The sequence below is a fragment of the Hesperophylax consimilis genome, chromosome 16 (assembly GCF_061612785.1).
Source record: "Hesperophylax consimilis isolate HC1 chromosome 16, BYU_Hcon_1.0, whole genome shotgun sequence".
Taxonomy (NCBI): Eukaryota; Metazoa; Arthropoda; class Insecta; order Trichoptera; family Limnephilidae; genus Hesperophylax; species Hesperophylax consimilis.
In genome coordinates, this window is record NC_142851.1 from 15,758,033 (window position 1) to 15,879,928 (window position 121,896).

A 121,896-nucleotide genomic window follows, 5' to 3' on the forward strand; every position below is an offset into this window, starting at 1 on the left:
CGCAATAAAAATTTAGAAAGCCAACTCAAGCAATACACCCATTAGTCGGCAGATTTAGCTCTAGACCCTCATCAAGTCGTAATCCGAAATGGGTGTATCGTTAAGCCAGCGACCCGGCAATAAAAAAACCTTCGCCCAAGGCTAGGCTAAATTGTAATTGTTTGAAGGTCTTTTGTACAAATGTCATTTTAGCATCTTTTAAAATAATAATAACGACTACGGTGAGAATGTCGATGCCAGCACCACGGACTCAAACAACGCACCGAAGTGGTGTAAAGCGGAACCACTTTAGTTTCAGCACCCCACGACAGGCGCGCTACGGTCGCTGGATTGCGCAACTGAAGACAGTACCCAGTACCCAGTATCCAGTCAGAGAGTGATCCTCTCGCCCGCCCTTTAGGCCCCTTGGGGCCCCTTGGGGCAGTCGCCGAGGAAGCTGCCCTCTCGGCAGTTCTCATCTCGCCTCAACAGCTGAAGACAGATTCCGCAACCAACAGTTGACTTTTTTTTGGCACCCGACAGTCATCATCTCGCCTCCCCTTTGGGCAGCCGCCGAGGCGCCTCCGCCCAGGAGGCTGCCCTCTCGGCGGTCACGATCTCGCCTAGTTCTCAACAGTTCACATTTCCGCACTCGACAGTCATCATCTTGGGAGTCATCATTCTGCTCTCCCCCTTGGAGCGGCGCCGAGGCAGCTGCCGACCAGGGAACTGCCCTAGCAGAAGTTACCGTCTCGCCTCCGCCGAGAAACTTCCTGCTCTCCCCCTTTGGAGCGGCACCGAGGCTCTTCCGACCAGGGAGCTGCCCTAGCAGAAGTTACCGTCTCGCCTCCGCCGAGAAACTTCCTGCTCTCCCCCTTTGGAGCGGCGCTGAGGATATCCCTACGAGGAAGCTGCCCTCTCAAGAGTCGCTGCCTGCCGACTCCGCCTTTCGGAGCCTTGGCCCCGGCTGAACTACTTCCGCCCTTCGGATCCAACCCAAGTTGCCGCTTGTGTGCGTCGGTGATAAGTGCGAACGTGGAGATCCGCGGCTCCAGATAAGAACTATAATTTACAACTAGTATTAAGCTAGATTAAGACTAACCCTTCTTTATAAATTTTTATTAAATAAATTTTAAGAGTGTTTTGTAACTAAGTAACTTCTTTTTTTTGTACTCGTTCCTCCTTATCTTTTACATGAATAATATTAATTATTAACTTCCCTTAAGTAGAGTTGTAACAGATTCATAATACATAAAAAGGAACCGGTTCCTCAGAAAATAATGTCGGGCGATCCGGTGTCCAGTGACAGCAAAGTCACAGGGACAAAGTAACCGCGAACCGCGAGAGGAAAAGAGCCATCTCTACTTTTAGTACTTTTTTTAACTCTGGTATCATTTTGCTTGACAACTATTTATTGCCGCCGTTTGGGTTCTGGTTCACGGTATTTTTTTTATCAAAGTTTTGATTGATTATTCGCTTCTTCGTTTACCAAAATTTATCGCGAGACCTTTAATATATACCAAATAAGTTTGTTTTAATGCGCAAAATGGGCGTAAGTATACAAATTCATCCGAAGTTTTGTGTTAAAAATCACATGTTTATTCTTTTGAATGTTTGGACGATTTTAAACAAAGCCGGCTTCATAAATAAAAACATGAAGTTTATATAACCTAAAAATAATATGTTTTATTTTCTTTAGCCGAAGATTCCCTCTAATAAAGGAAAGGAAAAGAGGTTGGCGCGAAAGAATGAACGTCAAAAGGTGGCCCAATCTATGGCTGCTGTAGCTAAGGCAAATGCCCTTTTGGATCCTCTGGAACCATTTCCCGCATTTCGGAAGTTTGATCGCGATGGGCTCACAGCGGAATTAACCTGTAAAAAGGTTGGCCAGCTCGACAGTGAAACATTAGAATGGGTCTTCGAGTTAACCGAAAGAAACATGAGAAAAACGTAAGTGTGCATTTATGCCTTAAAATTGTCTTATAATACTACAAGGTTGGCCTTCGGAGACCATTCAATTTCTATTTGTAAGTTTGCTAAACAACAGAACACATTCTGATGAAGATTCAGGCCTGTAAGATCTCATAATTTATTAATTTCTATCAACACTTGAGGTGCTTTTATCCATGGAGCCACTTTTCACGAAAACCATAATACACATCAAAGTAATAATATTAGCATTGAAGATCAGATTAAATAAAATTGTATTTTATTTCAAATAAAAATTTTACAAATCAAATTGACTGCTAGAATTTTATAAAACGATTTTTTCACAAGTCCAATAACTAAGATTGAATCCTTTTCAATAAAAGACTCCAGAATGGTTTTTGTATCGTCACACAAGAATTAGTAACTTGGTCTGTTTGTTTGCATTTGTTAGACTGACAGTCCATATTATTTGTGTAAACAATGCCACGCATTCTAGTAAACTGCTTTCAATGTTGTATATTATTACTCTGCCTGTCACACACAGTGTATCAAAGTGAACAGCAATTTGGAAACTATGAAGCATAGATTTATGCTAATGAGATTCCACCTCTAGATACAGTGTTTGGTTCTAGGAAAAAATAACATTATACTTTTTATGGCTAATACTAAATAGGTGTAAGGTATGGCGCTTTGAAAGGATACATACAGGGTTTCAGGGGGTAAAATGTGCTAACTTCGGAGGGTGATTATATATAATTTTAGGACAAAAAAAGTAAAATAACTTTATCAAAATTTGAATGTTTTAAGGTAAATAAGTTTAATTGTTTGAATGGGAAAATAAATATTCTTATCTGAGAATTTATAAAAAAGTTATTCATCTTGTTTTACTTCTACCACTATGTAGAATCACCTCCCAAAGTTAGCGCACTTTACCTCCGGACATCCTGTATATACAGGTTTGAGTGTTAGAATGGTTAGATATAATATTCTGCCGCGAGGGTGTATAGAGAATTCGGCAAATGGAGGCCTTACGTCCTTGTTACTGATGACTAGACATCGGATTGTATATTATGCACTATCAATATAAAATGGTTCCATGATATTTCATCAAAATGACAACTAAACAAACCTTTAAAAAGTGATACATAGTCATTAAAAGTGATGAAACAAAAATAAGGTTACATAGGTATTTTGTTTCATCACTTTTCATTACTATATATAACTTTTTGTAGGTGTGTTGAACTGTCATTTTGATGAGATACCCGGTCGCCATATAAAATATGTGCTTAAATTACACAGTAAAAACAGTATTATATTATGGTGTTTTTAATGGCAGTACTATATTTTGATGTTTTCTAAATTATCTTCATTTTGTTTTCCTTATTTTTTTTGAGGAGACTATGCAACCTTGGTGATATTTAAAAATGGCATTTTTTAATTATTTGATTTCTCTCACTCAATTGAGGAACTGGATGAAATAACCTATGTTGAATGTTGTAGTTTTAAGTAAAACAATTTTTTTTTCAAATGCGTAATATTCACTTGTAACTAGTGTTCATACTTTTGCGTAAAACATAAAGAAGAAATATTTACACAGGTAGCAAAAACGAACTGTACCTATAAGTTGTTGTGTCCAGCTCCTTAACACATTGTCGTCGGGACACGGCCTTTGCCCTTTTTCGCGGACTGTCGGTCATCTGCGGGACACGGCAAATGCCGTTTTTGTCGACTGTCGGTTTTTGGCGGGAAACGGCATTATACGGGTTTGTTATCAGCGTGAAATACTATGATTCATAAGTGGAATGGGCTCTTAAATTAGGCGAGGCAACCGCAAAAGACTCTTTTTTGACAAGAAGCAATTAAACATATATGAGTTATTGAGTGTGCGCCTTCCACCTTAGGCGACACTGTTCAATTTACGCGATCAGATTTCACACAACCAGCAATTGTAAAATTGCGGGCATGGCAAATATATATTATTATTTATTATATAACTATATGATATGAATAAACATGTTATCTTTTAATTGGAATTTTCAAATATTGAATATTTAATGCTATTTACTGAATTAATATCAGGTTTTTATATTCAGCTTTGAAATGTGGTGAAATTATGATGTAATCAAAGCAATTATAATTTATTTTTGATGGACAAATGTCATATATGATTTCTTTGAAATTTTCAATTCAAAATATTATTTGGTTTAGAAATTGTGTCAATTTTAGGAAAGCGATATACAGGGTGTATCGGCACGTACCCGACAAACTTTAACCAGCTATTCCTTAGCATATTTGGAGTAAAAAATATTATGTGCACTTTGCCGTCCGGTAACGTTTTTTTTTTAAGGCCGAGTGTAGTTGTTTATTAATTTAAAATAATGATAATATTATTAAGCAAATCGATAATGATAGTGTTTTCAACAAGTAAAAATTTTTTTATACATTTTTTAAATTAACATAGGCTTAGTAATTATCAAAATCAAATCGAAAATATGACCTTTTTCAGACCGTAATACGTGCGTTTTAAAAAATACTATTAAAGGCTGAATATCGTCAAAAAATACCTGAAGGGGTTTTTTTTAAACGTACGAAAAAAAAAACTAAAAAATAAATAAAATAGGTTCGTAGTTTAATTTTTTCATAAACACTAATTGTTCTTGTTTTTAAAATGCAGATTATAAAACTTTGGATACGTTTATTTAACAAAACTAAACGATAAATTATTGGTATTATATTTTTCCATTTTTTAAAGTTAATTTAATATTTTTCATACTATAATTTAAGAAAGAATACTAGATTTTTAAATGACTTTTAAAATAGGCCGTCTGGTGGCGCCTATTTGAAAATTTTAATACGGTAGAACATCGAACTAAAAGCTTCTTTTAAATATCCCAACAGATGGCGCTATCATGGTCGGAGTCTTGGTTATTGTTTATTTTTCAAACCGATTATATTATTAAGTTATTATTTGATAATTATTAAAATATATATTATAATTAAAATTATAATATATATTTTAATAATTATCATATAATTTAATAAATAATATATGATAATAATATATATTATAATTTTAATTATATTAAAATATTATTATTATTAAATTATATGATATTATACCATATTTTTAAAAATTAAATATTAACCTTTTCTCTGCGGGAGACGCACGCCTGCGACGCACTGTACATGCCCTGTACGCGGGTGGCACATCTGTGCGACGCAAAGTTTCTTCGGCGTTATGGGTATGAAACATGCTTGAGCACGGTAAAACTTATACTCTTAAAAAATCTCACATCTTTACACTACTGACATCTTACGATATTTATCCATAATACGTATCCTAATCATCGATATAAAGATTTGAAGGGATCTTCCAACTCAGAGCGAAAAATGAATCAGTTTGAATTCTTCCCGCGTCTTTACACACGTTATTGCGCAGGCGCATTTTATAAGATTCTCAAACAGAGACGCTCGCCGTGTAGATTACATTGTTTTATCGAATTATTGTTTGCTTTTTCGTGGATATGAACTTTTTTAATTACAGTGTACATTCATCTGATTTATCATATTTTAAAATAAGTTCAGTTACATAAATTCATTCAAACTATTGAAGAAATATAAAATTTCGTCAGTGTTAGATTATTTTCAAATAAAAATACGTGGTTAAAACTTTTTTTTAGTGAAAAATCAAGTGTAAAGTTGTACAAGTTTGACGTTTTATCAATTTTTGAAAGTATTTTTATTGCCAAAATACAAAATGTCGGGTCGTGGTCTTAATGACGAAGAAATATTTGGTGCTACTTTAGAAATAGATTCAGATTTTGAAATTAGTGACAGTGACGTCGATAATAATTGCGAAGATGCTGAAATACATGAAAGCCATGATTCTGAACCCGAAATGAACATTGAAGAAGGAGAAGAAGTGGTTGAAAATCTGTGGACTGCCGGCCCTTTCGTACCCATTATTTATGAATTCGACGATTTCGCATCAGGTATCAATCCAGATACCAGGTTAACTGAAGACACGCCCGAACTTATGTTTTTTGAACATTTTTTGAATACAGAAATTATGACAAAAATTGTTGATGAAACAAATCAATTTTATCAATATAAAGTTAGGACGATGGATTTTACAGCAAAATCGAGAGTTACAAAATGGGTTGATACAACAGTCTCAGAAATGTACGTTTTTATTGCGTTAACATTTGCCATGACTAGGAACAAACACTTAGCTATCGAGGAACATTGGAGTACGAACCCCATAATCTTTTCACCAATATTTGGAAAGACAATGCCCAGAGACCGTTATCAGATAATATTACAGATGCTCCACTTTAGTGATAGTAATATTCAAACGCCTACTGATAGACTGCATAAAATACGTGTTCTTGTTGACCACACACGAAATATTTTTAAATCAACTATGATGCCCCATGAAAATCTATGTATTGACGAAAGCATCATCGTTTTCAAAGGCCGTCTATTATTCAAGCAATACATTCCATCTAAACGTCACCGATTTGGAATAAAAATGTTTGTGATGTGTGACGTCATGACGGGTTTCATTCTCGATTTTATAATTTATGTTGGTTCTGATACAGAAAAAAATGATACTCAAGGCATTGGTATTTCGGGAGGCGTTGTAACCACCCTTTTGTCAGATTATTTCGGAAAGGGTCATAATTTGTGGTGCGACAACTGGTACACTAGTCCAAATTTATTTAAATATTTACACGAAAAAAAAACTAATGCTTGTGGCACTGTTCGGAAAAACAGGAAAGGCATTGCACCTTTTGTTAAATTGAAGAAAGGGGAAATCCAATCAAAGCACCAATCACCGTTGTTAGCTTTGAAATGGCACGATAGGCGTGAAATCCATATGCTGACCACTCTTCATGATGGTTCTGTTGGACCATCGGGAAAAATAAATAGATCGACAGGAGAGCCCATTTTAAAACCACAATGTGTTCTAGACTATAACAAGAACATGGGTCTAGTAGACAAAGCTGATATGATGCTAAGCAACTTAAGTTGTATGAGGAAGTCACTCAAATGGTACAGGAAAGTTGCATTTCATATAATTGATTTGTATTTATTAAATGCTCACATAATATACCAAACTGTAACATCAAAAAAAGTCAGTTTGGCTGATTTCCAAATGGCTGTGATTGAGCAATTACTAGAGAAATATCACAAAACTTTGCCGAGTATTTTACGTCCCACAACATCAAGAGATTACCCGATGCGTTTATCATCGAAAATTGTTTCCAAACACATGCCCATTAAAGTTCCCCCTTCAGCAAAAAACACAAACCCTCGTCGAAGGTGTCGTGTCTGTGCCACTTCAACACTGAAGCCCAAAGTCAGAAAACTTACTAAATTTATGTGCTTAGAGTGCAATGTGCCGTTATGCGTTGAGAACTGTTTCAAAATTTATCACGATAAAAAAATATATTAAGTGATACATATTTACGGTGACATAATAACAGAAAAATTATTTCATTATTTTTGTAAATTTAAGTGTAGTTATTTTTTATTATATGAACCTTTTTAAGTGTGTCAATATTTCATGTATCCAGTCAAACGCGACATCGCACCCATAAATCAACCACTTACATCGCACCACAGTTGAAGAGCTATACTCCGGTATGTTTATAAGCATGTGTATCGTTATCTTTGAAATATAAACATGGCCGCCCGGGTATACCGTATCAGATTACGAATATTATATACTTCGAATTTTTATCAAGTCTCATTGATGTTCGGATTGTTTATTTATACTTGAAAAGATAATTCAAGACATAAGCGACGTATTTTTTAAAACAAATTTTAAAATCCATGCGTGATTATTGTTTAAAGTCATAAATTAGATTGATGATAAATAGCCCCGCGTGTGAACGAAGTGATACAAATTAATGACGCATAGAAAAGGTTAATAATATGATAATATTTTGGAATCAAAGAAAAGACTGCGATTGACTTGTACGAGGAAAGATACAAGGTAAAAGTGTCGCCATGTGGTATTTTTGTGAGAAAGGAATGGCCATACTTGGGGGCAAGTCCAGATGGATTGGTTGGAGAAAATGGTATAGCGGAAGTAAAATGCCTGCCCTCAATCGGAAACAAAACTATTTTTGACGCAGCTCTGGAAGATAATATCTTCGTTGCCGTGCAGAATGGAATACTTGTGTTGAAGAAGTCACATAATTATTCATTTCAAGTTCAAGGACAATTATTCATTACAAGAAAGGACTTCTGTGACATTATAATTTATTCTGAAAGTGGAGTAGAAGTAATAAGAATATATCCTGACAATGAATTTGAGCTAAAAGTGTTACCACGCCTGACAAAGTTTTTCAACGAATCACTTTTGCCAGAGTTAGCGGATAGCCGAATTCAACGCGGTATGAAAATTAGAGAACCTGACCATGTTGTCAATGCTCTACAAGCCATATATGATAATATTTTGTAATCCTACATGTATTTAAAATGACTGACTTTTGCATTTTTATATATAAATTTTTTGATAGATCTAATACGCCTAAATTTTTTATAAGAGAGCTAGGTATAATGCCAGTAGCCGAAATTACAAATGGTAATATTTTTATAGTGAGAATGCCAAATTATTTTGAACTCATTTCCCAAATCTGTGTATTTTATTATTTTTTCAAAAACAGATCTTTCGTTGAAACGTTGCTTGAAATGGCTTTAGCCGTGTTTGGTGACCAAATCTGCAAATAGCCAGGTAGATTCACTTATTCAATAAATAATACCCGTTCTGCGGTCTAAATTTAAATAATGATGTTAAAATTGTACTACCTACATGTAAAACCCCTCAGGGCTAAATAAGTAGATTTTTTTTTCTAAATATTTATTACGATAACCATGGTTTACCGAGATTAACCAAGGTCAACCATGGGGCAGGACCACAATGATATTTTTTCCGTGGCCCAGGAGACACGCTTGTACACCCACTTCCAGTTATATTATTTTTTTCTTCTACTTTTTACGTCTAGCAGTACATTTTTGAATTGAATACCACACAAGAGTCTCAATCGCTCCCGTCTGGAGTCAGTGAGACTATGGCCTATCCCCAATTGGAGAATGTTGCGAGACTGAAGGTAGGTGAGGGGAATGAGACGAGGAAGAGGAAGGTGGGGAAGTACCAGGATATTCAGTTCTGGTCACCAAACACGGCCAAAGCCATTCCAAGCTAGCTTAATATTCTGAATGGTGGTGTTACACCAGGGCGATACTGAGAGTATCTTGCACTATGGAACGTGCCACAAATATTCTATATATTATATTTAATTAAATTGTGAAATAACACCAAATAATCAAATAAAATTTATTTGCACATTCCGGAATTTGAACCCGCGTCCTTCGGATTGCTTTTCGAGAGCCTTACCCCTCGACCACGGAGACCGTCGAAGTAATAATGAAAAAATCTGGTCATGAAAAAAAAACATTCACAGACCTTTTACCGTTATTTGTCCTAACTTGGAGTTTTTTCTACAAAATTGGCTCGTCTATATTTTCAGGTTCTATAAGTACTCTAGGTAGTACCTAATAGTATTACTAAGATGTTTTGCAAACACGCCATATTTGTATGCCAAAAAATTCTCGAGTGTTTAAAACAAATTTAAAAATTAAATAAACATACCAAGCTCTGCTTATTTAAACAAACATCTGACACCTTGATTAAGAATAGGTAGATAAAACAATTAAAAAAATAGATTTAATAAAAAAAACTCTTCCCTCGTGCCCTTCGGGGGCTTGTAAAACAAAAATCTATCATGAACTGTTTTGTCATCCGCGTAGTAATGAATTGGTGAACATGGTAAAAGATCGATGATTTGCAATAAAACAAAGTAGTAAAGGGATGTTATGCTGTAAAAATGTAATTGTATATTACAAAGAAATTAAAATCAACCAGCTATGATTAAAGGAAGGGGGGGGGGTAAATTAACGGTACTCATGGTGAGGCACTCTTCACTCGATGATTTTCTAAGTAAATCGGTTTTTAATTTCATCGTCATTTCACTGTTGAAAATATTACTGCGTATCGACAGAAGACAAAGGGCGCGGCTTCAGTTGGATTTCTTACTTCCAAGGGCGTAGGGACGCGGGGGTTGTGCAGCGGGGTTGCAGGAATCGCCAGATGATTCTCTTGTAAGGGCGATGGTCTTTGGCGATTCAGTGACGGAAACACGGACAGGCTATATGGCCCACAGATGTCTATAACGGCGGCGGTAAAGGCGAGAATGGTGGCGGCTTATCTATTGTCTATCTCAAGTAGGGAAAGCAATAAATCTCCAACATTATATGGCTGCTTAAAATGAGAAGTGTTGAAGTCCCACCCGCTCCGCTATAGGTGTCACCAAAGATAAAATGTAAAATGTTGTATGAAAAAGTGACAGTATTAATTTATAAACACATTGAAACGAAAGGAAAGAAGCAACCGCAAGCAGCGTTATGCGTTGTTTGCGGTTGCTTCATTCCTTTCTCAAAGACAAATAAATAGCACTATCTTTTTTATGTCAATACAAACCTGGGATGCTAGGAAGAGGAATGTAGGTATATTTTTTACAATGCGTAATAATACAAAAAAATAGTGCCATCTGGTAACTGAAATTCATAACTTTTATAACGATGATAACGAAGATTTACATTACCGCCATCTTACTGTTTTCAGGCAAACGTTTTTAAAATAAATTCTAGTTAGAAAAAATATTGTTTTGGAAATGAACAACAGAGTTCTTGTGTGTCGAAAATAGTTGATTTTGACAGGTCTACACTCGGCCTTAATAAAAAAATATTATTCACATGTCACCACTGTTTTATCCTTTGTCAAAGATTGAAAACCCATCTGGCAATATTTTATTCGAATTCTGTTGAATAATGCACGTGTGTACCTATATTGGCGCACTTTTACAATCACAACGAAATGGCACGGCACCATTCGTCTCATTTTTAACTATTATTATTTAGTGTGTGCGAAAGAGCGAAGACGCTTTTCGACATACTTGCTTATAACAGCTGTTGAACATGAAAAGCAATGCCAATGACAGTGATGTAGTGTGGAAATTCTTAATTTTATTGTTTTTAATTGAAAAAAAAATGCTACCGGACAGCAAAGTGCACATAACATTTTTTACTCCAAATGTGCTAAGGAATAGCTGGTTAAAGTTTGTCGGGTTAGTGCCGATACACCCTGTATTTATGCGCTAATTGCGAAAAACACCTGCTATAGGCTAGAGTCTATTGTTTGAAGCGCCCGACTACAATGTGTTAATTGCCATAATTAAGCAATAAATATATAAAAATATCTTTCTTTTACATTATCTCCACACAGAAGGCCTCGAGGAAAATAATTTCCCTCAGGGCCTATGTCATCTTTGGGGATGCTGTGTGGAGGGTCTTTTAAGTAAGGAGAGATAAAAGGTATGAGGGTATTAATCTGGGGGTCACTGTATCCAGGAGTGACGTATGAGATCTATAGTTCGGCTGGAGAAAGGGTCTCTCTCAACTAGCCCCTGATCCAGCCCACCACGCTGCTGGTAGGCAGACGCACCTGCCATTGAGACCTGGACAAACCTCACCCCATTAACCCTTTATACTAAACACATAACAACATATTTTTAAATCTTTATTTTAAAAAATCCTTACTTGTGTACTTACAAACATAAAATACACTTAAAAAAATCATAAATAGTTCTTAACTAGGTTTTGAGTCACTAACTTAACAGATAAGGTACATGAGCCTGCTGATGATGTACTGAGTATTAAATACATATTATTTCTTTAGACTGGACGCATTATAGGTCTTGTCAAACAAAGTCACTGCTCCCACCCTATAGTCGTTACTTTAAGACTGAACAGTAGCAAATTATTATCTATTGCATTCTTAATTCACCCTCAGCTGATTTAATGCACCGTCCAAATCCATTAAGAGGGTGACAGATTATGCTATAATTTCAAAGTGTTTTATATAACTCCATATTGCCAGCCATACAATCACAGGCAGACAGACCTGTCACACCTAAAAAGATGATGTGTTATAAGATTGAGCGTGGTGACGATATGCGCTGTGATCTGCTAGCCAGGCTATATTTGAAAATTATGCGACCCCCTCTCCTACCTACGGCAGAAGGGGTCAGAACAATTTACGAAGCGCCGTAATTACGCAGCTGGTATCTGTCAAAGTGACAGATCCCATACAAAGAAATGATATTCCGCAGCAGTCCCTTAATTGATCTGACCCCCTCTCCTGAGGAACATTATAGTGTAGTGTGTCACCCCCTACGTATAATAATTTATCTGCGTATAATATAGCATAATGTGTCTAAGGCTTAAATAAAAACAATCACATTAAGGTTAAACGCAACGCTCGTTGTATTCTACGTGTTCACAGATGGCGTTAATTAATTAATTTTGTTTAAATACGCTTTTGCAAGGTATTGCTTTACAGTATTAAGACAAATCATTTGTTTGCGCCCGTATATACGCAATATGAATATGAATCAATAGTTTTGTTCGTTTAAAGACTTAATTCTTTCGAGAAAGGCACACAAATACAATATTTTACCGATGATTCAATCCAATATTGTATTTGTATGCCTTTCTCGATAGAATTGAGTTTTTATATGGACAAAACTATTTATTCATATTCATATTGCGTATATGAGGGCGCAAACAAATAAATTGTCTTAATACTGTAAAGCAATACCTTGCAAAAGCGTATTTAAACAAAATGAATTAATTAACGCCATCTGTGAACACGTAGAATACAACGAGCGTTGCGTTTAACCTTAAATAAAAAATGTGCTCCGATGTTCAGCAAACAGTGAAACAAAGAGTATGTCAGAATTGTTGGGTCTCTATAACATTTTTAGAACCATACTTAAACTGTCTGTAAAAACTGAAACAATCTTATCCTACGGCAGGTCCTACACTAATACGTATACTTGCAACATTAGTGTAAAATATGTGTATTCATGAACACATTTGGTACAGGCTTTCCATAGACGCAGTTGTCTACACAAACATTGTTTAATAGGAAATAATAACGTTGAGTCTTTAGCTAGCTATATTTAGTGTTTGTTTTGTGTTGTACAGGTACGAGAACAGTGCGTGGGGCTGGCACAGTGAAAACAAGAGAGAGGAAATGTTCGAAGACACGGCGTGGTACCTAATAGCGAAGGATCCCTCTGGCAAGAATCTGGGATTCTCGCACTTTCGCTTCGACATGGATTATGGAGAGGAGGTTCTCTATTGGTGAGTCTATTTTTCCTAATACTGTAGTGATTTGGTTCAAACATTTCATCCGGGCTGTTATTTTATTACAATCACCTTCGGGCTTTCGGGTGTGTCTTGTTATAAAAATCTATTACTATTGCCTCAATAGTCAATAAAATACTTCTTTTCATAAATACTTATTCTATATTCAACGCCGCCATTGAATATATTATTTTGCACAAAATTGTTCTTATTATTTATTGGAGTTACTACACCCGATGTCATGTTTGTGCATAGTCAAATCTTGTATACATTTCTCTATTAAATCTACTCCCATTTGGGGCGTCCTTTTTCACATAATTGTTCAATCCTGTTTATTATTTTTTCTAAATTATCTTGTAATAAGTGAGAACCTCCGTTTTGCGCCACTCCATTTGGACATGTTTGTGCCACTCCATTTGAACATATTTGTGTCACCCCATTTGGATGCTTCGGTAAAACTCCATTTGAATTTATTTTTGTAACCCTGTTAGGAGTAGTTTTTGTTACTCCATTTTCATATGCCGGTTTCACTCCATTTTGATATGGTTTGCTATAATAACCATTGGCTTTGTAATAGCCATTAGTACCATTTGTGCCATTAGATTTAATGCTACCATTTTGGTAAACATTATTATTATTTAATCCATTTTGATGAATTTCTTTCGACTCTTCGGTTACTTTTGCATCAGTTGGAAACATATTAATGATTTTCTTAACAAGAAATTTACAAATTAAGACAGCAATGATTGCGCTAACTAAGACAAAGGCGATGATGTCCAAGAGCAAATATTGGTACCAGGTCAGGTCGAGTGCTGCCGATCTCAGGTGGCGAGCACCTTTATACTTGATTACATACTCCAACCAATAAATGGCAGTGTCCATGGGATGCTGCGGTCTATCGGTGAACAGTTGTGATAAGAGTTCCATCTTCTCCGTGTAACTGAAAATAAGATAATTAGTAATTAGTAACTAACAATATTAGTACGTATGGCACCCTCAATAATTTGCAAACAAATTTGATACTTTCTTTATGAATATATTATAATTTTTTATCAAATGTTTGGTATTTTGCTATCTGCATTTCTACTTTATGAACCGTTTAATTTGGCCAAGTGTATCATATTATAATTTTTTATCAGTTAGCTAGTTAACGGTTCAAATGTTTGATATTTTGCTATCCGCATTTCTACTTTATGAACCGTTAAATTTGGCCAAGTGTATCGAAATCATGTGACCATATCTTTTTATTTATTTATACATTTTAGAAAAAGTTGACAGCAAATCTTTAATTATACAATGATACAATAATAATATAATTAATTATGCCAATTATGAACTTTCCACTGATGAATAGTTAATGGTAATGTGTACAATGTCATAGAGATGTTCTCTTAAATTAATTTCTTGTTTAGTTAGAAAATATTAAAATAAAGGAGGAGGGGGGGGGGGGGGGAAATATAGGATAAGGATTAAGAGGCAAAGGACGGGAATATATAGGAATTGAACTTCTAGTTTGAGTTTTGTTGATTATTGAGTTTTTGTTTTATGTCGCGTAAAGTCGAGTTAAAAATGTCAATATGGTAATAATTTAAGTTAAATGAATGTGTGGATCTGTAGATAAATGAGTTTTGTTTGGAATTGGTCAAAGATATAAGAAGATGTGCTATGAGCAGTTCATACTGTGCGGAATTGTTTTGCCCAGTGTCGCCGGTTTTGTTCACCAATACTACTGCACACCTTCGCTTACGCTAAGGTATCCGCACTAATACATAGAACAGATTACTGTGCATACACGTCCCGATACCATTCAAAGTACCCTAATTAGGTAGTACTCCGCCTACGGTCCGGCGGCCAACATAGCATATCTCGTTCTTCTAATATCTTTGGAATTGGTCTTACAATGAGGGAGATTAAAAGTAAGCGACTGTCTGCTGTTGCGATTGGGAACATGGAATAATAGGCGTTGAAGAAGATCAGGACTATCGATTAAATTGTGTGTAATTTTAAATAACATTACCGAATCTGCTATACTTCTTCGGAAAGTTAACGTCTGTATATTGAAGAACTTTGCAGTCTTCATTACTAATATGAGATCGAAAAGAGCGGAAATTAAGGTACCTTAAAAATCTATTTTGAACACTTTCAATTCAATTTTTATGTATTGCATAGCCTGGGTTCCACACTTGTGATGCGTATTCAAGGATACTACGAACGTATGAGAAATACAGTGTTTTGAAAGTAGTAATATCTTTGAATTGTTTACAGGAAAGGATTATGAAACCCAGCATAGAAGATGCGTTAGTGACTACGTGGTCAATATGTTTATTGAAATTCAGTTTATAAATGATATTCCTTATAGAAATGCTAACCGTCATCATTAACACTCTTCTTCGGAAGTTCGGAGTTTTGTGCAATATCTAAGTTATTTTTTTTACATGTGTTACTATTTTATGATATATTAAATAATGTCTCACAAATTCTGAGATAATTACACTACCCTACACCCCCCAGATTTAAAAAATTCCTCGCCGCAAACAAGCTGTTAGTGCGGTCTTAAAAGGTGATTTTACTGGAAAAGACTTCAGTACCTAATATCTATTTAAGTCAAGCCCACTTTTGTACCATCTCTTTTACTGTTCTCTTAGGCCTAGTTGTTTCATAGAAATTTATGTGTGACAAATTCATCAAGTTGCCATTCAGTTTCATTTTGTTTTTTTTTTTGATATTTGAAAGGTCCTTGTTAAACGCCTTTCAACGCCCAGGTGCATGTCAGCTTTCTATCACATCGTAATAAATTAAAAAGCTTAACATGATAGTTGTCCTCTTCTGCTGATCACAATTTTTCAAAAGCAGAAGCTGATCTAGAATCGGCATTTATCGGGAACCTTTCAAATGTCAAAAAACAAAATGGCGCTGAATGAACATTTGATGACAATTTTAGATTTGAATTTCTGTGAAACAACCCATCCTTAATGACTGCTGGGTGAATATGGACGATGTCCAATAAAATGGCAGATAGTAACTAACATCTGAATGTTACTGGAAAATGCAAAAATAATATATAGACACGGTCTGCGGGGGACTTTTGGATCGTAAGTAATTTTTATCTTCAGATACGTAAAAGTCAAGTACCGTTACACAATGTGAAAGTAGATAGGACATATCTGTTGGAAGTTTTGCCAACAAAGGTAAAGTTAAATTAGTTTAGCATAGCATTCCTATTCCCAGAATGCTGCATACTTAAAGCAGATGGATGAGTATTTGGGAAATATGTTTAGAGAGATGGTAAGGCTGATAGAGGTATAGAAAGAAGGTAAAAGCAGGAAAACTCCATCAATGGAGGACTGAACGCGGTTGGTGCTAACAGCTAACAGTCCACAATGGATTGCCGTTACCTATCCTGGTGTGTGGCAGTGAGACATGGAACTGGCAGAGGAAGGGCGAAACTAGACTGAGTGCTGTAGAATTGAGATTCCTAAGGCGTATGTATGGTAAGTGAAGATTCGCTAAGAATGTAAGACTGACATAAGCATAATGAGTAAGAATAAAAAAGGGATGCTTAGATGGTTTGGGCATGAAGAGCAAATGAACGAAGAAAGGAATGTAAGGAGAATATATCGTAGAAGAAGTTGGGGATGCCCGAGAAAGACACGGCACATGAACCATAAACTTAAGTTGGGCCATGTCAAGAGTCGGAATAACAGAAGAGTATGTACGAGACGATGTATCAATGTGAATGAAGCAAGGAGTGTAAGACCGAGTTGTTGGTGGTTCGTACTCTCCGCCTACCCCTTGTGGGAAAAGGTGTGATGGTTAGTTAGTTCCTACCTGCTATCATTGATGAGTTTCTCAAGGCCAGACTGGAAGGTGTCCTGGTTGACGTCATGGTAGTTGATGACCTCTGCTACTCCCCGCCTCTTCAGCTCGGCCAGGTTGAGGGCCTGGTCTGCAAACAGAGGTACTCCGAGGATAGGCACTCCGCAAGTGATGGCCTCCTGGCTGCCCAGCAAGCCTCCGTGGCTGATGAAAATCTTGGTGTTGGGGTGACCTGATAATTAAATTTACTGTTAATCTAAAATACACAGAAAAATTCTAAAATATTAATGATCAAACATTATTCATTAAAATTTATAATGAATGTTTTAGTAAATTGTTAATTTAGAAGATCATATTTTCTTGTTTGTTCTGAATTAGATTATCCACTATCACCAAATACAAAACCCCCAAGGTTATTTTGGTGACAACCTTTGTACAGTTTACTATCACACATTTTGCATTGACAATATTTTTCATTCACAACCACTTTCAGAGGCTATAAGCCATAGTTATACCAGATTTACTTTACCAATCCTAACTTCTTCCATCCATTTTATTGTTGCATCATTTTCCTTGGTATCTCGTTCTGCATCTGTTCCAAGTGACCAAACCATCCATTAAAGCATCTTAACCCTATAATGAGGTGTCTCCAAACACACTAATGCGTGCTTTACACCATACTTTTGTTCATACCGATCGCCCATACGATAAAACTTTGCTTAAGCGTTCTTTTCTTTCTTACAGATAGTTGCAATTAGAGAAGAAATAATATTTTGGGACGGTACTAAATCAACAAACCATTAACATAACCATAGATCACAATCATGAAAGCATTAGTCACTGTTATTTACAATCTATGTCATGTTTTTGTTTACCCGTTTGTCGTTTGGACCTTTATCATAATGATTTTTATAGGTATCTATGACTTCGTGAGATTGCCCTCCTGATCACCGTTATCTCCATTGATACGATATTCGTAAAATATGTGAGGTGCAACCACCAAAACACGGCAGCGCAGATGCCAAAGCAATAACTGTCACAACTCTTTCCTCTATGCGTTCATTAAAAAAAATGTTACAATATGAAGTTAACACACATAGATATTCTTTATTAGATGAGTTATTATTTCCTCAAATGTCAAATCATCCAATACACACACGAAATTCACAATACCGAACAGTAATACACATTCACAATCAGTAATGGATTTCGGGAAAATTTAAATACCACTTAAGCCATAAAAAATTTAACAAGAATAGCCATAAGGAATATAGATGATGGAAAAAATGTTTGGCACTATTCATAGATCTCCAGAAAGCTTTTGACAGAATAGACCAAAGATATTAGAAGAACGAGATATGCTATGTTGGCCGCCGGACCGTAGCCGGAGTACTACCTAATTAGGGTACTTTGAATGGTATCGGGACGTGTACGCACAGAAATCTGTTCTATGTATTAGTGCGGATACCTTAGCACAAGCGAAGGTGTGCAGTAGTATTGGTGAACAAAACCGGCGACACTCGGCAAAACAATTCCACTCAGGATACGAACTGCGCGTAGCACATCTCGTTCTTCTAATATCTTTGGAATAGACCATAAAATATTACTGTCTAAGCTAAAAAAAATAGGTATGGCCAAAACGACACTGAACCTGTTGACGACCATATGTATATAATAGAGCGAGAACAACAAGTACAGATTGGCAAACAAAAGAGTAAACTATTGCCATTAAACTATGGCGTCCCCCAAGGAAGCGTACTGGGACCGATTCTATTTATTATCTATATAAATGATATCACTAACCTTAACATTAAAGGAAACATAATCAGTTTTGCTGATTCTACCGTTATTTTTTTTAAGAAAAAAACTGGACGGAAACAATTGGCTGAACAGGGGCTTAGTACACTTCGAAATTGGCTGAAAATGAACTCACTTACCCTTAATATAAGCAAAACTAAATATATAACATTTTCAGTGGACTCAAGGAGCCAACCAGTAAAATCACTTGAACTAAAATTACACGAATACCATAGAAATTATTTTCAATGTCAATGCCCAATTATAGAAAAATCACAAAGCATAAAATATCCCGGGGTAGTAATTAATGAAAATTTTAGATGGGACCTACATATCAAAGGTATCACTGAAAGCTTGCAAAACTTATATGTTTCTTTAAAAATCTAAGAAATGTAGTAAATAAAAAGGACACGAAAAAAATCTATTATGCCTTATGTCATTCTCGTATTGAATATGGAATTATAGGATGGGGATCTGATGTTTCTAAGTATATACATAACCTCAACGAAAGAAAGACCATACTGAAAGTACCCATAAGAACGCCTTCGATTGAAATTTGAATAGTTTTGATGTACCAAATGTACAACAAATATATGCTAAAAATATACTATTGAAACTTTTCAAAAATACTGAATCCTCTACAATACCGCGTATTCATCAAACAAGGTCAAATTAAAATGACTTAAATAATATTCCAGGTCATAAAACCACATTCGGACAAAGAAATTATATTTATTTTGTGACGAAAGTCCACAACATCTTTCCCCCTGATACAAAGCGAATAGAAAATTGGAATGATTACAAATCAAGAGGATAGGTCACCCTATTGAGGACTAAGATATACAATTTACTATACATATATTTAATAATATATTTTGTATGTAACAATGTTTAAATAGTCACTATAGTAAAAAAATAAATTTTAATATTTAAAATACAAAACTGAATAAACATGCAACATTTTCTCATAATATAGATAAAACAATGAAATAATGTTCGGCATCTTAAACTGTATGAAAATCGTTAATACCAATACATGTCACTCACGGTACCAACCACCAGAATAGAACACATCCTTTTTTATCATCCTGAATCGCTAGGAATAGACCAAGTAGATAATTTTTTTTTGGTTGAAAGAACTTGATTAAAAAAGGATGGTGTAAAGCAGTCATAAGACTCTGGTTAATAATTTTGTAGTCTCTAGATTGCTACTAGACTACAGCAATAGTTAGTGTGCTGGCCTGCCTAAAAGACTGAGCGTACCAAAACCGTGTTCAACTCAACCGCTCAAGCTCCATTTGTTTGTACGTTCCATTTTCTAGTTTCTGCTGCATCCACTTTATTATTCAAGCAAGCCTTATTTTAACTAGATGGATAACATTGACTGAGCTTTTCAATATTGTTCCTAAATTCCTGAAGAAAGTTTGAAAAAAGAATTGTCATCGAGATAGGGACATTTCTTTGGACATATTATATAATTTATTATTTGAAATCAAATAGATATATATCAAATAGGCTTGCGCACATGTGTGTTAGGTACAGTTTTAAGTAAAAACAATACATGTTTTGTAAAGCATTTTCCAAAATTACCCACTTTGTAAATAGGTATTTTTATGGGAAATTTACACTACGTATTTCATCTAGAATGCATAAAATTCGAAATTCACATTAATTTGGTGGATTTACATCTTATAATTAACCTGGAGTTCTCTTATAAATTAAATTTTCAAATTGCACTTAACACATGTGTGCGCTAGGCCATTGTAATATTTAATAGTTTAAAATTAAGTAGGTAGATATTTAATTAAGTGCCTACTTACAAATCTTATGATTTCAGACGAAATTTTGCTTTTAATTTATGGACGAGAGGTCTACTGTTCAAAGAACTGCTAGTGTAAAATTGTAATTTATGGACGAGAGGTCTACTGTTCAAAGAACTGCTAGTGTAAAATTGTAATTTATGGACGAGAGGTCTACTGTTCAAAGAACTGCTAGTGTAAAATTGTAATTTATGGACGAGAGGTCTACTGTTCAAAGAACTGCTAGTGTAAAATTGTAATTTATGGACGAGAGGTCTACTGTTCAAAGAACTGCTAGTGTAAAATTGTAATTTATGGACGAGAGGTCTACTGTTCAAAGAACTGCTAGTGTAAAATTGTAATTTATGGACGAGAGGTCTACTGTTCAAAGAACTGCTAGTGTAAAATTGTAATTTATGGACGAGAGGTCTACTGTTCAAAGAACTGCTAGTGTAAAATTGTAATTTATGGACGAGAGGTCTACTGTTCAAAGAACTGCTAGTGTAAAATTGTAATTTATGGACGAGAGGTCTACTGTTCAAAGAACTGCTAGTGTAAAATTGTAATTTATGGACGAGAGGTCTACTGTTCAAAGAACTGCTAGTGTAAAATTGTAATTTATGGACGAGAGGTCTACTGTTCAAAGAACTGCTAGTGTAAAATTGTAATTTATGGACGAGAGGTCTACTGTTCAAAGAACTGCTAGTGTAAAATTGAACAGCCTTCAAGAGGTGCTCAACTCGGCAGCTTGTCTAATATGCGGTGCTACCAGATTCCGTCATATATCACAAAATAGTTATGTTTAAATTTGTGTCAATTGATAGTATCTATTTGCACAAAGATATGAGAGGTCGCCATAAGAAGCTTATGTAATATGATTAGACTTACATAAAATCTCCAACTGAGGCATCCACAGTCCGGTCTTTATGTTGGGGGGTAACTTGGGCAGGAGGGCTGCGTCCACCTTCCACAGGACCCTTTGTTTCTGGCTGCCCAACACGGAGATGACCTGCTGCAGTTTTTCCCAAGGGATTGACTCTATCTTGAGCATGGAGCCGAAACTGAAGTAAATGACTCCTTCGTCAGACTCGTCCAGGAATGTTTGGATGTCCTGAAAACAAAAATCAGTGAAATATTCTGCAACTTTCTTTATCATTCCTCCTGTTTGTGTGTCTCACTAGTGACTCACTAAATTTAGCAGGCTGTGTTCCTGAGATTGATAGATTTATTTTTTATTTTGTGCTCGTCTTTCTACGCTCATCTAATTATTAACTTTAAAGCTGGAAATCTGTTTATTATAAAGCAGCGACACCTTTTCAATGGTGAATTCTGGCACCATGAAATTTTGCACGCTTTTTCCTGTCTGAAATTTCTACATTAATTTTATTTATTTGAATACCGTACAAGAGTCCAACCGTCTGGAGCCAGTGAGACTATGGCATCCCCAATTGGGGTATGTTGTGAGGCTGAAGGTTGTGGGGAGGGAAAGGAGATAGGGTCTAGAAAGCTGAGAAAGTACCTGGCTATTCAAATATTGTCACCTAACCCGGCCAAAGCCATTTCAAGCAACATAGATGCAAGTATTTTCAGTTTGCTACATGATCATCATCAGTTATTTATGGAGCTTTGAAATATCAATTTAAATGTCAAAATAAACTGGCGTAGCCAGGTAGTAACTAATAAAATTTGAATAGATCATACATTAAATTATTCCATTACGTAATACTAGAAGTCGAAATTTATTTCAGTACAGAAATGCTGGTACTAACTACCATATGTATTCCTCATTGCCCAGAATACTTAAGGAGGGAAATAATTATACCGAGTCAGCGGACATCTTTAATTTATCACTTAACAAATACAAAAGATTGTTACTGAGACTATTCCGTTAAATATAATAAATATGTACTGCATTAATTTATAATTTTTACTATTCATATGTTTATAAAAAATATTTTTCACTGTATTAATCTTAGGAAAACATATTAAAATTACTTCAGCCTTCACTTTGCGTAGGGTCATCTGTTATGTAATATTTTATCTGCACTAAATATATTGTAACCGAATTTAATTTGAACATCTCAAATATAATATTGCTTTCGACGATTAAAATATGATATCTTTACGCTACATTAAAAAAAATTATGGCAGTTAGCGCTTGCGTGATAAATGAAATAATAATAAATTATCAATGTTACCGTTGAACTCAATATTGTGTTATTAATATGTGACAGTTCCACAAACGATAAATATTTATATAATAGCCAGAAATTTTTTATTCATTACGGATATGTGCCTACTAATAGTAATATTTGGATAATTTGTACAGCGCCGTTTTTGTGGAAAGTCACCTCAGGAACCCTGTCCTTATGTGAATTTAATTTTTCACCTTAAATGCATAATAAAATCTTGATTAATTGGTTATTTTGGATGATCTAATATAATATCTAATCTAATTTTGTAAAACCCCCCTCTCCCCTCACCCCTCTGCCCTGCCGTCGGAACAGGATCACTTCCAATTACCCTCCAATCTATAGCAAGTCGGAAAGTGAGTAAGTCTCCAACCAAACACCCAATTTCACGTTACTAGAGCGTTCCAATTTTTTAAATCTATTTAAACCAATCACAAGCCTGCTTCATGTCAACCAATTGGAACAGTTTATTATCGTATTTAAAAAAAAAAATTGTTTGCTAATTTAATATAATTTAATTACCGATTGTTGACATTGACACAAATATTGCTTTCTTTTAAAACATTGTTTTTATTTACGAAATTGGATGGTGTGAAGTGTGTAGGCAACCTCCAACTTCCCCCTTCTATCTCCCCGACATATCGGAGTTCTGAAAATCGGATGGTGAGTAGAGGCCATAACTAGTAAGGTAATGTGTTGTCTCTTACCGTGGGTAGTTTCCCCGGCTTCTGTATATGAAGTCCCCCGACCTCGACGATCTGCGGCACCCAGGGGCGCACCTGGTTGATGCTGAAATGGCTGTTGAGCAAGATCATGCTGAAGTTCCGGGCCATGCTGGAGATGCTGGGCAGCGGACCCAGCACGTCCTCGACCAGTTGCTGCGCGGGCCAGTTGGCCAACACCTCGTAGGAGGCCTTGATGACCACGCTCATAATGGAGTTGTACAGCCGCTCGTAGAAGTTCATCCACTGCGTCAGGGGGTAGAAGTACAGGGGTACGTAGGCGGGATTGTCCGGGTTTGCCACCATATCGTTCACCCAGGGCAGGTTCACGCTCGAGACAACCCCTATTGAAGGGATGCCGAGTTTGTGGGACACCGCGAGGAAGCACTCCGATCCGAAGATCTCGGTGACGAAAAGATCGAATTTGTTTTCCGATTCAAGCAGCTCTAAGACCTCCGGGTGGTTGAGACCGATCTCGCAAGACTGCAGGCAGTCGCTGATCATGTCCAGATGATTCCCGATCGGAGACATCGACAGTGGAACGTCTATAGATATGTTGTTGGTCAGGGCGGGAACCGTCCCGTCCAAGCTTATATCCACGAAATTCTGCATCGGCTTTTTCTGAAAAAATAAAATAAAAACCATAAGTAAAAATCGCTAAGACTCAAAATCAAATCGCAATAATTGTAATAATATTAAGGACGGGTTGTTTCGGACGCAGAATTGAACACTTTCTCAAATTTCAAAGTTGATTTTCAAGTTCTGTGATTCAAGTTATGTTATCATATCATTATTGGCCAGTTGCTTCACAAAAATGAAATGGTGAAAGAACTTGAATAGAACCTTCGCAGAACATGAAAAAACTTTGAAATTTGATGAATTGTTCAAATTCTGTGGAACAACCCGCCCTAAGTTTTTCTTTTATACATGAAATAAGATTATTATTCAATTTATTAAAAAAAAACTGTTTATTTATAAACAAATTATTATTATTATTATGCGTGACAGCTGTTTCGCCTTCTTCAAGTCATTATCAAATTGAAGACAGTTTTTTTTATAAATTGAATAATAATATTATTGAATATTCGAGTAAAAGTTTTTTTTTTAAAATAAAATGGAGTTCTACAAATTAAACTTGACAACAATAAATAATAATAATAGATAGTTATACCTACACAGGTACAAAAGAGGAACTACACCAATGCTTGTACTTTTTTTTCTCACCGGGACAATTTCTCAAAAACTCACCACGGGAACCCCACAGTTAAACAGGCATAGCAAATACCATAAATAATTGTTACCATAATAAAAAATAAAAAAATAAAGTTTCGTATTCACGGCAAGACAGCGTTATTCTATTTCTGAGAAGGGACAAGTTATGTAATGCTACGTATACATCCGCGAGCCGAACCGCCGAACTGAACCCAACTTATGGGGAAGAAACGAAACAACCGCAAATGGCGCGAAACGCCGCTCGCAGTTGATTCGTTCCTTTCCAGTAATTCGTTGTGCGGTTCGCGTTTCGGTTCGCAAATGTATACGTACCCTAAGATTTCGTTTTGCAAGCTAACCGGTGCGGAGCACTACACTAGAAAACACTAAGGACGGGTTGTTTCACGAAATTTAAACAATTCATTAAATTTTAGAGTTCAAATTCAAGTTCTGTTATTTGTTTCACAGTCCTTGGATAATATAATAACAGAACTTGAATCGGACTTTCACACTTGAAAATGTATTACCTTTGCGATTTGACGAATGGTTAAAATTCTGTGAAACAATCCGTCCTAAGGCAGCACACCGAAGTCGCTAACTACTCAAATCAAAAAGCCATTAAAATTATTAAAAACACGCTCGGCTCAAGATTGATAAAAACTAATTACATTTGAACGCCTCATTATTCAAATACTGGTTTTGTGAAGTTTCGATGTTGAAACAAATTATTACTGGCGGGTTTTCACGTGTTGAGATAAAGTGAATATCTTTAGGTTATCGTGTAATGAGGTTATTGTTCATTTGATAAATAATTAATCAAGAAAAACGGCGCAGGCGTCGAATCAAAAGTCGGTTTAGCGCTAGACAAAAAACAACAACATTGTCAGCGCCACTCTGTCTAGCACCACGATATCTACATACAGCACCAATACTCGATCTACCGTCAGTTCCAAATAACACTAACGTACATTTTGTAAACCTAAATAAATAATACAATTTCATTGAATGTACATTGTTTATCATAATATAAAATAAAATAAATACATTTATTTTGTTGTTTTGGTAACATTATTCACGTGTTTTACAAAATAACATTATTGATCGTTCCATTTTTTTTTTTTTTTTAAATGTTACGTAATTTACAGAAAGTATATGATTCACCTAATTTTATACATACGATGAATCACCACAATAAAGCTAGGCTTGTGTGTTGGGGGGTGTGTTAACTATTCAGTTTATACTTTCTGTGTTTTTCATAATCGGATTGTGATATAACATGAATTTATTATTAAATCTAAAGCGCCCTGTAAACGATAAAATAATTTATTAAGTCTGCGGCATTGTTTGACGCGTTTGTCAAACAAACTACCTGTTTGAAGTGTCTAGCGGTCTTACATTTTATCTCATTGTATCGAGACTATTGGTGGATATATCGCGGTTATTATATAAGAAAAATAAAAGAAACACTGCTATGAAACAATTTGCTAATCGGTATATTTCATTTATTGCTTTACACGTTTCTGGAATAATGTCGCTCAGTGTACGATGCAGGATTGGAATTTTAAATCTTCAAAATATGGTGAAATTTAAATTAATTTGCTGTCTTTAAACCACAGTAAGCAGTTCATATGTTGGAGTTATGGTATTTATTAAATCTAATGGCCGAATCGAAAACTGAACACCCGGAAATCTCCATCACTCGAGTAGTCCAAATTTCTCATCGGTATTTAATTCTCAATTTTAGCCATTCTCACGATCAAGCCTTTTTATTTTTAAGACGCAGCTAAAGTCAATTCAAGAAATGCTTCGTCATATCCGTAATTTTGAATGTAAAACTTCTTCACTTCAGACAGGATACAACAATCCCCAGCAAAAACTGTAAATAAATGAAATTTCGTTTGAACGACTTTGGTGTTGTTTGTCAAATTCGTGATGAGCAAACTTAACAAAATGATCGTTTACAGGGGTTCTTAGGAGAAAGCTACAAGCCAAAAATGTGTATATTCTTGGTATACCTTATATTTGACGGCCGGCATAGTCCAGTGGTAACGCATTGGACTGCCATTCCGAAGGTCGCGGGTTCGAACCCGGCGTGCGCAAATAAATTTTATTTGATTAATTTGTGTTATTTCACAATTAATTAATTAAAATAATATATAGTATATTTGCGGCACTTTCCAGAGTGGAAGATACTACCAGTATCGCCCTGGTGTAAGACCACCATTCAGAATTGAAACGTTGCTTCAAATGGCTTTAGCCGTGTTTAGTGACTAGATCTGAATAGCCAGGTACTTCCCCACCTTCCTCTTTCCCTTCCCCACTTACCTACAGCCTCACAACATCCCCCAATTGGGGATGCCATAGTCTCACTGGCTCCAGACGGGAGCAGTTGGGAATCTTGTGAGGTATTCACTATAAAAAAAAAATATCGTAGGTAATAGGCATTAAAATCGCTTGGCAAACGTAGTTTAGAAACGTTCGATTTCAAGCAAAAAACTGTTTTTTATTATTTATTTTGTAAATAATTTTATAAGAAAGCAAAAAAGTTAATCAAGTGAAACGTCAGAGCTTGACGAAAGAAAATATTCTTTCGTCAAGCGAAGCGATAGGAAAACCTTCAATTTATCTAAAGCAATTTTTTTTGGTATTCATAATGTACACCAATTCGTTATAAAGATTAATTAAAATAGTGATTTGGCATTAAGCTTCGCCTTAACGATAATCTGCATCAATACGTTGTCGATCGTCTGTAAAAAGTAAAACAAAACTCACCGAAATGATCCCGAGTAAGTATCTAACTTTGATTCTCTAATATTGTGTGTGTTTTAATCCGATGCATATCAAAATAGAGTATAAAAAAGGACGGGTTGTTTCATAAAATTTGAACAATTCATCAAATTTCAACGTTATTTTCAAGTCCTGTGAAAGTACTATTCAAGTTCTCTTATTATATAATTATGGGCAAGTTGCTTCACAAAACTGAAATAATAACAGAAAATGCATAAAAAAAATCACAGAACTTGAAAATTAACTATGGAATTTGATGAATTGTTAAAATTCTGCGAAACAACCCGTCCTTAGATTGTTCAGTGACATTTTGTACATATAATATAATTTAAGTTGTTCCAATAAAAATATAAATTTCATTTTATTTTTATGAAAAAGTCAATAGGTATTCCAAATAAATAAAATTCGCAAATTTTTATCCAAGACATTATCTAGGTTACAAATCAATTCATTAGAAATTGTGACCATTCAAAAAAGTAGCTGCCAAAATATGGGGAAAAAAATAATTGCAAAATAATATTGTAAATTCCGAATTTGAAATATGAGATTGAGAAATATTTATAAATAGGTTCCAATGCTCGAGTTGTTAACATGCTGTCCCGGGAAGACAAGAGATCCTTGGCTCGATTCCTAGTTATAACCGTTATCTTTTTATTTTCTGTGTCTTGTTCTGTTTCGTTTAGATTCGTTAGTATTATCTTCTTCAATGATGTATCATATAATGATAACGATAAGAATTATTACGTACATATTTTAAAAAAATGTAGTATAAGTGTTATCTGATTCTCAATAGTTGTAAATAATAAAACGAAGAATATAGTAAGGTGCCTCTATGCCGACTCGATAACAGTATATTATTCGAGATAGTAAATAAACAATGTCAACTAACCGGAATAACGATATATTCGTAATGAGTTCATCAATCACGGAGTACTTTGTCCAAGATTATAGAAGCGATATAATTTTATCTTAATGATGATTTGATTTTCACGACTTTCCGATAAGTTCCGAACAACATTAACATTTAGGTATAATATGTAGATTCAAATAATGACAATCAAAACAGGAAAATAGGTACCTAAGTGCTTATTATTTGTCAGCTTTGCCTCAGTCTATTAATTCTTGAACTGCAGGCCTGTCGTCCAAAAAAGGACGTTTCTAATTTTCTCTTATAATAAATTGAAGTAAAAACACAGTGGCCAGTAAATCATTCCACACCCGAGCTGTTGAACTCAAGAACGAGTCGTAGAAGCGACCCGTTCGTATGTGACAAATGTTGGGCGCCCGTTTGGCGTGTTTCCCGATTATGCACCGTTGTATGTTAACATGTAAAAAAATCAAATAAAGAATTATATAATTTGTCCAAAGAAACGTAACTTTCTCTATGACAATTATTTTTAAACTTTTACAGGCAGATAGGTAACCATAACATTAAAAAATAGTGCGAATAGTAAAGACTAAGTAAACATGACGACTTCACATTAAAACGGCCACCATCTTGAAACGGAAACGGAACGTACAAGGAAATTTACAGACAGACGAAATGGAAAATGGTTAAAACAAGACTTTGCCGCGCTCGGTCTATTATGAATTATCGAACATTTAGAACACACACATAATAATAATTTTGTAGCTTCACAAACATCTGTTATAAACTTACGCTGCTTTTTTACATTGTGACTGAATAATATAACTAACAGGATGATAATACTTCGTTGTTTCAGTTTGACTTTAGTATGATTTAGTTGAATTTTTATTGAAGCCTAAATTCCGACTTGGAGTGTCCTCAATAAGTACCGAAAACTTGAGGACATCTGGGTATCCATTCTCCAATCTAGACCGCTCGCAATCGCCGCCGAAAGTACATACATTGCTCGATATTCTCATTCTTGAGTTTCGTCGAGGCTACATACTTTCATACGCCAAACGTCGTTCCACTCGAATAACGAGTGCCGGGACACTCATTCAAAGCAGCCTTGTATGGGATTTTATAAAAAATCGTTTTTTTTTTTTCAATTTATTCTTCTTTTCTAAAACATCTTAAAATGTTTTAGTTCATTTAAAAAAATAAATAAAAATACAATTTTTGAAGGTTCCTATACAAGTTAGCAGGCTGATTTGATTAAGTGTCTCCGCCTTGTGATCTAGAAGGTTTTCATCGAACCACTCATTGTTCGAGTGGAAAGACTTCGTCGAGAATCGAGGCCCAGATCCGTGATTTTTTATTTAAATGCGTAGTTGTCATCAACAAGTGACCTATTTTTCTCTGATAAGGTTCCGCTACTTTTCACACATATTTATATCAGAAAGCATTATACACTACATAACAATCTTCTAAAGGAATTTTTGACTGTCCAACTTTGAAGATTTTCCCGTTTTAGCACAGACATACTTCTGTAGACTTGAAACTGAAAAAATTAACGATGTAAGTTTAAATAAAATCAATGGTGCGTTCACAAAATAAAGTCAAACGGGTACGCAGCTGCTATATATTTGGTTTGTTTTATTTTCAGATAATAATATATTTTATTGTCATCATTGTCGTATCGCCGCACGGGTCAAGAACCAGCGTTGGCATGGTAACAAACTTTGTAATACGGAAATTTATCTCCATAAATTGATATTACCCAGAATTTGAACCATCAGTGGTAATGGTTAAAAATTTGGATTATTTTTTCGACGTTTGATATTTATTTTTATCAATCGTGCGTTGCATTTAGTGTTAAATACCTGTAAATAAAAAAAAATAGGCATTAATTTGATCATTTCTGAAAAATCATATTCTTATTATCTATGCCAGTTTATGTGGTGTTAATTTTATCGTACATCCCATAGACATATGAATATTAGTAGACCTGCCCTAAGTGATTAAAAGCGTATTATCCCCACTCCCCATACCGGTTCCATTGGAGCCGGCTGTGCTCGCGTATGGCCTCAAGTGAAATTTGAAAACGTGACGTCATCATTCTTGTGCGAACTATGGTCGAGGCATCATCGGTTCATTTTACGAAATAACACGGCAAAATGTTGACTTGTACTATGAAAACTTGTAAAAATAGATGTGAAAAAGAGAATAAACCCAATTGTCGTATTACATTCCACATATAAGCATTATTTTACTTTATTTTAAGCATATTCACATCGTATAATATAGATCAGTTTTAGAAACATATACTATCACATCGAGAAACGTCTGGACGCGAAACACAAAGCTGGTTGGTTGCTGGGAAGTAAATTATGAACATTTATAAAAGTGTCTTAACTAAATACTTAAACGAAATATTCGACTCTGAAAATAGAACCGAATTTTTTTGCCGAATTTGGACTTCGCAAATTTGTTCATAACGTGGCGAGTAATTTGCGCTCCCATGTAAAAATGTCTATTCATTCAAAAGCAGATTTTACTTTTAAGAAGTAAATGGTGATATTATAATGCGAGATGCCTATTTACTGTCAGATTGATTTATTGACGAATCACAGTCAGCCTTACGCCCTTCGTTCTTCAACAGTTGATTTTACCCCTCGCCATTATCTTCTCGTCTATTAATTCCTATGTCTGTGGTACATCCCCTGATTAATTTCTGGAAAATGAATAAAGAAATATTGAAATAATATTAAAATCACAACCTTCTTTGCAAATTCAGTCGCAATTGCTAACATTTTTTTAAATTATACTTTTTTTAAAGTTAGTACATTTGGATACCCTTTGCCATTATTTTTACAAATTGAATTTTTGAACAAAATGTAGTTTTTGCACTTAACATGAGTTTACTGTCTGCCTCGTAAGTCAGCAATTTTTGCACCTACTACGGGTTTACTATCTGCCTCGTAAGTTAGAACTGATGTATGAGAAATATACTGCATAAGCACTAACACGCGAAACCAATTGAGTACATAATAACCACAATCCTTTGATTGAAAAACATTTTATTCAGATTTACTCCATTATTTTTTTACACGCGAATAATAAAGTTAAAATTCAAACGCACTGTAAATATCCTTCCATAAAAAATTAAAATGTATGTAACGTGTATAATTTTTTTGCTGCACTTGATTGTATTTAAATAAACTTTTGCATTTTGGATATCTTTAACCATTATTTTTATACATTGACATAATATTTTTTTTTACTTACATCTGGCACTCATAATTCAGAACTGATGTACCTATCTATATGAAAAAATTCTGAATACGCATGAACACGTGATACCAATTAGGTATATAATAATAACCATAATTATTTTTTTAAATATACTATAAAGAAAAAAACGTAATTCGCATGTTAAAAATAAAATTAATCTTTTTAGATTAAAATTGCGATAAAATTAAATTGTTAAATAGTACAAGGAGAAAAATCCATTTTTGCTCTCACGATAAATTAACATTAATTTAAGAGGAAGATACACGCGAAAAATGTATATATTCTTGGTATACCTTATATTGTAGGTAATCGCTTGACAAACCGAGTCTAGAAACGTTCGATTTCAAGCACAAAACTGGTTTTTATTTATTTTGTAAATAAGTTTATAAGAAAGCAAAAAATTATATCAAGTGAAACTGTCACAGATAATCTTAGCTATTATACTGTATTTTTCAAAAGTTGTTTCCTTTACGCGGTCATACATTTCGATTGAAAAAATATTAATAGTAGTTTACATTTATATTTTTTATTGAGTAATTTATTTTTTTATTTGTATTTTTTTCAAGCGAAACGATAGGAAAACCTTCAATTTATCTAAAGCATATTTTTTGGTATTCGAAATGTACACCAATTCGTAAATATTAATCAAAATAGTGATTTAGCATTAAGTCTCGCCTTAAGAAGGTTTTTTTTATCTATTTGCCTTGATATCGTGATTCAAAGAATTTTCGAATTCAAAATTATTCCGGTTTTCATGAACACGTGTTCCGACATATTATATTCAGAATTTACTAAAAGTATATCAGGAAACCTGTTAATTCATTCGTAAGGCTTGTAATACCGTTTTAAACCGGATTTACCAGTAATTTGAAAGCTTCTTAATAAATAAGCAATAGTCATTTTTCTCCGTGTAGGTTGATATGAATATTAGAGGTTTTACCATCGGGAAATGGTTGACTACGGTGACGTGATGTCCTCTCCTGGCCATTTCCCGCATGAGGCTGCCGTACATGACGTAGTGGCTGTGCGTGTTGGTCGGGAAGATGCCCAGGATGCGCGCCGCTTGCGCACTTTCCTCCGCCATCAACATTCCGCCCACCAAAAGGATCAGCACTTTTATCATGTTCACTGATTTTTGTCTACAACTTCCCTTAACACTTGGAAAACACTGATTTTAGCTAGTCTTATAAATTGTTGGATAAAGTGCGTTCTCCAATCTAAATGTTTTTATTAATTAAAATCACTTATTTATTGTTCAATAATTAAATTAAGTAAATTATGCTTTTGTTAAATGAGTTTCCGTTCACATTTTTTATTATTTATTTTATTTCGAGGATCGAAGCGCGGTAGATGTAATTTAATATAATATATAAGTTAATATTTGTGGCACAATCCTGTAGCGAGTATCTGGTCTAGAGAGGCGAGAAGAAGTTGGCTGGGTGGTTGATTGAAGCTGGACCGTGCCAGAGTCTTCGGTTGGCTGCCAGAGAACTGGTCCTGTCTGTTGCTGGACTTCCACTCTCCTCTGTGACCGGGTTGAAACTGCCATCAGAAAAGTCCAATCTTACTTCTTATCAACTTACGGCGGCGAAATGCCCCTTGCCATTAGCGCCCGCCTCACTCTTAGCCCCGAGTGATGTAAGCGGATCCGTCTTCTAATCAATGTTACACTTCTTCATTTATGAAAGGAGCCCGGCCGTTGTCAACGTCTAATGAAAACTTAAATTTCATTCAAATTACTCTTATCAAACAAATTCACGTACCTACTTACATATCGATTTATTTATGAATTCCTTTTCATTTACGTAAACTCGCATACGTTTACATGCTGCATCTTTTTCATATCATGTTTTACCAGCTGATGGGTACCCGGCGTCGCTGGGGATTATCCTTAGGAGACCATCACGGACTTTTCTATAGACCCTTTTAAGATATACAATTCCGTAGTTTATTATTTTGATGTATCTCATATGGTCTAGCCTTAAGACTTGATTATAAAACATCGACTTTTCACTACTTTCTATAAATATAATATGCTTGTGTCATATACGTAAACCTTTCGGAAGAAATTCGCACAAACATTTTGTACTATTTAGAGTTGTGGTAAGCCACGCGGTGTAATATTTTTGATTTTTTTGTTATTATGTTATTTCTTTGTTAATATTATACTCAAACACTGAAATATGTTTTGAACACTTGCGAGATAAACATTGAAAACCTATTGTTGGCTGTTGTACATATAACCGCGTGTTACGGTAAGTGCTACGCAACGGCGTAGAGGGACGTAGCGCGTGCTTAAAACCTGCCTGCTCAAAGGACAAGTAACATGTTGGTTGTTAATTTTCCAAGCTTCTGTTAGCTTAAAGGTACGAAGCTTGGTAGGATAAAACGTATTAGAAAATACATAAAAGGTCACGAGTTCAAATCACCGTGAACGTAAATAAATAACCTCTTGGATGCGATATACGTTTTTATAACTTATCACAAATTAGAGTTCTAATTTTAATTTGGATATTTGTCCTCGTTATCCATTGAATGGTGTTTTGTACAATGATGTCATGTTCATGCTAGAGGTAAAACAAGCTTTTTACGCCCAGCAGAGGCAAAACTACAGTGCTAAATCATGATGGTTCTAGATATTCGTTTGCAAGAATGAATTCGTATTTCCCAAATGTATTGTCTGATTGTGAAGTAGAGTTTTAATATTACTTAGGTTTAGCCTTAATTTCCGTAAATATTTAGCGATAGCACTATCGATAAACTGCTGTTCAAAATTAGGATTAAAAATGGTCAAGATTAGAGTGTATGCTCTAAATTCTCTCTGCGGGGTAATAAATCTTAATAATCTTTGTTTTGGTTGACTTAACGTCTAGTAATAATTATTGATTAGATATTAGTTGTTATATTTATATAATTAGTTGAAACAATCATGATCCCCTCAAAGGATAAGTCATCTCGCCTGCAGCCGATGAGCCAGGACTTCATTATATTTATGTGGCGTAGTGGGATATAGCTGGAATTATTTGGACCAATTAATCATTATCTAAGTATTCTAAATTTATTCAATGTTTAAAAAATATGCGTATCAAAACATTACTTGCAATGCATACATTTATTTGTTGAACATGTTTTTTTTTCTTTTTTCATTAACTCCACACAGGAGGCCCTGAGGATGTTATCTTTAGGGATATATTATTTTATCTTTGGGGATGCTGTGTGTAGGTTTTTCTGAGGCTCTCCACTGAAGAAGTGAACATGGTCTTGAAGAGACATAGAGGCCCATAAATCGTTTTGATAATGAATAATAAACCATGCCAAACTGTAATAATAATTCTCTCCAAGGTAATAATATACCAGGGTGTCGCAAAAATAGTGTCAAGCGGAAGTCCAGAGGTAGAACACCCTAGCTACCCAAATCACCCCCATGTATGTTCCGAGATTTTTTGTAAGTTTCGAATTCTTTTCGCTTTTTTTTTTTTAGAAACCTTGTCGTACAAGAGATCATATAAGAGTGCGGGGCGTAGAGGCGTTTCTTCGTCTGTGGTTATTACAAACGAGTTGAGTTTACGCGAAAGAAGTTAAGGCGATGCACTACGTCGTGTAATATTTTAAATTGAGCCGCTATCAATAACAACCCTTATGAAGATTGCGATAAGGTTTAAATTCCCGCTTAACACCATCCGCCTGTTTTGATTTATGCAAGAAAAAAAACATGGCCACAAAGTGCCTTTTATTTTATTTTGTGGACGTTCAGGCATAAATATTTAAAAAAAAATCGATCATTTTATAAATAACTTAATTTGCCACATTATACAATAAAATTATAACCGAAAATGGGTTCGTAAGTAGGAGATTTTGAACTTTAAAGCAGTTTTTATAGGCCTTATACATTATTTTTTTCTGGGCTTATAAAAAGACTTATCTGAAAAAAAACTCGATCATTTTAAAGGCCAAGATGTATTCTACTCGCAGTATTTAATTAAACCATCTGAAACATTTCTAGGCGACCAAAATTTCAAACCAAAAACACATGATTTAGCATTACTACATATGGCATCGCCCTAAATATTTTGCGGAATTACGAACAAAATTGAGATATGCAAAAGAAAAACGAGTGACGTTCATGCGTCTGAAACAAAACTTTTTAAGAAGATGCATGGTTTGTATTGAGCACGTAGGTCGACTTTTTGAAAACTTTTTGTGATCAATAATTTTTTTTTAATTTTTTTTTTTATAGTGAATACCTCACAAGAGTCCCAACTGCTCCCGTCTGGAGCCAGTGAGACTATGGCATCCCCAATTGGGGGATGTTGTGAGGCTGAAGGTAAGTGGGGAAGGGAAAGAGGAAGGTGGGGAAGTACCTGGCTATTCAGATCTATTCACTAAACACGGCTAAAGCCATTTGGAGCAACGTTTCAATTCTGAATGGTGGTCTTACACCAGGGCGATACTGGTAGTATCTTCCACTCTGGAACGTGCCGCAAATATACTATATATTATTTTAATTAATTAATTGTGAAATAACACAAATTAATCAAATAAAATTTATTTGCGCACGCCGGGTTCGAACCCGCGACCTTCGGAATGGCAGTCCAATCCGTTACCACTGGACTATGCCGGCCGTCAAAAATAAACAATTAATGACAATTATTATTTAGTTTTTATTTAGCTCACCCTTTTCAACTGTTTTTTGGACTTATTATGCTTTCGAACAAATTTTAAGTAGAAATAGCTCAATGAAATTTACAGATTAAACTGTTGATGAAATTTGCAAGTTTAATCCGTATAATATAGTGGGTTGATGCATCAGTTAACACATTCAATATTATGATTCCTGTGTTTACTATTATTTCTAATACACAACTGCTGACCCTGTACAAATCGCAAGTGCGCCCTACTGTCGAATTTGGCAGCCATCTCTGGTCCGGAGTCCCTAAATACCTGAAAAAAACCCTTGACTCTGTGCAAAAATGGGCGGTCCGTTTGATAGATTCCCCAATCTTAACAAACGGACTGCAATCTTTAGAGCACAGGCGTCAGGTAGGTATGCTGTCCTTGTTCTATCGGTATTACAATGGAAGATGCTCTGAGGAACTAGCGTCATTGATCCCTTCGGCACCGGTGCGTAGTCGGGATACACGCCAAACGCGCGCCCAACATTTGTACACAGTTGACATTTGTCACATGAGAACGGGTCGCTTCTACGATTCGTTCTTAAGTTCAACAGCTCGGCTGTGGAACGAACTGCCGGCCTCTGTGTTTCCTCCCTCCTACAACATGGGACTCTTCAAGACCCATGTTCACTCCTTCCTCTCCACAAAAAGACCCCCCTACACAGCATCCCCAAAGATGACATAGGCCCTGAGGGAAATTATTTCCTTCAGGGCCTCCTGTGTGGAGTTAATATATAAAAAAAAAAATTAACGACGGTTTGACAAGAAAGCTTCAACATATTTCTATACTACGCCAACACATTTTGAAGTACAAGGTGGGGATATTGTTTTCCAATTATTCATCTCGATTCCGAGGTGATTCGTTCTGCTGTTATCACCAATGAATGATGTAACATTTTGCTGCAATTTATATTGTTTTTTGAATATATGTGCATACTCAGTAGCCTGGGCCGCCACTGTATGGCGAAAAAAAATTGACTTATTTCAATAAGCGCTACCGATAAAAAGTTGTCTAAGGTCTTTATTGTTAATAAAAAATTAAAAAAATCATTGAATGTTATCGTTTTTAGGTTCCATTTTGCGATCGAAAATTGATTAAAATACATTTTTTGTGAATTTTTCCCAAGTGATAAGGTAATGAAAGAGTTATAATTACAATTTTCACAATAATTTATTTAGTATTGAATGCTGTTTCAACATTAAGAATTTAACTCATAAATATTATAGATATCGTATAAAAATAAACGTAATCAATTATTCCGGTATGAAATCACGCTTAGTTTCAATTTTTGGCATATTTTTTCTTGAGATTATGGTGGTAGTAATAAGGCCTTCACTGTTCTTCTTGCCACACACTTTCGAAGATGCTTCAGTTACAACCTTCACACAGCGTTCTACCGATTGTGTGTGACAGGGGAATCTCTCAAATTTTATGAAAATGGAACTGATTTCTGAAGTTAGGTTAAGATCCTCCAGGTCTTGTTTTGTTACACCTTCTAAAATGGGAGGATATGTGATCGGCGTATCTTGCCAAGATATCATATCAATATAGCATTGTGTATTAAAATTCAATGTTGGTATTTTAAATGTTTGGAGCTCTGTCCGGGAAAACTCTCTGGCTTTCAACAAACGTCTTATCCCAAGTTCTTTGATGATAGGCGATTCATCGGTTATCATTGATTAGGCTAAATTTTTCGGATGAGCGTAGTTAGCATTTCGCTGTATTACGGGATAAATGATCACTTTTAATTCGTCCGGAAGATAGCCCGAATAGTTTATTATATTATAAATATGCCTCGCACCATCTTACCTCGACCCATGTAGTTTTATATCAAACCATATGGGAACATATACCCTCATGATAAATGTGGTTAATATGACCAGATTTTCTGATGGCATTGCGCACCCAATATAAAGTCGTAGGATACGACTCGCTGTAGTAAGCCATCGTGCATGTGACATCACTCCTGGGTTTCTTCTGGCAATATCAGGATGACAACGTTCGCTGGAAACTGTTTCGAAAATTTTTGATCGGTGCTTAAATCAGCATGCAGGACATCGGTCGAGTACTCCACATCAATATTTAAAAAAGATTAAACTGAATGTCTAATTATGAAGAGCCGAACCTACGGGGCCGGAAAAAGCACGAGGTCCAGTAGTTGTGCCATCCAACTTAAAAATCAAATGGCGTAGAAGCAGCTCGTTGCAATGAAAAAGACAGATCAGCCACTGTACTGGACGATTTAAGTGTCTCTCCATCGTTCGAATCACACCACCAGTTGTTCCCGTGTTAACATTTGTACCATCACAACCAATTGCTTTTAAATGGTCAAGTGAAATGTTTTGACAAGCAAAGTATTCTATAATTGCTTTGGTTATATTAACGGCAGTGCCTGACCTAGGGGTAATATGGGTCAAGAAACGAGATCCTGGTTCCACGATTAACGATACGTGTTCTTCAAGTACCGTGCTTTTATAGTATTTTTGTCCTTTTTTTATATTAACCAAAGTCTTGTCCTTTCGACCATCAAAAAATAATCCACTTACTTTATCTTAGTCTTTGATTTCATGAGTATAGATCTGGTACGCAAACGTGCGCGACGCAGTCTATTTTTATCTATTACTTTATTAGTATTATTCCGCGTTATTATGTTGCAATCATTTAAGACGGCAGAAACGATTGCTGCACCAGCTCGATCCGATATCCTGAACCTGTCGCAGATCTTGGAGAGAACTGTAAAAGATGGAGATTTGCTGGTCGTCGGAAAAGTAGTGGTATTAGTTTTATGTGGCCTACTTGATTTTGCGATCGCAGAAGATGATTTTGATGTTGAAGTGGAAGATAATGATACACTGTCTACAAATTATTTTTCTTCACAAACCTGGTATTTTATTTTAGTGAGATCTTTTCTCTTTCTCTTCATAGATTTTTCCATTTGTTTCGAAGTCGGTGTATCAACACTGCCGATGAACATCTTTCTCTCACCTCTTTGGTCTTCCAAAAACTGTTTTTCTTTAAGGGAAACTTTCCTTGCTTTTGAACAAGTACAATAATTGTCTTTACATACAAGAACAAATATCAAACAGTCGGGAGCTTATTTCCTTAAATTAAGATACTTTTTTTTTGAAACAGGAACTGCGTGCGGGAATTTTTTTGTGTCGTATAACTACAAAAATAATAGATTCTAGTTATATACAGTAAAGCTACATACTTTATTAAAGAAGATTTCATAAATGCACATGATTAAACTGATCCAGAATACTTTATAATGAGACTGAAAAAAACTAATTTTTGGCATATTTTCTCCAACTTTAAAGGCAAAGTGGAGCCTTAAGATATTTTTTGATTTTTTTAAAAGTATATTATTTTGATGTTTTAGATACAAAGACAACTTTTTATAAGTAGCGTCAAATGGAATTCTGAAGAAAAAAAAATCGGCCCACACTAATACTCAGGTTCTGAACTCTGAACAAATATTCATCAGAAGTGTTATGTACGAGTACACCGATTTGATAGAAAACCGGTATCGCCAATTTGCGTAAGACCTTTCAACCCTTGGGCCCCAGATAAGCCAACGGTAGACCTCGCGTCCTAACAAGTTTGTTTGTAATTTAAAATATCTTATTTGATAAATCAAAACCGAATTTTCCTCTGATTTGTATGTAGGTAGGTACATAAACACTTGGGAATTATGTCTACAGGAGGGTAAATGTAGGTAACTCCGTTAACGACTAACATGACTGAACGAGCTAACAAAAAACTGTCCATAGTAGCGAAGCTATATGAAGCATAAAACCCAGATGCGTGGCAGTGAGGCATGGAACTAGCAGAGGAATGATGAAAGTAGACTGATTGCTGTAGAAATGATATATATGTATGGTCATGTCAAAAATGTACAACAAAATGCAAAACTATTGTAATAGTAAGATTAAGAAAGGGGCGCTCAGTTTGTTTGGGCAAATGTGAATTGTAGAAGAAGTCGGGGACGCCCGAGGAAGACATGGCACGATCAAGTGAATCAGAGAGTTGAGTCGGGCCATGTCAAGAGTCAGAATATTAGATGAGTTTATTGAGACGATGTATGAATGTGGATGAGGCAAGAAGTGTATGCCAAGACCGAGTTGTTTGGTGATCCATCCTCTCTGCCTACCCCTGGGTAGAAACGGCGCGAAGGTTAGTTAGTTACTTACTTAAATACCTACTTACTTATTTATATACCATATATTTTATGTAACATTTTTTTTTATTTCAAATAATTTTCAAAGGAACAATTCACGAGTATTTTTTTAAATCTTTCTTCCGACATTGAAAAAAAATGCGAATAGGAAAGTCCAAATAAACACGACGACAACGGAAATCATTATAAGGCCGTGAGAATCTGAAATCATATATAATTTACTATAAATAGATACGTTTTGTTGTTTATACTTATTATTGTTTATGTAGATAGTATTTAATATCTTGATGGTGTGTAAATACATATGTTGGTATTATTACTTGCATCTGGGAAATATTTTCTACTTCCTTGTTAGGTAAGAACAACTTATTTATAAAATAATGTATACAAACACGTAGGTGTTTATATAGACTTATTAAAATACTTAAACTCCCGTCTTCCAGGAATGCATTGCATAATTTAATTTATATTGTTATTAGTAGTTTTTTGAACAGTAAATTTCGTGGCCAAAATAATATTTTTTCTAATTTTCTCTTATTTATTAAATCAAAACCAAAATTTCACCTGAAATCTTATAAGATTTTAAGCAGGTATCTACTTAAATACCCGCCTACTTAATTATGAACTATATATTTTATTCAACATTTTTTTTTAAATTTCAAATAAGAAATTATACAATTTGTTCAATGAAACGTCTCTATATCAATACAATTCTTTTTTGGAATTTTTTTCAGGCAGGTCCAACGTCCAAAGAAACTCGACGATTTCACATTTGAAAAAAAAATCTTTACTGAACTATTAAAACGGCAATTGTCTTGAAATGGAAACGGATCGTACAAACAAATTTACAGAGAGAAAATGAAAAATGTTCGACTTGAATCAGGACTAATTTTTCAAATTGTTCTTGGGAGCTTTTCGGTATTTAAAAAAAAAATGTGGATGACTCTTTTGACCGCTTTTTAAATTCGATGGAAAGTTTACGGTAATATTGTAGATCTTTGAGATAAAATGTAAGCTAATTTTGCATCACATTGCGGGGACCGTAAAACGTAAAGTATTTCCTGACACCCGGTCCCTGAAACAACCATAGATAAATCGCAATGAGGAACCGAATAATGGGTAGCGCCCCGACTATCGAGGACCCAGTTGTCTGTTTTGCTTTTCGGTGACATTTGATCTATAGCGAAACACCGCACCGGGACAACTAGAGGTAGAAGACATACATTTCGATTTATGCAACCATCTACACCGCTAGTGTCAATCCACCACGGCATGTCACCTGTTTTTGCTGATCTGCCCATGCCAGTACTGTTTTGATCACTCTTACTTCTGCTTTCAATTTCAACTGTCATCCCCTATTCATTGGGTAATTTTAGATGAGTATCTACCGCATACCAGAGGTTGGATATGTTTTGTTCGTAATTTATATTCTGCCTCCACACCATCCTATTAATTAAATTTATTGATTTGTCAATTATTAAATAGTTCTGGGTATAAATCACATTCTTGCGGGACTCCTTTCTCAACTTCAAACTCTTGATAATATCATGGTTTTGGTTCTAGCTACCGCCCCACGGTTGCCACGTTGGCTCATGTGTCATCTGAATTAGAACACACACGTAGCTTTCACCACAAACGCTTTTATTATATCATACTAGCTGAAGTCCCGGCGTTGCCCGGGTTTTACGTAGAGTTTTTTAAAATCAGATTTAGATATTAATTTTCCTCTTATTTTGAACGTCAAGTATGAAAAATTTCCTCAAGAAGTATCAACATACTGATTTAAGGGCTGGGAAAAGGGGATGGGTGGTTTTTCTAAATCTCATGTAAACAGTGACCTTCCTATTGTTTTGTAGGTCGCGAGTGCAAAACTTCATCTATCTCGGAAAATAACTGTATTAAATAAATGTGATAAAAATCCACGCTACCCGCCACGTTCACCATTCACGTTCTTTATACATATAAATAGATAGATATATAATCAAAACCAAATTTGTAACACTTTCAAGAAGTAATGCAATAAATAGAAGGCCGATATGTATCTTCTATGAATCCAAGTGATACATTTTGTAAAATTTTGAGAAGAAAATAAAATATATAAGAATGATTCTCAATATATCTTCGCCAATAAATGGGTAGCTAGTAGGCACACCTACCTTTTGGCAGTGCAAAATAACCTGATTCGTCACAACCTCATGTTCTGGATGATGCAATAGCGTAACATTTTGCGTAAGCCAAAAGTGAGGTTCATTTGCTGATATTTACGGGTCAAGACGAACTTTTTAGCTTCGATAAAAATGGAAGATAGTTTTACGCATTTTAAATAACATTTTTTTTGCAAAAGGTCTTTGGACGAAACGTTACGCCAACACGGCGGATATACAGATTAAAAAAAACAATGAGTGTTTTAATTACCTTTGTTAAACAGTGTGTCCGGGGGTAAAGTGCACTACCTGTTGATTCTGGGGAGTTGATTCTACACGATAGTACAAGTAAAAAAGATAAATAAAATTTTCGAAATTTCAACGTTTTTAGGTTATGAAGTTGATTTGTTTGAGTGGGAAAATAAATATTCTTCTACGGAAAAATATTTTTGTATGGGAAAATAAGCATTGGAATTTCGAAAAAAGTTATTTAGCTTTTTTACTTGTACTTTACCCCCTTTACCCCTAAACACCCTGTATACATTATTACAAAATTCTCTCTGCATTCGCAATTTGGGCCACCTAACCAAATGCAGTTTCTGGTTTTAGTAAGTTTTATTACATTTTGAAAATAATAATTATACTTAATAAAGTTGAGCGCAGAAATAGAAGAATTTATGCTTGCTATTCAGGAGAGAGTCATTAATACGAAAAATTATAGGAAGCATATAATCAAAGATACAAATCAAATTGATGATTTGTGTAGAAAATGTTTGGCTTTTCCGGAAACTATAGGAACATATTATATCGGGATGTTCTATATTAGCACCGTCCGAGTATACATTTAGGCACAATCAAGTTTTAAAAATAATTCACCAAAGTTTGGTAATTAAACATTACTAACATAACTTACGTCCGAAACCAGACTTCTCAAACTATCAGATAGAAGATTTCTAACTGATATATTATTTTTATTCAAAATTATCAAATCTCTCATTGACAGCCCTGAATTATTTTAACTATTTATATGAATGTACCTGCCCGACAAACTCGAAGCAAAGACACTTTTAAATGTAACAATAACCTCAATACTAACTACTCTATGTATTCACCAATTCCAAGAATTCATCACCTTGCAAACAAATACTGTGAACTTATTGATATATTTGGTGTTAATAACTTTGTGAGTTTCAAAAGGCAACTAATTTCAGACCTATTTGCTAGTTATTAACTTGTATTATTTATTATCTTTTTAAAAAAAGTCTTGTCTCTATTCCTTCCAACGTTTAACTCACATACTCCTTAGTTTATTTGTTATTTATTTTTTTGGACGCATATTAATTAGTGTATGCATGTACGGTCATACTTGATATGTATATTATACTTTGATTTACTTTACCATTTCAAGTACTATTATTTAAATTCAATATTAATTACGGCGTTGGTATTTTGCCATTACTTATTAGTTTTTTTCTCTATATATACAACAGACATTATTTTTCTTCTTTTTTAAACATATGTTTTATAATACATTACTAGTAAATTATATTTATCTATTTTATCCATGTATTATGTTACACTTACATACATATACTGTCAATTTACTATGTAAAAGCCCGATAGGGCGTTAATGAATAATAAATAAATAACTTGATTGACTGCCGTAATATACCATACCATATTACGAATACGAACCAAATTCATTTTTAAAAAAGGAATTTTATAAAATATATTATGATAAAACTATACTAACAGACCGAACGATTAGTCATAATAGACCCGATATAGTTTTACATGAAAAAATAAAAAAAATAAACTTATATCGTTGATGTCGCTATTCCAAATTCCTGTAATATTCAAAAATCTGTTAATGAAAAAATAAGAAAATACACAGATTTAGGAAATGAAATTAAAGAATTTGGCATTCTCAGACTATAAGAATATTACCATTTGTTATTTCGGTTACTGGCATTATACATAACTCCCTCATTAAAAATTTAGGCGTATTAGATCTATCAAAAAATTTATATATAAAGATGCAAAAGTCGGTCATTTTGAATACATGATCAGTAAGATTTATAGGCCCTGTTAGGAGTTCTACCGAGCCGAACCCTTTGATATGAAAATATCTGGAGTCGGTGAATTATTTTCCCATTTGATCTCTGGTGAGTTGACGTGTTGTTCTTGTATTGTATTTATTTTGCTTATATAATTCACTTGCATAATGTTGATTGACTAGATGATCATTTGTGGAAAAGTGTGTGGAAGGGTTTAGTTTTTCCTATGGGGAAGATTTAACCCGGACATAAAGTCAGAAAAAAAACTGGATTGGCCGTAAATTTAATAATGCCGAGCGGGAAAGAACAAAGCAATCCAGGCGGTCTGGCGAAACCAAAACAGCAACCCACGACAACGTTGTAGAGACCTAAACGAACTTGACTACGAATCGGTGATCGCGGGTTCTTAGTAAATTTTATTTGGTTAATTTGTGTTATGTCAAAATCAATTAATTTAAAAATAATGTATTTTTGGCCCGTTCCAGGGTGGAAGATACTCTAGTATCGCCCTGGTGTAAGACCACCATTCTGAATCAAAACGTTGCTTGAAATGGCTTTAGGCTTGTTTGGTGACCAGATCTGGTCTATAGCCAGCTACTTCCCCGCCTTTCTCTTTCCCATCTCCTCCCCCTCCTCACTACCTTCAGCATTACAACATAGCCTAATTGGGGATGTCATAATCTGAATGGTTTCAAAAAGTTGGGAAGTGTTGGGACTCGGTACTTACATAAAAAATACCTTTGATAATCAATTAATAGCTTTTTGATAATTATTTGAAGGATCAACTTTTCACCCAAGTGCCTCAGTATCGAAAAAATAACATTTTAATGTGCTCTTGTTTTTAGTTTTTTCGTCATTTTTCGAACAATTTTGTTAGAACACAGACCGTAATTTAGTTTATAATTAAATTGGTCTCCTTAAGACGTCATCAGCTGTATTTTACATATTTTTCATTCCAATTTTTCACCTATTAGTTAAACATTTCTGAAACACCAAATTTCCATATTGAAAAACATGGATATTTAAAAAACAGTCTTAGTAGGTCATATTATAACTTTATCCCCAGATCGATACAGAATATCAATCCAACGATTAAACCGTTTTGGAAAATCTCCAATTTTCTGAAAACTTTAGTTTACAAACTAATACTGCCTGAAATCCACAACACCGTTCAAAATGTTCAATAAATGTTGTTGTAAAACCTTTTAGATATTTCCCAAAAGTAGTTGATACTCAGTTACATTTATTATTGCATGCATTTAATTTCGATCTTTCATAAATATATTTTTTTTACAAGATTCTTGCGACTAACTGGGAGGATAGTTTGTTGAGAATATATAATTATTTTACATAAAAATACGGTTATAATTTTGATTTTGAACTCATTTTAAACGATTCCTCTTATGAATTCGTGGTTAAGGCGATGCACTACGTCGTGTAATATTTTGAATCGAGCCGCCATCAATAACACTCCTTACGTAGATGGCGATAAGGCTTAAATTCCCGCTGTTTTGATTTAGGCGAGAATAAAACATGGCCAAAAAGTGCCTTTTATTTTATTTTGTGAATGTTCAGGCATAAATATTCAAATGTTTTCCGATCATTTTATAAATAACTTAATTTGCCACATTATACAATAAAACCATAACCGAAAATGTGTTCGTAAGTAGGAAATTTTGAACTTTAAAGCAGTTTTCATAGGCCTTATAAATTATTTTTTTCTGGGCTTATGAAAAGACTTATGTAAAAAATACTCGATTATTTCAAAGGCCAAGATGTATTATACTCGCGGTATTTATTTAAAGCATCTGAAACATTTCTAGGCGACCAAATTTTGAAACCAAAACACATGATTTTGCATTGCTACATAGTGCATCGCCTTAAGTAGATAGGTACTCCAGGAAAACATACCCAAAGTGCACTTTGTTGGTTATTAGATTATTGCAAATATTTAATAATTATTTTTATAAGCAATAATTATTAGCCTGAAACACTCATCCACATTGAAAAATCTCCTGATAAAAGATACATGACGCCAACGGGACTTGAACCCGTGTCCTTTCGATTTCCGGTCGACAGCTCTGACCACTGAGCTATGGCGGCTTATCTCTTATTCGCGAAATAATTCAATATATACTAGTGTTTCATTCAACAATAAATTACTGCTTGTTACATTTTTTCACCTGAAACAACCAACTTTATTTTATATGAGAAAGGCATTTTAAGTGCTAACTCTCTCACTAGATGGCGTCGAGACAAATTGTCTACATTTTTTGGTGAAGATACTAGAACTTGTCAAATATTAATTTGATTTTTCAATGTGGATGTGTGATTCAGGCTAATAATTATTGCTTATGAAAATAGTTGTTACCCTTTGTGCTATGCATAAAAAATCTTGTCTTAAACATTAGTTTACCAAAAAAAATAAATAATAAATATTTAATAGTTTATAACGAAAGCACTACAGATGCTAGCGGACGGGAATAAAAAAAAACGATAACATTAGGAGTCATGAGACATTTTAAATTGCGTATCTATTATTGTCACATTCAACCAAAAAATCACATACAGTTCATTGACTTGCGTATGTATTATTAAAAGATAAAAAAACACGGCGAAAAATAATTCGGTCGATAGGTAGCTAAAGAACACAGAGTTCATGTTATGATTTATTTCTATGTATTATGGCAATACTATTTTTGTTCATCTTCTTCTAATATATAAATTTGGATGTATGCAGGTATGTATGTGTCATTAGTGGGTATACCTACCAATTTGGAATATGCGGATAAAAAAGCAAATGACACTCAAAGTATCTTTGACCTTTTCGCTGATTCCTTTAAAAATGTTTATGACTGTGTCATTCCAACTTTTGTTAATGCTAGATCAAATTTTGTTGCTGATCAAAATCTTAATTTATCTCTTGTTCACATTGAACTACTGGATCAATGCAAAAGTGGTGGACCCCATAATATACCTCCTATATTTTTGATTAATTGTGCCACCAATCTAGCATATCCTTTGTATTTGATTTTCAATCAATCTCAATCAATCAATCAATCAACAAACAGGATGTTATCCTAATACATGGAAATTCAGTTTCCTCACCCCCAATTTCAAAAAGGTGATAAGACACGAAGTGGTTAACTATAGACCACATTTAGGAACGATCTTGTTTTTGTTAATGATTTTTTATATATTTTTGATGATGTTCATGTTCTAATGTTTTGATAGATGATCTAAAATTATTAAAGGCAATAAGACATGTTATTGTTTGTATAAATAACATTTTCAAACTTTTTATATGGTGCTTATGACGTGTGGTAAAATTATGTAAAACGATTATGACCGTGTTAAATAGGGAGATACGGATAATCTTGCAAGGCTTGATGTAAGGGTAATGGATAAGATTAAGGACGGGTTGTTTCACAGAATTTGGAAATTTTATTTCTGTGAAGTTCTATTCAAGTTATGTAATTATGTCATCATTGGCTGGTTGTTTAATAATAATAGAACTTGAATGGTACATTCACAGAACTTGAACTTGAAGAATTATTTAAATTCTGTGAAACAACCCGACCTAAGCAAGAAAACTTAAGTGAATTAGATACGCAGGGCTGATGACTGGAGAAAGGAGTTTAAGGCATCGACAAACAATGGTTGAGGAGATTAAATGACGTTGAAGAGGAGAAGTCGGGACGCCGGAGGAAGACATGTCACGATCAAATGAATAAAATCCTTATGTATGGTAAAATGAGGCGTATGTGTGGTAAAACCATGTATGACCATGATAAAAATGTGGAGATCTGAATATTTCTTGCAAGGCTGAAGGAATCATTGGATCAAACACTAATATTAAAACTGAGGCGAAGCAGGTAAGTAACAATGGTTTTCCTTTATTTTTATTACTTAAGGCGATGTACTACGTCGTGTAATATTTTAAATTGAGTCGCTATCAATAACAACCCTTACGTAGATGGCGATAAGGTTTAAATTCCCGCTTAACACCATCCGCCTGTTTTGATTTATGCAAGAAAAAAACATGGCCAAAAAGTGCCCTTTATTTTATTTTGTGGATGTTCAGGAATAAATATTTAATTTTTTTTCGATCATTTTATAAATAAATTAATTTTCCACATTATACAATAAAATATAACCGAAAATGGGTTCGTAAGTAGGAGATTTTGAACTTTAAAGCAGTTTTCATAGGCCTTTACATAATTTTTTTCTGGGCTTATAAAAAGACTTATCTAAAAACTACTCGATTATGTATCAAAGGCCAAGATGTATTCTACTCGCAGTATTTATTAAAGCATCTGAAACATTTCTAGGCGACCAAATTTTCAAACCAAAAACACATGATTTTGCATTACTACGTAGTATGGCATCGCCTTAACGTGGGAACTTTCCAAGACTTAATTTTTTATTACTTAACGTGGGAACTTTCCAATACTTTAATTAATATTTCAGTATCGTATATTATCTATTTTTTAAGATTCGTATATTTCACACGACACAAATAATTGCGATAAACTTTACTTATTTTTTACACGCCTCCTTGAAGTGTTCTTTATTAGATATTGATAAAGCCATTATGTGTAGGTATATAGAATTATAATTATTGCTGGTGTTATCAATTGTTGAATTCGTAGGTCGTTGAACTAAGGCGGATTCTGCCATGTGCTACGAACAATACCAATGTATACATTATTACAGTGTTATTAGAATAATGTATTTACCACACAGATATTTTATTATATGCTCCAAGTTATATAAAGGAAACTAAACGGCTATCGCCTAATCATCTCTCAGTAATAATTATTTTCCGAATAGACAAAGACGTTGAACTTTCGGTAATGGATGTTTAATTATTCTGTAATGCTTTACTAACCTTATATTTATGTTATCGTATCAGAATTCTTCTCCCATCTGGACCATTTCAGATGTTGCCTGCTTTGTTAGTTAGGGTGTTTACCCTAAGGTATGTTAACGTACTAACGTTATAATCTACGCATACATAGATTACGTTAATTAATTTATTTTTATTAAAATATACTATAAGTTATGCTTTATCATATTAAAACGAATTATTTGTTTGCGCCCGTACATACAAGTACGTAATATGAATAAATAGTTTTGTTCGTTTAAAAACTTTTAGTTCTTTCAACAAAGGCATACAAATACAATATAGTATCGATGATTTAATCCAGTATTGTATTCGTATGCCTTTCTTCAAAAAATGTATACGGACAAAACTATTTATTCATATTACGAACATATGAGGCGGAAACAAATAATTTTTAAGCATAACTTGCAAAATGTGTATTTAAATAAAATCATTCAAATGTTTATCCTTAAATTCCAGATTTTTTAATATAGAAATACGCCCTACAGGAAGACAATTGCGTACATAGGTAAATAATGCTTTCCATGACAAAAGTTTTTGGTACGAAATTAGCTTTGCATTTGAAAAAATATCAAATATTGGTAAAAAGTGTCTATTTTTTAAATCAAATTAATGTGATATTAACAAATTGTACAAAATACCAAGCTATAGGTATAATAATGTTGTTACTGTAATTATATCACATTTGTCTTACTTTTGGGCTTATATTTTCAGGTTGTTTTCTAATTCACCTTATTAACATTTCTAGTTGCGTAATAAATTAAATATTAATAGAAACATCGGCATTGCGATCTACCTACAATCTACCCTAGAATTAATCGAAATATTTACTGTCGATTAATTTAACTTCATTAAATTATATAAGTTGTCTAGGGCGCAGTTTTGGAGATGAATATAGTTTTTTTAAAGTCAATATCTTCATTAGTTTTCTAATTTCTACCTCAACCGTTTTCTCACACCTTAAAGCAGAATTTTGAATCTTATTGATTAAAATTTGCACACTCAACGATGAAAATTACTGTCTTCATCGAAAAAACTGTGTGCAAAGCCTGGGCAACTCTGGGAATTTCAGCTAGTAAGTTATACAATTCGCTTAATTTTATGAATATCGCTATTTGGTTTGAGAGGCGTATTTATAGTCTACAGTATAATAAAATCCACAGTATTTACAAAACGATTTTTCCCAAATTCTAGAAAATAATACCGCTTTTAATATAATAATTGAGCAGCGTTTTCACGAAGAGAAATATCTACTCAAAACGGGTTTTTTTAATTCTTCTTCTCTATGTATTTAAAAAATGTTTACTTATTTAGTTGTACTAGAGATTATAAATTTTCACAAGCTGAAACACTGGGTAGATAAATATTCTAAATAGAGTAATTATTATCTCATTCCAATGTATCTGAGTAGGTCCCCAGCTATATAAAAAAAAACTTTATTTCTGATTACCTATCAGCCTTCTTCCATATTTTTGCCTACGTGTGCGTTTCTTCTGCATTTTTTGGGGATTTACGTACTTTGAAAGATAAAGAAAACATATTTTTTATTAAAAAAAACATCACTTTATTATAAAACTTAAATTTATTTGTATTTCGCTTTGTGAGAATTTTTTTTTCTAATACGTAGACATTTCTTTTTTGTCAAATTTCGCAATTTCCACTTCTTTTTAATTAAAGATGGCTTTTCACAATGAATTGAATTTTATTATTATTCATCGTGTCTAAAATTTAAGATTATTATAAAATATTAATCCCGTCCGATTATTCACTTTATTTACATTACCCCACACAGTAGGCCCTGAAGAAAATATTTTCCCTCAGGGCCTATGTCATCTTTTGGGATGCTGGGTTTTTTTAAGGAGAGGAAGTTCTGGAAAGGTAAAAGTTATGACGGTGGAGTAGGAATCTAGGGATCAGTGTATCCAGGAGTGACGGACATACGAATATATCCCTCCCACTGCTGTGCAAGGATAGGGGTCAAGAGGTTACAGAGGTCTAAGGGTTTCCCCAAACCACCCTCTCGATCTGGCAACTTTAAACTCTTAAAACTGACTCAAAACTGAAAAAGTTTTTGTAGATATTACTATTTGTGAAAACGCTTCTCAAATGGTGATATTGGCTACCAACAAAGATACATTATCATTTTGTTAACCTTTACAAGGTTACTACGTTTGTTTTTATTGTATTTTCGACTCGGCCGATAGTGAATTTCGGGTTCGAAGACACTTTTAAGCTTTATCGTTCAATTGCATGTCATTTTTTTAATAACTTGACATTGTGAAACATTTTAATATGCATAGGTACCATCACGCAGCTACCATACGAATTTATAAAAAAAGGATTGCCAAACGTTCAATTGGACAACAGTGCTAAAAAATATTAATTACCAGCTGTAGTCCCCGGCGTTGCCCGGGATTTACACAGAGTTTTTCAAAATCAGATGGAGACAGTAATTTTTATCTTATTTTGAACGTCAAATGCGTAAAATTTCATCAAGAAGTATCAACATTCTGCTTCAAGTGGATGGGGGGTGGTTTTTTTGAAATCTCATGTACAGCCTTCCTTCTGTTTTAAAGGTCAAGTGTGCAAAATTTCATCAATCGCGGAATAAAACTGTAAATTTGTTTTTAAAAACAAACCACACTGGGACACTCTTTTTTATTGAAGATATATTTTCAAACAAAATTAGATTTATAAAATACTATTTTTTGTTCTAATCTCAAATACTTGATAGTAAATTTTCACTTTCTGAAAAATTTGTGAAAACTTTCATATCGATGTTATCACTTCAAATGAATTTTCTCGATATATGAACGGCAGAATAATAGTTGTACGAATTCCAATTACATTATAATGTTCTTTTTTCAAGATAATACGTTACAAAATGATAAGAAAGTTATAATGTATTATTCCCAGTGAGTTTATAAAACTCATTTCGGGAAAGACAACATTAGATTAAGGACAAGACAAATAAATAAAATACATTAAAATAATTAAACGCAGATGTTATTATGGAGTTCCAGAGAAAGATTGTGTTAGTCATTAGTGAAACTGCTGAGGAAATAGCTTTTAAGAGCTTTTGCCAATGTTTTTTTGTTCGTTGCCTTTGTGCGTTAAGTTTTAAATTACTAGGTAATGCGTTATATTGTTTATTGTTTATGGGAGTTAATTCCAAATTTGGTCGTGTAAGTAGATGACGATAAATGTATTTGATTTTGTAATCGTGTTTTGTGCTGTTCTATTGTAACTACCAACTTATTGAATGAGTTCGAAGGTTGGTTCCGCAAAAACACTCCCATAAATAAGGTACTAATAATAATATATAATAGGAAATAACATTACTTCGAGACTACTTTCGAGAGATGTTTGCTCTTTTTTAAATAAGTCTCGCTTTGTTAATTTTTTTCGCTTATGCCTGGTAAATATAATGTTTATTTTTGTATTGGCGCGCTCCCTCTAACATTCGTATTTACATATCTCCAATTCAAACCACCTTCGGTAATTTTCTTCTCTTTTAACGCATACTACGGGTAACTTTTTTGGCCTCTTGAGATTTAAATTTATCTAATTTTTACAATATCTTATGTTCGTTGGTTTCTGGGTCGTTGCGCCTGCTTAAGCCGACGTTTCGAATGGTCTCGCATTTTCTTCCTGAGGATGACACAGTAAGGCTGTCCGAAACGTCAACCCATGCATCAGTTGCAAGTGCAACACGGCTACGGTTTTCATAGCTACTTTCATAGGGTTTCAATTTGGGATGCGGGTTTCGGTACCGCCTCCCCGGGAACCATTTATGAGATAACCTACACCTCTGCCATATGTCACACCAAATGGATTGCTTCGTTTGGTGATTTAGCAGGGGTGCCCGGGTTCATCGGGTGAGGTGTGTTTAGGATGCTCCTTCCCACCAGCTGCGTGGGATGCCAGATAGGGAGAGGATTTTTTGAGGAGACCCTTTGACCTCTCCAACTGCTCCCTCGACCCATCGCCTTGTTCTGCAGTGGGAGGGATATATTCGTATGTCCGTCACTCCTGGACACACTGATCCCTAGATTCCTACCCAACCCTCATACCCTTTACCTTCCCAGAACATCCTCTCCCTCCTTTCCTTAAAAAAAACGCCACACAGCATCCCAAAAGATGTCAAAGGCCCTGAGAGAAGTTATTTTTCTTAGGTGTGGGGTTAATGTAAAATTTATATATATAAAAACATTTTCTTACGATATTTTCTCAGATGTTTTTGTAATTTCCCTCCCCTCTATCGGCTATATATCATTGTTGATTTGTTAGCAACATCTACGTATGTGTGTCATTAACGTTATTTCCCTCCCCTCTGTCAGCAATATATCATTGTTGATTTGTTATTAGCATCTATGTAAGTGTGTTATTTCCCTCCCCTATGTCGACAATATGATGTCATCGTTGATTTGTCAACAACATCTGTGTGTGGCATTAATGTTATTTATTGGTGACAGTTTATGATTATTCCCGATGCTGCGTTAAAAACTAGAATTTACTAGTAAAATGTGTCAGTGTTTGGCTGTAGAAAAAATATTTTATCTGTATTATATAGTCCTAAGATACTACGAAGTCCGTTTCCGTGCGACAGCTTTAAATTTAAGTCCACAATACTTTGCAATAATACATCACACATACGAAGTCTGACATTATGTGAAATTATTGAATCAACATTATAAAAATATATAATTATATTTTTATTATTTTCAGTACATGTATGAATTTATGTCGCCGTTCTTACAATGATTTTATTCATCTGGTCTCGATTGTCGGTCGTGGCATTTTTTTTACGGAAACCCCTAAAATTATGCATTATGCAAAAACATCAACCGCTTTCGGCACAACCTTACATTTGTCAGAACGTGTATATACAATAGAGGTGGGCGTTTCAGTTTCATAAAAAAAAACGAAAGCGTTACCAAAAGAAACGGTTACTAGAAACTTTAAAAAACTTACGTAATATATTATTTTTAAAAAAACCTGCTAGAAACGGCTGTAGCCGTGTGAGATCTGAATAGTCAAGGGCTGCCTTGCGTTCCCGTTCCCTTTACTTCACTATATACCCCAATTGTTGGGGATGGCATTATGCACTAAATAATAGTGTTCATTTTTATTAACTACCACCACCGCCATATTATAGTTAATTATTCCCATAATAATGTAATCTTAATTAATTGTGGATTGACTTTCCTTTTAACGACGGATTTTCAAGGTTATTTGAACTTACCATCTTTCTTACTAGCTTTGTGGGACTTGTGACTTATGACCTATTGATATCGAAAACATCCGTGAACTGTGACATTTTCGATTCACCGGAATTTACCTCATACCATTGTTTTCTACTGTCAATTTCTCTACACCACAAACTTACCGGTGTTTACTTTAGTTAGGTATTTATTTTACTCGATCACGTGATATTTTATTTACAATGTTTTGACAGTGAACTAAGAACCCTCTAAATAATGACAAACTAGACAGATTTGGTCTGTTCATGATAGTGTTATAGTTTTATCAATGAATTTAAGGAAGTAATAATTATTGTCATAACAGTTCTTTCTGTTACAGCAGTAAATCACGCCTCGTTTTGTCGGCATCTTCAGATAACTAATTTAGATACGCTGTGGTCAGAGTTCACCATATTTATATTAATTGTATGAATTAAAACAAAACATCGCTACCACTACCACGCCATTTGATAAACCTTTATTTCTCCCGCGAAACGGTTGAATTACAATTTATTTAATACGGAATAAAATAATTACGTAAAATTTTAATAATATGAAATACTAACTGAAGTCCCCGGCGTTGCTCTAACTTTGCGCTTTGAGTTTTTCGAAATCAGATGTAGATAGTAATTTTCCTATTTTGAACGTCAAGTGTGCAAAATTTCATCAAGGATATTAAAAATTCTGTTAGGATTGGGAAAAAGGGTTGGGGGTGGTTTTCTCGAGATATCGTGTGAACATTGACCTTCCTCTTGTTTTGATGGTCAAGTGTGCAAAATTTCATCAATCTCGGAATAAAACTGTAGATTTGTATTTATATGTAAACGAATATTGCATAACTTGTTCGTAATATATCGATGTGTGTCAATACATAAATTGTATTTTTTTTACAAATAAATATTTGTTTATTTTTCAAACGCCATAATATGGCTTTTCAAATACAGTAATAATCGAATTACAAGCATACAGTTAACAGGAAAATAATAGCAATAAATTAAAGAACAATTATTGTGTACACAAAAACACTATCGCAAGTGATGCAGTTAATAATATTAGACAATACATAATTCAAAATAAATATATACCAGTGTGACAATAGTTGAACTAATTTATACTAGGCTTGTATAAGACCTGTCATAAGTCGAGTATGAGGTGTCTGTAATAATAGTCAGTAGTGAGTTTATTGTTACCCACAAAATTAATTGCACTTGGAATAGCTGAGTAGGCATCGCAACTTGGTATTAACAATTCAGGCTGTCAGCGTATTGTGAATATAATGAAATTTTCACGGCCATTCGTAATAAATTTTTGGGTCATTATGCGTGTTACGCTTCCACCTTTTTTCCAAAATTTCGGACAGAATTAGGTTTCCATCACCATTGCACAACTGATTATGGAGACTGTAATGCTGTCCGATAAACCTAGGATAAAGAATGGCGAAATGCAAGACGGCATAATAACCTAAAAAATAATCACGATAATACTACTTTTTGCCGTGAAAATCTCAAAAGTTAATCACGATTAAATTTAATGTTGTCCTTTAACGTGTATCTGCTTATTTTCAGTGACCTGTTTATTAATACCAAGATTAATTAAATATTATGGAAATAATATATAGGTCAGTGAACATTAACAGGCGTTACAAAATACACGCGATAGACAATAATATTGAATATTTCATTTTACAAGTAATAATTATCAGATCAAGAACTGACTAGTATTTTAAAAACATCGTCATAGAAGGTAATGAAAATACCATACCATTCAAATACAATACCGTACCTGAAGTTAAACCAAAGAAGTCACTGATAATCCTAGTTCACCTCAGCACAGGATTTCCCAGTGAAGAGGATAAAGAAAATATTATTAATATCTATTTTTATATGTATATCTTACGTGTCTTTTTAAAATGTGAAAATTGTACACTAATTAATAAAAAAAAAACTTAATTTCGATTGAATTCAGTTGAAATTGTTCAGTTATTTGCCTTTTGTTATTTCCTTCACGTTATCATGGTACGTATTGCTGGTATACCTACCTAGAAATGCAACTATAATCCGTAATATTCCCAATATGTTTAGTTATTGGCAATATTTCAGTTTATTTACAATTTTCTATGATTATTGATACTCAATCGCACACAAATTGTAATAGGTTTGTGCTGGTTCTTTCTAATCGTCCCTCGGCAGTTTTTTCTATTAATTGGCATAAATCCTTTTTTTAAATAAGTTTTTCTTGAATCTGTAAGGATGAAGGAATTGAATGTTACCCTTTAATCATTTACTGTATATTATTCAACGATATTGTTATCTTTCCATCTTTGCACTAGATTTTTATGACATTACGCCATTTTGTTAAAACACCCAATGATTGATGACTTTGCTCTAGAAAAAAATCGGTGACTATTGAAAGAATTCACGGAATAACAATAAATTGTTGTTTATTTTCAAGTAATGAAATTTTAGCTTGAAGTCTCGCGGAATCTTGATCATGTGCCATCAGCGTGACAGCGCTGTGCCTCATCAATATGTTATTAATATTGGGCGAACGCACACTTCCATAGCCGCGATTGTCTTATTATCGGTCACACGTCACACCAAATGTGCGTGCTAGTTACGTTTTGAGGGAAAACGCTGCGATTCGGTATTCTGTATTCTGACTGACCACACAAGTCAAGCAAGCGGCCGATAAGAGCGCGCGGGCAGATAAAATACCTGACAGATCGAGACTATTCCCCTTCGAAGCTGTAACTGACCGGAATCAAAGATCTGTTCAGAAACATCATATTTTAAATATATGCGTACCGCTGACAACTACTTCATTGCAACGTCCCCTCTTCATCGTAAACGGTGCATGCATGTGAAATGGAGCATATGATGGAACTCTCAGAGCAATGCTTGTTTGAATCTATAATTAGAAATATATGTGTGCAAATAAGTGACCCGTGCACAAATTACCACCAAATAATATTGTATTATGTTACGACACACAACTTTTTAATAGGCATTATATCAGTTGTACCCATGACCGTTGGGTTCATAGCAAAACGCGTAGTGTGACTACAACTGATGTGGTACTGTCACTAACAGCTTCGCTGTAATCAATTTCTCTATTACATTCGTCATTTACCTATGAGAAAATGGAGGTTACAACTTACAACAGTTCCCTGAATGGTATGAATTTGCTTCTCTTTGTCATTGTGTGTGCGCAGACATCGAAGTTAACTTTTGAAAAGACGTTGTGTCGGTTGCAGCCATGACCGTTAATAGCTCACCTTTTTATTACATTTGTCTTTTAACTATGAGAAAGTGGGGAAGTTATAACAGATCTCTCTCTGATTTGCCTCTCTTTGACAAAAGTATGTGCGCAGACCTCGAAGTTTATTTTATTAGTTTAGCCCGATTGAATAGATTTGTAAATCGGATCCCTCCCCTCGCATACTGTGCAGACATTTAGTCATTACACTCATTATAGTCCAGTCAGTGGGGAATAAAAAAGGGCTCCACCTTGCAAAAGGTTAGGTAGTAGCGATTTTCACATATGTTGTTAAGATTGGGACTCTAAAGAAAAAAAAAAGTTTTCGACCTTGGGGGGGTCGAGCTCGATCCGCCATCTTGGATTGAAGGTGCCAAAGTTTGGTTTTTTCAAAATAATTATGAAGTGGTTGATTTTACAACCAAATTGTTCAAAGCAAACTTAAAGACAACTGAATTACCTACATTTTTTGTAAGAAGTTTTTTTTTGTAAGTCTAATAGGTAACGAGTTACAGCGGTTGAAAGAAGAAAATTTTGACAAAAAATTGTAAAACTCCAGTTTTCTTGATAAATTTTGTACGAACATATTACACAATATCATTTTAACGTATTTCTAGGTTACAATATACTTATATAGCATCATCTGTGTGCTCGATGACGTTGATTTGTTATAGTGGGATCGTAGTCTACAGCTGACTTGGCAACACTGATTGAGTCCTGGTTACAGGACGTTGCCTGGATGCTCATGTCTGCAGATGTTCTTTTCGATGAAACAATGCCAGTTCAAGTTTCACAAGAACGATTTTTAGCCAATGAAAATAACAAAGTCCGTCTGATTTCGATGCTTACAAAGCAATTTATACAGGATGATTTTACAGTTAAGCAGGCTGAAGAAGATGCTGATGAGTTGATTGTCAATTCTGCGATTTCCTTGTGTTCATCATATGACGCTGTTTTCATTATTGGCGAAGACGTTGATCTCCTAGTTCTGCTGACAGCATTGGCACCACCCAAAAGTAGTATATATCTTCGCAAACCTGGGAGAGGCAAAACTTTTGAAAGACTGTATTCCGCGAATAGTGTGAAATACAAAGAGGCGGCTGAGAATATTCTGTTCCTTCATGCCTTTAGCGGCTGCGATACAATATCGTCCTTCTTTAACCAAGGAAAAACAAAAAATTTTCGCTTGTGCAAAACGACACAAGATTCAATGCCATGATAGGAATCTTCAAACAACATGATGCAACACCAGAAGACATAGCAGTTGCAGGAACACGCTTTCTTGTTGCTTTGTACGGGGGTGACATGGATAAGGAAACCTTGGAAGAAGTCCGCTACAAACGTTTCGCAAAGTCGACAGCAAAAAGCAAATTCAATCTTGCCTTTTTGCCACCAACGAACGACGCTGCACGGTACCATGCATTTAGAACGTACCATCAAGTCCAAAAATGGTATGGAATCCAAAAAAATCCAGAAAACTGGGGCTGGAAACGTGACACAAACGGGCTTGTTCCAGTAAGAATGACAAAGAAACCAGCACCCAAGACTTAATTAAAATTTATTTAATGCAATTGTAAAAAAGGATGCGGCGTTGCATGTAGCTGCAGGAAAGCTGGATTGAAGTGTTCTATTGTATGTGGGTGCTGTAATGGTCAAACATGCCGAAATTCGCCAGAGGTTCACATCGATGTCGAGGACGAAGAAGAAGAGATTTTGTCAATGGAAGCCCAGAATCTCAGTATCACAGGCAATGAGTTAGATGATGACATTGATGACGAAGACTGTTATTAAGTAACATAATTTATAGTAACATAATTCATAGTAATGTAACATAATTTCGAAATCTACCATCGCTGGTATATCTGTGGAGTAGACCTACTGGGGTACCACAATAAAAATGCGCCATGTTCTCTACCTCATGGTGGTGTGGAAATGAGTTAAAATTATTATAACTAGCGTTACAAAACGAGTTACAATATTATTATAACTAGCAGTTAAAAACCCGCTCCGCGGGTTTTTGCTGCTAGGCCCTGCGGGCGGCACTTCTTGCACGGCACTGATATTAACTGTTATGGTACCTAATATAATTTGCTCATAGGAGACTTGCAGTGCTTAAATATGTGTTACAACCGTCAATGTCTATAAGTTGAATCAATATCGTATAGTTTGTCACAACAATCAAAGATAGTTATAACAAAGTTGACTGAAATAATAGATTATTACATATTGATTAATTGTACCCGTGTTTATGGATAAAAGGAGGGTAATTGTGCGATGAGATTAACAGTCGGTTTAATTAAAAGGTGTAAATTTTACTCCAACTGGTGGTAATTCTTTACCTAAAACTGTTACTGTATCTTATAAAGTTTAAAGTTAGAATATATATACACCTTCATCAGGAGAGTAAAAATCTATATATAAAGGTAGATTATTACAATATAGCGCCCCTGAGGTGATATCTCACAAAAGCGGCGCTATGCAAATTGTCCAATTAATAAATAAATATAATGTTTACATTTTATTATGTACGTATGCATTGATATACAATGGAAATAGATAAAATAATGTTATCCTATTAAACTTTATTTTATTAAAAAACAAATAACTTTTTTAACATCACTTTATTAAATACAACCAATACATGTTTCATGAACGAAGTATACACCGAAGTCAAAAATTAAATATAGATTACAATTGGAAAAAAGAAGTGGAAGGAGGGGGGAGGGGTAAGAGTAGGCTGGGTTTATACGAATTAGGAATTACAATATGAAAGACCAGTTAAGTGGGAAAATATTTAAAAGAGAGTTTATAAAAAAAATTTCTTGTTAATTATATCTACTTTTATAAACATGTTCTCTTATTTCTAAAATTTCGAAATTATTTATTTGTGATGCTTTATATCCCGTGTGAAGTATTTTAAGACCTGAAAAAAAATTTGCATAAAACAATATATTCATAAGACAAATAACATTTAATAACGGTTATTCTAATAAATTGAAAGTTGAAATACTAAATATAAAAATTAAACATATTCTCTTCAAACGGTATTTTTACCCTATTTCTTAAGATATAAATAAACAATCAGGATTAAAGCATCGCAAATAAATAATTTTTAAATTTTAGAAATTATGAAACATGTCAATATAAAATCAGATATAATTAATAAGCAAAAAAATTATAAATAATAATGAAAAATGCCATTGCAAAGTTTAAATAAACTTCCAGAAGAAATCTTCGTATGAAACGCTTAATGGTAAAGTAATTTTGCATATTTAAATATTCGCGCCAGTTATTTGGTTAGTTTTTACACCGCCAGAGGTGCGCTCTGTGTCGGCCAGCTATTGCCGGCCATATTGAATGAACGCGTGCTTTTTTCGTCAAACGTAATCACGTAATTGTGGATAATTTTTACTGTTATTTAATTAATCCAATGGATTATAAACTTTCTAAAACATATTTTCTTCGATATTATCCAAAAATTATATGAGCAGAAACGATATTTTTGAAGAAATATCGTATTACATGTGGCGATTCTTTTTCAGTATGAAATCGTGTCTTAATTTTTAATGTCTTATTTTTTTTGTATCCAGTCGCCTGCAAACCGAAATGAACCTTACGGTTGCTTAAAATTGAGGGACAGATTGGTATTTTTTGCCTGCAGACCCCCAATGCAGAATTTATCCGAATCACATAATATGAATTTGACCAATCAGAGGGCCTACATCGTCCAGACGCTGGGACAATAATACTATCAGATTATGTAATGAATAACCCGAAAAAATTACAAAGTTGGGAATTTCATAATTTTTTAGAAAAATATTCACATTTCCGCCACTGTAACTCGTTACCTATTAGACTTACAAAAAATACTTTGTTCAAAAAATGTAGGTAATTTAGTTGTCTTTAAGTTTGTCTTCAACAATTTGGTTGTAAAAACGACCAATTCACAATTATTTTGAAAAAAACAAATTTTGGCACCTTCAATCCAAGATGGCGGGTCGAGCTCGACCCTCCCAAGGTCGAAAACTTTTTTTTTTCCTTAGAGTCCCAATCTTAACAACATATATCAAAATCGCTACTACCTAACCTTTTGCAAGGTAAAACTCCCCACTGACTGGACTATTACCCACCGAGACCAAATTCATCTTCTGATCCCGCGTGGTCGGCTGTCGGCCGCTGACCGCATGGAAACACGTCACTAACCACTTTATCTGACAATACATTTAAATGCATTGATAAGGTTATCGCTTTTTATGCATTTTTAAAAGCAATTACTTTTATTTTAATTTGAACATCGTTCAATATTTTTTTTTAAAACTAATTAACTAACCATCACGCCGTTTCCCCGCAGGGGTAGGCAGAGAGGACGGACCGCCAAACAACTCGGTCTTGGCTTATTCACATTCATACATACTCTTCTATTATTCTGACTCTTGACATGGCCCGACTCGAGTATCTGATTCACTTGATAGTGCCATGTCTTCCTTGGGCGTCCCCGACTTCTGCTACCATTCGCATCATATATCCTCCTTACACTCCTTTCTTCGCTCATTCGCTCTACATGCCCAAACCATCTAAGCGTCCCTTTCTTAATCTTACTTATTACGCTTACATCAGCCTTGCACTCTTTGCGGATCTCCACATTCCTCACACGATCATACATGGTTTAACCACACATAAGCCTCAGGGATCTCATTTCAACAGCATTCAATCTACTTTCATCCTTTCTTTGCCAGTTCCATGCCTCACTTCCATACATCAGGGTAGGTACCAGCACTCCATTGTGGACTGCTAACTTTGCTTCTTTGGACAGTTTTTTTCAGACAGTTTTTATTTTATTTATATTTTAATTTTAATCGAATTTTCTCCCATTGGTAAATCTAATATCAGTCTACCACGCTATAGTACAATCAAATCTCCAATACGCTGTAATCAGCTGGGGAGCTGCATACAAAAAAAATCTACTCCCTGGTGAAATTGTACAACGTCTAATTATAACAATAATATTGAAAATCCAAGAGATTATCCAACACACCTAATTTTTAAAGAATTTAAAGTATGAAAATTTAATAATCTTTTCCGAAAGAAACATAATAATTTAAATAATAAAAGAAAAACAAAACCACAGCTTTTTAACTGAAAGTCGTACTCGTCAAAAACATATATTTCCAACACAAAAATGTAGCATCACCTTTGGAAAAAAATACTTCAACGGCCTACCTAAAATATCACAACAATCGAAAACGATAAACACATACTAAAAGCGATTAAAAAGAAGTTCAAAGTAAAAATACCAAGATTATGAAGACTATATTCTTAATTAATTATAAATTTTAATTTTTTTATTTACATATATATTTACATTATAATTAAAAACACTAACACTAAAAAAGCAGCAGACTCTCCATCTCCGTGTCACCTGTTTCTGTACTTCATTTTATTTAACTTAATTTCAATTTGTAATATTTATATTATTTTTTTTTTGTAATATCTGCATTAACTGTACAGCGCCCCTGAGGTGATATTTCGCAAAAGCGGCGCTATAAAAATCATCCAATAAATAAATAAATAAATATTCTTCATATTGATGCTCACCACTCTTCTAAACACAAGCGCCAGCTTCTATAGAAGAGAAACATTAAAAAAAAATCAAAAGCAGTGAAAACTAATTTTATGAATTGAACATAATAAAATTATACTTTGTAAATTGATTAATTATTTAAAAAATAAAAAAATAATTTCGTATTACTTACTTTCTTTTTTACCTCTTGCGTATTATATAATTCCCATTTCTATAACTTTTACGACCGCTCATTTGACTAGATTAGTCATGGGTATAATAAAACATAGAAACTACGTAGGTAAATTACGTGTGAAGTACGTAGGTATACGAAACCAATTGACATGTGTAATGTTTATTTTTTCCACTAGTAGGTAGGCTTATGCATTAAAATCGAAGGCAGGTTACTGAGACAACGCTCGTGGTTGCACAGAACTAGGTCCAGTGGACATACTTGTGATTTACTGCGTTTAGTTATCGCACATAAGTTCATTCGTCAGACAAGCTGTCACCAGTTGCCACAAACATGTCGCTCTGGGCTCTTTTTTTGTGAAAAAATACCTTCCTGTGCTTTTGTTATAACTAAAAATACAAAAATTATATTATTGATGTTGTAGCCGAAAACGTCTTTTTTCGAACATTCGGTTTTTTGTAATTCAGGAAATCCGTGGGGCGCAAATTGAAACTTCCTTATTCTTAATTCACTCTATCACACTCAAGCCGCCACTGCTTATAACGTAACCTATTTTATCATCACTTTTCATGACTTTATATGACTTCTCAAAAGAGTTTTTATCACTGTCCTGAGTTGTCTGGTTTCCGCAAGTGTGCATCATTCAGGTAGGCGACATATTAGGCTATACGCATCATGGCTTGGCCTATTACACTGCCAATAGGAATGTATGGCGAGCGATATGCTGAAATGTGACAAGACTGCCAAGCATTTTGGCCTATCATATTGGCGTATCGCTCGCCATACAGTATGGCGAGAGGTATGCTGAAATAGGCCAAGCGTAATGTGTCGACTACCTTAAGGCAAAGCTTAATGCCAAATCACTATTTTGATTAACCTTTATAACGAATTGGTGTACATTATGAATACCGAAAAATTTGCTTTAGATAAGTTGAAGGTTTTCCTATCGTTTCGCTTTGAGTAGAATACAAATAAATAATAAATTACTCAATAAAAAATATAAATGTAAACTACTAAAAAAAAATTTTTTTCAATAGAAATGTATAAACGCACAATGGAAACAACTTTAAAAAAATACAGTATTATAGCTAAGATTATCTGTGACAGTTTCACTTGATTAACTTTTTTGCTTTCTTATAAAATTATTTACAAAATAAATAAAAACCAGTTTTGTGCTTGAAATCGAACGTTTCTAGACTCCATTTGTCAAGCGATTTTAATGCCTATTACCTACAATATAAGGTATATCAAGAATATACACACTTTTGGCTTGTAGCTTCTTATTAAGTTTAGGCCGGATTGTTTCATATTTTAGCACTGGTTTATCTATTTTAATCTCCGTTCTAACATTTAAAACAAGTTACAAATAACATAGAATTCAAAATAAATTATTATGTAATCAATTTTTTTAAATTAAGTTTTCGGCTAATCCACGACTTCAGGATAAAACAACCCGACTTAATATATTGTACCCACAACACAACGATAACACGGATTCCAATGAATTATTGGTTGTGTTTTTGTGCCTAGCATTCAATAAGTCTAGACAAGTAATTTACCTCATTATCCTCAGAAGTTATCACTGGAAAGCATAATAATATAATATGGTTTGTTTATAGTCTACCCCTTGTAGGTTACTATATTGTCGTATGTGTACATTGAACAATGTTAATCGTCATTGAATGTGTTATTATCTCGTAATACATTAGGACTACGTACTTTGTTCATTTCATGTTCTACATTACATAAAATCACGGAGAAATTATCGGAATGGTCTAAATTCTAAATAGATGTTATCTGAACCATTCGTAACTACCTACTCGCTGGCGACTAGATAACTTACCAAATGGCAATTCGATGCACCTTTAAAAAGTGATATAAAGTCATGAAAAGTGATGAAACAAAAACTAGGTTAAATAGGTTAGGTTTAGATTTAGTTTTTTCATCGCTTTTAATGATTTTACATCACTTTTTGAAGGTGTGTTGAGTTGGTTCCATGATAACTCAACACAGTGACAATTCAACACACCTTTAAAAAGTGATATAAAGTCATTAGAAACGATGAAAAAAAAAGTTAAAACCTAACCTACCCCAAAAACCTACCCTAGTTAATGAATTTTATGTTTCATCACTTACCATGACTTTATATAACTTTTTAAAAATGTGATGAATTATCATTTTGATGATTTATCCGGTCACCGTTGAGTTACTTGGAACCAATTTGATTTTAAACTTTTGAAGAGTACAGTGGAAAGTATCAATATCTCTTAGGATATTGTAAGATTTGCAAATACGACCGAGTAAAAAGTTTTATGCGTAAATCTATTTGAAATGTTGTATATAAAATAAGATATTCGTTCTGGCATTGCGTTCAAAGCAACGAAATATATTTTTATCATCATATAAGATTTTTAATAAATGAAAAAATTGAATATTCTAATCTTTACAATTTTTAAACGTGCGGTATTTTAGAAAGCATGTCAGCCACCCTTTTCTGCCCTTTTCGAGCAGACCACCCAATCCCTCTTGGGACCTTTTCTCAAAATATGGAGTTTTCCATTGGGCCAGGTCTCTGATGAGTGAAAGTAAATGGTCTACTTCGAGGCATTTTTTTTACGCCCATTAATTGATCTAATAAAATTTTGATAAATTTAAAGCGGCTTAATGGTTTTTCGTTATTATCTTCTATTAAATTTTTATAGAATGTCTTAGTTAATGGAACTTATTTCTATCCCCCAAAAAAGAGTTTAGCCACCATTTCTGCGATTTTCTTATGGAGCAATACGACGATGCATACTGATCAGCACGATTAACCCCACTCATGAATTTAGTATAATCGATGATAACGTTTAGTTTATCCTTAATTACTATCTATCGAAGTTTCATCGGAAAATTCACTTGCACTTCGAAAACAAACTCGTCTTCACTACAACTGAATTTAAAATTCTCCATATTTACTGCGCAGTAAATATTATTAAAATAAAGTTAATGCGTAGTTTTTGTTATGAATGAAAAACGGAGCAAAAGTGCAACCTATCGCCAGTGGGTACTATATACAACTGAATAGAATATGTAAAAGGACCCTTTAACTTTTGAACAGTAAAATGTATACCTATTGTTTATGTCGCTGCTGCGACGCCATCGGTGTTAGAAAGTTTTCTATGTCGCCGTGGCGGCGACAAAGGAGTACAAAAGGTTAAGTAAAATTAATGTAAAGTTAATGTAAAACGGTGTGATACAAAATCGAGCGTAACTGAAATGTGGAAGTAATGGGAATTCGGGGGAGAGGGGACTTTACATCACCTTTCTAAATTGTTTTGAATTGCCTCTGTCTCGAGTGTGCCACGGAATCTATAACTTACCCACTGTTACATTTGATAATAACAGAACTTGAATAGGACTATCACGGAACCCGAAAATGAACGTTGAAATATGATGAATTGTTCAAATTCTATAAAACAACCCATCCTTGGTGTGATTCTTACAATCTATTTTGACTTTATTTATAATTGGTGCAGTTTTAATGGTTTTCTGCAGCGCTTTATAAGATTTCATCCCTTTGTAGAAGTTGTTGTTTTTTTGAGTATTGGCTTTGTCCTTTTTTGCTAGTCTGATTTCATCACACAATACACATGTGTGAATGTCGTTTGTCGAGTATCGTCACAATATCACTGAAATAATTATTTATTTACACATTATCTAAGACGCTGTATTTTTTGACATAATTTCTTCAATGAAACGAAGCCATTATTTACCAGTTGTTTGCTACTATTATAACATTATTCAATAAAGATTAGCATCGCGTGGTGGCAGTAGTGTGGCTGGCTCGAATTCTCTCGGATCCGTATCGTTACATAAGTCTCGTGGAGAATAATAATTGAACGCACCCGCCGTTTATTATCTGGTGAAGATGGGTCACGCCACGGAGCGATCCTTTGACCCGGTGCTCTCAAGTTTCGCCGGAGTAGATTGCACCAACTCTCCTCTGACTAGTCTGCATACTCCGTGTCATTGAAGAGTACTATTGCGCATCGGATGAAGTCTACGAGCTACAAGCCGTAGCTGCGCTCTCGTAGCTCCGTAGCTCGTAGCTCGTACATCGCGAGCTCCGTAAGCCACGAGCTGGCCGGGTGATTTCTAAGGTTGAGGGATAACAATAGCTTTTCTTGGGAAATACTCCGGTTTTTGTCGTCAATCGTAATTTTTATAAGGGCGGTAATTTCGCAGGTCGAGTGAAAATAACAGCTTTCCATATGAAACACTCTGTTATTATCCTAATTTCTATAAGGGCGGTGAGCCGAGTTTTTCTAAGTAAACGAGATCGATCGATGTTTGTCGTCAATCGTAAGTTATATAAAGGCTGTTGTTTATTTAGGTACGATTTCAAAGTCGAATTATCTATGTGTATATTCATATATATATTTTTGAAATCATAGAATTTTCGAAGGTTGTTTAGAAATAATATGAGCTCTTGAACAAACGATAACATCGATTTTTATTTCTGAAATGCGCCCGAATCGCATCAAAATAATTTTAATTTTAATTCACTTGTTTAAAATTAATTTTTATTCTCAGAATCGTTTTTTTTTTGTTTTATTTTTAATCGATGTTGTGGAATTAATATGTTAAAGAATTTTCAATAAATAGTTTATTTTAAAATTGAAATTCAAAATCTTAAAACCAACTTTTTTGTCAATTTTTTTCGAAAAAAATTATATTAAAAAAAATCATTACGAAATGGTATATCCCGGTAGCAAATGCTATTTCTCAGAATCGTTTTTTTAGTTTTATTTTTAATCGATGTTGTGGAATTAAAATGTTAAAGAATTTTCAATAAATACTTTATTTTAAGATTGAAATTAAAAATCTTAAAACCAACTTTTTTGTCAATTTTTTTCGAAAAAAAATATATTAAAAAAAATCATTACGAAATGGCATATCTCGGTAGCAAATGCTATTTTAACAGTGCCACCAGTCCCTGGAAGATGATGCTAAAAGCATTGTTGATATTTTTTCAATAAATGAGTGCATACCTACCTAATCGAAATATTTTTGTTAAATACTTCTTACAATCCTTAATCTGAATAAATCTTTTGAGTAGGAGAGAGTTTATTATAAATCTTCTCTCAAGAAAATAAATCATGAAGAAAAAACAGTAATTGTGACCTGCGATTGTGATAACTTGTGTATTAATTTTTGTGACGTAAATTAATTAAAAAAATTATTTCAGCTATGAACTGCAGCTGGAGACCAAAACCCACCGGAGAGGCCTCGGCAGCTTCCTCTTGCACACCCTGGAGCTGATTGGCTTCACCAACCAGATGAGGAAGGTCATTCTCACCGTCCTGCACAACAACAAGTCTGCCGTCTCCTTCTTCAGAGCGCTGAGGTTTGTATTAACTTTAACTTGCTTAGAGCTTGGAGCTTTAAAAATCAGCCGATAAAATATTATCAGTATTAATTATGATTATTGTATAAATATTTTTTTATAAAAAAAAAAAATGGGTTGCATTTTTAAATAAAAAAATAATATAATACACCTTTCTTCCTTTCAAAAAATATATTGTTTTAAGATATAGAAATGCACCACATCCATAAAACCGAATCACATTCGCGATGAAATGCGAGATAACTGGATAAAACAGAACATAATAAAGTAATAGGTTAGTTTAGGTTCGCTTTTGTTCGATGTTGTATTTTGTAACTGTCCTGTTTAGTAATAGAACCCAAATACATTACTCTATCCAATGACCTTATAAAAATACAAGAAACGTTATCTTCATACTAATCGAACAAAAAATGTAGCATCGCTTATGAAAGGATAGCCATTCTAAGAATATGTGTGTATAATTGAAATATCTATATGAACGGACCACTTTAATTTGTCCACTTGCTCTGTGAATATATGTTAAGAGAATAAAATCAGCTCAAAGATGCGACCAATTGTCCCTGTATTTGAATGACACTCTAACACTCTCTGAAACTTTGGCTAAATAAGGAATTGCAACACAGCATAGTATCCCAAAAATTTATCACAATAACTTGTATCCAAATAGAATTGGTTCACTATATGTCATCGATTAATATTTAATAATGATAAACTGGTAACTTTTTAGATACACAGAAGATGAAACTAACCCTGATGAGGAAGAGGACATCCCTTACGAGATTCTCAGCAAACCCAACCCCAAGATGAATCGGCCCGCCCCCGTGGCCAACCAAGGCCCATCTCGCCCCGCCGCCGTGCATTCGCTCACCCCGCACGCACACCAGTGCTGCCAGGGGGGCCATCACCACTGACACTCACCCAAATAACCCCGCTGACTAATGGCCCCACTGATTTCATTTGCCCTGATGATTCATTTGAACCCAATGATTTCATTTGGACCCACTGATTTCTTTTGCCCTGATGATTCATTTGAACCCAATGATTTCATTTGGACCCACTGATTTCTTTTGCCCTGATGATTCATTTGAACCCAATGATTTCATTTGGACCCACTGATTTCTTTTGCCCTGATGATTCATTTGAACCCAATGATTTCATTTGGACCCACTGATTTCTTTTGCCCTGATGATTCATTTGGATCCACTGATTTCATTTGAACACATTGATTTCATTGGCCCCACTGATTTAATAGGTAACATTGATTAATTTTGCCTCACTAAATCCATTGGCTCCACTGATTCTGTTGGTCCTAATGATTCATTTGACCCCACTGATTTTACATTATCTTTTATGATTCCTATTGGTTTCTCCGACTATTGTTTCATTGGCCTGGTGGATTCATTTGGCCTCGCTGATTGCACAAATTTCTCTGAAACTCCATTTGTTTCTCTGACCCCAATGGCTTTGGTGACTTCATCGACTTCTCTGACATCATTACCCAATCTCACCCCCCGGGCCATTTCCAGATTTGTGGAGGAAACAATTTATTTTTTTCTCTAATTTTAGGTTAAAAGTATTCAAAAATTTGCATTCACAAGTCGAGTATCATCCTAAGCAACCACAAAGATGCCTTTTCACCATTTGATTAAAATTATTCTAACCATTGTAATAATTTTTTTTCCCTATTGATTGTTTCTATCTTTGGTGCAATGTTGTTTTTTTTTCAAATTCTTACTTTGTGATATAAACTCGGTAGTACACATGGGAAACTGGTGAATCCCCTATCATATAGAGAACACAAAACAAAAAAAAATTATGGCAACTAAAGGGTTAAAAAAACTTTTGGAGCTTGGAATACGCTTCGAAGCATTTAAAAAAAATTCTAACTTTTGACTTGATTTACTCGAAAATGAAAGCTTAAATTTATCAGTTTCCCATTTGTACTACGAGTTTTCGGACTCCGTGTATGATGTATAAGAGACATAGAATAAAAATTAATATTTTTAAAGTCCATTAATTTAGTTTTTTGTGACAGTTTTCTTGGCGTAGATCTTGCAAAGTGACATTTTGTGTTAATTATATTATTTTGTGAATACTTTCTATTTACTTTAAAGGTTAATTTAATATTTGGGAGAGTATATAACTGTATTGGTTCTATTTTTAACAATTTTCATGAAATTTCTAATTCTTTACGGCACAATGGTGACTGTCTGGTGATCTTCTGTTCCTTTGTCAAACTTTGTGTTCTTTTTGTAACGTTTATGTTTAATTGTGGCTTTTGTGAATTTATTGTGAATTACATTAAAAAAATGTGTTGGTAATTTTAGCTAATATTGGGCATTATTATATTACAACATTTTTTGTTTGTATAAATGTTGACACAAAGATATTAGTATATGAATTGAATGTATATCAATAAAATAAGTTTGATACAAATAATGTTGTATTTCAATATTGTAAGAACAATATACTTAGTATGGAATTGTAATACATTATCTAAAAATATATTACTAGTTGATGATGTATACTTCTTTTATAAGATTTATTAGTAAAATTATTCTTCGGTTTTTTTGATTTATTGAGGAACATTCAGCTTGCCAATTTCGACTATAACTGCTATTGCTGTCTTCTGTCTGCAATAATCTGTTGTGAACTTTGTTCCATTTACATATTTATTTTAGACCAGACCGGTTTCATTCTGTGCTTTGTCCAATCAAAAATAAATAATTATTCATATCGGAAAGAATGCCAGAAAACTGCACTTTTTTCTAAAATTACCCAGTAGTAAAGTTGTTTTCTTGATATGCCAATAATAACTTATCAAAATTACTGTTAAAACACTTTGATCGGGTTATTTTTTTCGCCGGCAGACCACTGAAAACGGGCGAAAATAAAAACAGTCGTTCCAGGAATTGAATTATTAGAATAACAGAATATGTTATCTAAATTACTTATTTCGTTGATCTTCAAACGCAATACCTATCAAGTGTCAGGTGTTCAATAATATAGGTCATTTTAGTTGAAATATCGATGTACACAAAAGACTCCAAGATAAATACAAAAAAAAGACTTGCATTGCAATTTGATAATTATGTACATATAGTTGGGACCGTTACAAAGAGATTGGTATATAATATTCATATAAAAACATCGGATAATTTCTTCTTTTCTGCCATTGAAATGAGGCGCGCGCAGAAGGTAGAAATACCCTTCCCAATTAAAGTGTGTTAATTAAGAGACAGTGACAGACTAAAAATGTAATTGGTTGGTGTTCTCTGATGTAAATTGTGATGGTAGACAAAGCAAATGGCAATATCAATATTATGTGAAATGATTTATTTTTTTTTAACTGAAGAAATAATGCAGCACACACCTTAATAATTAATAATACTTCAAGTTATTACTCATATTTTCGTAGAAAGTAATCAATTTGTGGTTTGACGTAACTTTATAAAGAAAAAAAATGATAACTTAGCATTACACCATAAATGATATATTATTTATGATAATTAAAAAATCAACTTAATTATATGGGTGGTTATAAAAGAGTTATTGCTTTATTTCAATTATTTCGGATGACGTATGAAAGAAAATCATTAATTTTATTGCTGTATTACAATATCAGCAGTAGATGTTTTAGTGTGTTTTCTTTGGAAGACATTTCTCCAACACATATAGTACAAGTTTAGGTCAAACCATATCACTGCAAATTGTGTTGAATTATTTTACTAATAATATTTACATCTGATATTTTTTTTAGTTGCCTTGATGAAAAGCATCAATTTGAAATAAAAAGTGATGTAAATCATTATCTTTTTACTAAGACCTGTTACGCAACTGCCATTCCCACCAGAAGATTTTTTCCAATCTGTTTGGTAATAAATCTGGAAGTAAGTTTGAGAATGATATTTTTTTATGGCTTAAAATTGCAACTGTTTAGGACATTTAATTTTGTGAGGAAGAGGTGTTTTGTAGGGAGATAGAGAGATATTGATACTTGCATGTCCAAATCAAACCAAGCACGATATTGTTTCATAATGCAGTGCTAAAAGTATGTTCCTCCTCTTCATGTTTTGAAGAAGATAATATTTTGTTGTATATCCTTTTGGTCTCAATCATTTTTTAGTAAAACAACAAACTTATTTCACAAAAAATTGACTTATTTGTATAACAAGAGGTATGAAAGATAAAAAAGTAATTTAAGTCTAATTCTTAAGCGCAGTCCGAGTGCATCAATAGGTCGGTGTTCTGAGGCTAAGAGGGTAAAGAAATATTTGGGATAATGCTCTCTTTTTATGACAATACATTCAAGTTTATCACCTGTGCCCATACAATATATTGTTACATAACTCAAGCAATTCAATAAAAAAAATCTTGTGATACGGCGGAATATAGGTTTTCAATTTAAATTCCTACAATATTATAGAAAGGTTAATAAAGAAACTGGATTAAACATTAATCTTTTATTTTCCCATTTATTCTTTGTTGTCAAACTTTCTTTTTTCATGTAAGCGGGTATTGGCCATTTAGGAACATGCCAACACTTCTTCTATGCTTTCATCGATAATTTGTTGACTAATCCATTACATATAAGTCAGCGTCCATCTCTTTTCATATGTTGATAAATTAAAAACAATAAATTATTGAGAATTAATCATTTTTTGTTAAGCACATCACGTAAATACACTTATTGAGGTTGCGGGAAATTGAAACATTGCTTGAAACAGTTTTGGCCGTGTTTGGTGACCTGATCTGAATATAGCCAGGTACTTCCCCACCTTCCTCCTCCCCATCTCCTTCCCCTCCACACTTCCTTCAGCCTCACAACGACTGGCTCCAGAAGGTTGGAAGAACAGATGGGACTCTTGTGCGGTTTTACATAAAAAAATTCAAAATAGATTTTTGCTCCCCTCCCCCGTTTGCTGACTGCCCCTAAGGTGCATTATCCTCGGTGTCTGTAACTTCTAGTACAAGCGGGAAACTGGCATCTACGTCACATTTCGAGTTGATTTTGTGGAATATATTTTTTTATTTGGGCTTTGTTTTCGAGTAAATCGAGTCCCTAGTTGGAATTATTTCGGTCAAATTTTAAACAAAATCGGACACTAGGAGCTTAATATCAACTGTTTAATGTATTTTAAAACGTGTCGAAGCTTAGACCTGTCTTCAAAGGTTTTTTTTAACCTTTTAATTGCCGGAAATCAGTTAAAAAAATCAAACAATAATTAATAATATTTTAACTGAAATCTAATTATTTTTTTTTAGATAATTATTGCCTTTAGGAGTGACTGTTAGTTTCGAGAGAATAAGTCTTAAAATATGATAAATTGTAAAGAGTAATAGCAGAGCAGCTATAGTCAGGAACAAGGCGACATCTAGAAGGTAGTACTGGTACCAGTAGAGATTATGTGCCGCAGAACGAAGGTGTTTGGCTCCTCTAAATTTAATGACATATTCTATCCAGTAGATGGCCGCGTCTAGTGGGTGCTCGGGCCGCTCTTTGAACACCTCAGATAAATGCTTGGCATTTATTCGGAACCTGAAAAATGTAAAACAAAAATATTGGTGCTCATCAAGAACAACAGGGTTTAAAAATTTACGCTACTATTTAGATTTTTTCCATCGACAAATTGATAGACCAACCCATCAGCGAAGGGGGAACAAACCAAGTTGCGTGCGTGGAGTGGGAAGGCGGCGTGACCGTCTCGCCTTCTGTGATAAATAAATAAATGTACCTTACAGTATACTAGCAACTCGCTTTGTAACGTCACAACAGTCCTTGAAAATAAAATCTGCTTACTTATTAATAGTCCTTTTAACAATGGCGTGCAAATTGCTGACTACGTAAAAAACTTAATTACATATAATTCCAAATCAGGTAAACAAAAGTTTAGGCTTGTTTCTAAAATTGAATATTTTGTTACACTATTCAGATGACACTTTTATAAACGTGTTGTAATTTACCCACCTCACTCATTTTTAGCGTCATTATGCAGGCAGTTCAGTTAAAAACAAATATTACGATTCTGCGCAGAAAACTGATGCCTTACTTTAGCAAACTTTTCTGTACAGGGTCAGGTTATTTCAATATGCGCTCTTCGGTTGTCAATGTACGACTGCTATAGTTTATTTATTTTCTGGAATAACTTTCTGATTTTTCTGTTTCAGATTTTCGTTTAGGAATTGCTAATATTGTCTTCAATAATTAAATATGACATAGTTTATTCAAAGCGTTCTCGAACCCTCTTTGTGCCAAAAATATGGTCATGTGGTTTGCCTTCAGTTTGCCAAAATGATAGGCGGATTTCATCTCAGGGCAAGTCTCAATTTGGATGTCTATGGTTTCTTCAGAAAAATATTCCATAACCGGGGATTGTCTATTATTGTTGCCCCAAGGCCGACTACAGTACTTATGTTGGCACGCAACTGTTTTTAGTCAGCGCCATCGAGCAGGAATGTTTTCCAAATGGCAGAGATTGTTGTCGATACTCGTTGTTACTGCTGATTTATGTGTTGTTTTACCGCAAGTATCAAACTTACTAATTTTGGCTGTCTGTGATGTGCGTTGGTCCTGCGTGAAATCTGGTTTGATGAACTCAAATTTACTTTGAATTTGTGTATCCTTTTTCAAATTGGAACGGATGTCTGAAGAATTCAGACAAGCAATGAACAACCTACCCAAGTATACAGGGTGTATCGGCACGTACCCGACAAACTTTAACCAGCTATTCCTTAGCATATTTGAAGTAAAAAATCTTATGTGCACTTTGCTGTCCGGTAACGTTTTTTTTTAATAAAAAATTTACTATTCATATTTTCACCACATGTCACCACTGTTTTATCCTTTGTCAAAGTTTGAAAACCCATCTGGCAAATATTTTATTCGAATTCCGTTGAAAAATGCACGTGTGTACCTATATTGGCGCACACTTACAATCACAACGAAATGGCACGGCACCATTCGTCTCATTTTAAACTATTATTATTTAGTGTGTGCGAAAGAGCGAAGACGCTTTTTGACATACTTGCTTATAACAGCTGTTGAACACGAAACGCAATGCCAATGACAGTGATGTAGTGTGGAAATTTAAATATTTTTTGTTTTTAATTGAAAAAAAAATGCTACCGGACAGCAAAGTGCCCATAACATTTTTTACTCCAAATGTGCTAAGGAATAGCTGGTTAAAGTTTGTCGGGTTAGTGCCGATACACCCTGTATAATATTCAACTGAAAATGATTTTAATTGTTTCATTTTCAAAATTGGAAATGGTTTGTCAAGAATTAAGACTGTGTGATATTTTATAGATCTCTGTTAGTAGAAAAATGGTAAATTTAAACGTAACCTATTTAACGTAGTTTTTGTTTCATCAATTTTCATAACTTTATGTCACTTTTTAAAGGTGTGTTGAATTGTCATTGTGTTGAGTTTCCAGTTACCTAATTAAATAAACAGAATGATTAGAATATTTTATAAAGTGAAGTTTACTTAGCGACAACACTTACATCGTAATTTGACAGTCACGCACCCAGACCAGTACACTAGTGCAGTGGTCCCCAACACCCGATCCGTGGAGCAAATGGTACAGGGCCGCGAAAATAAACTTATTCTGTTGAAAACATCTCTACGCTAAGTAACCGCCGACACAATACTGTTGATAACAATTGGTTTACTTTAACCAGGTGGTTAAAGTAAATATTAACATTTACTTTAACCACCCTCAGCGGGCCGCGGTATAATTTTCAGACGTTGACTGGTCCGCGGCGACAAAAAGGTTGGAGATCACTGCTCTAGTCGGCTTTGCATTGGCCGGTGTGACGCTTTCCGCATGAATATGTTGATTGGCGACAAATCAAAATACGCATTATTGTATTGGTTGCAGAAAAATTATCTGTCATTGTAAAAATATAATATGTATAGAATTTTTTTTTATGTTGTAAAAAAATACTAAGTTTAAGAACTTTGAGTAAGTACCTAACTTGAATCTCTGAAAGATTTAAGTTTTGCATTATATATTTAGATTAAATAATTCGGAGCTCTCACTTGGGATCAGTGAGTAGAGAGTTGATCGCCCTGGCAAAAGATTCCTTAGTGATGTCTTCATAGAGCAGCTGGAGCGCCATTCCCTTGTCCCGGAGTTCTGCGATGTTCATGCTCTGGTCAGCGAACATGGGCACCCCGAGCAACGGAACTCCGCAGCTGACAGCTTCCTGGATGCCCAGCAGGCCCCCGTGGCCGATGAATAACTTAGTGGAGGGGTGACCTGGCGACAAATCCAAACTTACTTACTTCTTCAAACACAGCAAATTTATTTTGTGGCGAGTGTAAAGAAGAATTTAAACATTATCAATAATCATAAAATCTTTTTAAATGATCCTCTGCTATATTTGTTCCCCTCTCTCCCTCCCATTCCTTCTCCCACTAGATCTTAGTCTACCTATACATATTTGTAATATAGTTTTTAGTAGAAGAACCCGGGAAGGGGGCAGGAAGCTTGCTACGGATGACAGAGACGCGTGAACTTGGCACAATATGTTCAGTTCACAACGCTGCGCTATACGGAGTTGTCCCCGTTATTGTAAAAGTGAACTTAGTTTGAATTTTACCGAAGATTGGAGAAAAAGCTTGCCAATTCAAATTTTTGGACACCAAGGTACACTATACACTATTCTTTATTGCTAAATTAATATTAAATTTGTTTCAACAAGTTTTTACTGACTTTTAAATAACATAGCGTCCGGGCACAATTAGTGGGGCGCAGTGGGGTACACTGACACCGTTCATACACATCTGCAGATGGTGCATAATATATCAAAAAAGAAGCCGGCAGTCCTGGTCAGTGGAGAGATGGGAAACGCTATTATAAGTGCTGTATAAGTGCCATTATCAATATTAGAAAAGTATGTTAGGAAAAGACGAGAGAATCCAGAAGCTGTAGTTGATAAAACTTCAGGGAAGTACCACACCTCATCGACGTGTGCTGGTTTGGACAGTGATGACGTTGACAGTATTCTCATCTGTGAACTGTGCCAATAATTTGTACCCCATTGTACCCCTGGTTCATTTCTCACTGAACCCCGGGAGGTGGGGCAATATGGGAAATTTCTCTTTTTTTTCAGACACAAATTTTTGATGGTAGGTAATTAGTAATTATTAATTTAGATAATTTTAGCTTTAGTTGCTTTATAGATAAGATAAGTAAATAAACTCACAAATTGACAATAATGGTCTTATTACTTTCAAACTCTCTTTAAAATTGTAATCAGAGCTTAGCTACCCTGTTCTGCCCCGGGTTACCCTAAACCCTGATGAGGTGAGCATTGCTTAGCTACCCTGTTCTGCCCCGGGTTGCCCTAAACCCTGATGAGGTGAGCATTGCTTAGCTACCCTGTTCTGCCCCGGGTTGCCCTAAACCCTGATGAGGTGAGCATTGCTTAGCTACCCTGTTCTGCCCCGGGTTACCCTAAACCCTGATGAGGTGAGCATTGCTTAGCTACCCTGTTCTGCCCCGGGTTACCCTAAACCTTGATGAGGTGAGCATTGCTTAGCTACCCTGTTCTGCCCGGGGTTGCCCTAAACCCTGATGAGGTGAGCATTGCTTAGCTACCCTGTTCTGCCTCTGGTTACCCTAAACCCTGATGAGGTGAGCATTGCTTAGCTACCCTGTTCTGCCCCGGGTTACCCTAAACCCTGATGAGGTGAGCATTGCTTAGCTACCCTGTTCTGCCCCGGGTTGCCCTAAACCCTGATGAGGTGAGCATTGCTTAGCTACCCTGTTCTGCTCCGGGTTGCCCTAAACCCTGATGAGGTGAGCATTGCTTAGCTACCCTGTTCTGCCCCGGGTTACCCTAAACCCTGATGAGGTGAGCATTGCTTAGCTACCCTGTTCTGCCCCGGGTTGCCCTAAACCCTGATGAGGTGAGCATTGCTTAGCTACCCTGTTCTGCCCCGGGTTACCCTAAACCCTGATGAGGTGAGCATTGCTTAGCTACCCTGTTCTGCCCCGGGTTGCCCTAAACCCTGATGAGGTGAGCATTGCTTAGCTACCCTGTTCTGCTCCGGGTTGCCCTAAACCCTGATGAGGTGAGCATTGCTTAGCTACCCTGTTCTGCCCCGGGTTACCCTAAACCCTGATGAGGTGAGCATTGCTTAGCTACCCTGTTCTGCCCCGGGTTGCCCTAAACCCTGATGAGGTGAGCATTGCTTAGCTACCCTGTTCTGCCCCGGGTTACCCTAAACCCTGATGAGGTGAGCATTGCTTAGCTACCCTGTTCTGCCCCGGGTTGCCCTAAACCCTGATGAGGTGAGCATTGCTTAGCTACCCTGTTCTGCCCCGGGTTGCCCTAAACTCTGATGAGGTGAGCATTGCTTAGCTACCCTGTTCTGCCCCGGGTTACCCTAAACCCTGATGAGGTGAGCATTGCTCATGAAACATGTAGATTGTATATAAACAATAAAAATGGTTAGAACAAAGTTTCAATTACACAGGCCTGCGACCAAATTGCTTTCTTTAAAATAATGGGTGATTCTGATGTATTTTAGTGCGCTGAGTTCAGAAATGCCCCCAGTTTTTTTCCAGCACGTAAGCATTTTCCGCAAAATGCATTTTTCTGCGGGATTGCCTACCTTAAGGCGTATATTTATGAATATGCTGAAAAAAGTTGTTTTTCCTATTCGGCTTTATAGTTTTATTATCTAGACTTCAAGAAAAGAACTTGTTGAGATTTGGAACTTCATTCTCTTGGTACAGAAGCAGAGAAAAACAATTTGAGCCAATTTTTTCTCAAGATGGCGAACTTGTATATTGTTCTGATGTTCCTAAGTTGATGTCAATGTTTAACATTCAACATGTGTCAGATGATTGGAGGCTTTTTATTGACTCATCAAAAAGAAGTTTAAAGGCAGTTTTGCTACACAACGGCAATAAATACGCTTCTGTACCCGTGGGGCACTCAGTGCATCTAAAAGAAAAGTATGACAACATGGCTTTTATACTTGATAAATTGAAATATAAGGAGTTTGGATGGCCTATCTGTGGTGATCTCAAAGTCATCTCTATGGTGCTTGGACAACAAGGTGGCTATACGAAATTCCCCTGTTTCCTATGTGAGTGGGATAGCCGGGCAAAAGCACAGCACTGGAGTCAAAAAGTGTGGCCAACGAGAACTTTGAAGGTTGGAAAAAAAATGTTCACTTTGAGTCTTTGGTTGATCCCAAAAAAGTGCTTTTACCCCCACTTCACATCAAGCTTGGACTGATGAAGCAGTTTGTCAAGGTATTGCCAAAAGATGGCTAAACGTTCAAGTACCTTGAAAAGAAATTCCCGGGACTGTCTGAGGCAAAGTTAAAGTAGGGTGTTTTTGTTGGTCCGGACATTCGGAAACTAATGAAAGACAATCAGTTTGAAAAGGTGGTGAAAAAAGCTGAGAAAGAGGCGTGGATATCATTTAAAGAAGTTGTGACTAAGTTTTTGGTGAACAATAAGGACCCGGATTATGAAGAAATTGTAAATAAAATGTTGAAATGTTTTAAAACCTTCTCCATGTGCTTGAAACTTCACTTTTTGAACTCCCATTTGAATTATTTCCCAGAAAACCTTGGTGCCGTAAGTGAAGAGCAGGGTGAGAGGTTCCACCAAGACATCAAAGAAATGGAACGGAGGTACCAAGGACGATGGGATGTGAATATGATGGGAGACTACTGTTGGATGCTCCATAGAGAACTTCCAGACATCCCACACAAACGGAAAAGCTCAAAACAGAGTTTTGAGGGAAAAAGATGTAGATATTATAAAGAATTATAAATCCTTTTGTATATACATATCTATTATTTTTAACAAATTGTATTTAAAAATGTAAATAAACCACTAGTAATATATATTTATTTTTCATTTCAAAATGCGTTTTTACCTATTACTGCGGGTTTTGCATAACTTTCATTTTCATTTTGCAGGCCTGTGTTATTTTAAATTAAATCCATCTTAGTTTTTGATGTATTATTATTTTAAATGACGAAAGACAAGGAATCTCCTCTTGATCCTATTGATCCCTTCGCCATCGGTGCACAGTCAAGAAACACGCCAAAGGCGCAGTTGACATTCGACACACAAGAACGGAAACTTGTCAACAGCTCAGTTATGGAATGATTTGCCAGCCTTTATGTTTCCTCCTTCCAAAGATGACGGAGGACTGAAGGAAATGAGAAATAAAGATTCGTGGGTTCTCGATTAGCAGAGAAAAACCCAGAAACGAGTTTGTTCAGATACAATAATTTGAACAATTCATCAAATTTCCAAATCGATTTTCAAGTTTTGTGAAGGTTCTATACAAGTTCTGTTATTTCAGTTTTGTGAAGCAACTCGTCAATAATGAAATAATAATAGAACTATAACAGAACTTAAAAAATCAACTTAGAAATCAATCAATCAAACAATTCATCAAATTTCAACATTCATTTCCGGCTTCTGTGAAAGTCCTATTCAAGTTCTGTTATTATATCATTGTAGGCTTGAGAGAACTGAAACAGTAACAGAACTTGAAAAAATCTTTCACAGAACTTGAAAATTCTTTGAAATTTGAAGAATTGTTCAAATTCTCTGAAATAACTCGTCTTTACTGTGTTTACCCATATTTTTAAAAATAAGAAAGTGAGACAGTTGATTTACTTATCTCAGTATTGCAACACTTTTTCTATGACCTTTTAAAAACAAAAATGCGTTAACATCAAATCTCGGTGTTGCTTACTCTCGAAATAATCGTGCATTTTTTCTGCATCAAAGACCCCCTGGCCATTGGGCTTTCTGTGTCAATAAACACCATACCAAATAATAGAAAGCGTTAAACAAACCATTATGTTAGTTTGGATATCGTGTTTGTATTCGAACAATCCCGATATTAGCTATGGTCGAATATTCTACAACATATTTACTGTCAAAACATTGCAGAAAAGGAATGAAAAAAGTAGTAAAATATCCTTACAAAGAACAGATAGCTGTGGAACCCAGTTGCTGAGAAACACATTGGTTGGCATTTTGAGTATTGGCATAGCCGTGGCATTAACCTTCCACAGGACCCTCTCCTTCAGAGCTCCCAGGACTTCGACAATGTCCTGGAGTTTCTCCACCGGAATGGACTCCGAGGGGACCAGGGACCCCAAACTGAACAGGATGAACCCGTGTTCGGATTCATTGATGTACTCCTCTAAATCCTATAAAGTGTCAGAATGATACATTGGTCATTATTATTTCTATCTTAATATATCCATATCTGGAGATAATCACGCTGTTGACGAAGGAGAAATTATTTTTGACATGCGTCAAGAGATAGTTCCTAAACTGTCCGTAAGTGACATTAAAAATATCGATGGTCAATGTAGAATGTCGCTCTATTGATGCGAGTTCTGATAGGCAGAAGTCCTCGTTTTCGGAGTGTAAAAGAGTGCATGGGATCTCCCACGAGTATACTTGTTAGGCACATATAAGTTAACCTCTTTCAATATAAGTGAATTAAGTATAGTTCCAGAGATTAGTTAAAAAAAACTTATAATTATTTTTATGTTTAGTTATTAATCCTTCCATATATTTCTCGTAACTTGAAAGATAGGTAATAATTATTAATGAAATAAGTCATCATTATGCGTAATATTATGTCGTTACCTATTAAAATATGCAGACAATACATAATAAAACACGTAAACATGAACAAGGCAATAGTTTGTTGTTGCATGTAATGCACGTACCTTTGGTAAAGGTGGAATGGTTTTGGGAATGTGCAGCCCGCCGACTTCCACCAGCTGCGGCACTACAGGCCTGACCTGGTTCACGCTGTGGTGGCTGTTGGTCAATATCAGGCTGTAGTTCCTCGCCATCTCCTTCAGGGGGGGCAGGGGCCCAAGCGCTCTCTCAGCCAGCTCCTGGGCGGCCCGGTAAGAGTGGGCCTCGTAGAAGTAACTGACGAACAGCGTGGCCGCAGTGTTAACCAGCCTCTCAAAGAACTTCATGTTCTGCGAGTAGGACAGGAAGTAAAGAGGGATAAAGGATGGGTTGTCCGGGTTGGCCACCATGTCACTCACCCAAGGAAGGCTCACGCTGGAGATCATCCCAACAGTCGGAAGACCCAGTTTATATCCCAGAGGCAAGAAACATTCCGAGGCGAAAATTTCCGTTATAAAAACGTCGTAATCACCAGATTGTAAGATCTCATTTACAACAGGATGTTTAAGAATGATTTCACATGGTATTCTGTTGAATTCAACGAAATCGTTCAGATCTTGCAAGAAGTTCATGGCTTGAATTTCTTCAACGGTCATGTATTCGTTATCCACTAAACCCAGCAAACTTATATCAGTCAGGTTTTCTATTTTGTTTTTCTGTAATCAGAGAAGCAAACATTTTGTTGTCATAAAAGGACTTTCGTGGAGTGGGTAGGTGTTACCAAGTATTTTCATAAAATACCCCTCAGGCCTCTGGCATATTCTGTCAGAACGTCAAAGTATTTCCGCTTTGCTATAAAATTATTATTATTCATAATTTTTAGATGTAAGTCAATAGTTATGAGCCTTAGTCGTAAGTCACTAGAAATAAGTCGTAGATGTAAGTCACTAGTTATTATGAATCCTAGTCGTAAGCCAGTTGTATTTATTATTCAATAAATACATTTGTACTTGTACAGCGCCTTTGAGGTGATTTTTCACGAAAACAGCGCTATTTAAATTAGCCAATTATTATTATAGGCACCCACTGTCTGGGTAGAAATAATGAAGGTTATAAAAATAGAACAGTTTGTCCAAATAAATGTGAAGGAGAAAATTACCCCCATAACTGGTGTACTATATAGGCTTCAAGGATTACTACCCATTTATATACTAACTTTGGTGTATTATGCCATGGTACATTCACACCTATCCTATATCTGCTGTATCTGAGACTTTGCCTCAAAGAAACTGATAGCTGAACTGCAGGTGGTATAAAACCGAGCTCTCAGAAATATTCTAGGTCTTCCATGGGACACATCAAGGACATCTATTCAATTTCCGATATCCTTCCAATCACAGTCCTTCCCAAACATGAAATCACGACCACCATCCTAAAAATTACCCAACAATCAACCCACACTAACATCAAGCTACTTTACAATAAAGACATCCACAACCACAATACTCGTAATAACAATAACATCCGCATTCCTCTAACATACACTTCTAAATATGGGATAAAATCTCTCAAATATATTACCTACCCACTCTATAACTTTCTTCCAGAAATGTATAAAAACAGCCAGCGTACAAAAGAATTCAAAGTATTGCTTTAATAGAATATTTGTAAGTACGTACAAAAACGAAACTACGTAATTATTGTCGTGTTGTATTTTGTCTTGTTTCTTTTTCTCTCCATTTTTATCCCCTGTATTTGTAATCTAGCATAATCTAATATTTTACCAATGTTTTAGTGGAAAGTACCCTTTAGTAAATTCCTAGCTTGGCTTTGTTATTCTTTGTAAATTCCAGTTCGTTTCATATTTTGTTTTTTCTTGTTTTGTTTTACTTAACCTCCCTTTTTCAATGTTTGTACTGTTTTGCATGTGGAACTTACCTATTAAATTCCAGCTATATATTGTAACTCATTTTCAACTTGGGATTGCTCTAGCAAGAAATAAAAATAATAAAATAAAATAAAAAAGATTTTTTTGAACTTATCCGAAACTAAAAACTGCCTTGGTGGTAAAAGACGCTTTCAAATTTTATTATTAGAAATAAAAATATTATTAATAATAAAGTATTTTAAAATATATTATTAGCGTTATTGTCACCTCAATTGTCTTCTGTTTTTGTAAAAATAATTAATAAAATGAAACAAAGTTTCATAATTTTTTCGAAAATTGTGGTCGGAAACTTTGGTTTCATAGAAGTGTTATTAATTCTGTGGTTAACATTTAGATTTGAATATAACGTGTGGTGTTTTTGCTTTCTACCACTGATTAAATCATATTTCTCACCATGACAGTAAGAGAGACACAACGCTTACTATGAGACCTGTGCGAACTGTTAAACAGCGAAATAATAGCCTGAGCGGATAATGATACGTATAAATATATACTTGTGATGTCCCGAAAGAAACCATTCATCTGTTCTGAATGCAATTACTAATGTTATCCAAATTGACCCTGGTAATAAATTACATCTTTGCGATTCTTTCAAGGATAAAGAAACCATCCTGTCACTTCGAATGTAATCAAAAATGTTCTCAAAATTTGTTTTGACAGCATCGCTATTCCATTGTAAGAATATTATGTATTAAATACACAATTTGGCTGTCCTGAAACGGGAATCCTTCCCAGTTGGGCAGACAAAAGTTCTTTTTTTTTGTATTGTTTGTAATTTATATATATATAAAAAATAAAATAAAATAAACAGGACAAAATTTCAGCGAGTTGAGCCGCAAATTATGGGAAAAGAACGAAGCAACCGCAAGCGGCGTTCCTTTCCTACGGGAAATTTTGATCGCGGAAATTTTGTCCTGTTTATACGCGCCCTTATGCAACACGAGAAGCCAAAAATTTGTTGTGCTCAGTACTGTTCAGCGCCTGCGTAAATAATGTTCAGCAATCTGCATAACACCATATCTACACGCTGGCGAACAAATTACTTTCTTTGGAATGCCTGCGATTCGGTAGCGGATTTGCTACGAACTCGCCGCACTTGCCTGTGGTATTTAAAACCTTCAAAATAATACCACTGATTGAAATTTGAAATTTTCAATAACACATGGTACTGTTTTTATTCATACGAAAGCCTGGTATGACTTCTTTTTATTGAGAAGAACGCTTATTTAGCTGACAAACATAGTAAAACTAAAAAATATTACGAAAATAGGCACGCAAGGCAACGTTTCTAGGCAAGTGACCTGCGTGTACGCAGGTTATTTGCACGCAAGTGCCTGCAAGGACATTGGAAACCGCAAATCGACTTGCTCGCAGGTTGGCAGTCACTGCCATGGCGCCTAATAGACTTTTTGAGGCTACTTGGCTGTGTTTTGATCGAGATGAGAGTACAATTAAGAAAAGAATAATAAAAGTACAGTACAAAATAAAAAAATAATATTGTTTATCGACCACTCTCCTAAATGAACTGGTAATTGACATGCAGGTTCAAACCTGCGCGGCATAATAGCGCAGTATGCAACTCACTTGCATGCAACCTGCATGTGCAACGCATGTAGAAGTTTCCACTATGCGCTACGTGCAACTTGCAACCTGCGCGCAAGCTACTTCCATTATGGAACGCTGCTAAAGGACTAATGTAGGTATCTATTACAAATTGTTTGGTTCAATGGTACCTGTGGAAAATGGCTGGCCACTGTGACGTGGTGCCCCCTTCTCACCAGCTCCCGCATCACAGCTCCGTACATAGCGTAGTGGCTGGGCGTGTTGGTGCCGAACACCCCCAGGATCCTGGCTGCACTGCACGTCTCCAGAGACGTCAGGGCCAGCACCAGAACACATACTCCAACTGGATTACTTTTCTGAAAATAATATTTATTACAGAGACTTGTACCTAACAGAATTCAAATTAAATATCAATTAAGAATTTTGAAATAATAAATATGTAATTTTTAATCATTGAAGATAATATTAATAACTCTCAGACGAAGATGTGTAACATAGAAAAAGATTCGGTGGCCTCTGGGATTAAAAAAAAAGTGCATACCTCACAATAGTGCCAACTTCTGCCAACCGTCTGGAACCAGTGAGACAGTGATATCCCCGATTGGGGTATGTTGTGAGGCTGAAGGTAGTAGGGAGGGGAAGGAGATAGGGTAGAGAAAGGTGAGAGACTACCTGGCTTTTCATATATATATATTTTTTATTTTTTTTTATTGCACAACAGAACATTCATTCCAGTTACAGTACAATTTTACATTCAGTACAATTTTACATACAGTACAATTGTACATACAGTAAAATTTTACATCATATCAGAATTTGGGTAAGTGACTCTTCAATAATTGTTTTAGGTCATTTAGAGCAGTGCTCCGCAACCGGTGTGCCGTGGCAGACTGGTGTGCCGTGAGCCGGACACAGGTGTGCCGCGGTCAAGTTCAATGTATTTGACATTTTAAAATATATCATTACGTATTTAATACACAATCTGCCGATACAGTTAAAAGACGTATTTACAATATATTAGGAGCACTGATTAGAAAACTGTTATTGGCTGAAAAATTTGCGCTTCAGATCGACGAAACAACCGATATTAAAACTAAAGCACAGTTGATAGTTATTGTACGTTTCGTTGACGAGGACTTTATTAAAGAACATTATTTATTTTGTAAGGAGGTTCAAAACGAACTACCGGTGAAGAAATTTTTCAAGTAACCGATGATTTCTTCATAATAAATAATATTAAATGGAGCAATTGCATTGCTGTTTGCACGGATGGCGCTGCGGCAATGACAGGTAGTAAAAAGGGTTTTGTGTAAAACAAAAAAATCCAACGTATTTACACACTGCTGCATCCATCGCGAAGCATTGATGGTCAAAAATTTACCAGAGGAACTTTTGAACACGATGAATGAATGCATTAAAATCGTAAACATAATTAAATCAAGAGCCCTAAACTCGCGAATCATTGGAATTCTCTGTGCAGAAATGGGAGCCGAATATGAATCCTTATTGTTTTATACTGAAATTCGTTAGCTATCCCGAGGCAAAGTTTTGGCTAGATTGTTTGAGCTTCGTCACGAGGTGCGTGAGTTTCTTTTAAATCAAAATATGCCCGAACTATATCAGCACCTCGATGATAATTACTGGATAGCCAAACTTGCATACATGGCTGATATATTCGAGCATTTGAATGAACTTAATAACGAACTATGGCAGAAAGAGTTGCAAAAAGGATGTTTGGAAATGTACTAAAGGACCAACCATAGTACAATTGAAAACAAACATTTAACTGTGGATCTGGCCCAAAAACATTAAGTATGCTTCAGCAGAAATTTGGTCAGTATTTTTATTCCATTAATACGGAACAATACGATTGGATTCGAAATCCTTTTGCAACTAATGCAATAAATTCTACAGAAGCACTGCCTCTGCAAATTCGAGAGGAATTTACAGATTTAAATAATGACATGACATTAAAACTTCACTTCTCCGAAGATCCAGTAGATGTTTTCTGTATTTACGTTAAAAAAGAATATCCTCGCATTTCCGTCAAAGCATTCCATTTTCAACGACATTTTTATGTGAGCAAATTTTTTCAACGCTTGTATTAATTAAAAATGATAAGCGGATATGCTTAAAAGGTCTTGACCAAGAACTTCGGGTTGCGCTGTCAAAAATCGAGCCGAATATAAAACTTTTTTTGTGTTCATTAAAACAAAAGCAGGTTAATTTAACAATTAATCGGTCAATAATTTATTATTATTTTATAATAATTATTAAGATTGCGTAAAAATAAATATGTTATAGCTATATGTATGTATGTATACTTTTCAAATAAAAAACAAGAAATTATTGTAAAATTTGTGTATCAATTTAATACCTATATATTTTATCTTTCGGTGTGCCGCGGAATTCTAGGAAGAAATTTGGTGTGTCGTAGGTGAGAAAAGGTTGCGGAGCACTGATTTAGAGAACAGTCACTTATATCCAAATTCTTTGCTAGTTCGTTCAACAGCACCACTCCCCTCGTCATGCTATGCTTTGCCAGGACGTTGGTTTTGCCTTTTGGTACTCTGAATAAGTCATGGTATCGACTTCGGCTGTAGTGGTCTGGTACATATAAATCATAGCATCCCACCTAGTTTCCAGACTCACAGAATTAGTTTCCTCAAGTAAGTCGATATGGTGCATGAACCTAGGATAGGTTCCTTGCGTCCGCATATAGACATACCTGAGGAATTTCTTCTGGATTTGCTCTATCATTTCAATGTAGTCACCAAACATGGCTAAAGCCATTTCAAGCAACGTTTCAACTCTGAATGGTGGTCTTAAACCAGGGAGATACTGAGAGTATCCAGCACTCTGATTGGTATTGAACCCAGGACCTCTGCATTGCCGGGATAGTGCTCTGATCACTAAACTAATTTGACCATATCAACTTATTTATCCATTGCAATTTAATTGCATAATTTACTTGCATATTGCAATTAAATTCGGTCAGAATCTTGCAATCATGTACAAAAATAGCAACCAAAAAATTAAGAGAGTGAAGATAATGTTGGTAGCTCTTAGTCGAAGTATAACACAGTTAAATACAGGGTTTTCCAATAAGAGGTGTTATTTTGAATAGCCTGCTATTTCGGTAGATGTTACTTTTGAAGCTGTCATTTTTTGACATTTGACAAGTAGAAAATACGCCATTAATAGAAATTGAACGATACACGCTTCAACAACACATTTAAATTATTGAAATTCACTTGAGTGAATCAAATGCAAATCATCTTGAGTGATGAGGCCCATTTCCACTTTGGTGGCTTCGTCAACAAGCAAAATTGTCACATCTAGGGCTCGGAAAACCCAAGAGTTATTGTTGAAAAGCCTCTCTATCCTCAAAGTGTGACTGTTTGGTGCGGTTTATGGTTCGGCGGAGTCATTGGACCTTACTTTTTCGAAAATAGGGCTGGAGCAACAGTTACGGTGAATGGATTGCGCTATCGAGAGATGATTAATGATTTTTTATGGCCGTAATTGGATGGTATTGATCTGGACAACGTTTTACGTGCCACACAAGCAACGAAACCATTGATATTTTACGATTGAATATCAAAATAACACATCTTATTGGAAAACCCTGTATTACGGAATCATACTCTCCATAAGTTGAGCTAATAGAAAATAATATTGCTTAATATTCAATGACCTATTTCAATAAGTAAATTTGTATTTATATTTATAACTATAAACGTAATTCAACGAACATAATGTTAGAAATAACAATAATAACCAAAGTGTTATTTTTAAGGGCACAATAATATATAAATATACTAGTTAACGTGTACCCGGCATTGTTCAAATTTTCTTTACTTTGTATATAAATAATATGCAATTATTATATATATAATAAACCTTCCGGAAGAAAATTTTTAAATGATGGTGAAAACCTACAGACAAAAAAAACAGACAGTACTACCCATCTCATAAAAAAAATAATATACAGTGTGCGGCAAGCCTACGCACGACGGAAGTGAAACTTTTAGTATTCTTCTCTCTCTCTTTTCATTTCATATTATTATTATTCAGAATGCTGTACATTATAGTTTTAAAAAGCATAAATTTATTTATAGGCGTGTTGTTAACAAATGAACGTTTAACTAGATTCCTAATATTGACATATTTATAAGTAGCATGTTATAAAAAAAAATTAAAAGTTATAAAAATATGGGATTCGAACCCGGGTCCTGCATAACGAGTGTCGAACGCTCTGCCTCTAGACCACGAGGAGAGGTATCTCGCGCGACGAGAACCGCGTATAACGTGTATTCCTCAATTGACTTTTAACGTGTAAATTTTCGTTTTCAAACACGGCAAATGAATAATATCACATAACGTCTCGTTAACGCTTTATATAGGGTCGAATAGAAGATATATCGGCAGTGTGAAGTCATATCTGTCGTTTTTAAAAATATTTCCGTATATTTGTCCGTATATTAATTAATAATGGGTGTGTTTTTTACTAAAAAAATGTCAAGCACGTTTGCGAGAATAATTAGTCGCGTTATCGGCCTTGATTAGTAATTTTAATGATTCAAAATAAAAATAATTAATCAAAATACCGAGCGACTCTACCGTAAGCTATATTTCGACAAAAATATCATATAGGTACCGACCGTTAATTCTAGCCAATTACTCGAGTAAAAATCTGCCGGTCTAGAGTCTCACTAAATGGATTTACACATTTCGGGAGACTATCGGTTAAAATTAACAAATTTATGTAATTTTTTAAAAAATTATTTAAAAAAATGTAGATATTTTCTTATATGTATGCCTGACTAAGTCGCAGCACGAGAGCATTTTATCACTTTTCCTCGTATTAAAAAAATCACAAAAAGAAAAAAATAATTAGTTAAAGTGGGGATCGAACCTCGGTTCTTCACGACGACAATCGGGCGCTCTGAATCTAGACCGCGAAGCTGAGTTTGGAGAGTGACCTAAACTAGGTATATAATATTAGCTAGGCCCCTATAGCGAAATGATCACGGTTTTTCGTGACGGTCATGAGTCGGTTTTACTCCGGTCCTTGAAAATGCATAACGCGCGTAAAGAAGTTTTAAAACTTTTATGATTTACAATGTCATTATGAGTCATTTGAATACGTAGTAACAAGTGCTTATTTTTAGTGTCAATGCTACGTTACCTATAGTGGTGCAAAGCAGGTATTAGAATATAGTATCAATTTCCATTAGATATGGTGGGTCTTTGTGAGTTTGTGTTGAGGGTAAATTAAAATATTTAATCGTGTACATGAATTTCTTTTGAATTCAAGCCACATTCACGCTACATTGTTATTGTGGTTGGCATTAAAAAGAAGTTTTTTGTGATAATCACGCCTGCACATTAAATTATACTATTTTATGACTTTCCATGTAAACAAATTACGGTTTACAGATCTGTACCTTCTTTATTTATCCAATACACGTGTCGCATAATATGCTGAGGCAAAAAAATTACGGTCTACAGATCTGTACCTCCTTTAGTTATCCAACAGATTCGTTTATATTTTGTTTTGTTGTAAAAGTTTTTTGTGTGAATCATATTTCAACCACTCATCACAAATTGACAGCTTTGTGTCGAAGTTTTCTATATTCAACAATTATATTGTGAGGAAAATGAAGTCAAAATAGTCAGCCACCTTTTTGACATTCGGATTAAGTTTTCCGAGCAACTTAATGTTTTGATAAAAAATAAAAAAGTCAAGCCAAACGATTTTTTTTACAGTGGGAAACCTGATATGTGACCGCTAGAGTATCGTTAATTTTGTTTGTATCCATTATTTGATTTCATGTGTGCCCACGGGGCGCCCATTGGTGTATTTTGCCTCTATGGGGGCACCCACGGACCCGGGTGAAGGACACGACGCGAACTGTCGCCACGAAGGGGGTAAGTGGGCGGAGGGCGTACAGGTCAACGCAGTCAATACATAAAGAATAATAATGTCAGCAACAACTACGCGATATCTTTAATTTGTTTCTAGTCTGTACACACTTCTTGAAAGCTTTTGATTAAATAATCAGGTAATCATGACATAAAGAGCTCGATGGACTATTATGGACTAAAGCCATTTAAAACTAGAAGAGACTCTGCAGATATCCATTGATAATTATATCTCCGTAAAATTATCAATGGTTTTATTGATTGTTCGCCCCTTTAATCTGAGATTAATTTTAGAGTCCCAAGCTCTAGAACTAGAGATAAATCAATGTTAAATCTTTAATAAACGCTTTTTCTGAGCGTGTAACTTATTTAATAAGAATTTTAATGATTTCGGCATATTTTCGTGTAATTCAAGAACATATAAAAATATCCAAGCTAACATCCAATAATTTTTAATTACACACTGCAAGTTTCGGTTATCTGATAGTATTAATACCCTTGCGTCTGGACGATGTAGGCCCTCTGATTGGTCGAATTCAAATTACTGTTTCGCTTAAATCCCGAAAGGGGGTCTGCAGGCAAAATTGGACCACTCTGCCCCTCTGGCGGTACAAAAACGAACCAAATGACTGGCGCGTATATTTAAATATGCATCTAACAATACGCAAGATTACTGGACCATTAACAAGCGTTTAATTTGAAGATTTCTTCTGGAAGCTTATCACTTTGTGATAGCATTATTTATTTTATTAAAACATAAATAACTTTGTTTACATCACTTAGGGCGGCTTGCACCAAATTTTATCTTAAATTTTATTTAACTAAACGAATTTAAGACCCTAAATACATTTAACTTAAATGCGTTTAGTTGCGTCCTGCACCACGTAGTTCGGTGGCAATTTTAGTTAAACGTATTAACGCGTCGGTAAAACAGTTAGCGCGTGGTTACCGCCATTAACGAGTCGATAAACAGCTACGATGTTTCATTTTACTTGAAGTGTCAAAGTATTTTGTGATTGTGTGTGGTTTAATAGTGTGTTCATTTATTTTATGAAGAAAAAGTTAAAGCAAACAGACATAATGATGAAATAAGACAAAAAGAGCTTCTGTTGTTGGAATTAAAAATAAAACAATTATCCGAGTAATTTTGTTTTTTATTTCTTTTACATATTATATTGTTTTAAAGTATTATAAGAATGCTGTAGGTATGATTAGAAGTTTACAACCTTGCAAAGTACTCCTCGATAAGGAGTGTTAGCTTCAAGTTACGAGCACCTAGCTGATGTTTTTATTGGTGTTAAATTTTAACTAGGGTTGTTTACTTCTCTGACTATAAACGGTCTACTTATATATATATATATATATATAAGTATAATTTATTTATAATTTCCTTAATTTTATAATTTCTTCATCATCGTGAGAATACAAATCCCAAATGTTCATTGTGAATACAAATCAAAATGAGATAGATTTTAACTACAATCAGAAATCGAAGGGATAAACTAAAAAAATGACATTACTGCTTTATGAGTAGAGCTAAACACGTTTAACTCGGTTAAACAGCCCCTTTTGGGTATTTAACTTTGACAGTTCTTTAAACGCATTTAACGACTTAAATTTTGTGGTGAAAGACGCCAAGTCGACTTAAATCAAATAATGTGTTTAAAATGATATTTAAACCAAATTTAATTTATGGTGCAATCCGCCCTTAATTACATACAACCTGTACATGTTACATGAACGAAGTTCACCTCATCAGGAGTAATTATACATTGAAGTCAAAAATTAAATATAAATTACAATTGGAAAGAAGAAGTGGAAGTAAGGGGGAGAGGTAAGAAAGGGCGGTAAGAGTGGGCAGAATTAGGAATTACAATATCGTTAGACCGGAAAGACCAGATGAGTGGGAAAATATTTAAAAGAGGGTTTATAATTTTTTTTTGCTTTTAATTATATCTGATTTTATATTAACATGTTTTCTTATTTCTAAAATTTCAAAATTATTTATTTGCAATGCTATATCCTGTGTGAAGTATTTTAAGACCTGAATTTTCATCAAGTGTGATCATTATTCAAAAGATGATCAAACTCAGATTCACTATTACCATTTAGAGCTCGAGATATTCTTTAGTTTTTATATATTAAGGGTTTCCCCAAAAAACCCCTCTTGATCTGGCACGCCTCACAGCTGATGGGCAGGCATATCCTGAACACACCTCACCTCAGGAACCCGAACACCCCTTCTAACAAGTTAAGTGCATACCCGTTTCTTGTATTAAATTAGTTTTGCATTCACATATATATAAAAAAAAATATTCTTTGTCCCCTATAGACTCAAACTACCGAACAGATTTCACTGAAAATTTCAAAGTTTGTTCTAATGAAGTTTGATTTTAAAATTTTAATTTTTAAATTAATTAAGTTTAACCTTTCAGATATTCGAGTGACGCTCTCTTCAAGGAATTTAATGTACTAGATGTCCGACAGTGCTATATAAAAAAAAATGTAATCCATGTTCATAAAAATAAAAACAAAATGAAAACGGCCGAACACAAACATCAAACCAGAAGTAAGGGAAGGAATGACCTTTCCGTTCCAACAAGCAACAGAGCGGCTTATCAAAAAATATTCTCATATCTCGCTCCTAAAATATATAATAAAATCCCTTCTCAGCTGAAACTGTGTGAATTGTCATCCTTCGGTCCAAGAGTGACAAAATGGTTGTTGGATCTAGGCAGGACTGATTCCGAAATGATACTAAAAAACGTAATTTGAAATCACGAACGCCTCTATGTATCTTTATCTATCTTTTTTGTATCTTTTTATGTATCTTCGTTTTAACATACTTATTTTAGCTAGTCTTAAATCCTGTATTCATCTAGGATAACTTGAAACCTGTAAATTTGATTGTCCTGAAACGGGAATCCTTCCTAGTTGGACAGTCAAAATCATTAAATGTAATCAATATTATATTATAAAAAAAAAATAGTGTCAGGAGTGTGTAGAATGGTATAAGAATTCGGGGACACCCGAGGAAGACTTAACGCATTTTCTCAGCCCTGGAACGAGATACTGAGTAGAATAAAAGTCGATTTAGTGTAGTTTTTTAATAGTGAAAACGTGGTATAGCTACATTAGTAAATGGTAGACAATGTTGGCAACACCCGAGGAAGACGTGGCACGGTCAAATTAATCAAATAATTAAATGTGGTCAAATAAGAAATAAAGGGGTTTTAGGAGAATGTGTGACTTAAAAGTGATAGGTAGAAGGTTACGATAATACCACCATAAAAATGCACCCAGTTTTCGAGTACACTAAAATTCCCAACCTCAAAACTTTACTCCAAAACATTCATAACCCAATCAACGCCGGGCACAGTGGTATCTATTGTGCAATTACGAGTTTCGGGGAATATTTTCTCCATCTCTCGTGAACAGAGGGTGTAAAGTACCTGGGGGATGGTTTTTTTCTACCCGATGAGTGGGCTGCCTATAGCAACTTATAGGACTGAAATACTATATTTTTTTGTATTTTTTATTTTTTTTTTGTCTGTAGGTATTTTTTAAATTTTATTTATATATATTTTTTTTTTTTGTAAAAGATTTTTTATTATGATTTTTATATACTATTTTAAATTAATGTGTTTGTAAAATTTTATACTATATTTTTTGTATATCTGGTTGCAATTTATTTTTTATTTGAGTCCACTCATCAAGGGGGGAAGGTAAAAGAGACTGGGAATGGATAGGTGGGTTTGTCGTCGGGACTTGAGCGCCCGAGACATGCTATGCTCGGATTTGTGTGCATAGGAAGTTTCGCATAGAATGATTTGGCTAATTCTACCACATGTGTTTTAAATGGGGGGATTTTCGTGCCTGAATTAATAATGCTATTTCGGACAAACCAAGGGCTTTTGGTATATCTTCTAAGTGTGACATTCTGGAATGTGGCAAGACGTTTTGTGTTTCCTGTGCCCCAAATGGGTGAAGCGTATGACATGATGGGGCGTATTTGTGTTTTGTAGATGAGTAGTTTGTTTTGTATGGAAGTTTTTGAGTTTGAGTGTAGCAACGGGTAAAGGGCGTTGGATGTGTTTTTAGCTTTTTCTAGAGTGATATTTATGTGTTTTGTCCATGTGAGTCGTCTGTCAAGTGTAACTCCAAGATATTTGGTCGATTTTTGCCATGGTATAGTCTGGCCGTACATCGTTATTTCCTCTCGCGGGGCGCGGCCGCCCTTTCTACGAGAGAAAAAGACGGCCACGCTCTTTGAGGGATTCACGTCTATACGCCATTTATCGTACCAATCTTGGAGTAAATCTATGTTTTTTTGTAGTCGGTAAGTAATCATCCTGGGTGAACAGTATCTAACCATAACTGTGGTGTCATCTGCGTACAGAGCTTTGTGAGAATTTGAGTTTTCAGAGAGGGGGATGTCGTGAGTGTAGACATTGAAGAGGATTGGAGAAAGCAGAGAGCCCTGCGGGACCCCTGCTGTCATGAAACGTTTTTTTGAGAGAGCGCCACCGTATTTTACTTGAAAAGTACGATGGCGTAGAAATGATTTGAAGACACCGAGTAGTTGGGGATCGATGCCTGTTTCGTGGAGTTTGAGAAGCAGGCCGTTTATCCATACTTTATCGAAAGCTTTGGCTATGTCCAGGAAAATGGCGCCAGTTGATCGCTTGGTATTGAAGCCTCCGATAATGATTTCGGAGACTCTGAGGAGTTGATGGAGGGTGGAGTGATTTGATCTAAAGCCGTGTTGCTCTTCAGGTAATGTTGAAACCTCGTCAATGTGCTTGAGGGGGAAGGGGAGAGGGGGGGGGGGAAGGAGGGGGGATTTGGTGGGGGGGGTTTAATGCCTGAGCATAGGAGGTGGATGGTTGGACTGGGCGGGAGGTGAAAGTGATTTGGGGAGGTACCTCAGTTCGACGGGGCGTGGATGTGGAGGGTGCGGGGCGTTTCGGGCAGTCTTTGAAGTTGGCCGGGTGAGGGCCGGCGCAGTTGGCGCAGCACAGTCACAAATCCTCAATACAAGTAGTGGCACTGAGCCGTGGTCTTGGCATTGCACATGCACAGTGGGCTAGCGCCCAAGGGAGGGCGGTTATAGCATGTTGACGTTGTGATAAACATTGAAATCATATGCTATTGTATTTTAAAATGCGTTTTGTTGATAAATACTTAATAAAAACAATTAGTTTGTTAACTATATATACATATATGGCTTTATTAATTATTTAAAACTATAAAATGTGTGTAAAATTGATTGTGGTTGATTTTATAAAGAGTTTATATATTTTGAATGGTTGGTGAATGCTAATAACATAATTATGTGTATATTTTAGGACTTTTTATTTAAATATATTACATAATCACAATAAAGTCCCGTTAAACTGCTAGATAGCTGTTTTTCCAAAGGGGTTTTCCACCTTAATTGCTTGAGGACTTAAATTTCAAATTGTTTGGTACTAGCATTATTATCTGTTTTCAATGAAATGTTAAAATTTCGATTTATCTTACTAATTACTATTGGGAATAACCCATATTATTAGTAAATTGTGTTATTTCCTTAATAATTTACATTGTTGCTTAATGTTATTTTCCAGGTATTAATAATGAATGTGATATTTGCCAATGCAGTAGAGATACTTATTGTCTAATTTCTCAAGTAATGGTTTATTGATATTTTTGTAATTATTCAGTACGTAAACTAATAACTAATTACTTAAATAATTTTCAAGTACTATGCATGGAGTGTTTATTGCAATTGTGCAGGAATTTATGGTAATAGAGATGTTTAATTTGGTAATGATAAAATAATAGATAAAATTAAGAGATTTTGCTTTAAATTCTAATCGTTTATTTTAAATTCAAAACTATATGTACCTACATATGATTTTTACGTAGAACGTCGTAAACCGGCGCTCTGCACTTGGATGACGCGTACATAAACCGATTACCAACCATACGTATGTTTTTTCGTTGACCGTAACTTCTACGACGGTTTACGAACGGCGTAGATGACCCATAATTAAGAACAGAGCATGAATGTGCGGTAAAAAAAGTATCTCCTAAACTGCTAATTCTAAAGAACGTTTTTCATTAAATAACAATAGTGGAATCGTTTGGTAAAGTAGTTAAAAGTTTATGGAAACACAAATACAAATTTAAATATAACCAAGAAATTTATACGCGCGTAGCAGGCGTACAATTCAAAAGCCAATCTATTTATAAATTTAAAAAAATTAAAAAATAATTTGACATACATTCAACTTGAAATTCCATTGTAAAACAACACTCACAAATAAAAAATTACAACAAATAGCAACGGTAAACACGGTGACTAATAAGGGCTCTGATAATAGTAATTTAGCACTTCCAGCAATCAGATCACTTTCGAAGCCGAAATACTAATAAAATCTTTGGCAAACCGGGATTGTATTTATACATGCAGTTAGTTTGGTAATTAGGCAAGACTTACGTACAATAAAAACCTTTTAATGGGGTCATCAAAATTTTATGGCTATGACCTACCGAGGGATCACTGTGCATTGGGGTGACCGAAACCAAATACCTTGTAATATTAATAATACCTCCAACTTCTGACGTTTCCCATACATTCTGATGGCAACCTGCTACACTAGCGCCCCCTAGCGGCATGAGTTGTGCGCCTTGGTTTTCTCTCAAACATTTTATGTGAAATTACATTATTTATTTTGCGTTAATAAATTATGGAAGTCGAAGTTTTTTGTTTAAATTAGATATCCCACGTACTACTTTACTGCTTGTTTGATCATACATTAAAAAAAAATAAAGCGGCTTATTAACTCTATCTTTGATAATTTTTATTTAGTTTATTTGCTAAAAAGCTTATAGTATCTGTGGAGTGTTTTTTGTCTTTGTGTATTTTATGTGAGATGTTTCTTTTACACAATTCTGTGATAGATACTACATACCCATACGATTGTATTTTTAACACAGTGACACTAATACGAGTATATTGATAATCGATGGATCATAGATTATGAAATAAAGGTAAGTGTAAGTCCCTACCTATTTTAACATTTATCACTAATAAAATCGATAGACGTCTGTGGGCGCAGGTCAATTTTTTCTATCCTTCTCGTGAAATTGATGAAACATTTTCTAGGTGACTTAATACTAAATGTTTTAATTATTATTTTTTATATTAACGTCATATTTATTTAAAATTCCCTTCATTTTTATAAATATTATATAGAGGGATATTATAAGAGGAAAATAAGGCCAATGTCATCGTTGAGAGTGCTGTGCTGAGGTTATTTTAAGGAAAGGATGGAGAAGAAGTTGAAGTGAAGGAAAAGGGAATGGAGGGGTGGGTAGAAATCTAAGGATCAGTGTGTACAAGAGTGACTGACGGAGGACACAGAATAATCTATCCCTCCCGTTGCGGCTCAAGGCGATGAGTCGAGAGACCAGATGGAGAGGTCAAAGTGTCTCCCCAAGCCAGCCTCGTCTGATCTGGCATGCTACGCAGCTGGGCACCCCTGTTAAATCACCAAACAAGCAGAAAACCAATTTGGGTGGCAAATGGCAGAGGTGTTGATTGTCTAACTGCCCAATCCCTCACCCCGATGCTGTCCAATGCCTACTGATTTATTGTGTTTTTAGTTGAAAAAAAGAGTCAAAAGAGTTAGGGAGACAAAAAATTTAATTTTTACTCCAAATAATCTCATGAATCACTGGTTGTAAATCAACTACGTCCCTTACCGTGTACAGCATTATTTTTAAAACCCGTCTCGCACGTATCGTTTGTTCAATGAAAGATCAATGGAATTGATATATTTTCCAACTTGCCTCTAAAATTTAAACAAATTTCGTTTGGCACGTTCACTTAAAAAAATATATTTTCGTTTATTTTGCACTGATTGTTACCATGTATTATTTTTATTATCTTGTCTTCTTTATTTATTTATTAGCGGACATCGTCCAAATGACAAAATAATAACACGAATAAAGTAAAAAGAAAAATACAGGAGTAGACAAAGGTACATGAAAGCAAAGACATATGGTAGATATGATATAAGAAAATAAAGTGACAAGTCGAATCAAGTCAAGACTACGCCGTGGGTCAGGACCACAGGACACTTATAATATTCCGTCACTTGTTTAGCGTCTGGCAAAAATCATTCAGACTTATCCCAAAAAAGTTAAGGTTTTGACTTGAGTTGACCAGTCTACACATTCTGGACAATGGTGAATAATATCCATAATTTGTCGAATGATGGTTGAGGAAGAGCAATTCATTATTTCTGAGTCTTTGCGAGGGGATATTGAAGGGAATGAGTTGCAGTAGAGTAGGTGAATCAATAATACCATTTATAATTTTGAAGAAGCAAATTAGGTCATTTCTATATTCATTATTATATTCTTAATACATAAAAAGCACGTGTCACTGTGTTCGTACACGCTAATCTCCGAAACCGCCGAACCGATTTCATCAAATTTTGGTAATGTGTATGGTTAGTTCTAGAAATATAGGATAGTTTCGGACCAGACAGGTGGCGCTGTTGTCGAGATATAAAAAAATCTATTCACTCTGTTCACTCTAGACTAGATGGTAGGATGGTACCTTGCACGAGTCTATCGCTATCCTTTTCATTTTCAAGAACAAATAGCATGCGCACTCTCTTTGTTTTAATGGACGGACAGCTGCTATGCTTTGTCCTCTTCTATCGCATGGGATGGTTGGTTGGGACCTCTCAGTCGCACACGAGAATTCCCGGCTAGTTTTCAAAAAGTTTTAGTTTTCAAAATTCGACAACCGGAATTCGGGACTGATTTTTAGCAGGCAACCTTATACCATCGTTTTCATAATGAAATAATCTTTAATTTCATATAATTTTTATTCAATAATCAGACCGGTGCAAAATGCTTTTTCGATTTACCTGTTTATACATGGCAACCTGAGAGTTGTGACCGGAAAAGAGTAGGCAACCTAACGTTTGGATATTCTATGAGTTTCATACTTTCGATTGGTATAGAATTTTTATAATAATCAAACCGGTGCAATGTTTAATTTTTTTTTTTTTAATTATTAATTAATCATACCCTGGACTAAAATTTGCTAGGCAACCGATATGCAATATATTTATTGACATATTAAATTAAATATAAAATATGTTTCATCAAATAAACATCTCGGTGACGGCCGTTCTTTAAGGGATCTTAGACTATTAGCGCCAACTGCGTTCAGTCCTCCATTATTCGAATGGCCTGCATTTACCCTTCTTTTAATATCTCTGTCAGCCTTCCCATCTCTCATAAACTTACTTCCTAAATACACAAACTCGTCCACCTGCTCCAAGTATTCCTCACACACAACTATATTTCACACTCTCTCTTTCAAACACCATAACTTTAAACATACTCTATTATCATACTACTCATTCTTCATGCACACTTCGTTCATCCTAGACACGAGAGACTGTGTATATATATATTATATTGTTAAGGTCCCGAAAGGAAAAACCTTAAAAACTTTTATTATTTGTTTATTCACTTCACAAAATGTTGAACAGTTATTATAATAAGCCTTATACAATCTTTACAGAAGTCCGGAATAGCACTGAAGAACATGGGAGAAAATGTCTTATTATATACCATATCTATTTAATATTGGTTAGGACAAAACAAATAGAAGCTTATGGAAAGTTACCCATAAGTAGTCTATTGAAATGAATATTTAATTAGTTCTGACAATAACAAATATTTGGATGAAGATAATGGATGTTGTTCTATTAATATCTTAATAAACATCACATAGAAAAATCTGGCGTGCCAATGTACTTCGATTTCGTCATATTATATGTGCACGGTTCTTCTAGGTGATTCTCCCCCAGCAGAAAAAACTTTTTCTGGTGTTCTGTTTTCATTTCCACCTGAATAAATATTTCTTTCATGTTTGCAACAGCGGCAATTCTTTGTTGAGTCTCTCCATTGGAGCGCCGTGATGGGCGCAACATAAACATTATCTTCATTGTTTTCTCGTGTAACAAAGTTGTCACCATTATCTCGTTCGATTAATATTTTTAGTGGATACACTTTTTGTGCCGCTAGTGTTCCGATTTCACATGGATTAATTCTCTGATAATTATCACTCGGCAGATTCATAAATTTCACATTTTTCAAAGATTTCACAATTTTCACAGATTTCACAATTTTCACAAATCTTGAATCGTCCTCGTGAATGGTGTTTCCGGGGCACCATACGCCTCCGTATGATAATGCGGCATCGTTAATTTCACATTCCATCAGCTCCATATTATGTGCCTGGTTGTCAACCCCTTTCCTTGCGAGTCGTTTCTTTTCGCTTACATTACTTAGCGACAATGTTTCATAATATTCTTCATTTTTATGAAGCTGCTGCACAGAGGTTAACGGTAGCTGTGGCGTTTCTATCACAGCCGTGAAATCCTCTGGCGGATCCTGACGTGAGAACGGTGTCTCCGGTATATCCTCAGGCAGTAATGTGAGGGTGGTTTTCCAACCACCAATGCACTCTGTGCATTTTCATTTTCTTCATTTTTATGAAGCTGCCGCAAAGGGGTTAACGGTAGCTGTAGCTTTTCTATCACAGCCGTGGAATCCTCTAGCGGATCCTGAGGCGAGAACGATGTCTGCTGTTTTTCCTCAGATGGGACTAAGTGGGGGAGCAACGGGATGCTACAAAGGTAAGCTGCCATTACTGCACCCATTTTCTGTGCAGCCTCGTCTTGTTGATTATGGAAGTGCTGTGTAGTCTCTTCTTGTAGACGCTGGAAGCGCCGTTTGCACTCTTCTTGCTCATCTTGATTAAGCCAGAAGCGCCGAGTAGATTCTTCTAGTATGCGGTGGAAACGTCGCGCAGCCTCTTCTTGCCCACGATAGAATGACCGCTTTTGTCTCCGAAGCTCTGCCCCCAATGGTCTAGCGATTTCCTCTATAAATTGTGAGTTATCGCTGTCGTCATGTGACGTCACTAATCCTCCCCCGGATGTAGGTTCTTCGTGGCCTTTCCAGGAGCGCAGTGATAGTGTACACCCTTTTTCTCGGCTCTGTAAGTACCAAGTCTCTTCCCGTTGACGTCGTAAGCGCCAATCTTCTTCTAACTGGCGTTGTAAGCGCCAGTTCTCCTTCTGTAGTGTTCTAACTGGGTCCCAAGTAGAGCGAGAGTTGCCGCTGTCTTCGGGTGCCGGCACTAATCCTCTCCTGGAAGCAGGTGCTTCGGCGCCTTTACAGGAGCGCAGTGACGGTGTCATGTTTCCTGATTTCTGAGGAAAATCCGGCTCGAAGGACCATAAATGTACTGGACACCTACGCCAGTGACATCGACTGTAAAATGCCGATTTCTTCTCGGGGGTACCTTGGGTAAGGATTTGCAATGAAACACAACTTCGCGAATGTCGTCGGACAACTGAGTGATAACAGATAAATATTTATTTGCTTAATTATTTAGTTACATCCATCTGCTGTCCGGTACATCTATAATACCTCTGAGTTCTGCTGTTAAATAAATATTCCATTTTTACACGAAAAACTAAGGATTGTATTATTACTAAATGTGGTCTGTTTATTGCCATAGAACCTAAATTCAGGACACTGGCAAGTCAACACATTTTTGAAAAGTGATACACAGTCATTAAAAGTGACACAAAGGTCTAATATAACTATTTAACTCAGTTTTTTTATCACTTTTTAAGACTTTATATCTCTTTTCAAGAGTATGTTGTAAGTGTATTGAAGTGCCACTAACCTGAGTTGCCCGGTTACCGTTTTTATGAGGTGGTTCGCAAATTCCTATAAGATATAAAATCTGACAAAAGCTAAGTTTTTACACTGTAAAATGACACGAAAGTGCGAAAATTTATTAAAACGGAATTAAAAATTTAATTTTGAAATTCTTCTTAAAGACCCTTCTACGAAATATCTGGATAACATTAAAAATTGCATTAAAATCCCCAATATCAAAAAATGAAATTATAACAAAAAAGCCCATTATAATATTAATTTCGAAAATAAATATATAATGGTAGGTATAAACGGTAATTATATAGATTGGTTCCAACATTCAACTCCAATGCACTTATACTAATACGCAAATATGCGTATTAACTAAATATTCGCTCAAATTAAAACAGTAGAATGTCCGAATATTCATTCATAATAAGATATATCGTAATACGTATTTGACTAATTGCCAAAAGCGTCGCGACCCGTCGTCTTTCGTCTAGCAGTCTAGCCGACGCAACGTCGCGACGCTCCACATTTCTAGTAAGTTGTTAAAGCAAAAATATTACGCATTTTGGCTGTCAAGGAATGTACTCATCGTTAAAAAGTTATCTAAGAATACAATCTTGTGACTTACCATGTTTAAGGAAAGTTTTACGGAAGCCGAAATGTTGCCCTCGCTACGATTATTACGCACTGAGAATGATCTGAACGGCGACTGTACGATCCACATACAAACTATAGTATGACTCTTTCGCAAGAAGAATATCCAACATGACAACTTACGAACTGTTCCCAATTTCAATTCTTAACTATTATTTTGTAACTTGCGCTGTTACCCTATTTTTATTATCACTGTTATTATTTACTATTATTTGAGGTTATAAATGTGAATTAGAGTCAACATTCTTACAAATACGAGTACATCGCGCTGATTACATTTAACTGGGCTATGACATTACATCATTTTAAATCCTACCAACTATCACAGATAAGATAAGACAAGATTTTGGAGATTATCAGAAGTACACTGAAATAAATAACAAAGAAAAGTGTGTCGGGTTTGTGCGTGTGCTTGTGTGCATTAAGTACTTAAGGCGAAGATTAAGGCGATGCCATACGTAGTAATGAAAAATCATGTGTTTTTGGTTTGAAAATTTGGTCGCCTAGAAATGTTTCAGATGCTTTAATTAAATACTGCGAGTAGAATACATCTTGGCCTTTGAAATAATTGAGTATTTTTTGGATAATTCTTTTTATAAGCCCAGAAAAAAATAATGTATAGGCCTATGAAAACTGCTTTAAAGTTCAAAATATTCTACTTACGAACCTATTTTCGGATATGATTTTATTGTATATTGTGACAAATTAAGTTATTTATAAAATGATCGAAAGAAAATGAAATATTTATGCCTGAACATCTACAAAATAAAATAAAAGGCACTTTTTGGCCATGTTTTTTTCTTGCATAAATCAAAACAGGCGGATGGTGTTAAGCGGGAATTTAAACCTTATCGCCATCTACGTAAGGGTTGTTATTGATAGCGGCTCAATTTAAAATATTACACGACGTAGTGCATCGCCTTAATGCCAAATCACCAAAGTACGTTGTGAATACCAAAAAATATGCTTTAGATAAATTTAAGGTTTTCCTATCGTTTCGCTTGAGTGTATAATACAAACAAAAAAATAAATTACTCAAAAAAAATATTTTTTCATTAGAAACGTATGAACGCATAAAGGGAACAACTTTTAAAAAATACAGTATTATAGCTAAGATTATCTGTGACAGTTTCACTTGATTAACGTGTTTGCTTTCCTATAAAATTATTTACAAAATAAATAAAAACCGGTTTTGTGCTTGAAATCGAACGTTTCTAGACTCCATTTGTAAAGCGATTTTAATGCCTTTTACCTACAATATAAGGTATAAAAAGAATATACACATTTTGGCTTGTAGCTTCCTCTTAAGACGAAACACTAAGCAGTAATGAAAAATCGTTTGTTTTTGGTTTGAAAATTTGATCGCTTAGAAATATTGTAGATGCTTTCATTAAATACTGCGAGTAAAACGAAACTTGTTTGTTTGTCCTTTTTAAGCCCAGAAAACTCAATTATCAGGCCCATTAAAACTGCTTTATAGTTAAAAATCTCCTACTTACAAACCGTTTTTCGATAATGGTTTTATTGTATAATGTTAAAAATTAAGTTCTTTAGGAAGGGATGAACTTCACAAAAAAAAGAAACATACTTGTTGGAGACGTTTTTTTTCATGCATAATTTAATTTCATGCGGAATTTAGACCTTATCGCCATCTACATGAGGAGTGTTATTGTTAGCGGCCAGTTCCAAATGTTACACCTGAGTTTAATTTTATCTTACTACAGGTGAAATTGATTAAGTATTTAAATTACAAAATTAACATTTTAAACACTATTTATTCAAAAAGGAAAGACATGTTCAAAACCAATTGTGTCTTCGGGATAAACGTATAATGGAAATTAAGAATTAAAAAAAGACAATCAAGTAAAGACAAGTTAGTACCCTTTATATATTTATTTTATAAATATATTATTAAATATATTTATAAAATTAATTTAATTATCATAAAATAAGTAATTATTGCATAGCAAAAACTTTTACAAATTTATATAACTGAATCAAGGAACTGAATAAACTAAGCTGTTTAAATAAGAAAGATTAAAAAATATATACTCGTATATTATAGTACAGGCATCAATGTGAAAATAAATTTAAAGATTGCTATTTAAAAAAATATTTGGTTATTAATAATATTTAATTGACTATCAACACTTTTTCTAATATTATAGTTTTCTAATTGTAAACCCATTGTATGCGTTTGTAAAATTTTTAACCCTTTATTTATCAAAATAATGATTTGTTTCCAAACTGTATTTGGCAAATTCAGAATATTAATATTAATTATACTTATTATTCAAACACCTTGCTCAGGTGCTCCTTAACTCTAGTATTAAAATTCCAAGTAAGTCTTAGATATATGAAAAAAGTTTTGGATTTTTTACATTTGTGAAAGTAAAAAATATTTCCGATTTTTATTTGCAGGAAAGCTTCGTCAAATTTTTTTTATTGTGAAGATCACTTATTTTATTTAGAATTATAGAAAATATAACAAAACACTAGAATATCTTCATATTTCCTTAAAATATATAAGTATGTTTTTTTAATATTAGAGGGAGAAAATCATTTCTCTGAATATAAGTAGTTATGGGGAAAATACGTAAGACGCATAAATACATATTTTTTAATATTTAATAAAAAATATCTTGAAAGACGATACAACTCACAAAAACATCATTTTGCAAAAAAACAGTGAGTTATTAAGAAAATAGTGTCAGTCGGCGTACGGCGTATTACCCCTGGTACAACTAAGGAGTTCCAGAACGCGGTAGGATGGCATTCCAAGGGTTAAGACGAGACAATATCCTGATATAAAACCAGAATCTTAACGACGTAAGTGAAGCAGCCGTGCACAAAATATTAGACGCGCGGCCCTGGTGTATTAGACAGACCCAAGGTTGAATTTGCCCGATCAAATCTCTAAAATAAAGTGGGAATATTAACGACATAAGTGAAGAAGTCGTGTAAAACAATATTCAGCGCGCGGCCCGGCGTAATGGATGGACCTAAGGTCGACTCTGCGCTCGCAGGCCTAGAAAATTTACCTTTCCGTGGGGTTCATTTTAATTATTTATGATGAACATATTACTAAAATCCAAAATGTTTCTAGAGGGATCCCTCGGGAAGTTACTAATTCATCGTCTAGAAAAATAAAATCTCGTGCTTACAGCTAACTTCATAGTTGAAACACGTTTTATAAAATTTTAAAACCGTTTTACATAAAATATTTTAATGGTAAGTTCCTGTTTTTATCAATTTTAAATATAAATAACTTTCATCGGTAGCGATCCCTCTAGAAGCATTTGAGATTTTAGTAATACGTTCATCATAAATAATCAAAATTTAAATCATCTAATGTCGCCTTAAGGTAGGAGCTTCACCGGTAGCTGAACGGGCCGAGTTATATACTCACGGTGGGTAACCAACCCTTTACAACACTAATAACTTTACTTGGTGAAGAGATCTGTACTATAAAACGTAGGGTTTGAAGCTTGTTACAAATATATAAGTGTTTATCCAAACTCTAAGCATCTTCCCGATCATGAAACAAATCAAATGGCAGAAACTTTAGCTGGAAGAAGCACAACAGCGCGATACGGCTTAACATTTTAAGTCGTGTGAACCGAAATAATAATGTTTGAATGATATTTCACCTGTCTTTCTTCAATACTGATTTTTCTTTTTAACTGGATTGAGCGTAAGAGAATAATTTATAACTGGTCAAATGCAAGAAATCGTGGCAAATGAATGCATATTTAATGCGAGAAAGCAAAACATGTTGTTTGTAAATAAATTAATAAAATCCTTGATAGATTCAATATAAATCAGTTTAGATCAACGGCAGCTCTCATAATCTTCTGGGAGAAAGGGGGAGGCACTAAAAATCAAGGTACTTTAATACTAATTACAAATAATAATGAGAAATGTTATTTTTTGCGAATATTTATGTATATTGCAGTATCATGTTTTATCGGTCTAACATTTCATCATGATTTTCAGTAGTGAGTAGTTTTTTACAGGAATATTTACGATATTACACTTATATAATACTCTAGTACATAATTCGTCAAATTAATGTCACCATGTCATCTAGCAGTAGTGGGCAGTATTTTACAGGAACAATTTAGAATAATTAATTCATTAAATTAATGTCATCCTGTCATCTAGCAGTAGTGGGTAGTTTTTTTACAGGAACATTATACAATAATTAATTCGTCATCTAGCAGTAGTGAGTTGTTGTTTTACAGGAACATTGTACAATAATTAATTCGTCAACTTAATACCATTCTGTCATCTAGCAGTGGTGAGTGACTGTTTTAGAGGAACAACATACACTAATTAATTCGTCAAATTAATGTAATCTTGTCTTCTAGCGGTAGTGAGTAGCTTTTTACGGGAAAAATATAATCTAATTAATTTGTCAAATTAATAGATGAATGAAAATCAAGTGGAGCTAAAACAGAAACCAAAGCCATCTGATGAAGGGCCAAAGGAAATTGACGAGTTCAAAAAGTCTTTGGAATTGGCCGAGCGGCTTCTAAAGAAAATTGGACTCCGCGTGGAGTACGAAGACAGGACTGTGGGACTGAAATGGCTTGTTCAATACCTCTTCTTCCCAGTGTCCTTTATGCAGCTGGTGTCTAGCGTCGCTGGAGAGACTACGTATTTCATTGGGTCTTTAGGAAGAAGCTTGATGGAGGTGACTGCCATTGCTCCGTGCCTCGGCTTCTGCTTGATGGGTCTGTTGCATTATTATTTTATCTTGCTTTTATTGGATCGTCTTCAATTTTTGCTTTAATATTATTACTTTATTCGACACATTATACATCCGCTAAATATGCTGTTATTGGTAATCGTAGTAAGGCAAATGTCAGTCTTTGATATTACTTCTTTCTAGGACTAAGTAAGATGTACGCCGTGACGAGTCACAGATACATGATCCAAGATTTGGTGAATGAGCTGCGAGCCCTCTGGCCGACTGGAGAAATCTCAGAGGAGAATCGTATTATAATGACCAAAGCTCTCAGAACGGTATACCTAACTACTACAAGTAAGTTTCCCGGCTAAGTTGGAAATTTTATCTTTCAATTATTGGTTTTCTTCATCTGTGACCCTTGTGTGCTTGCTTACAGTTGAGACTGCCATCTTTGTCATGCTGATCTTCATGTTCAACCTGAATCCAATAATTCCTATGTCCATTGACTTTGCAACGACTGGAACTTATCAGAATACTTTGCCGTATTTCATCTGGTATCCATTCGATTCACTCGCCAATGGAGTATACCATCTAATTTTTATCTATCAAAATTGGTCAGGTAAATTACACAAGTTTTCATATTTAATTACTTCAGCCAGAAAGTTACCATTACATTTAGAGTTTGTTCAATGTTTCTGAGTTTCATCTTATTTCATTTTATAATTATAAAATGAATTGTTGAACAAAGGGGAGGCAATTTCAGATAAGGCTTGACGGAAAAGATGATTTTTGTTTAGAAAGGGGCAGCCAAAAAATGTGTGAACTAAAGTTCCCACTTCTAGTCCACAGAAAGTACAATGTAAGGTACCAAGAACATGAATTTAAAAAAATATATATGAGAAGGAACGGAGCAATGTCCAATTCTTATTCTTAAGACAGGAAATTAATGTTTTTGAAAAAAATTGGGAGGGATTGTTGCAACCACGGTTTTGATGGGATATCCAACATTTTGAGTTTTTATGATTTTAAAATAGTTGCAAGACTGTCCGAAACTTTGGCTCAAGTAGAAGGACAAAAGCACAAAATGGTTAAATACCCTGATATAATTTGATTAATATTTTTGTCTTTTTGTTTCCTTCGTGTACAGGTCTGATAGCCGTTTTGGCGATAACAGGAATCGACTGCCTGTTCCAAGCATCTTGCTCCCACATCTGTATGCTACTTCAACTGCTGCAGGTAGAACTGCGAGACGTCATACCAGAACCTGAAGTTGACGCTGAAATTGAGGAGTTGGACGATGTGGTATGCGTCGAGAAACTGATGAGAATAATAGAGAAGCACCAGAAACTGCTCAGGTAAGTAATAACCTAGCAATAGTGGTTGATAGCCACTTACTGATATATAATAGTCAATTCCACTTTCAAATCCTACCTTACTAATAAAAAAAACACTTACCAACCGTTAAACGGTGTTGTACAAGTACAACACAAGTAAGAAGAATTTTTACAAATAAGTAAGCTTGTTAATTTTCACTGATAAAGTATGTCTTTCTGTGCCGCGAAAGAACTTGCCTCGCCCATTTTATCAAACTGACGCATGATTTTCCCGTCTTGAAAAAGTGAGGTTATTTCTGTTATATTTATATTTTAAATTTTGGCGTAGATGTTTGGAGTAAGAATATACGCGTTTTTTTTAATATTCTATTAAAAAAAATATATAGGCTTACTAATAAAATTTAAAAAAACACTTCCTAACCGTTAAACGGTTTTTCAGTTTTTTTGTTTAGTTTTTTAATAAATACTGTACATAAATACATATACAATACTATATACACAATATATAATAGGTACTGTATAAATTTCTTTAACTGAAATGCGAATTATAAATAATTTTTTACTGTACTTTTCATTAAAATAATGCATGTGTCGCATATGTAGGTAATTTCAATTCAAATCTATCTAATAATTCATGTCATTCAGTAATGTTTACGTACACTCAATGAATCAATTTTTGAAAAACACAATGCAACCAGATAAATATTATAAGATTGATTTTGCAGTTTATAAGAAAAGCGTATCATGATTTTTTTCTGAATCCGTTCTATTTTGTTTGTAAATAATATTTTTGCAATGCATAAATGGAGACCACATAGTCGACACAAGACACAAACTTTAAATGGCTACATACATGTGCAAAGTATAGTTGTTTGACATGACGATATTCGTGAATTATTTTGTATTTCTTGTTATTGATCCAGGCATACTGGCTGCTTTATTTATTATAACATTTATAGTGTTGCTTACTATTGTTCTCATTTAAGAGATAATTTATTATATTGGACCTAAATGCGACTCTTGAGGTACACCATTTGTGGCCATGAATTTGTATGACAGGTTAGAATTCTATTAGTTGGGTTTTACTTGGGTTGAGTTTACTTTATCCATTCCAATAATTTACCCTGTATTCCTATTTTGATAAGTTTATTGAGAAGAATTTTATGATTTACTTTGTCAAATGCTTTTACGAAGTGTTAAGTACGAAGTTTGGGAAATATTTTGTAGTCTGAAATAAACTCCTTTCGATTTTAAGTGTTTAAAGTCATTACTAAACCATTTGGGAAACTATGAGGGTTTGATTTCGATTGAGGGTGTACGTATTTATCGATAGCCGTGTTGGTGATGAATTAGAAAGATTTAAGATTATGTTTAAAAATTTTGTTATTGTCTAAATAATACCGAACTGCACTTTCTTTGATTATAATGGTTGGAACGGGGAGAAGGGGGACTATTTATTTACTTATTTATTAAACGCCATAAAAGGCTTTTACAGTAATGTGAAACATGGGATTATAAGTACACAGTTCAGGGCTGTCAGAGACTTGACAATTAGAAATAGCATTTTTCATTAAAATAATACATCCACAAGCAGTTTTTATTGATGCTATACATATACATTTCACATATATGTATATATGTGGAATGTATATGTATAGAACACCATATATATGTTACACATAAAGAAGAACACAACAGTCAGTATGATGCAGTACAAACAGACATTTAACATTTCACAAACATATCAATTACATTCATAACCAAGTATTTTTGCCTTGATGCAAGACGGTGAGGTTTTGAAAATATCAAAAAGGTCTGTATACGTGTTGGCAGTGCGGTGAAAACGCGCCAACGGTGAATGATACAAATAGTTAGTGCTATGATTGTCACTGTGGAAAAGATGGTGGAGTCGAGTTGATTTAACAGGGACACGAAAATTTATAACACTTAACATTTGAGGGCAGTCTATGAGATTGTTCAGTAATTTAAAAAGTATAAGAATGTCATTAATAGTTCGCCGGGTAGAAAGAAGTGGTAGATTTAGACCAGACATTAATGTATTATAGCAGATATCAATTACAGGCTGTCTCAATTTGAATTGAACGTATCGAAGAAATTTTCTTTGTACTTTCTCCAAGCGGTGTAAGTTACAGGTATAAATCGGAGACCATACAGGAGATGCATATTCTAGGTGCGATCTCACAAGAGAGCAGTAGAGTAATTTAATTGACTCAATGTTTTGAAAAGTCCTTGTGTTACGCATTACAAAACCTAGAATTTGCATGGCCTTATTGGAAATTGTTTCACAGTGACGATCAAAGGTAAGTTTTCTGTCAAAAATAACACCAAGGTCTTTGATAAATGGTACTAATGCAATTTCATTATTGTTAATTGAATACGATATGGTTATTGGAGTCCGTGAACGGTAAAAACACATGTGGAAACACTTTTTTACGTTTAGGAATAATTTGTTTATTTCACACCAGCTAGCAAGTCTATCTATATTATGCTGAAGGATAAGTGCATCATTTAAACATTTTATAATCTTAAAAAGCTTTAGGTCATCTGCAAATAGAATGAATTTGACATTTTCGAAACATAAAGATAAATCATTTATAAACAATACGAAGAGAAGTGGGCCCAGATGAGAGCCTTGAGGAACTCCAGATGTTACTTTAAATTTATATGAGACTTTATTATTTAATTTTACCATCAGTTCGCGGTTACAGAGGTAACTATTCAACCATTTTAGGAATGATCCATGTATACCAAGGGCTTGCAGTTTCGCGAGAAGGATATTAATATTTAACTTATCAAAGGCTTTTGAAAAGTCAGTATATATTGAATCTACTTGTGCACGAGACGTGAAAGCTTCACAGATATAGTGTTCATACAATAGAAGATTGGTTGTGGTAGACCGACCGGTCACAAAACCATGCTGTTCTGGAGTAATAATATGCCTAAACTTAACAGCAATTTTATCTAAGACAATACTTTCAAACATTTTCGGGGTGGTAGACAGTATGCAAATTGGTCTATAATTTAAAACACAATTTTTATCACCTGATTTAAATACAGGTGTCAAGTGATTAAGTTTCCAAGGATCAGGATATATTCCAGTTTGAAGTGAAAGATTGAATATGTGTTGAAGTGGAGCTGCTATAAACTGAGCGCATTCCTTTATGAATACCGGTGGAATTTTGTCAGAACCTGACCCCTTCTTACAATCTAGAGATCTGATCTTTGTATTAACATCATCCAGAGAAATGTGGCATGTTGATATGTCAGTTACATTGGTGTATTTAAATTCAGGTATAGTTACATTATCATTTTTCTGTTCATAAACACTTGAGAAATGATCAGCAAAGAGGTCAACTATTTCTTGATCACTGTCAGCATGTTTTCGCCCTGAATACATTGATCGAGGACAGCCGTTGTTGTCTTTAAGAGAATTCACATAATTCCAAAAATGTTTTGGATTTGGTTGATAGTCTGCTCTACATCTGTAATATAATCTGAATAGCATTTTTTAGATAGACTTTTACATTTATTTCGTAAAACAGAAAAAATTTTATAGCAGTCAGTGGAGTTATCGGATTTAAAGTTAATGTGGGCAATTTTTTTACATTGAATGAGTTTTTTTAGTTCAGTACTAACCCATTTTGGGTAACAGTCGTTACGTTTTACAATAGAAGTTGGTATGCAATTTTCAATAGTATCATAAAGGTTTGAATTGAACACATTTGTTGCTTCTTCTACGTTTGTAGACATAAAAATGCGGGACCAATTGAGCGAAGAAAGATATAACCGCACTTGATTATAATCGGCTTTCTTGTAGTTTAGTTCGTGAACGGGAGGTTGGGGACTAAGGAGTTCAATGGGTGCCAAATAAATGGTCGCTTGTAAAGGGGGATGATGAGAGTCAATGGATACTATTGATTCACGCGATTCGCTGACATTACTATTATTTATGTTTGATATGACAAGGTCAAGAATTCTGTCATTTATATTTTTAACATGATTTAATTGTTTAAGGTTGAGAAAGTTGATGATATCAATGATTAATTGGGCTTTAGCAGAAATGGGATTTGAAGACTCGGTGGGTTGTACCCAGTTTACATTTGGGAGATTAAAATCCCCAAAAATTATTAATTTTGCATCAGGATATTTCAATTTCAAAGATTCAATTTCATCACAATGTTTACAATACACATCAGCACTAACTTGGGGGGGGATATACACACACACAATTATTATTTTTGTTGCTTTGAGTTTCACTAATATAGCTATTTGTTCAATGTTTTTATTTTTTAGTTTTAATAGTTTTGAATGGAACATCTTTCTGATCGATATTAAAACCCCGCCGCCAATAATATTTTCACGATCCAGCCGGTAAACATCGTAGTTGGTGAAGCCTAATTCAGGGGAAGATATATTTTCATGAAGCCAGGTTTCTGTTAGGCAGTACACATCGTTATTTATCGTTGGAATATTACACCTTAGGGTGTTGAGCTTGGTACGCAAACCTCTAACATTTTGGTAGTAAAATGTTAGTTTCGTGGGGAGTTTTTTGTATTTACAATAACAGGTTTATTGTTCTTATATTTGATTGTGAGACCTATTTCACCGTCTCGGGTTCTTTGGTCTAGGGTTAATCGTAAATTGGCGAGATAATTTCTTTGGGCTGGAGTTTGGTCGGAATAAATTTTAATGCCAGGGTACTCTGTTATGCTATTTTTTTTTCGCAAAATATCAATGGCTTGGGTGGGATTGTCAAGCATCACTTTTAGAGGTCTGGGTTTGTCCGTTTTTTTTATCCCCAGACGAAAGGTTGTGATGTTGGCCTTGGTGATGGTTGAGTTTATGGCCGTTAGTGTATTTGATATTTTTGATTTACATAATTTACTGAAGGATATAAATGCGAGGTATAAAATATGGTGATTAGAATTAACTACAGGGCTTTCTAATAAGAGGTATTATTTTGAATAGCCCGCTATTTCTGTAGATGTTACTTTTGAAGCTGTCATTTTTTGACATTTGACAAGTAGAAACTACGTCATTAATAAAAAATGGAACGATACACGCTTCAACAACGCTTTGAAATTATTAGAATTCACTTGAGTGAATCAATTGCAAATCATCTTGAGTGATGGTGCCTATTTCCACCTCGGTGGCTTCGTCAACAAGCAAAATTGTTGCGTCTGGGACTCAACAATTGGGAGTTATTGTTGAAAAGCCTCTCTATCCTCAACGTGTGACTGTTTGGTGCGGTTTATGGTCCGGCGGAGTCATTGGACCTTACTTTTTCGAAAATGAGGCTGGAGCAACAGTTACGGTGAATGGATTGCGCTATTGAGAGATAATTAATGATTTTTTATGGCTGGAATTGGATGGTATTGATCTGGACAGCGTTTACTTTCAACAAGACGGCGCTACGTGCCACACAAGCAACGAAACCATTGATATTTTACGATTGAATATCAAAATAACATCTCTTATTGGAAAACCCTGTACATTATCAATTTGACTAAGACCAAGGAAATTTGACATGTTTATATTTTGAGATATTAAAATTGGTTGTTGGATTATTAATTTGGGTAATCCAATTGACTGTTAATGTGTGAATTTTTACGTACCTACACGTTTATTTACCAAATGCATAAAATTTACACCAAGTTTATTAGTAAGGCTGCGTTTTGGAGGATGACGCTAATCGGATAGTACAAGTAGCGGTGTGCCGATGACTATTCAAGCTGCTGGTTCACTGATTGTATTAGAGAAAATATGAACATATCATGCGGTAATTACTAATTACTCCAATTAGATAACTTCGAAATCAGCTTTTTCTAGTTACACACAAAAAATCCTTATATTATTTCCTCGCTCATGAGCCTGTATGCCACAACATTAATTATTATATATTTGGAGCCGGGATAACGTACTGTATCAGCTAATTAATTTTTTATTTCAATTGCAGTTTATGCGAAGATCTGGAGACCACCTACAGTTTCGACATTTTTGTGAATGTAATAGCTGCTTCTCTTGTCATCTGCACGGTCGGATTTCAATCAATCGTAAGAATTATTTTATCTTTTTATCCATTATATCCATGGCAGACCAATCAAAAACTAACTGTCAAAGTCAGAGTCTGTAAAAACCAATAGATCATAAGATCACTGTAATCAATAATATTCGGATGATTTGTATTTTTATGTAGCACCGTTTTCATGAAGAATAATCTCAAGGGCGATCTGTTCGGACTGTTAGATGTTAGGAATTATCAGCGCCTTGACAATTCGTAAACATTTATTTAATAATAAAAATAAATAAAGTAAAAATTGACGATTACAAGACGAATGCTTGCATCTTGCGTAGAAACAATGAAATCTGTGTCCACGAAGCGGCAACGTCACGTCAGCCGCTTGTCATGCGTTCGTAATGCGGTGCGCGCGGCAACATGTCCCTACTCGACCGACAGCATTGCAGTATTTTGTCTTTGTATCAGTGGTCCAACAGTAGAGACTAAATTTTGGTACGTATGTTTAGTTATTCGGTTAAATGATTGAAATACAGAATCATCTTCTGATAACTCTCTGGCAGCAACAAACAATCTACAATTTATATTTATTTCGATGTATGGATGAATCCAGTACTTTCTTCGCCTGTTTCGTCGTCTTCTAATAAAATTGTATGCTATAATCACTTCATCGTCATCACTTGACATTTTCACAAGAAAATACGTGCTTTCTCGATGCTAGTTGAAAGAAAACTGAGACGTTTTGTAACGTGACTGACTATTGCATGAAGCAGCGTGGACATAACAAATATGCAAAATACGCCTATCTTAATTTGTAGGTTACATGCATCCTACAAAAGACGATTGTGTGGACAATGGGCATATACAGCAAAGATATTTGTCGGTTGGTTGATAACTGCCTCGAAAGCTAGCCGCGTGGTTTGTGTGCGAAAATTCGGTTTCATGTAAGAGAGACAATACACAAGATGTGGATCCCGTGTACCAGTCTTTCTGGCCGTTTTCTTAGATTTTACGTTACTTTAATGTATTACATCTTAATTTTCAGGTCGGTAATCCCGTCGACCTAATAAAGTTCTTCTTGTTCCTGTGTGCCTGCGTGTTTCAGACTCTGATTCTCAGCTACTACGGCAACTTGCTCATTGACAGGGTGAGAACAACACACACATAGCTATTTAAAAAAAACTTAGTAAAAAATCCAGCCTTCAAACACAAATAACAAAAACTGCATCAAGTCAGGCAAGGAAGAGATTCCATAAAAAAAAAACTGGAAAATGAAGAATAACATATACGCGTACCACACTCAAATCTACTCTTTGTCTATTTTTATATTAGAGGTGATTTATCACCATCAAATAACGTAAAACAAAAATTGCAATATGTAGACCTCAGAATAGGTATAATTCCCAGTGAGATCTATCGAATAACAAAAATAAATAATGTGTAACTCTTTTTCAAAATTTCAACTTAAATAACAATAACATTTGTTTTGAAATGTTTGAAATCCATGATGATGAAGACTGGCGAAATAGCGGATGCCGCGTACAACTGCCGTTGGTACATGGCCGGACCTCACTTCAGGGCCAATATTCTCCAGATTATGGAAAGGTAAAAACACAACCTATGTTCTGTCAGATTTTCAACTTGATACACCGTTTTGTTTGTTGATTAATATTATTTATTATTGCACATTATCAGTGGCGGTTTGTAATCACAAAAATGGGTGGTGCGCTAAAAACAGTGCCCGAATCCGAATGTCGTTTGAATCACATGTCGCCACTGGTCACTTTGATTTTTCACAAGTAGTACCACATGGTGTACATGACATTGTAAAGGTCTTATTTCGAGGGTCTTAGTTATAAAAAATGTAGATGGCATTTTGGCCTCGGGTAACATTTTTTTTTCATTCCATAACAAAAAAAACATTGTCCCTTAGTTTCCATTGGTAAGGGAACGGGACGGTGAAAATCAAGAGTGGTGCAGACGTTTCAGTTTTAGTTGATCAACTCTCTGTTAAATGACACTTGAAGGTATATTGACAAGTGTGAATCCTCATTCAACAAATTTAATTAAGTCTTTAGTTGGTTGTGCAAATTGTGCATCTAAAACTGAAATGTCAGAACGCGGCAAAAGGTTCTTGTCAGTGGTGACATTTGATATTGTTTACCAAAACTCTCTTTCAGGGCTCAAAAACCGTCGCACGTGACTGCCCTGGGCTTTGCCGATATATCTCTGATTTCCTTCACAGCGGTGAGAATTTATTTATTTATTTTAAAGTAGATCCACTAAACGAGGCGAATGCCCGTATAATGGTAGTAACGTAATAAAAATATAAATAAAATGATTTAACAAAAAAACTAACAAAAATAATTCCAGCAACAAAGTAAATAATAATAAAATATTACTATTTGTTATTTCGGCTACTGGCATTATACTTAGCTCTCTCATTCAAAATTTAGGCGTATTAGATCTGTCAAAGAATTTATGCATAAAAATGCAAAATCAGTGAAAATAAATACATGTAGAATTACGAAAGATTTTTTTAAATATTTATATTGAGGGATCAGTAGGATTTATTAGTCCAATTAGAAGTTCTACCGAGTCGAACCCTCTGATAGGAAAATATCTGGAGTCGGTGAATTATTTTCCTATTTGATCTCTGGTGATTTGACGTGTTGTTTTTGTATTATTTTGTATTTATTATGCATAAATAATGCACTTGCATAATGTGGATTGACTAGATGATCATTTGTGGAAAAGGTGTGGAAGGGTTTAAGGTTTTTTTAATATTTTTTACATACATCAAGGATTGTTTTTTGCCTCCGCGTAGTTAATGGAGCACTAAATGTTTAGTGTTGTTGAAACGCTCAGTAGCGTCCCTTTGGACAAGAAAATTAAAAATTCTAAATCAGGATGGTTTCATGTATGTATTTTTGAATTTCAAAAACCTGCCATTCATTGTGAATTTGGTTTTCATCGGGTCTAGATGAAGATCCGATTTTACGTTCAAAATTTCATAATTTAATTTAAAAGATGCCCATTGTTTTGATGGATTGATCTGCTAACTATATGAGGTACTATTTTCAGGAAGGCATCACTTTCAGGTGCATCTTTCTATATACATTTTGGCAATTTCTTATCATAATCCTTAAGGTAATAATACACCAAGTGCATAAATTGCTTTTATTAATTCAAAGGGTAGAAAGTGCGCCTTGTTTGGTACTGTTTAACAAGCACGTGGCTGGCGGATTCGGGTGCCAGAGATGTCATGTTGGATAACAGCAGAATTCAAGTAATCTGCTTCTCCAAGTTCAATCCTCTTCATATACTCATATCCTTCACTATCTCCATCACTATCCGTTGTCAGTATGACGAGTTCCATCAGTCTTTTGGCTGCAGGGGAGATGACACATCTACTCAACGCGTTGATGTGAAAGTCAGGGTTGATCGATGTTAAATGCATCCAATGGCGACACAATACAAAAAGACATGTCATTGTCTCACAAAATTAATCAAAATGTGGCAAGTAGCAAGCACTCTAAGATATAAGACCGGACGGCGTGTATGTACATCAATGTTGCGGCGAATACAATAATTCTGCAAGTTATCAAAGTGACGGGTGTGACTGCTATGATAGCATACGCTCACTCGCTTATATTAAAGAAAAATAAGAAAATGACTGTAGAATGTTCTTCTTATACTTTTGTGTTGCTAAGTTCACCATCACACTTTCACTAATGGCGGCGTAAATCTTCGGGAAACAATCGGAAATAATTGTATTATCTAAAATAATAATGATAAATACGTGTATTTACGAATGAATTGTTATTCTTTGGCTTTTTATAATGTTTGCCGTATAATGCAAATACTTTCTCATCTCACAAGTGGGCATTTTGATTCTTTTTATGCAATTTAGTTAGAGTTAGAGATGGCACACGACCTTACAGTTTAGTAGGTAAGTACTAAAAATGCATAAACGAAAGTACGATAGTTAGCGTATCTTTCGGGTTGCCACTTTCGAGATCTCTACAACATGTCTATAGTTTGTAATGTCATCGGATGCATCCTGTTATTTTGTATAATACCCATGCTCATATTGCAGATCCTGGGAAGATCCTGGTCCTACTTCACTCTGCTTAGAACTATCTACGATCCCACCGACCAAGAAACTGAAGAGATTCCGGTCGAATTTTAAATAACACGTTTAAATTATTAACCTTCCAGAACCCACTCCCCTGTTTAGAATATTGTTGCACGCGCACGGAACTGGTTACCGCGTTTTTGTGTAATCATTATAAAATAATATTTTGCGATTTATTTCACATTTTTGGAATGTTAAAAACACAACTTGTATTTCTACTATTGTTAAATAAAACCACCTTATAGAGAAATAATTTGTTTAATTTTATAATACATATTTAGGCACTCGAGTAATTTGACAAAAATCGTTCAAAAACATTATATGTTTAAAAATGTATATTTGCACTTGTTTTCTTTATTTTAAATAGCTCTGAATCTTCAAGTATATTGATAATGAAACTAAAAACTTAGAGTATTGTTCTAAAAGTTCAATTTCTTCATTGCACTATTCTATACGTTAATTACATCTGTCGACTTTACACGTACAACAGTACGTGCGATGGAACTTAAAATTATTTATTTAAAGATTTAACATTTTTGTTTTCATTCTCATCTCTTTTAAGTCTGAACTATACTCCAATCTTTCGTATTATAATTGTGAAATTTGTCCATTTAAATAAAATTAACAAAAAAATAATATTTTTCTACATTTTCCAATGAGAAGTTGGAACAATGGCGTCTTTCAAAACCGTCAACAAGACAACAAAGAAAATACAATACAATGGATACAAGGCACACATCGATAAACCTCCTTACTACAAAATAATAAAAAAATCATTGGTTTGATTCAAGAAGAAATAATAAACTACTATAGAATGAAACTACAAATTAAAGAAGTGTTGGAACAGCTCATAGGTAAGTACTTCATTTCAAATTCCTTTTATTCGAATTTATAAAAAGCATCAAATAAATAATATTAAATATTTGTCAGATTTTTCGA

General features: G+C 34.7%; 4 protein-coding genes across 5 annotated transcripts; 2 read left to right on the plus strand and 2 right to left on the minus strand.

The window, feature by feature from the left end:
- The first annotated feature begins 1,377 nt into the window (after positions 1–1,377).
- Naa40 (N-alpha-acetyltransferase 40) lies at positions 1,378–73,705 on the plus strand. Its single transcript, XM_089640959.1, has 5 exons — positions 1,378–1,531; positions 1,679–1,929; positions 13,027–13,185; positions 69,094–69,252; positions 69,980–73,705. The coding sequence occupies exons 1-5, from the start codon at positions 1,517–1,519 to the stop codon at positions 70,161–70,163; spliced, it is 768 nt and encodes a 255-aa protein (XP_089497085.1). The 5' UTR covers positions 1,378–1,516; the 3' UTR covers positions 70,164–73,705.
- Positions 13,193–33,182, minus strand: LOC149416786 (UDP-glucosyltransferase 2-like). The gene is made up of 5 exons (XM_089640954.1): positions 32,595–33,182; positions 23,500–24,135; positions 21,489–21,711; positions 17,017–17,236; positions 13,193–14,128 (listed from the first exon to the last, which is right to left on the minus strand). Exons 1-5 carry the CDS (start codon positions 32,775–32,777, stop codon positions 13,474–13,476), a joined length of 1,917 nt encoding a protein of 638 aa, XP_089497080.1. The 5' UTR covers positions 32,778–33,182; the 3' UTR covers positions 13,193–13,473.
- Positions 73,706–74,051: 346 nt separating the features above from the next.
- Positions 74,052–104,834, minus strand: LOC149416787 (UDP-glucosyltransferase 2-like). Of its 2 annotated transcripts, none has more exons than XM_089640956.1 (6): positions 104,730–104,834; positions 86,584–86,769; positions 82,989–83,618; positions 82,229–82,457; positions 77,295–77,514; positions 74,052–74,791 (listed from the first exon to the last, which is right to left on the minus strand). In XM_089640956.1, exons 1-6 carry the CDS (start codon positions 104,823–104,825, stop codon positions 74,500–74,502), a joined length of 1,653 nt encoding a protein of 550 aa, XP_089497082.1. In that variant the 5' UTR covers positions 104,826–104,834; the 3' UTR covers positions 74,052–74,499. The 2 variants fall into 2 exon arrangements, with proteins under 2 accessions (XP_089497082.1, XP_089497083.1); XM_089640957.1 differs by lacking the exon at positions 74,052–74,791 and adding an exon at positions 76,656–76,690.
- On the plus strand, positions 104,599–121,045 carry LOC149416788 (odorant receptor 4-like). Its single transcript, XM_089640958.1, has 10 exons — positions 104,599–104,635; positions 109,185–109,491; positions 109,650–109,802; positions 109,885–110,067; positions 110,596–110,803; positions 116,760–116,856; positions 117,865–117,966; positions 118,336–118,424; positions 119,000–119,066; positions 120,919–121,045. Exons 2-10 carry the CDS (start codon positions 109,185–109,187, stop codon positions 121,009–121,011), a joined length of 1,299 nt encoding a protein of 432 aa, XP_089497084.1. The 5' UTR covers positions 104,599–104,635; the 3' UTR covers positions 121,012–121,045.
- Positions 121,046–121,896: the final 851 nt, after the last annotated feature.

Coding starts and splice junctions, on each gene's coding strand:
- Naa40 (XM_089640959.1), top strand. Junction 13,186..69,093: donor GGAGAGGAGGTTCTCTATTG/GTGAGTCTATTT, acceptor AAATTATTTCAG/CTATGAACTGCAGCTGGAGA. Junction 69,253..69,979: donor TCCTTCTTCAGAGCGCTGAG/GTTTGTATTAAC, acceptor GTAACTTTTTAG/ATACACAGAAGATGAAACTA.
- LOC149416786 (XM_089640954.1), bottom strand. CDS start 32,777: ATGATAAAAGTGCTGATCCTTTTGGTGGGCGGAATGTTGATGGCGGAG. Junction 24,136..32,594: donor TAGTCAACCATTTCCCGATG/GTAAAACCTCTA, acceptor TTATTTTTTCAG/AAAAAGCCGATGCAGAATTT. Junction 21,712..23,499: donor AGCCGGGGAAACTACCCACG/GTAAGAGACAAC, acceptor TTTTGTTTTCAG/GACATCCAAACATTCCTGGA.
- LOC149416787 (XM_089640956.1), bottom strand. CDS start 104,825: ATGTGGATCGTACAGTCGCCGTTCAGATCATTCTCAGTGCGTAATAAT. Junction 82,458..82,988: donor CCATTCCACCTTTACCAAAG/GTACGTGCATTA, acceptor GACACTTTATAG/GATTTAGAGGAGTACATCAA. Junction 77,515..82,228: donor TCCACAGCTATCTGTTCTTT/GTAAGGATATTT, acceptor ATTTGTCGCCAG/GTCACCCCTCCACTAAGTTA.
- LOC149416788 (XM_089640958.1), top strand. CDS start 109,185: ATGAATGAAAATCAAGTGGAGCTAAAACAGAAACCAAAGCCATCTGAT. Junction 110,804..116,759: donor AAGCACCAGAAACTGCTCAG/GTAAGTAATAAC, acceptor TTTCAATTGCAG/TTTATGCGAAGATCTGGAGA. Junction 116,857..117,864: donor CGGTCGGATTTCAATCAATC/GTAAGAATTATT, acceptor CTTAATTTTCAG/GTCGGTAATCCCGTCGACCT.